At 43.1% G+C, this 144,179-nt stretch overlaps 1 long non-coding RNA gene and 1 other non-coding gene across 2 annotated transcripts; both read left to right on the plus strand.

The window, feature by feature from the left end:
- Nucleotides 1–5,152: 5,152 nt before the first annotated feature.
- On the plus strand, nucleotides 5,153–101,377 carry LOC137205823 (uncharacterized). Its single transcript, XR_010934299.1, has 3 exons — nucleotides 5,153–5,715; nucleotides 52,963–53,107; nucleotides 101,063–101,377. It is a non-coding gene; the product is annotated as an uncharacterized lncRNA (long non-coding RNA).
- Nucleotides 101,378–141,107: 39,730 nt separating this feature from the next.
- On the plus strand, nucleotides 141,108–141,180 carry TRNAK-CUU (transfer RNA lysine (anticodon CUU)). The gene has a single exon. It is a non-coding gene; the product is annotated as a tRNA-Lys (tRNA).
- The last annotated feature ends 2,999 nt before the right edge of the window (nucleotides 141,181–144,179 follow it).

A 144,179-nucleotide genomic window follows, 5' to 3' on the forward strand; every position in this document is an offset into this window, starting at 1 on the left:
AAAATTCACATTAATATATGAATCTTAGAGGGTGTTTGCCAACAAGTCTTTGTCTTTCTCTCTCTCTTTCTCCCCTTCTTTCCTTCCATGATGCATACCTCACGAGGGAAGCAATCGCTTCACAGAACTTTCTTTTGGGAAATGCCAACTTGTGTAAAAGTTTAAGGAAATCTTTTGCTCTTTTGGATGAGAATTTGGTCACCGATTAGCTCCCTCTCTTGTTCTCCCAGCAGACAGATGCAATTGGATCATGCATTACAAGCAACATTTCTTGGGGTCCAAATGAGCCCCGACTGGCAAATTGCACTTGGACTATAAATACCTTATGGGAAATCAGTGTTGGGCTTCCCTACTGTACACTCGGAACCGGGCACATTTCTTGCAGAGACCCTGGAGGTTACGCCCATGGAATTGTTACAAGAGTGTTGGCTCCTGTGCAGCTTGAGTCTTCTAGGCTGGAAAGCCCTGTGCTCGGTCAGTGTGAGGTGAGTCCTGTTTTCTGACAGGTGAGCCATCACCTGGAGAGCCGGGGAGAGCAGATTCCAGAGGGTTAAGTGGACTGTTGTGACGACTGCCCCACCGAGGAGGGTGCCTGGTGGGCTGGGCTTCCTGTCCTGTATCCCTCCGAATAGACAGGTTCCACGTGTGGTCAGTCAGAGTCTTGGGAGTTAAACTAGGAAGGCACCGAGTGGGGCGTGGCACCAGGTCTAAGAACCCGAAAGTCTTAACCACTGTGAAAAAATGGGTTTCGACCCATATAGCAAAGGAGTTTTCAAAGAAAATATTTTCCAAATCATTTTTGACAATTTTTTTAGACTCTTTGTAGCGATGTGTCTGCGATCAGCACGTCTTTTTACAAAGATGGTAGGCAAGATTGTTCCCAGGTCCTGGAGATATCATTGAACCTCCAGTGACCTTCTTTGTTTTGCTGCACTTTTCTGTTCCTTTGGCTACATCCTGGATTCATAAAAATGGCCTATAATAGTGAACAGGTTTGTTTTATTATGGCATGAAACATGCAGAGTCGGTTCTTTGACATATCCTGCAATTTTATGAGTAAATGCAACAGCTAAAGCATGAAAAATTACTTGGGATTCGTTAGAAAAGAGGCAATTTTAGCTCTTTGTTCATAACTTGGAAAATGGAAACTGTTTCTTAATGAATCCAGATGGTGCATCACAGAACCTTCAGGAGAGATGTCCCCTAGGTCATGGGTAGAAGAACCAGGAATTTTGAGGCCTGACCTTGAATGGCTACTATCTTATCTCTTCAGAAAATACAGTCTTAAACCCTCACCAACCTTTGATATTGCTTTTTGACAAAGTAGAGATGTAATTTTAAGTGGTTTAAGACAAAAAGCTATAAACGGGGATTTGGAAGAGACATAGAGACACGAGGCAAAGAGGATAAATCATGAAACAAGATTCAAAATGTTTCATAAAAGAACAGTCTGGTTCACTGAGATTGTTTCCATTCCCCTAGATGCCTCACAGCCTTTTTGATGGGTTTATTTAAGAAAGAGTTGAGAAAATCATAATTCAAAAAGACATGCACCACAGTGTTCATTGCACCATTATTTACAATAGACAGGACATGGAACCAACCTAAATGTCCATCGACAGATGAATGGAGAAAGGAGATGTGGCACATGCATACAATGGAATGTTGCTCAGCCATAAAAAGAAACGAAATTGAGTTATTTGCAGTCAGGTGGATGAAACTAGAGTCTGTCATACAGAGCGAAGTAAGTCAGAAAGAGAAAAACAAATACCGTTTGCTAATGCATATATATGGAATCTAAAAAAAAAGGTACTGATGAACCTAGTTGCAGGGCAGGAATAAAGAGGTAGACAGAGAGAATGGACTTGAGGACACAGGGTGGAGGAAGGGTAAGCTGGGGTGAAGTGAGAGTAGCATCGACATATACACACTACCAAATGTAAGGTAGATAGCTAGTGGGAAGCAGCTGCATAGCACAGGGAGGTCAGCTCGGTGCTTTGTGACGGCCTGGAGGGGTGGGATAGGGAGGGTGGGAGGGAGACGCAAGAGGGAGGGGATATGGGGACATGTGTATGCATATGGCTGATTCACTTTGGTGTGCAACAGAAACTAACAGGGTATTATGAAGCAATTATACTCCAATAAAGATCTATTAAAAATAAATAAAGTAAAAAATTTTAAAAAAAGAATGAAATATTGCCATTTGCAGCAACATGGATGGACCTAGAGAATATCATGCTAAGTGAAGTAAGTCAGATGGAGAAAGACGACTATTATGTGATATTACTTATATGTGGACTCTAAAAAAATAATACAAATGAATTTATTTACGAAGCAGAAACAGACTAACAGACATAGAAAACAAACTTATGGTTACCAAAGGGGAAAGAGGAAGGGAGGGATAAATTAGGAGTATGGGATTAAGAGATACACACTATTATATATGAAACAGATAAACAACAAGGATTTACTGTATAGCACAGGGAACTATATTCAATATCTTGTAATAAGCTATAATGGAAAAGAATCTGAAAACAAATACAACTGAATCACTGGGCTGTATACTTGAAACTAGCACGACATTGTAAATCACGTATACTTAAAAAAAAAAGAAAAGAAGAAAGAAAGAGTTGAGTGTGTAAAAGTGGAGTACGGGGCTTCCCTGGCGGCGCAGTGGTTGAGAGTCCACCTGCCGATGCAGGGGACGCGGGTTCGTGCCCCGGTCCGGGAAGATCCCACGTGCCGCGGAGCGGCTGGGCCCGTGAGCCATGGCCGCTGAGCCTGCGCGTCCGGAGCCTGTTGCTCCGCAACGGGAGAGGCCACAACAGTGAGAGGCCCGCGTACCGAAAAAAAAAAACAAAAAAAACAAAAAACAAAACAACAACAAAAAAATGTGGAGTACGGATGAAGAAGTTACCTGTCATAAGGTTCCACGACACCCTCAGTTCTACTCCCAGGCACTTTATTGATATTTACTCTTTGCTTCTCCAAAATAACGTTAACTTAACATCCCCAGAACAGCTGTCTGAGCGCCACAGAGATGGATTTTGGACTCCTTGGATTTTGCTTCGTTTGTGATTTTCCTGTCTGTCCCCTACATTATTAAAGCACACACACGCAGCAGCCCTAGCGTTTTGGTCTGGTTTACTCAACTGACATCTTCCAGAGCTTGCTGGGTGATGAGACCTTCCACGTAGCTCCGGTGCAAGTAAATTAAGCTCGTTGTTAACCCCAGACCGCAGGTCAGCTCAGGCTTCCTGCAGCTGTAAGTGAAACTGGAGCACTGACTCCTTAACCGATTTTGACAACACAGCTTCCTAAAGAACAAGAACTAAAGCAAAACTATGGTAGTGCCATATTAATAACTGCAGGAGGACTTCGTACTTATATTGATACTTTTTCAAAAATATATATTTTTATAAGAAAGATTATTTTTTGATACAGTTTCAGGACATCCTGATTCTGCTCTGCACCAGGCATGCATCATGTTACAGAAGCATAACGTTATCCCCGAGGGTTTAACATGCTTGCTTTTTGCCGTAAGCAGTAATACTTCTTAAACAAAGAACCCAAACTCTGCAAAAAAAAAAAAAAAAAAAAAAAGAAAGGAAGAAATAGGAATCCTTAGAATTCCAATATTAATCTGTCTTCTACATTCTTTAGAAAAGGCTCTAATTGAATATTTTTGTTACTGCTATTAATTATGCTGATACATTTTGTATTTTCTCCCAATTCATTATAATCTATATTCAGCAGTGTTTCTGAATCTGTGGAAGGAAAGATTGTTATTGCAAAGATGAATTAGTTATTATTTTAAAAGCTGAAAAATAAGCCTATTTTCTCTCAATCTGCTTATTCTCTTTTTAGAATATTAACTCATATGTTTCAAAGTCTTCAGAAATAAAGCAGGATGTCCGATAACATCCTTTGCCATAGTCCATCAGCCTCCTTCCTAAACTTCCTGAAGTGTAGTTCACTGGCAATTATGCTTACATGTGTTATAATTGTGACTATGTTTCGTTGTTTCAACAACACTGGCCTTAACTTTATTCAGTGTTTTTCCTTGGACAGAATCATCAAGTTCTCGCCTCCTTCTCCAGGATGCTAACACAGCCCCTGTCCCATCCCGGGACTCCCAGGGTGGCTTTCTGTCCTCTTCCTTCCCCTCCACAATTTTCCTTTCTCAATTTCCACACGGTGTATTATTGCCCCAGTGACAGCATAAGTCATCGTTTCTCCCCAAGAGCTTTTACTTGTCCTTTCCTTGGGCCCTGAATAAATGTCTTCATCACCTTTTCAGGATTCATGAACTGAAATGTCAATCAATCATCAGATATTTATTGAATTTTATTATGAGCTCGGCACCTTGCTGGAATTGTATAAGGATATAATAGTATCTCATCTAACCCCTGCTATTCACTTTATATCTCTGGGTGCTATTGTTATTTTTGTCTGATATTACAAGTGACTGCATTTCACAGGTCGAGTACTAAATACAGTGGAATAGACTTTCCCCTCAACCCTCAGTGTCATAGCTTCTAAAGCTTCCTGGTTTTCCTTTCCAAGTTTGTAGTCACTGCTCTTACACCGTTCCCATTTTCTCTTGTGTTTTCTGGCCACAAGTGAGGTTTCAGGTGCTCTCATCTCCACCGTAATATGACTTTTGGTCTTTGGACATTAATCATCTTCTGTCTTGAGCTTCTAAAATGCTCCTTTTTTGACAAGGCTGCTCTTTCAGAATTTTATTCCATGTCCAACTATGCTTTTCTAATTTTTCCTATGATCCTACCATTGTCGTACTTGGAATGGAATTGGAAGAATTAGGCAAGGAATAAAATGTGTGTGTGTGTGTGTGTGTGTGTGAGAGAGAGAGAGAGAGAGAGATACAGACAGACAGAGAGACAGAGAGAGAGAGACAGAGAGAGACAGAGATGGAAACAGAGAGACAGAGAGTCAGAGAGAGACAGAGACAAAGAGAGAGAGTGGAGAGTGATACAGAGAGAGGAAAGGGAGGGAAGGAGGAGGGAGGGAACCAGATGACAGCATGAGCTGATTTGACGTGTATTCGCTGCTCCTTTGAGACTCAGAATGGGTGTATCTGTAGTTTAGTCGATATTTTCGCATTTATGTGTTATTTAATCCAACAGTTACTTATAAGAACATTTTGTAGGCTAGGAGTTGTATTGGGCACCTCCCCCCAGGATGCACATGTAAATCCTCGCACTGTGTAGTAATAGGGACACACTGTAAGGAGGGGGAAAGGTAGGTGAAAATGCCACTAGGCTCTCCTACCATTTTCGTATTCCTCTTGGTTGCTGCAAACGGTGCTGTTTCCTGGAGCTCTGAAAAGTCGTTTCTGACCATTTCTTTCTGTCTTTTGATGCTTCGTGGGGATAAGAGCTTGGAGCTGCCCCTCTGCTACTTTGCTGAGTCACTGCTCTCACATACATTGAAGAAAGCCATGGATGTTTGCGGGGCAAGTTTGCCATAAAAAGAGGATTTATTAAAATTGCATTCTGTGGTTATAAAAACTTCAAAGGAGTTTTTACGCGTGAGGAAATGTCAGGTAAATCAAAATCAACTGCAGCGTGACTCAGCCTCAGAGAGGGGGCTCTGCTGACACTGGTGGGAATAACAGAGGAGGATGCAGAGGAAACTGAACTCCGGCACTGCAGTGTCTCCTGGAGAGATGCAGTAGCCCTATGACACAGACAGGTAAGCCCTGCGTTACTCGCGGTAACTACCATCATTATCACACCGTAAATAGGCACCGCCTCTCCTGTAGAGCCCCGTGTTAGGTGCTGGTGATAAAAAGCAGGAAAAGATAAAGAATACATCTGCAGTGCTCCATCTTAACTGTACGTTAGCTTCATCCTGCTTGTATTTTTTTGATGTTGAAATATAGACATTGTCCCTAGAAAATGAGCTTATACAGGTTTAAACATGAAGGTGGGCAAAAGTGCTATAACCAATAGGCCCCCGATTTTGTGGCTTAATAAAGTTTATTTCATTCATACGGCAGCTCAAAGGTCTAGATCGGCCTGGGCGGGGGGTCGGTCCACGTGGAGATCCATGGATCCAGGCTCTTTATCACGTGGCCAATCCACCTCCTAGAGCAGCGGTACTCAGAGAACTTTCTGCCGTGGTGGAAAGGTTCTGTATTCGTGTTCTCCAGTGATGGTGGCCACTCACCTTAGTGCTTGAACTATGGCGAGTGTGACAGAAGAGCCAAGCTGTTAGCTTGATTTAATCCCTAATTTTAATTTAGTTCATTTACATCTAGATAGCCGCGTGTGGCTAGTAGTTACGGTCGGATGAAGCCTCTTTAATCACCTGCATGATCAAGGGTAGACGTCTATGTCCAGGTACTGGTCAGCCAAAGAAAAGGTTGCCTAGATGAGGCACAGTGCGTGAAGGGACCGAGGTGACACGTGTCACTTCTGTCCACATTCCACTAGCTGGCTGCACTCACCTGGTTGCCAAAGAAGTCAGGGAAGTATATTCCCAGTTGTGCAGCATATCCTGACTGTAACTTCTGTGCAAGACAAAGAGGACAGAGCCTGGGGAGTAACTAGCACAGATGCTCTGGGGTAGGGCTCAACGATCGTTTATTTCTTCAAAAACTTCCAACATGATTCTAATGTTCAGTCATAGTTGGAAACTCATAGTCTACATGGAAGTAGCTAAAGATATCTTTTATTTAGCAGACCTGTTTCCATTAGACACACCCACATGTCAATGTTAACAGCATGCCCAATGCTGCATAGCGCGTGAGTGCTTTGTAAATGCTGTGTAACTTAGATGACAGGAAGCTCACGGCTCATGTCAATCAGACGCGCACGAATCAGAGCTCTTACCCAGTGTCAAGCCGCACTAATAATATCAAGAACTCAAGTAAATGCAAAACACAGATGAAGAATGGAGTCTGGGACCTTCAGAGCACCTTCTATTACTGTTTTGTTTTTGCAGAGTTATATCCTGCTCTGACTCAGACTGACATCTGAGGTCTCCAAGGGATGTGTGAATTCACGTCACTCACACGTAATACATGTTTATGTTATGCTGAAGTCTTTTCAGACAGCTGCATAGCTACTTATATTCAGGGATATTCAGAGAGTTACATTTTGAAGGGAGCTATGTTTCCTAAACTCATAGTTGCTTACCATGCGTGATCCTACACAGCCAGGTACCTCCTGATGAAAGCACCCCACAGACAAGGACTCTCCGGCTAGCAAACACAGTTAATTCATTTGTTGGAAGATCCGTCAGTAGCCTTGTCCCAGGAAATGTGATGAGGTCACCTTCTTTCCTTCCTGCTGGTGTGTTGCTCCCACGTCAAAAGGAGAGAATGAATCACAAACATTTAGTTCCCCACGCAGCTCAAGGTTTCCCATGCTCTCATTCTGCAATTCATCCAAAACGCGGATTGAGCCTTTCCCACATGTGGGGCTTAAGCCACGTGGTGGCTTGTATTCAAAGCCCAGTGACTCCACACTTGCCATGAGAGTTTTGAGCCTTTGCTTATTATCTGTTAAATGGGGATAATTACACCTGCTTCATAAGGTGGTTACAAGGGATTGCCCTAAAATAAGCCACATTGTAAACTTGTAGCAACTATTCTATGTCTTAGCTGTTCATTTATCATTGTTTTGTTAGTGACTATAATTTCTGAAGGAAGGACAGCACGTTCTCCTATTTCTCTGCTAGACATTAATATTCCTAAAGAAAAGAAATAACATTTTTTTCTAGATGCTATATGATGTGAAAATTTCCTTCACATATTCTGATCTCCCTACCCATTTTTACTTTTTTTAATTCTCCAATTAATAAAAAAAAAACCTCACAGAATTCTACTGTATCTAAATATTGAGAAAACCAGAAACTCCAAGATCTGGGAATACCTACATAACTAAGAGAAGACTTTCCCTGTGAGTGATATCATGCTGCAGAATGGCGGTGCTCTGTTTAGGGTATGTGCAAAGGGCTGTGAGTGGAAAAGGCTGGGAAGAAAGCAGTTCTTTTCTGGCACATTTGAGGAGGATCCAGGTTGATGACTGTTTTCCAGGCAGAGAAATGGGAAGGCTTTGAAATCCTACGGCTCTCAGCAGAGTAACCTGCCCTGCTCATAGCAGAGGCTGAAAGTTGCCTCTTGATAATTTGTGAAGAGATCGCAGAGTCTCACATATAACAAGTTATTACAGACACACCTGATCCCTAGTCAGACTTTCAAAAAAAGCCCTGAGACACTAGCACACCTCTGTTTCGGCACTTCTGAATATCCCCTCTCAGCAGTTTCCAGATACGTCTGCCTCTATGTCGATGCTGAAAAAATGTCACCTCTGGGCTGAATGAACTCACTGCTGGATGGAGCAGAAGACGCCTAGTTTACGCCTCTAGACTGGCAGCAGTGAATGACAAATGGTAGAACAGAATTCTGGAATCAGAATGACAGTAAAGGCTCTGTCTTAGATGGTTTAACGTATTTGCCACCAGCCAAATAACTCAATCCAGTCGAGTGATAGTTTCTAAAGCCTGTTGGAATAATGACCTGGTTAGGGCTGCAGTAGAGAGCAGCTCATTAAGACTCACAGAAGCCAACTGTCTTAGCTAGAGCTTTCGTCTTTTCACTTTTTACTCTCTAACCACTAAAAGAAAATTTAAGAATCGATATTAGTTTTACTTTCTGAAAGCACCTCTTCTTGTCAGAAAAAAATTACACCTCTAGCTTTTGTCGCACTGGAGCTTTTGTTTTGTTTTGCTTTTGTTGTTATTTTTAAAAAACATTTTTTGGTTTTTTTTGGCCGCAGCTTGCGGGGATCTTAGTTCCTGGACCAGGGACTGAACCTGGGCCCATGGCAGTGAAAGTGCTGAGTGCTAACCGCTGGACCGCCAGGGAATTCCCTGTTATCGTTTAAGGTTTTGTCTTTCCACCTCAGAGATTTAATATGTGTATCACCTTAACCATCATCTTAACAGTTTACCATTACATACACACACACTGTATATGTAAATGTGTATGTATGTATATGTGCATATATTCATAATTCAGCGAGACCAAGAATTGTATGTTGGGGATGGTTTAAATGAAGAGCACGTGGTCCAGGCCAGCAGAAACGCACACACACACACACACACACATACATATATATGCATTTTGTGAGAAATGCATTCTGTTTGGGGAGCCGCCGCATCCTTCAACACCTCTGTGCTTGCTCTTCTCTGGTCCCATTGGTTCTGTTTTAATGGAGAATCTTGATGAAAACAGCATGTGATGAAATTTTAGTCCCAGTTACAAAGAACTCAGAGACAGAGGTTTGGGTTTGGAGCCCAGCTTTGCCCCTGACGATGTGGCCCTCAGCCAGTCCTCCTTGGTAAGCCTCAGTGATCTCACCTGTGTTTTGGGGTGAGATCACCAGCTCGTGAGTCTGTGAGGGTCAAGTGGGAGGATGTGCTACAGAATCTGGGAAGCGTTCTTCAAGGATGTAACCAAGCTCGGAGACATGGTCGGTTTTACTTGACTGTAATCTGATTTCCTTTTTAAAAAATTTTATTGAAGTCCAGTTGAGTTACATTGTTGTGTTAATTTCTTCTGTACAGCAAAGTGACTCAGTTATATATATATATGTATAATTTTCCAAAATATACAAACAGCTCACGAGTCTGATTCCTATTTCTCATTTCATGACGTTCATTGTTGGCCTTTCCAATGGGTTTTTGAAGCACTTCATGAATTCATAATTCCGTAAGACCAAGAATTGTCTGTTGAGGATAGTTTCAACGAACTATGTGGTCCAGGCCAGCAGAAATATAACATGAACCACATTAAGACAGCAAGAAGAAATAGGTAAAATTAATTTTTAAAATATGTTTTACGTAACCCAATACATCCCAAATATTATAATTTCAAGGGTAATAATACAAAAAAAGAATTAATGAGATATTTTACTTTTTTTTTCATACCATGTCTTCAAAGTCTAGTGTGCATTTTATATTCACAGTAGATCTCCTTTCGGACTGGCCACCTTTCACGTGCTCAGCTGCCACGTGGGGGGAATGACCATCGGACGGAAGAGGTCTGGGCTTCCCCAAAGGCAAATCCCATTGTCCTTGACTTTGCACTAAGCACTACACCGTCTTCATTTGTGTATGATAAGGTGTAAACTTGTTTTAAAGTTCCATGTCAAATGACTAATTGTTTTTCCTACCATGAGAGGCAACCAGGGGGATGGGAGCGTCATACTCAAATATTACTGCTGCTTTGAACACTTCTGAATTAGAAGGAAAGAGAGGCAATTTTTCTTCTTTCCTTTCTTCCCCCATATGCATATTGGATTTATTAATCCTCTCCATCTCTCTGCCTAAATAATTGTGTCACTCCTTTTTAAAAATGCTGCAATTACTATGAAATTTTTGATTAAACTGTAATTTGATTTTGGATTTAACATGAAGCCCAGAGTATAATTCCTGTGTAATGGCCCTCTTTCCTGGTCATATGCTTTCATTTACAAAGAACAGCTATTCGACGTCTGTGTCATCACACATAAGTGACTATAATCGCCGCTGAAGTTCAGCAAATGGAAGAGTAATTTTTCACGTTCCATTTTAACAAAGGCCGTTTCTGGGGAGTCACGCACTCTGAGGACAGTGCAGGGACTACCAATAACTGGAAGTTCCCCCCAGACCCGGCAGCTGAAGCGAGGCCTCTGTAAGTGTCCTCACTCTGTTTTCCAGCTAAGCTCAAGGTCATATTAACAGGTTAAAGGACGGGATGGGATGGTTGGGTACCAGACTCAGAGATTTGAGCCTCGTCTGGCAGAACGGGGACCCTGAGGCTGCAGCAGGTAGGTTGTTTTGTGCAGTGATTGGAATGGTGATCGAGGGATGTTTTTTCCAGCAGTGGCGTCCACTGGGAGGAGGGATGTCCGCAGCAGGGTTGGGGAGAGTTTACTGCAGCGGGCCAAGAATGCAGAAGCAGGGCCTGCGCTAAGTTGGTAGCAGCGGGAGCAGGGGCTGTAGCAGGAAGGTGTGATTGTGGGTCTGGACGTGAGCGTCGCGCAGAAGAAGGGGAGGGGGAGGAGAGGCTGACCCAGGTCTCAAGCCGGGAGGCAGAAAGGCCTCGTAGAAGTACTGTCTTCACAATATGAGATTGTAGTGACATCGGTCACGTGCGTTGAACTTGGGATGCTCAAAACTGCCCTCAGGGAAGGCTGGCAACACAGCCCAAAGATGTCCACGTCCTAAGCCCTAGAACCTGTAAACGTTACTTTATATGGTTTAATAAAAAGATTCGCAGACGTCATTAAGTGTGAGATCTGGAGATCCCGGGTTTATCCCCAGTGGTCAGGGTGGGCTGTTACGGGTCCTTGTAAGACAGAGCAAAGGGAAAGGGACACACAGAAGAGAGACGGCAGTGAGGCCAACCCCGCGGAGGGAGACATAAAGATGCTGAGCTGTGGGCAGCTGCGGCGGAGGAGGGGCCCCCAATACGGGGAGTGCAGCTCTGCATCTGGAAAGGCGAGGACACAGGTCCCCCAGGGGGTCTCAGGAGGGACTTTTGACCCAGGGAGACTGACTTCAGATTTCTAGTCCCCAGCACTGTAGGAGAACAAATTGGCATTCTTTTAGACCACCACGTTTGTGGTCGTCTGTTATAGCAGCCCTAGGAAACTATGACAGAAGACATCTCCAGAACGTGGGGAAGTTGAGGGTGAAGCAAAAAAGACCAAGGCCAGAGGCCAAGAAGCAGGGAGGGTCTGTGGGCGTGGGGTGGAGGGGTGTGCAGGGGTGAAAGGGGGGAAGGGAGGGGAGAGCTCTGGGTCATCCACATTGGGGTCAGCGTGTGGGGAAAAGGGATCTGGCCATGACACGAGAAGCAGTTGTTGAAGACCTAAGAGGAAAGTAAGGTGGCTGAGATACTCACTCAGGATAAGATGATGTAGGTTTAAAAATAAGACAAAACAAAACAAAGGAGAAAAAGTAAAGCATTTCAGAGGTGGAGAACGTAGCAGGTGGAAATGCTAATGGACGTTCCTGGCGGGAATTCCCACGAGGCCCTTTCAGACCATCTAAGGCTGACGAGAGCATCCCTGTGACTGGAGAAGAACAGCCGGTCCAGGGTCGCTACAGCCGTGCTGCTTCAGAAAAAGCTCCGAGAGCTGAAGCACAGAGTTCTTTTTAGCTGTAAAACACTGGATACAGACACAATAAAAGGAGAGACACTTTTAAAATTCAAAGTGAATTTTTAAGTAAAATTCATGCTTTTCAGGAATCAAGTGTTAGTGAATTCGAGCCCACGTTAAGATTTTCAGAGTAGAATTTGGCAAGTAAACGGATTCACTAACCCTAAACATTCTCCCTCGTTTCTTCCCTATTTCAGATTAAAATTTTCACCCTATTTATTTTAGAACATGTGATGGCCAACTTTAAATCTAGTGGGAGGTGATTCCAAAACATCATTTGCTTTGAACCAGAAATTTATTTTTCTCCAGAGAAATATTATTGTGAATAATGCTTGGGGAACCCAGACCAGCTCCCTCATATCTCAGCACACGCAGTAAGATGACAGAGTGTTGATGTGAGTCCCAAGCTAGAGCGCCTGTGCGCTCTGAGCTCCCTTGAGCTGCAGGGCTGCATTCCTCCTCAACCTGATGGAAATTCCACACTGTCTGAGCTCTAAGCTCTGTCCCCTAAACCCTAGAGGACAAAGGAGTTGATTCAGGGCCTTGCAAACTCCCCTCGCCACAAAGTAGCATGCTGAAAAACAGAATCTTATAAAAAAAAAAGCAATACCTGGGGACTCCCCTGGACTCCGGCTGCAGGACCACTGGACAGCTGGTGGGACCAGGAGGTGGTGACCGTCACATACGTGGTCCCCAGGCCAGGCTGCACACGCAGTGCCTCCTGCACTTGCCGTCAGAGGAATTCTCAAGCCCAGACTGAGATCTGGGCCCAGGATCACAGGAAGGGGATGGAGGAAAAGAACAAGGATTCTACTGTACAGGAGAGCATTCGTTGTGACCGAGGTGGGCAGGATTTGTGGCCGAGCAGTAATGGCTGAGAGGGGCGACATCTGGGCAGGTAACTCTGTCTACCTCCACCTCTGTGTGCCCCTCACTCCGCCCTCCCTGCTCTGGGTCCTGGTGGCTGACCCTGCCTGGATTGTCCTGCCAGCTGGCCACCGGGAAGCAAGGGCCCGAGAACGGTGGCAGCTCCCTCCTCTTCACATCTCTTTGCACCGAGCCTGTGTCTCTGCCAGCAGCTCGGTCTTTCCTTGGTTACCTCTCCTGCCGGGCAGCCCTCACTCCCCGCTCCAGCTCCCACTGTGCCCACAGCTCCAGGGAGGGTAACTCCTGGTCCCTGGGTGCCCCAATATCCCTTGTTTTTCCTTGAACCTACTCACGTGTCCCTGTCTAGTATCTGATCGTTTTATTAGCGTCTCTTTGTTTGAACCATTTGGGCTGAATTAAGTTTCCTGCTGGGATACTCAAAACCTAAAGGTCAGAGAATGGTGTTCAGTCTTCCGTCCTCCACTAGCCCACCCACCAAAGGGAACCCTGAAGGGCCACCCCGGCGCCCCTTCTCCCCCCACCTCCTGAATGGGAGATACCCCTTCATGCCTAACAAAAGTTACTCTGAGCCACGTAACTGAGGAATAGAGAGGAAGGGAGTAAGTTGGAAAGAGAGAGAAAAGAAGTGCTCCCGGGAGCTTAATTTGTAAAGCAAGGTAATGTCAGAGTGCGGGAGGAGAGGGTGGGGAAATGACAGACAATCTGGGGCTTCTGTAGACTCTGAAACTGCATACCCTTCATGGATTTTTAGAAAACCATACGTGGATCTCCACTTATTTTGGTGTTGATCTGTTTCTGTTTTTACTGATATGTAATTGACACGTAATCTTATGTTAGTTTCAGGCGAGCGACATGATGATCTGGTACTTGTATATACTGTAAAATGATCACCACGGTAAGTCCAGCTAGCACCCATCACCACACATGGTTACAGCTTTTATTCTTGCAAGGAGAACTTTTAAGATTTACTCTCTCGGCAATTTTCAGATGTAGAGTGTTATTACCTCTAGTCATTGTGCCGTGCACTGCATCCCCAGGACTTATTTCATGACTGGAAGCTTGTGCCTTTTGACCACCTTTGCTCATTTCACCAGTATGGAGATTCCTCAAAAAGAACAGAGTAGAACTACCCTACCCAGCAATGCCACGACTGGTTATTTATTGGAAGGAAACGAAGACACTAATTTGAAAAGATATCTGCACCCCCATGCTCACTGCAGGATTATTTACAAAAGCCAAGACATGGAAATGGCCCAGATGCCCATCAATGGATGAACAGATAAAGAAAATGTAGATATATAGCCATAGCTATAGATATATACAATGGAATGTTATTCCTCCATAAACAGAAGGGAGATCTTGCCATTCGCTACAACATGGATGGACCTTGAAGGCATTATGCTAAGTGAAATAAGTCAAACAGAGAAAGATAAATACTGTAGGATCTGGTTTTTTGTCTAAATTTTTGATCTGTGGTTAAATCATGCAGGTTCTGGATGTGTAAGTGTGTCATTTTTGGATAACGACATTTTTCTCTCTCTAAAGAAGTGGAGCTTTTTTCTGAACAAAATGAGGTGTCTTGAAGCCCCCTCCGCACATCCAGTCCACTATCCCACATCCTTCCCAGCACCTTTCTGAATCGACTGGGTGTGGGTGCAGCAGGTCTGTTTTTTCCAGCCTAGCTCGTGGGCTTAAGTGCCGGGCTTGCACTACCTATTTAGCAAGGATGCCATGGCATTTCCCTGACAAAAACTGGAGACGTTCACATCATTAGTCATCTTTTCCACCAGTACCTTGGGTTTAATTTCAGGCTCACCCATTACCCAATGCTTTGTTCATTGCTTGATTTTTGACATCCATCAGGAAGGCTGTTACCCATTTACTCGACAAGGCAGGTATTTGCTGAGCTTTCACCGTTACGGACTCTTCTAGGACTCTGGATGGCATCCTATAATTATCAACATCTGATGACTTAAGTATTTTTTGCTATTTCTTAATGTCTCTTTAAGAAATAGCACGCAATTTGCATGCATTTCTCTTATTGCCATTTAATTTATGTTACAAATATAACTTTGGAGCTGAAAATAGCATTAAAGCTCATCTACTAACCCATCCACCCACTCCCCTCAATTAGCATCAGAAAAACAGACTCCCAGACTAGTTAAGTGATTTTCACAGGGCAAGACGGCTAATTACTGAAAAATCAAAAGCTAGAACCTAGTCTTCCTATGTCTCAGGCCAAGATAGCAGCACTTTACTAACGTTGGATACTTTTTCGTTTCTTTCAGAGTCTGATTTATTATACCTGCATTTATTCCTAAACAATACAAACAACAGGACGAAATCTGGATATTAAACCTCTGGGAGTTTGATTTGTATTCAGAGCATGTTCTTGGATGTGTTCATTTCCTACGGACTAGATTTAGAGTAAAGATAAGCAGGTTGATACAGTGTCTTGCCCGCGTCAGATAGAAATCAGAGATCACGTAAGTGATGGATTTGGGAACCCAAACTGACAGGATGTCTTAAATGTGTATGGAGAGTTCTGGTAAACAAGTCAGCCCGTAGGTATCTGTCGGCATCTTTGAGAGCTCTGTGTGGTGAGTGCAAAAGTGCTCTGTCGCTGGTGATACAGGTGGGAGAGGTCTGCTACGGTTCCGTCTCCTAGGAGCTTAGAGTCTAAAATAACACCAAACGCTTATTATATCGTTTTGATACCCAAAAGGGAAAAAAGCACACACACACAAACAGCCTCAAAATGTAATAAATGTGAATAAATATATGTGAGGGATGATCATTTATTTCTTCAAGACAGTAAGCTGTTCTATTTCAATGGTATCATAAAGAGAGAGCAAAGGGAAACAAAGATAGAATATTTAATAAATCTAGCTGTAGAAATATCACGGATATGTAGGTAGAGATATAAATGTACACCCACAATAATTGACATCTTCTTTTTGACCTTGCTTTGACCAAGACCTGGGCCCTAATCAGTCTGCAATTCACACTGCCTCATTGGAACGTAATGAGTCAGGTGCACATCCCTAGTTCTGTCCCTGGCTGCAGACAGCACCAACTTAATTTCCAAGTGGCGACCTGAATCTTTTTTTGAGCAGGTCTCAGTAAATCATAGAGAGAGAGATTGGACAGGTTTTTGTTAATACGATTATTTATGATACGCTGTTATCTGAGTGTAATTGCACCCAAAACTCGGGCGGTGGCAGGGACTCCAAAGGACCGAGCCCTGATCTCTGCCACACATCCTGTCACCGCCTGCTCGATCCTTAATGCTGTCCGTTTGCAAGGCTGCCTCTACGCTGTATGTACTTGCAAAGCCCCTTTGTTAGCCTCTGCAGACCCGCCCTCCACCCACTGGCCCTCCCTGTCACTCTGGAAGGCTCACTGGTTGCACCACATCCCTGGGCTCCCTTCCAGGTTCTAGTTGATCCAACCTATGGAGAGTCAGCAGATCAGAGGATAAAGAGAGTCCGGACAGGATGCCTATTTCCCCAGGTCCAGCCCTGCAGGGCTGCCTGGGGCTGATGCGTCCTTCCACGGAGGTCACTGCCTCTCTCAAGATGGGACTCTCTGAAAACTCTCTCCACATATGCTCATCTGATTTCCAGTAACTTCTCCCTCCTCTCAGCCCTTTGAGATGAGGTTGTGGTTACATTTCCATGGTTACTAGTTTCAAGCTACTGAACATCTCTAGAGCTATACCTGCTTCCCGCTCACACCATTGCAATTAGTTTCTTACTCAACCTACCTCGGATAACCCTAATTTGAGTATGTTACCTGTTTCCCGCTCTGGCCCTGGCTAATACGCCTCTCTTAAAGTATTGTAGCCCTCTGACAAAAAGTCATTGTTTCCCTCATTTTGCACTTTTGACAAATCCTTGGAAAGTTTAGAGAAAAATCTTTATGCTGGACGGCATTAGATGAGAAGTAGTGAATGTCTTTTCTGTTCTCCGTTCTCCCATTGGAGAATAACTCGAGGTGACCGCCATGGAGACACCACGAAGTCACTGTCACTCCAGACACCTGAGGGCAGAAAAGTGGTGATCCAGTTTTAAAAAGCACTAAATCTTGTACTAAAAGGGTGAAGTGAGTAGATACAGGGGAACAAACAAACAAACAAAAACCATTAAGAATATGTTCTCATTCTCTTTAAGCCTTTAGCTGGTTCAAGAGTTTAAAGGCAAGTCTTTAGAAATCACTCCGTTAATAAGTCAACAGGACTATATGGTGGACAAACACGGAATGACAAGCTGAGTGATGAGAAACATATCAAGGTGACCGGTCCCTCTCTTCTGCAGCGTGCTTGCGCGAGTTCTGAGCAGTCTGTGTGGTCCTGTCATCTTGGCTATTTTCTCGAAGGTGAGGGGGCAGGATGGCAGTGGAACCTAACCACTGATTCCCTAAAATGAGCTGCAGTCAATAAGGACCCACTGTGGGGAATGATGAAGTACAGTGAATCTCATTTCAGTGAACTGGTACAAAACCATGATTGTTGCTGCTGAACTTTGAGGTAGTCTTGGTACCACCTTGAAAAGGAGTCTATCAAAGTCGGAGATGTTTATCCCCGGAAAGAATCCTGAAAAACATCAATGTGGCGTCTTGGTTAAGTTTTCCTGATTATTTGTCTTGAAGGAAATGATGACAGATTATGCCAGTTAACTGGGTATATAGTACAGTTTCTGAAATGTTTCCAAACCCAGAATTAATTGTGGTACACCAGAAATGTTGATTATCCATCGAATTCATGGAAGGAATTTGGCCAGGGCTGTATGACAACTATCTTCTGAAATAATAGCACTTTAAAAATAAAATAAGGCATTTTTTGCGGGTAAATACTGCTGACCTTTGAGTGGTTCGAATGTCAGATGCCTCTTCCACAGCAGTATAAAATATGTAAGTGTGAAAATCCATATTTATATGAAAATCCGCACCATTTAATTTGATTATACAAAGAAGCAGATCAAGGAGTTCTTCCAAATCAAAGTTTTCAGTGTGGGATTTGCATAGGCAAACAGTGCCATGTAACAGCATTTCTTGCCTCCCTTCCCTCCTTCCCTCCTTCCCCCCTTCCCTCCTTCCTTCCAACTGCAGTGCCCTTATAGTTGCTATGGTTTCTATCCATCCTCCAGCTCATATGAGATGTCCTTTCAGACTTTGTATCTAACACTTTGATGGTCATAGCATTGGCGACCACGCTCTAAGGCGTGTTTTCTTCCGCTCTGCGCCGTGATACAGAGCTGTGTCCCTGGGCTGTATCTGCTCCTCTGTAACCCACTAGGGCAGAGCCCAGGAGAGCTCAGCGGGTTGTGTGCAGCTTTGATCTTGGCTCTGAGCCCTCCTCCCTCTGAAGCTGGTTAATTTCTTTCCCACGGGGTTAATGCTACTAGTTAGAGGTGACTATTCCAACGATGGAATAACTCTGGCCTTCAAATGATTCTCAGATTCAATAGGAAGCCCTGAAGACGACTAGCCTTGCTGGTTTTTAATTCCCTGTATCTTTGCTGTTGCACGGAGAAGATTAGAGAGACCTCTGTTTCCCAGGGTTTCACTGATATGTGCCTGTAATCTTACTCACCATTTTAGTCCAGTTCTCCCTGGATTGAGGATTATTAGTGCAATTTCTCCAGATTTTTGTCATATCCGCTTCTCTCCTCATTCTGCTTGTGTCAGGGAGCAGAGGAAAGTGGAGAGCTTCTAGGCTGTCCAGAGACATTGCATGCTGGAATCTTGCTTCTTTCTTTGGATACGATTTTTTTTAAGTGATAGTATGAGGTTATATCTAACTTCCTTGCTTGTTGCTGCTAATGAATTTTTGTTTTTGTTGGATACTTTACCGTTTTACTTTCCTCCTTTTATTCCCCTTTAATTTAATTAATTAATTTTTGGCTGTGCTGGGTCTTCATCGCGGTGCGCGGGCTTCTCATCATGGTGGCTGCTCTCGCTGCGGAGCACGGGCTCTAGGCGCACGGGCTTCCATAGTTGCAGCACGCGGGTTCAGTAGTTGCCGCACGTGGGCCCTAGAGCACGCGGGCTTCAGTAGTTGTGGTGCACGGGCTTAGTTACTCCACGGCATGTGGGATCTTCCCGGACCAGAGCTCGAACCCGTGTCCCCTGCATTGGCAGGCGGATTCTTAACCACTGCGCCACCAGGGAAGCCCTGTACCTGGCTCTTGTGTCTCTCACTTTATATGGGAAACACCAGCCTGGACCACGACACTGACATTGAACACGACCACATGTAGAAGTTCTTCCTACAGCCTGCTGCTGTCATGCACCAGACCTCAATCCTCTGTATACAGATGCTGGTTCAGATTGAGAGCCTTGGGTTGCCTTTCCTTCTTTGCACAGAGTGACGTGGGCTTCTGGCTTGAAGTCAAGTTCTATTGTTGAAATCGTATCTCTAGGTAGGATTCTACCTATTCCATACTTCGTATCCTTCTTTGCAAGTTCAGTACGGTTGCACTTCCCTTGAGAAAAAGCCCATTGGCGCATGAGCAGGAGATCTATGTTCCCGACACAGCCGTCAGTGAATTTTTATATAAATAATGTAGCATTTTGACCTATCTTATGCTGGGACTTCTGACTATGGTAACAATTCCTGGGGTTTCCTGCCATGTATAATCAGGAATACCTGATGCAGGATGATAAGAAAAGCTGCAGCATTTCTGAGTCTTACTGTGATCAATTTGAGAGTGACAGAGTTTTCTCAAGTTATTCTTCATCTTATAGAATCTGAAGGGCAGAGAACTGGTGGGACTCTCCAAAACAGCGGGAGCTGACCTGCTCAAATCGATCTGTGAATACGGAGAGGCGCAGTTTTCCAGGCTGGCAAAAACTCTCCACCTACCTACGATAGAAGGTGGCTGCATTAAAATCCGTTTGTTTCACTTCTGTGAGGTGCAGTGATGCAAGGGCAGAGTTTTACGCTACAAATGGTGGTTCCAAGAACAGAGGAGGGGTGTTGAGCGTCTCGGGTAATCAAGCTTTTCAACTCTGTGGCGCGGCATTGGAGAACCAGGGGACGATGTGTCCATTTTACTTTTAGGAGTAACGCATCCTCTTTGTGCACCATAAGGGGCCATTAAAACATCCAGAAGCGCCAACACAGCTCAGGGGGGATGCGCAGTCGGGATGCCAGAGCCCCTTCCTTTAGACGGCTCTCTAGACAGGTAAAGGAATTTGGCTTTGCTAATATTCAGGGGTATTTCAGCCATGCAGTGAAAACTGCCTCATGAATCTTTGCCCTCAATTAAAATATACAAACTAAGATACAATTTGAATAATGTCCACCAATAATTTGCCTAATGGCAGCTCTGTTTTCCACTCCTGTAAAGGAGGCTGGCAAAAATCAAATCAGTAGAGAAAGTATAAAAAACAAAAGGCACTCATCCAGAACTAACAGAATAAATCACTCAAGGGAACATTGAGTCCTAATTGGAGAAATAACACACAGTGATCACCCCTGGGGCGCCACCAGGGGACGGGTTTGCTGATAGGCGTCCCACAGCCTGGCACAAGGGAGAGAAAATACAGACGCAGCCGAAAGATCTAAGTCTCAGTGCAAAGGTGTACATTCAGAAGCCTAGGGGGGCGTGTGGTTACATCATTTTGAACTTTACAATGGAGAGAAAACCCTGGCAACACAGCATTAGTGCTGCGGACGCAGGCGCCCTTAAAGGAGGCCATTCACCTTGGAAGGTCACCGAGCTTTCTTCTGGCTTCAGCTCAAAGGCATTCGACATAAGGCAAAGCTCAACTAGGAGCTTATAAATGTTTCCATTGACCTTCAGGTTGGGAGGCAAGCAATTTCAAATGATGGCCCTACCACTACCAGCTTCTCAACTGAGCGGAATTGGCCAGTTACGACCACTGGTTCTCACTGTAGAAGCAACTTCAGCTTCTAAACTAAACAGCCTGAGCGATGAGAACCCGTGGCAGGTCTGAGGTCTGGAGTCAGACAGACCCGTGTTTCTGTTCCGCTTCTACGTGCACTGGACGGAAGGGGTCTCGATGCCCTGCCTCTCAAACGGGGACGCTGAGAGCCACAGGCAGGGTCGGTGTACGGATTTCTGGTAACGTACATGGCGATTCTAATATAATACATGGCTTCAGAAGAGAATAAGTGACAGGAATACCGTAGCCTCTGAGGACAATCCGCTGGTGCCTATGGGGGAGGGGAAGCTGGTGACTACAGGGAAAGAGCTCCCAGTCAAGCCTAATTCACTGGCAGTCCCCTAAGCATTTTTGTGTGGCCTATCCATCCCTGGACAATTTTCTTATGTACAAGCTCCCGGAAGCAAGAAGGAGATAAAATGCAAAGTGAAACGTAGAACTCCAAGTGAATTAAAGCGTCCGTCAGCGTGATCAGTTCTAAATCGAAAAGTAAACTTAATTATAAAGAAAAGAAAACTCTTGTTGCTGCCCTAATGAAGTTCAGGGTTGTGAGGCTGACAAAGAGGAAGCTGTGCGGAAAGGTTCATCATTAAATGATGGGGTGAAATTATCACAGGATGTTTACTCTGCAATCTACGCTCAAATTTATTTATTTTCTTGCCTTCCAAAAATAAAGGCTAGAAAATTGAGCGCACAATTAAATTATACCTGTAGCTCCCCCAATCAACCAAATCCTGGAACATTTCAATTCGTGTGATCCAGCTGTGTGCATCAAAAATTGCACCTTAGGGGCTGGGAAATGCCTCCTTTAAGCTTGTTTCCGGGCACAGGATTTAAAAACCTGGCTGGTTAATAGCGCTCTGCACTCCTTCTAGCCCGGTCTTGCTGGCCCTGAAGGTCAAGCCAGAGGCTGCAAGGTCAATTCGCAAATGAAGTGTGAAATACAGACCTTGGACTTTGGTGAGGAGAGAGAAGGCGCTGGGGCTGAGGGGAGCTGCTCTGATGGGATTAGAGGATCCGCTGTGGTTAAAACGGTCAGCGTTCAGATGGCAGCAGAGTTTTCTCATTAGTAAATTGTTTTAAACATGCTTAGTTACCCACCACTGAGACCAAACACATGTCAGCATTCTGGCGTATTTTGTTTAGTTTAGATACATGTATGTGTAGAACTGAATCACTTTGCTGTACACCTGACACTAACACAACACTGTGGATCCACTATGCTCCAATAGAAAATAAAAATTTAAAAATAAATAAATGAGATATAATTAAAACTTTTTAGTTTAGCCTCCCACTTTACCTCCTTCCTTTACTCCTCCCTTTCTACTCAAAGTGCTGTTCGTATATGAGGTCAGCGTGCATTTATAATATTTTAAGTACATATGTATGCATTCGTACCCATTCTGTAGTGCTTTCTTGTGTATAAATCCATTTCAATAAACAAAATGTTCCTGTATGGGCACACAGAGACATACAAAGGATGCTCATTGCAGCCTTGCTAATAACAGCTAAAAAATGGAAAATAACCATATTCTCACCTATAAAGGATTATTTATTCATTAGTTTATTCATACCACGAAATACATTATAACAGTTTAAATGAATGAGCCAGATCTCTCTGTGTTAATATAAATATCTCTAAAATATAATTTTGAATGAAAAAACTTGCATTTGAGATTTTGAGTGAATAACGTCAGGACGAGAAGTGTGGATGAGAAAACCCCCAGGGTCCCTGTGTGTGAGATGCAGGAAGAAGCTGCAATGGGGAGCAAATGGGGCTCTTAGATGATGCTTCCCAGGTGTTCCCACAGCCAGGTGGGCCGAGTGACAGTTCTGGTCAGTGTCACGTTGGAGAGGTCCGGTTCACCTTTCCCGGGCCTGAGCCATTCAGGCGTCTCCCAGGAACCTTTCCCACTGCTGCCCGGATGCAGACGACCCCGTGGAGATGCTCAGCTCTGGGGGAAGGTGGAGCCAGGAACCTCGCCGGTAACACAGGCTGTGCTATGACATGGCCGAGAGGTACAGCTTCACTGTGTCAGGACACTGACGTTTGTGATTGTGGCTTCTCCTGACATGCTCACCTCTCCAGGAGCCTCTGTGATGCTGGCTGTCAGTGAGCAGTTCGCAGGGCAAGAGCAGGAACGGCTGTGGATGGACCAGCCCCGCGTCTCCTCCACGCGGCTCAGCTCTGCTCCTGTACTCACCTCCCACCATCCATCCTCCTTGGCTACATCCGAAGTGGGCACCTGGCTTCCTGGGCCCCCGCCACAGCACTCCAGGCCCTGCTGCTGGTGAGAAGTTAGAGCAGAATTTCACGTAATCACAGGCTTTTTAGTGCAGAGTCATCCTTTGTCTGGAGAGCATTTCTCTAAAAAACGTAGAAGGTACCCAGTATACTTGCCTTCTTCCCTATGCTAACAGCCATGTCGGAATACACACACATCTTCTTTAGTGATTTTCCTGTTTCCTTGTACCTTACTCTCAGTTCTTTGTGAAGGTTCCCTTAAGAATGCACATGGACTTGCATGGGAAAGCCAAAGGCTTAACCTAGTATTTGCCCTGGGTTACTTTAGCTGAGATTGTTTAATGGGCCATTTTCACGCAAATTGTTTGTCTTAAATAAAATCTTTGAAGAGGATCATTTTAGAATTACAGAAATGTTGGAAAAATAGTGAAGCGTTTCCATACAACCTTCACCCGGTTTCCCCCGATGCTAACTTCTTATCTAACCATAGCACAAGTATGGAAACTAGAAATTAACTTGGCCTTAATCTACAGAACCTTCTACGAAGTTCATCAGTCATCCCACTAGTGCCCTTTTTTTCTGAGCTGGGGTCCAGTCTGGGATCGCACATCGTTACATGCAGGCGCCTGGTCCCCTTGGTCTGAACAAACCTGTGTTCTTCACGTTAATGTTCATCTTCATTGCTGTTAGGGTGGTATCTTCAGGCTTTCTCCACTGGAAAGTCACCATCTTTCCCTTCGTAATGAGTCAGTATTTTGCAGGAGATAGTTTGAGGCTAGGCAGGTACTCTATTTCTCATTGTACTTTCACTCACTAATGTTAGTATTTACGGATGACTTTTGTCTGCAGTAATTGCTACTGCAGTACTGACGTCACGGGGATACTTCTACTCCTTCCAGTCGTTCTACATTTATTAATTGAAATTCTGCTGTGAGGATGAGCTGTCCTTTCTTCCTCAAATATTTATTTATATCAATACTGAATGTGGACATTTATTCCATCTGAGGATTATAATCGAACACTCAACTATTTACTTTGCTGCTCAGATTGTCCCAGCATTGAACACTGAGGGTTCCTTCAAGTTGTTTCTGTGTCCTTTTTACATGTCCTTGTTATTTGCTGAGGCTTCCTTACTTTCAGGAACCACAAGATGTTTGGGCTCATTTTGTATTTTCCTCGTCCAGAACCAGTCAATTCTCCAAGGAGCCCTGCTTTCCTTTATGCGAGAATCTTATTTAGAAACCAAGATCTGGGTTCTGGGTACATTCACTGCTTCTGGGGTGTCACTGCCTTTAGGTGTCCCCAGGGCACACAACTAGGAAGAGTATGTAGTTTTTGTAACACACATACATACAGTCGTCTCTCGGTATCCGTGGGGGATTGGTTCCAGGAGTCCCTTATACAAATGGTGTAGTAGAGTAAATACAGTCAGCCCTCTGTGTTCCTGGGTTTTGCATCTGTAGCTGTGGATACAAAGGGCTGTGGTACAGGTTTTCCTCATGCCTAAGAAAACTTTTGTAAGCTGAAAAGGCACAAAGTAAAGAAGCAATTAAAGAAGCAATTACGTGTTTTCATAAAAGTGATATCCTCTTCTTTCCCTCAGTGAAAACAGGTACTAGTGTACGTCTTTTGTGAAAGCAAAGTGGCGTAAAGTGAACTTTTGAAAAACTGGGGATCCCTGTACACACATGTCAATCTATTCCAGTTGATATCTCTGCACATGAATTGAAACCATAAATTCATACCGGTACCTCTGATTCTAACCCAACATCACACTGTCATTATAGTCTCCCCCCTTTCAGCGATTGTTTATATTTTAGTATTTCAGTACTTCTTTATATTTTAGTATTTCAGTACTGTGACTTTTTATACAACAACGAGGTACCTGGTTTTCTTTTCCATATTTGCATAGTTCAGTACTAATATGCACGTAAAACTAACCTTTGACAAATACGTTTATTAACTAGAATAAAATATTTGTGTATATTCCTTTTTGTCATAAGTCTTAGAGTATACAATCAAAATGGTGTTTTCCATAGTTACTTAGGCTAGTTCGTTTCTTTTCTACGCCCTACATTGCGATTATGTAATTAAGCAATTTTTTTTCTAAAACAGATTCATTTGTTACAGCTGGTATTGAATTTGAGTTCCATTCACATCCTAGTTAATTTTAATTTATTATTTTGAGTGTCTATGAAGCTTTACCCTTGTTCTAAAAGTCAGAGCTATTCAGAGAAGAAGCTGTATTAAGAACTTCATCATTCCTATTGTCTTACGGCCTTTTCCTCCCTCTGCAGGTAATCAGTCTCACTAATTTCTGTTTATCCTTCCTGTAATTCTTTTGCACACAGTGAGGAGACACATAAAAATTTTTGTATACCCCGTCTCTCTTACGTGAAAGGTGACACAATACAGATACTCTTTCGGACTTTTCCTTTTTTCATTTATCGACATATCAAAGAAATCTCTATCACTGCGTAGGTCTTCCACATTTCTTTACAGGTGCTGGTACTCTGTTTTGTGGACGTGCCAGAGTTTATTTAATCATTCTTCAATGTATGGGCATCTAGTCTCTTTCAAATATTTTGCAAGTACAAACACTGCCACGATGAATAATTTCTTGCATGTTTATTTTCATATTGTTGAAGATGCATCTTCAGTGTACATTCCTAGAAGTCATATTGCTGGGTCAAAATGTAAGTATATTTATAGTTTTACTAAATATTGCCAAATTCCTCTCCCCAAGGGTTGTCTTGTTTGTATTTCTACCCAGCGATGTACAGAAGATGTAATTCTTCACAGCCACACCCACAGGATGTATCGTCAGACTTTTTCATGGTCTCCAATCATCATTTCAAGGTGTCTGTGTTGTATTATTTTGCATTTATCTAATTGTGATTAACTTTGAATAGTTTTCAAGTGCTAAGAGCCATATGTGTATATATATATATGTATATGTGTGTGTGCAAATTTTTTCACTCAATTTTTTAAGCAAACACAATAATAGTAGTATACTTTATTGATGCATTTGACACATTATTAGTTGGCAGCTAGAGTGGTGAGATAATATAAAGGAAGACAGTTATTCATGGAGTTTTAGTTTAGTGGGGGAGACCAGTTATGAAGCACTTTACTTTTTGTTAATCACATTTTTTATTTTGAGAAAACTGTAGGTTCACATACAATTATAAGATATAGAGAGATCATGGGTATCCTTTACACAGCTTCCCTGAATGGAAGCTGCAGTAATGGCTAAAAAAAAAATAGAACAGCAAATGCTGGTGAACATGTGGATAAACTCAATCCCTCACAGGCTGCTGGCAGGGATACAAAATGGTGAATCACTCTGGAAGTCGGTTCCGCAGCACTTCACCACTGCAGTACAATGTACGACCGGGATACTGACGTCGATGTACTCGAGACACAGATCAGCCCCATCATCATGGGGTCCCTCTGTGCCTTTACAGCCACACCTGCTTTCCTTCTGTCCCTACTCCTTCCCTCACCCCTAAGTGGCCGCTGTTCTGTTCTCCGTTCCTATCATTTTGCCATTCCAGGAATGTTTTATAAATGGAATCACATAGTCTGCAACTTTGGGGGACTGGCTTTTCCTCTTCTAATAGTGTTCTGGAGGTTCATTCAGGTTCTTGCATGTATCAATAGTTATTTCTTTGGTTGCTGGGTAGTATTCTATGGTAGGAATATTTTGCTCCCAACAGTTTATCTGACCATTCACCCATTGAAGGACATCACACTTGTTCTCAGCTTTTGACTGTTACAAATAAAGCTGCTGTGAACACTGGTGCAGAGGTTTTTGCATCATCTTGTTTTCATTTCTCTGGGATAAGTGCCCAGGAGTGCAATTCTGGGTCATATGGTAGCTGCATGTTTAATTTTTGAAGACACTGCGGAACTGACTGCCAGAGTGATTCACCATTTTATATCCCTGCCAGCAGCCTGTGAGGGATTGAGTTTATCCACATGTTCACCAGCATTTGCTGTTCTATTTCTGTTTCAGCCATTCTAATAGGTGTGTAAGAATATCTTGCTGCATTAGCTAATGGCTAGGGGCGTTAAGTAGCTTTTAAGAGCTAGTTGACATCTGTATATCCTTTTTACTGAAATGTCTCTTCATGGATGTTGTCCATGTTTTAACTGGATTGCTTGTTTTTCAACTGCTCTGTTTTGAGATATGTACATGTTTGCCTGTATCTATAGATACAAATATTCTAGATACCAGTCCTTTGACATGTAGCTCGGGAATATTTTCTCCCACTTGATAGCTTGTCTTTTCATTTTCTTCATAGTATCTTTTACAATGTGAGATTTTGAATTTTGATGAGGTCCATTTTATCAAATTATCCGTTGATTGATGATGGCTTTAATGTCAAGTCTAAGAATTCTTCACCTACTCCTAGTTTTCAAAGATTTTCTCCTACGTTGTTTTCTAAAAGTTTTATAGTTTTTTGTTTTACCTTTAAGTCCATGATTTATTTGTGCACTTTGGGTTAATTATTGGATAAAGTGTGAGTCATAGGTCAAGATTCTTTTTAAAATTTTTGTCCAATTGCTCCAGCCCCATTTGTTGAAAAGTCTGTATTCTTCTGTTAAACGGCGTTGGCACTTTTTTGGAAAACCTTTTGGATTTATTTGTGTGGACCTGTTTTCTGGGTTCTCTGTTCTATCCCATTAATCTCTGTGTCTATACCACTGCCAATTCCATAGATATTATTATAACCATGTAATAAGTCTTAAAACCAGGTAGGCTGAATACTTTCACTTTATTCTTCTTTCTTAGAATTATGTTAGCCACTCTAGCTCCTTTGCCCCTTCATACAGATTTTAGAATAATTTTGCCTATATTTACAAGAAATCTTCTGGGATTTTGATAGGAATTGTGTTACGTTTGTACATCAATTTGTCAAGAGGTGGCTTCTTTACCATGTTGGATCTTCCGATTTTTGAACATGGTCTGTCCCTCAATTCATTTAGTCCTTCTTGGACTTCTTTCATCAGTGTGGCTTTTAGCACATAAGTTCTATACATGTTTGTTAGGTTTACATGTAAATAATTCATTTATTGATTTTTGAGTGGTTATAGTGTTTTTAAAAGTTTGGTGCCCACATGTTTATTGCTAATACATATATATGTAATATAAATGTACAATATATGTAATATATATTGTATGTACATATTATTAATTCATATATAATATATGTCATATAAACATGTATATGAATGACATATATAACAATTTATAATTATAAGCATTATATTATATATAAATTATATACACACAATTGATTTTTGTTTTTTTTGCGGTACGCGGGCCTCTCACTGTTTTGGCCTCTCCCGTTGCGGAGCACAGGCTCCGGAAGAGCAGGCTCAGCGGCCATGGCTCACGGGCCCAGCCGCTCCGCGGCACGTGGGATCTTCCTGGACCGGGCACGAACCCGTGTCCCCTGCATCGGCAGGCAGACCCTCAACCACTGCGCCACCAGGGAAGCCCTGGCTATCTACTTTTTCCAGGACCATTTATTGAGAAGGCTTTCTTTTTCTCATTGAATTACTTTGACACCTGTTTTTTGTTCTCAGAATAACCTACGACACGTGTGAGTTTATTTCTAGATTCTTCTCATTTCTGCTGATCTATATGTATATACTTCTGCAAATAGCACACGGTCTTTATTACTGTTGCTTTAGAGTTAGCCTTGAAGTCAGGGAGTGCAAATGCTCTAATTTTGTTTAACTTCATGATTGTCTTGCTACCTGAGGTCATTTGTATTCCCATATAAATTCTGAAATTAACTTGCCAATTTCTAGTTTTTAAAAAAGTCTGATATAATTTTTTTGGAGTTACATTGAATCTCTAGATCATTCTGGAAGAGAACTGACATTTTAACAATATAGAGCTTTTCAATGCACCAACATGATTTATAGCTCCATTTATTTGAGCCTTTTAAAATTTCTTTCAGCGATGTTTTCTAGAAGTGTTGTCCATCTTTTGTTAAATGTGTTCCTAGGGGTTCTTTATAATGCTACTAACAATTCTGCCGTTTTAAACCTCATTCTCTAATTGTTTACTGCTAGTAGAAATATAATTAATATTTTATATATTGATCTTTTAACCTGAGACCTTGCTAAATTCATCTGTTTGTTCTGGTATTTGTATATTCCCTCAGATTTTCTTTATACAAAATCATGTAACCTGCACATACAAAAGCTTTACTCTTTACTTTCCAATCTTCCCACTTGTCTGTTTCTCTTTCTTTTTGTTTTTCTCTTTCCTTTTCTCAATCTCTCTGTCCATCTGTTTCTCTCTCTCTCCCTCCCCTTCTTCCTCCTTCCCCCCACCCCTCTCTCTTAATTGCCCTGGATGGGACCCATGGTACATTTCGAATAGAAATGGTAAAAGTAGATATTCTTGCCCTGTCCCCAACCTTAAAGGGAAAGGTTTGGTATTTAACCCTTAAGAATAACATTAGCTGCAGGTTTCCATAAGGACCCTTTACCTATGTATCTTTTAAAGCTTTGTATCCTCTCAACGTTTTATTTGTGAGATTCTTCCAAGTTGGTTGGTGTGTAACTGTGTCTTCTTTTCCACTGCTGTGTGATACGTCACTCTACAAAACTGTCACAACTTATTTATTCACTACTTAATAGATATTTGATGTTTCCACTGCTTAAAAAATGCCTATAGCATCCCTTCTATAATTCCGCTACATGCCCTGTACGCTTGTGAATTTATTTTTGGCATCTTCCCAGACCTGGAAGGCATGTTCACTGTGGACCTTAATATTTTTAGACAAAATTCCTCTGCAAAATGTTTGTCCAATTTATCCTATGCTGTGTGCAAGAGTCTCTATCGCTTTACAGTCTTATGGACTCTTGTTATTATCAGACTATTTAATTTAATTTTTACCCATCTGATGAGTACGAAATTATATCTCCTTTAAAAGATGCACACCAGACACTGATTCTTTGCCGAGACTATGTGACACACACGTATTGCAGCCAGTGTCTCCCCTCTTTGTCACTTCTCTGTCTCTGTCTCTCTCTGTCTCTGTCACACATGCTTTATGCTGTGTTGTGATAAGCAGAAGGGATGATTTTTGTGTGATCAAATTTATCCATTTTTAAATGATGTTGCATCTTGTTTTAAAAATCGACTCGAGATGACAGCAGTGTTAATCCTTCATTTTCTTTCGAAACCTTCAGGTCTGACGCTTCACATGAAACACATCTTAGTTTATTCTGTCAGCGAGGGCTGCTCTCCTTCGTTTGGCTGTGTTTATAAACAGCTGTCGGGCACTGTCATGGAACGTTCCACCTTCTCTCCACAACGAGCAGGCCCGCTCTGCCACGTGACGAGAGTCAGAAAAGTCTGCGTGTGTTTCCAGTCCCTCCATCAGTTCCTGTGTTTCCACCCGTTCCTGCAAACGCACTCTCCTGTCCTACTTACTGTCACTTTTCTATAAGAGATTACACCTGCGGAACCGTCCCCGAACTGTGTGTTCATTCACATACATTTTGAAATTAGTATGTTAAGTTTCAGGAAGTTCAAGAAAAACTCTCTTGGAATTTTAATCGGGTTTACATTGAATTTTTTACACGAATTTGAGGAGAACTGACAATTTGAGGACACCTTTCAATTTCTAGATACGGCATTTTGCTCCATTTATTTAGGCAGGCTTTAATTTATTTAAAAAAGACTGAAATTTTATCCAACTGGGTTATATACTTCTCTTGAAAATTCATTCCATATATACATGGAATATTATTTTAAATGGTATCTTTTAAAAACTACATTTTGTTGTTGATGTATAGAAATGTCATTGATTTTTAATCTATATATTGTATATCCAGCAAAATTGCTAAATTCCCTTATTACGTCTATGTGTTCCCTAGTAATTCTCTTGGCTATTTTATAAGAAAACAGGATGATAGGCTTGTTTCTTTTCTTCCAATCCTAGTATATTTTGAATTTTGTTGCCTATTCAAAAAACCTGTCTGTGATGGTTGTGAGCTACAGAACGGTGAATCTGGGTAAGGAGATGTGCTGTGATTTTTTGGTACATGTGGGGAAATTTTTCTTAATTCCTTCTTGGTTCAGTTTAGGGTTTAAAGTTTTTATTTTGCTTTGTGTTTATCGTTACATTTTCCAGCATTTTATGTGTTTTATAGACAGATAAGTTTTCAAGATATCATGTTTTCCTGTTGCCAAAAGTGAGATTTAATTCAATATGTTTATTCAAATCCTATGATATATAGGATTACATCACAGTGTCTGCATTGAGGCAGGTGCAGAAAAAGCTCCAGTGTTGGTTATGAAGTAAGGTATTGTTAGGATAATCAGTCAGGATTTAGGCAAAGTAAGCTCACCCTGTTGATGGGTCAACACTTAGTTTGGAAGAGAGCTGAGACCCTCAGCTGACAGGACCAACTGGCGGAGGCCAATTGGTGGTAACTTCTCAAGGTATTGAGTATACTTTCTCTTCTGAGAGAGAGAGAGAGAAAGAGAGAGAGAGGGAGAAAGAGAGAGAGAGAGAGAGAGAGAGGAAGTTTAATAACAGGGAGACCATTGGAAGACACCGATAAAACATTATGAAGAGTTCAGGCAGACCTGAGACAGACTCCCTAGATTTGAATCATGGCTCCTACCATCACTACGTATGTGACCCCAGAAAAGCGACTTAAACTTTCTGTGCTTCAGTTTCTTCCCCTGTGCAGTTGGGAAAATAGTGTGCCTCTTTCAAAGGGCTGTTATAAAGAATAGGTGAGTCAATACTTAGAACGGTCTGAGGTCTGTACTATGCAAAATGCTGTGGATGCAGTAATGAATGACGGTCCCTGCTCTCAGAGCGCTCAGTCTGCTCACTGTCCTGACAGGTACTAATGAGCCACTGTACCCTCCGTTTCTTATAGATAAAAGGTGATCATCGAGGCATCCGTACATTAAACTAGGTATAGAAGTAGCTCAGAGGATGAGTTGATGAATTCCTCCTCAAGGGGTGAAATGAGGTAGGAAAGAGGAGGACCGCATTTGGGAAGAACATGATGAATATACTTCGTTGTCTTGATAAATGTAACAGCCTCTTGGAGATGACTGGCAGGCAGTTAGGAGGGAAGGTCTTGAGTTACTGAAGACAGCTGGAGTCCTTTGTGGGCTCCGGGTTTCTGATTCCAATGTGTTTCCAGTCTTGGGCTTCTTTGACACTTTTCTTATTGTGCAGAATTAATCACCAGGTGTTTGAGAAGGCTGATGAAGGCTAGACGGAGCCTAATGCTTGCTTCAAGACCCCGACAGATTGCCTGGAAAGGACAGTCCTTGCTTCTCTTATTTCCCTCCTATTTCCTATTCACCCCAATCCCGATGAGGGTGGAAAACGACTAATGTGTCATTGTCCTTCTGTCGAATACAGAGGACACGCGAATTTCTGTGAACATTAACTTTCTACTTCATAGGACTGAAGGCTTTGTGCTCAGGACCCGCTCAGGCTTGTCCTTTTAATGAAACACTTGGTCTGAACACTTTTATCATTAAAAAAGTAATAATGAATCCGTTACGAGGCCGCAGAAGGAGGGTGGAAAGTTAATGCATGTTATAGAACAGAAAACAATTGAGCCGCTGCAGCCGGTGAATACAAATTCCCTTTATTCTCCTTGAGTCATCCACTAAATTTTTAAACACTTTTCTCTTCTCTTCCTGACTCAGTTTTTACTCTGTCTTAAATGAGCAGAGTAAAAACTGACCCTTCAGCCAGAAATCATTATTACCTGCACAGCTACAGGAGTGATGATGAATGCTTCCAGCACTGACCCCAAAGTCTGTGAGATCTTCTTGAATCATCAAAGATTAAATTTCACTCAGTAGCATGTCTTTTATCCTATTCTGCTTCTTTGAAATCTGAAAATCAATTGCAATTATAAAGTGAAAAGGCAAATTCCACCAACCACTCACACAAATGCATTTCATCACTGGATAGCCACATCTGACTTGTTATTGCTCTCCATTAATTAGAACACTTGATGGACTAAAATGATTTCATATCCTGGACAGGCTCAATAATGACATTTAATTTATATAGGAACTATTAATTTGGGTTTCCTATTTGCAGCCCTCAATTCCTTAATATGAATGGAACCACGGAATCAGAAAATACATCCAGCTTGCCACCTAAGGGGTAGTCAGGTGCCACCTGCTAATCTTATGGGACGGGCAGATGCTGGGACGTACTGTGAAGTTATGGGCTTCCTCCAGGAGACAGGTTCTGTAAAGCTGCTTTTGGAGGACTTCCAATTTATTTCTCCTACAGACACACCCTAGCTCAGTGGCAAGTCATAGATTTCTTGATTTATCTTGAACTTTAGATAGTACCTGCTGGCTCTCCATTATGAAAGGTGATAAATTTTCCCTTGAAATTTATTCTTTTGGAAGCCCCCCTTTTTTTTTGGCTTTATGATTTGTGCATTAAGAGCTTCATTTAGGAAGTCCTGCTTACATAGCCAAGACACGGAAGCAACATAAATGTCCCTCGACAGAGAATGGAGAAAGAAGATGTGGTACATATATACACAGTGGAGTATTACTCAGCCATGAAAAAGAATGAAATCATGTCATTTGCAGCAACCTACATGGACCTATAGATTGTTGTACTGAGTGAAGTAAGTCAGGCAGAGAAGGATGACTACCATATGATATTGCTTATATGTGGAATCTAAAAGAAGGGTAAAAATGAACTAATTTACAAACCAGAAATAGAGTCACAGATGGAGAAAACAAACTTTTGGTGACCAGGAGTGTAAGCGAGGGGAGGGATAAATTGGGAGATTGGGATTTACATATACATACTATTATATATAAAACAGATAATCAACAAGGACTTCCTGTAGAGCACAGGGAACTCTACTCAGTACTCTGTAATGACCTATATGGGAATAGAATCTGAAAAAGAGTGGATATATGTATATGTATAACTGATTCACATGACTGTACACCTGAAACTAACACAACATTGTACATCAACTATACTCCCCCCAAATTTTTTAAAATGAAATTATTTCCCATACCTGACCCCCCCGAAAGTACACATCCACATGTTTACAACATTTGACATAAAATTTCATGGGAATTTGTTGAATTCCTGAAGTTCGTACAATGACCTCATGTTGAGAATTGTTGACACCCAACTGAGTGCGTTCTATATGCCAAAATACATGGTGGGTACAAATTGAATACCGAGTGTTTTCTGCCTTCAAGGAACTTACAATCAATTAGAGGAGGCAAGCAGAGAATAAAAGATGCAACAAGAGTTCACTGGAAGGATACTTAGAATTATCCTGGGAGAGGGTTGAGAGAGTCGTCCCAGAGGCAGAATACCTCACTAACAGCTACATGAAGAATGGGTAGAAATTAGCCAAGCAAAATTGGTGAAGAAGTAGATGGAAGAGGATGTTCAGTGGTCCATTTGAGGCAAGAATGCACACAGAAGTGTTCAAAGAAATGAAAGTATCTAAAATAAGTAGAGTGTGATGCAGGATGGTCAAGGGATCAGGCTAGAGGAGGGAGCTACCTTTCGTGCCTTATTAAGGGATTTGAATTTTCACCCTGCGGGCAAGAGAAAATGGTTTTAGTGTTCTAGGCTTAGGTGAAAAATACTTTGATGGGATAAGTTACACTGAGGTGTAAGAAAGAGCACAGACTCTACTGCCAGGATACCTGGACTTACTCCTGGTTTCACCACTAAGCACTTAAATATCTAACCTTGTGCTCCGGTTTGCTCACCTGGAAAGTGGAGAAAATGACCCATCTACCCAGCCGAGCCATTGTGAGGACTGAACGAGTTCATACGTGGAAAGTACTTGGTGTGTACGAGCCACATAAGTCCTGCCCATCACTGTCATCACCATCACATGATCTTCAGCCTCTTCAAGGTGCAGATGGCACAGTGTTTAAGGAAGTTTGTGGCTGTGAAAATAGAGGGAAGTGCGCTGACTGGGCAGGTGCAGTTGACAGAATATGGTGATTGGCTAGATGTGGGTGAGGAGGTGAATCTGGGTGGATTCCTGTGTTTCTACATTTAAGAATTAGAGGAAGTGTGTGGTCATCACCGTGCAGACTGAGGAGTAGAGGGCAATTGAAATGGATATAAATTTTCCCATTTTTAGATGTAGAACTCTATGCATCTCTACCAGATGCTAAATCAAGGTTTCTAATGGTAGAGTTCAAATCTCCTGTACCTCACCAAGTGTTTGTCTGATAAAACCTTCATGTACTTATGTAAATGCATGAACATCTTCTGTTCAAATGGTGGATATGACAGTCTTGTAGCTATGTCAACGCTTATATATATACTAATTTTTATCATCCTAGTGATTCGAAAATTCTATCAGAACATATTTTCTTAAATTATTTTTTTGAAAATCTATTTTTTCTGATGTTAGTGTAGACACCATCTTTCTTCTGATTAATTTTTTACTTGATTTGACTATTTCCATCCTTTTATTATGCTGGAATGTTAAACTTCACATCTAATTATCTTTATATTATAATGGACACATTTGTCAAAGAATATCTAATGCAGTTTATAAGATATACAGATTAAATTTCTGTGATAGTATGGGTGGTTTCTTTTTCTCTCTTTTAATATCATCTGTGTGATTTCTCATCTCTGGCATACTTTTAGGACTGCATCATTTTATTCACATTTCTTTTCCCTTTGTCACTTTGGAAGTTGTATTCCCTGTTTCTATTCTTTTGGGAGTTGCCTTATAAATTTTAATAATTTTAACAGTGTCTCTGCCCAACTGAAAAAAATATATTCTCAAGATGATTAGATCCTTCTCTCGGTCCACACTGCTATTGATATCTGGTATTGTACCTCAGCTGTTTTTATCCCCACTCTTTGAACACGGTTATTGTTTTATGGTCAGTTTATATCAAATTTACCCATGTGTTTAACACTTTAACATTTCTTTGCTTTTGATTCCTTTCTGTATCTCAGACCTTCCATCGAATGTCATTTTCATTCTTCCTGAGGCATATCCTTTAGATGTTTCTTTAATGAGCTTCTTTCATATTTAATATCCCTCATTCTTTTGCTAAGTAGTATATGTTTTTGAGTCATATTAATTCATGCATGATAGTTTTTCTATATATGTAATTCCAGGTTGACAGTTAATTTCTCTCATTACTTCATATGTATTATTTCATTGTCTCCTGGCATTCACTGCTGCTTTGAGAAGTCAGTGGCCATATGAATAGTTTCTTCTTCTTTTTGTATGTTGCGTTTAGGAAGGGATTTTTCTTTGTTTGTTTGCATGAGGGACTTTCTAAACCTGTGAACTGGAGCCTCTTATCAGTTTTCAAAAATTCTCACCCATTATTTATTTTGCCCTATTCTCTCCTTCCTCACTTGTAGAATCCTATTCTAATAGGATTACAATGTTAGATCCATCCACCGAGCTTGTCTCTCTCATATTTCTATATTTCCATTTTTAGTCTCTCTGCGTTGCATTCTGCAATATTCCTTCAGATACATATTACAGCTCACTAATTTTCTTTCTTGCCATTTACAAAGTGTTGTATTTTTTTTCCATTGCGTTTACGTATTAGAATTTTTATTTCTAAAAGCTCTAATTGATTCTTCCTAGCCACATCCTGTTATATATATATATATATATATATTTTTTTTTTTTTTTTTTTTTTTTGCGGTACGCGGGCCTCTCACTGTCGTGGCCTCTCCCGTTGCGGAGCACAGGCTCCGGACGCGCAGACTCAGCAGCCATGGCTCACGGGCCCAGCCGCTCCACGGCCTGTGGGATCTTCCCAGACCGGGGCACAAACCCGCGTCCCCTTGCATCAGCAGGCGGACTCTCAACCACTGCACCACCAGGGAAGCCCATCCTGTTATATTTTTGAAAAATATGATTAAATATACATATTTTTTAATCTGTTGATTCTAATATCTGAAAAAGATTTTATTCTAATTCTGTGTAAGGTATTTTCCTGACGTTTGCTCATCATTCTTAGTTCCTCAAGTTTTGTGATTTTTTTCCATACACTGATTTTCTTACATGTACCATTTGTGGGAATTATTTTGGACCCAGGTTCAGGGAGTGTCTTCTCAGAAATGGTTCGCTTCTGTCAGCCACTTAGCCGCCTTGAGGTACTGCAAACCTAACTTAAATTAAATTTGTGGCTAGAGTTATTTAGAGCCTCATAGGCAGTATTTATTCCAGCCTTATAGGCTATGAGGCCGAGCTTGTTGTCAGGAATTGCCAGAGAGGGCATTTTTCTCTCTCTCTCTTCCTCTCCTCTATCCAGAGTGGAGCTCAGGAAAGGAACATCTTTTATATTCTTATTCTGGAAGTAGAGTATATTTCCCTCCATCTACCAGCAGGACAAAGAGCCTTCCAGGGGTCTCAGTTGTAAGAGGAGGTCTCTGATATGAGCCCTCTCCCTGAGAAAACCCCTAGCTTTGTCTTCTGCCTCTCTCCTTAAACCTCACCAAGGCTAGCAGAGGTTTTATTTCTCTGTTCCAAACCTAAGGGAAGTGGGTAGATGAATGGAAAGCCTATTCAGTATAATATTTGCATTTTAATGGGGCTACACAGTAAGTCTGGGTCTCTCTTCACCTCAAAGTACTGATTTTGGGCAGTTGTTTTCTGTGATCATAGGCTTATCTCTTTGGCGGAATTTATTGCTTTCCACATTCACTAGGTATTGCTATCGACGGAGGACTATTATTAAGTCAGTTTTTCTGTTTATTTATAACATTTAACTTAATCTCGAAGCTGTATAGGGCATTGTCAGCTCACTGAAAAGCCATCCAGAGATGACAGTTGAGGACAGGATGGGATTACGAGAGATAAATACACTGTTGTGTACAGTCACCATTGCCATTTTCCACTGGCACACAGATAAATGAAAGTTGAACATGAATTCTACATTGTAAGCCTGTTGGTATTAAGAGCAAAGTAATAAATGAACATGAAACTCTATTTTCTCATCATGGTGTTACTACTAATCTGGAATTATTAATCATTAAGAATTAAAAATATTATTCACTGGCTAAACCTTTAAATTATTCATTTAAAGGTTTTTTAAAATGTCTTTATAAGTTAGAGGGTTTTTTTTGGTTGTTTTAATCAAACCTGAGAATTTAAAAAAATCAATTAAAAGCCTACATGGACGACGTATTAGTTTGCTAGGGTTTCCATAACACAATATCAGAGATTGGGCAGCTTAAACAACAGAAATTTATTTTCTCACAGTTCTGGAGAGCAGAGGTCCAAGATCGAGGTGCCAGCAGGGTTGGTTTCTCCTGAGGCCTCCCTCTTTGGCCTGCAATGATTGCCTTTTGCTGTGTCCTCCTGTGGCCTTTTCTCTGTGTCCTCTTCTTATGAGGACACCTATCTTATGAGATTAGGGCCCCATCCTTATGACTACATTTAATGTTAATTACCTCTGTCAGAGCCCAGTGTTCAAAGATTAGGGCTTCAACACATGAATTTTGTGAGGACACAATTCAGTCTATAACTGACTGAGATAATTGAAATAAATTTTATAAATATTTTGGTCTAAATGTTAAGGGGATGTGAAGATCTGACAGGATTGTAATCAGACGTCTGAAGCTTTGCTACCCGAAGCCTTCTGTCTGTCTAGCGATCTCTTCTCTTCTGTAGTAGATACTGGTTTATATTATGTATTCAGAAATAGTCAATCACATGAGTGATACCTGCTGTGCCTTTTCCATCAGAGATTAAGGTCATTCATTGCCCATTGGGAACACTAAGTCAAAGAAAACACATTTCCAAGACAACAAGGAATGACCTGCAGGTAACAGGAACCCCACCCCTCAGAACCTGACGAGGGGTGAGTAGTGTTTCGAGTGTGTGTGGAGAGAGGAGAGCGAATCATCCTTTACAGACTACGGTCTGTAACCACGTTTGCAAATCAAAGGAGTTCTGGACAGGGGCCAGGGTCTCATTTGCAGCTTCTTAAAGAGGTATGAATAATAGCAAAGCGATTCTATAGTGGACGTGGACATGAGATAGACGTTTAATTACTGACTGAGCTTGTCTTAGGCGTGGTGCCCTTGGTTTTGTTTATTAAGAAATTAAACAAAGCTGCAAAAGCACCTTTTTGAAACTCACGTGCGTCATCCACCATAGTGAATGCAATTATAGTTTTTGAGATGCTCTGGGGAAGAAATGAAAATCTGCACAAACTGAAGGACTGCAGGAGCAGAGGTGCTGTGGAGCTCACAAGCCAGCATCTGTCCGAGGCACTCATGTCTGTCCCTGCATCTGGAGGCTGCAGAATCCAACCAGGCACGCGTGTTGCTGAAATCCTCAAGCCTCAAGTGGAGACACACTGTGTGGTCTCCTTCTCCTCATTTGTTACTGTCACAAAACCACCCTGCAGTTGACCACAGTTCACTGCAGCTGGTGGCCCTCAGGAAGGGCCAGGAACAGGAAGAGCAAGAGTTATGGGAGATGGTAGCATATTGATTATGTGTAATGTTAGTTTGGAGTCCAGTCAAACTGTTTGGAAATATATCAGCTTTTAAACGTACACCTTACCTTCTCTGCCTGGATTCCGGTAATATCCAACTTTTTACTGAAGTATAGTTGATGTACAACACGATAACGTTACAGGTGCGCGATACAGCAATGCACAATTTTTAAGAGTTATATGTCAGCAATATCCAACTTTTAAAACTCAAGGAGTTAATTTCTTCATAGATCTACATGTATTCTTATGCATCATGCCATGGAAATGGTAGACAAAACAGAGGACTCTTAAAGGGGGACCAGATCACCATCACAGAGATGCGTCCTCGAATCACAGCCATACACCAGGGTTCATTGGAACCACTTATTCCCTTAGCGTTGTGGTTTAGAAAAGCTAATTACCTTGAATTTATGGGCTGGAAGGAGCAGAAGCAACTTAACCACAGAAGAGCACTGTCAGCCTCACCTGGTTTCAGGACTGAAGGGTGTTTCCAGAACGGGACTGTTGATGAGGGACCCAGACTCTGGGAAGTCTTGCCTTTCTTAGTCATGTTTAGTGGGTTAAATCCTTTCTGTGACCCTGATGAACCCAGAATCCCAGAATTTCTGAGTTGCAATTTCTTGCTGTTTATAATTGTGTAAACACTTAAAATTTATATAGCAAATTCCCTCTTAGTAAAATAATTGGACCAATCTGTTCTGAAAGGGTTAATCAAACTCTAAAATGGCGAGAATTCTTTCCATATTTATATAGGGGACTATACTCTTTACCACAGTATTACTATTCATTACTACTGGAGGTCTAGTCTGGTCCTGGACCACCCCAGAATATCTTAATGATGAATACAATGAATAAACGCACAGCAGGTCCCAGAGACGTACACATGAGTCTTGCTCTAAGAACAGCTGACCTGGAAATTCATTTAACCGCTATTAGGTTGGACAAAAATTCTGAGCAACGGATCTTCTAAGAGCCTCCTTTGAATTGTGTTTGAAAACAATTGAGAGATGCCTCCCGGAAATAAGAAACCTGGAAATGTCTTAGGATACAGCTTCAAAACAAAGTTCTTCCTGGGTATATATCTATTATTCAAAGCGATATATATATCTATCTATATCTCAACTGTTATATGTATACAACTTATATGTATAAAACTTAACTGCTGAACATGAGGGGATCAGAATGTGCCGCCCCAAAACAGGCCACCACTTTGGCGTGAAGGTTATTTTGAGCTGAAGATAACTGAGAATCAACAGATGCAGGAAGAGTCCTCTGCCTGCCCTCATCTGCCCGATGCAGGGCATAGCTTTCCCTTGATGAGGATGTGGTTTATATAAACAGATCTTACTAAAATAATTTGCACCCTTCATCCGTTCTCCCATATATTTCCTCGTCACTTCCATATGATTTATCATCCCTGAAAGCCCAAGCCCCCCCTCTTTTTTTTTTGTCAAAATGGCATATAAGACCCTGAATACAGCCACTTCCTTGAGTTTCACTTCTTTTCTGTGAACTCCCAGGCACGTAAATATTAATAATTGTGTGCCTTTTCTCCTGTTCATCTCTTTTCTTAGTTTAATTTGCAGGCTCCCAAGCAATAACCCAAGAGTGTGGAGGAAAAGTTTTTCCTTCCCGACAACAGCCTCTGGTAAATCGGAGTCTAGGGAGCCTGCCTACAAGATCCCAGGCCTAGGTTGACATTTGCACTGACACCCTCAGAGTGTTTCACTGACCGAAATTTTCCAAGAAGACAGGAAAACCAGCTGACATTTTTTGAGTGCCCACTTCTCGTACCAAAGCCGTCACAATAGGTCTCATTTTACAAAGTAGGTCTTCCTTTGTTAGTTTACACGTGAGGAGATGGAAGCTTAGAGAGTCTCAAGAAATTGCTGAAGGACACCCAGGCTTCCCTTTCTGCTTAGCTCCTGCTCTTTCTATGGCCCCTCTTGTCCCCGTGACATACAAATATTGTCTTAAATTATACTATTAAAACTAAAACACTCCCAAGCCAAGTTCCTGCAGAATCTTCTCTTGGTTTGCGTTTCGGCACCATGAGTTTTTAATGCAACCGAAAAGTCTTCCATCTGCTTTCATTTAAGAAGCTGACTATCCTGTACTATGAATTTACATATCTGTTCCCTCTGTGATTTCATAACTTCCTAGTGAATAATGCATTAAGCTTGTGCAGTCTCCTGTGACTGCCGGATGAAACTCGCGATGCTGCCTTCATGTCCATTTCTCCTGTGATAGTGAGGGATATCCTATCCCCCATCCCCCCTCCAGAACAAATTTCTGGCCGGTAAAATAAAAAAAAGAACACTCTCAAAAATTCACAGTACTTTCACACTGCTTGTCACAGCCGACAGACACCTGCCCGCCCGGCTATTAACTTTCTGCCACGGAACAGCAGTTCCATATATCCAGTTCTTTCTTGAATTATTTTTCCCCTGGGATAAGGTTTCTTTATAATAGTTGAAGACATAAGGACACACGAATCTTAGGTGCACTTGCGTGCATTGATTTCTCTGCTAATCAATCCCATTTCTGGCATTTCACCGTACAGCATATGCTTCTGTCTCAGAAATCTCTAGAATTAAGGGGAACATACCTCTTCAAGAAGACATGACACATAAAACCTCACTTACTTAAATTTTTTATTTTATTTATTTTTTTTGTGGTACGCGGGCCTCTCACTATTGTGGCCTCTCCCATTGCGGAGCACAGGCTCCGGATGTGCAGACTCAGCGGCCATGGCTCACGGGCCCAGCCGCTCCGCGGCATGTGGGATCTTCCCGGACCGGGGCACGAACCCGCGTCCCCTGCGTCGGCAGGCAGACTCTCAACCACTGCACCACCAGGGAAGCCCTCACTTACTTAAATTTTATCCACATAGGCAAAATATATTTTGGTTTAATTAGAGTTACTTTGAAGGGTAGTAATAGATGTTAATTTAGCTGTATTTTTAGCTGTGGGTCATCATTAAATGTAATAGAATTTGGGAGAATTAACCAGCTTCAAGGAAGGAGTTTGGCATTGAAATGGTTCAGAGTTTCTATTGCATCAAGGGTGAGTATTCATGGCAGGTGGAGTGAGCCTGGGGATGAACTGAGACCCAAGCAAGGGGCGAGATCTGTGGCAACAGGTGCTGAGAGACAGGCCTAGCTGAAAGCACACGTTCAATGGGACGGCAAAGGCCTGGATTCTCCATGTGAGGCTCAGTTACAGCTCAGGCCATGGATTCTCCGAGATCAGACTGTGGAGGATGCTGCCCAGTCAGTGGAACAGAAGGACATCGGAAAAAATACAGCCACACGCCGGTGTTCAGGGTCTGTCACTGTAGGTGAAAAGCACGTGGGGTGTGTGTGTGTGTGTGTGACGTGTAGCGTGTGCTGTGTGCATGTGCATATGTAGGGGTGGTTTGGATATATGCACACGTAGTGTGTGGTGTGCACCTGTTAGTGAGGGAATCGTGTGTGAGGTGTGCATATGTGTGGGTGGTGGTGTGTGTGTAGTGTGTGGCGTGCAGTGTGGTGTGCATGAGTGTGTGTGGGGTATGTTGTGTGGAGTATATGTGTGTGAGTGTGGGGTATGCATGGGATGTGTGTGTGTGTGAGAGAGAGGGAGAGAGAGAGAGAGAGAGAGAGAGAACACCACCTTTAGAACTGGGCTAGTGAAGTGTCTGTATTTTAGGGCACCTTCGTTAAAATGTCTAAGTCACTGAAGTGTCCGGGACAAGCTATGGCTGGCAGTGCCAGCGGGCTAAGGCATTTCAAATTTGAAAAGAGACCGTGTCCCCATTTCTCCCCCTTGGGAGACTATCTCTTGCATAGGGTGAGCCAGATGCCCTCTGGGACTACACGTACGGGGTCATCTCAGAACCTTGTAACCAGCTTCTGATTCTAGGAGGTGGCCTGGTAAACAGATTATTGTCACTGGTCAGGCAACATGTCTTTCACGGGATTGCATGATATTGGGCTATTAAAATGGTGCTGACACGCCAACTTTGGGTGAGCCCAGTTGTCTCCGTGTCCAGGAACCCCATCAAAAGAGGTTGCCAGGGGCCCTGCACTTTAGTGGCAGCCCGGGTGTGTGACATTTTCAAAGGTTGAAAGGGAAGACCTACGGGATGGGGATATTTGAGTAAGATCAGGAGGAAGCGACGGAGTAGATTATTCCAATATCTTGGGCAGAATGTCCAGGCAGAAGATAAAAACAGTGCAAATGTCCTGAGGCAGGAGGATGCTTGGTGTATCTGAGTAAAAGCAGAGGGCAGCACAGCTGAGCAGGATGAAGGAGCGACATGGCAGCAGAGGGGACCGAGAGGCGGAGGAGGGGCCGGATCATTCAGGTCATTGTACTCTGAAGGAGCTGGGGAGGAATTTGGGGGCTTTGAGCAGAGGATTAATTTAATGTGACAACTTTTAAAGGGTGTTTTGAGGCCTATGGTTGTAAGAGATCTAAGATGGGAACAGAGATCTATTGCAATAATTCATGTAAGGAAGGGTAATGGCCCAGAGCTGGGTGATAGTGGAGGGTCTGATGAGACATTGTCAGATTGGTTGTAAGAGATCTAAGATGGGAACAGAGATCTATTGCAATAATTCATGTAAGGAAGGGTAATGGCCCAGAGCTGGGTGATAGTGGAGGGTCTGATGAGACATTGTCAGATTGGACGTTCATGACAACAAAGCCAATTGGGTTTCGATGGGCGGGAGATGGACAGGAAAGTTGTTGCTGCTCCAGAAACGTATTTATTAGGCAAGCCACTGCATTTCCTCATTAGTCAGGTGTGGGCTAGGTTAGGACTGTTCCCAGCTGGTTTAGTGGTTCTGTAAATTTAGGCTTGATTTTATTAAGCATTCATAAATCAAGCAGTAATTAAGTGCTTATTGTGTGACAGGAAGTGTCCACATGCTGGGGCTCTAGAGTAAAACAAGGCAGGAAGATTCTCAGGAAAGAGCAGTTTGGTGGAAGAACCAAGAACAATAAGAGAATATAAGACCGAGGTGTGAACAGCTGCCGTCGAGCAGACTGGGGCAGCGATGAACAGGCGCAAGGGGCCCTCGGAGCATGCGCACCACGGCGCCTGGACCACGCCCTCCTCCCTCGCGCTCCGGCCCCGCCCACGTAGCTGCAAGAGGCCCTACGATTCCAGGTCCTGGATTTCAGTCCGATGAGGTAAGGGAAAATCACTATTTAAAACGAAAACAGACAGAATTTGCAGCCCGTTTTCACAGGGAGTAGGATGTCTGCCTGCTTTGGAAGTTGCCAGATACAGGTCACCGACCCTGTCAATTCTACCGTTTCAAGAAAAGCCTATTCAACCTGAAATCTGGAGCTAATTTATACATTTGGGATGGAGAAAATATCCTTATATGCACTAGAATAACTCCTCAGTAAGATAACGTCACTGCAAATGTTTCCAGAGGATAAAATTAAGACCAGAAGCCCAGTTCTTGTCTTCCTGACAGTTCATCAGACTTACGTTGTTACCACAGGACTGGCTCAGGGCTAGTTAATTAGTGCGGAATATTTGGAGAGATGGATACGCGCAAGTCCCACGTGGTGCAACTGCTCTCTCCACCGACGCCTCTGAGTTTCTATTCGCTGAGACAAGAGTGAGTACCTCACAGGGAGGCTGACTATGGCAGGAGGAGGAACCGGGTCTCACAGGGCAGCTGAGTGTCCCCTCCTGACACGATTGCCGTGTCCCAGAGCTTCCCAGGCCCACCAGGAGAACCAAGGTCTCTGGGACCTGTTACTTAGAAAACCACAGCTGCTCTCACGCACCGGTGTCAGAGGGGCTTTTGAAAGGAACATTGGATCAGAAAAAGGGAAGACAGCGACTTCCTAATGGACTAAATGCTGGAGCCGAGGGCAAACGCTCTCTGATGCTGCATCACTTCCATCGCCTCCGTCCTCACGAGACCAATGCTGCATGTCATGTTTCTTAATGAGGGGTTCGAACCGGCTCTGCTTCTGCTAGCTCAGCCGGAGCCCCCCACCCGGCCCCTGGGACCCCATCGTGTGCCGGTCACTGGGCATGCTCAGAAAACAGGACATTAGGGCGAATTAGGGCACGCTGCCTGGAGAAAGCCCAGACCTCTGAGGCAGCGTATGTTTTTTCACTGACTGCATCGCGCTGGGCTGCTGGACTCGTGAAGTTGCACATCCTCTTTACCTTGCCTGCTCCGCGGGGAGATGCAGCGATGTCTCTGCAAAACAGACCTAGAAGCAATATGCATGAAATAAAAAGAGCGAGCGAGGTGGATTTGCCCGAGGCTAGAACAGAGCAGACACGCTCGTGAAGGTGTCTGCTTCTGCATCAGGCAGCTGTCTGTTCAGCACCAAGTAATCACCTGACATTTTTATGCTGTGGTCACTTATGCCCGTGTGCTCGTCGGGGTTTCCTGAAAGAGCCAGGGACGGCAGGAGGTAAGAGAAACGAAAACAAGGGGCAGGAAAAACGAAACAAGTCTCAGGAAGCTACAGCGGGAACATCCGGAAGCAAGATGCTCAAGATGGGGAAATCACGTTAAAGTAGAAGTTGTCTCTTTCTGCCCTGACCGCAGAGCTGCTGGTTTCCCCTGCGCACCTGCGTGCACACACACACATGCACACACACAGCAAAACAACGTGCCAGGTTAACCCCATTCAGTTGTCTGCAGCACTCGTACATTTTAACGGAGGTCACTTGCTTGTCTGCAAGTTCAGGAACGTTGATTAGCATAATCAAGCTCTCATGCACAGACAGCCTGAAAAAGATAATAAAAACAGCGCCTATTTCTTAATTGGAGAAGATAGTGCTGTGAGGGCAAAAAATAAACACTGTGCCTGTGACGGGTTTTGTGGGGCAGGAGGAAGGATGTGTTAGCTGTGAAGGTTTCTCTAGACCTTGGAAGTCACGGGTGGGGAGTTCAAGTATTAGCTCTTGGAACATGGGAGACGTCTACTTCGTCATGTTTCCAAGACAGAGATGTGAACATTTTCAGAGCTTGACTGTTGTTTGTCGTGTGTGTGTGTGTGTGTGTGTGTCCTTTATCAACACTTAGTAGTATTTTAGGGGAAGAGGGGCAAACAGTGTTCAACATGGCACTCTGACTCTACTTCACTTAGAAATCTGGAAGTGTTTTTCTCAAATAGATTTTGTTTTCTGCAATGAATCTTTTCTTATCATCAGTGCAATTTCAGAGCTTCACTGGAAAGCCTTCCCAGAAAAGGAAGCAGCGTCACACCAGGACTGTTGCGTGGTCTTCTCTGTTGAGTGATGGCCGAGTGACTTAAGGCTGAGAGTTGGGGTCTCCGTCTTACCTTCCTTATTCTGCCCTTCAGAATGGAAAGTGGCGGTTATGAGTTCCGCGTGCAATGTACATGTCTGCCTTTGTATCTGTGGCCCAGCCTTACCTACATCCACCCACCTCCGTCTTCAGGGGGTAAATCCACCAAACGATGGCTTCTCAGGCCCATTTTCTAATGTTCCCCAACTCAGGAAATAGGAAGAGAGGGTGACACATTTTCCAGTCAGAGAGCTAAGGCTTCTGTTCTACCAACACCGATCACCAAAGTTCCTCTTGAAATTCATGTAATGGGCTAGGCGTTTTCTACCCTTCATATTTACAACATTGGTGACATGAGTCTAAACATGAACAGTGATTCTCAGTGAGGAGGTGGGCAAGACTGCACCCCCATGGTCAGGAGGTTTCAAAGCCACCTGGATGGCATTTCCTAAATTACACATCCTTTTACTGAAATGATCATGTATTTCCTTGAGGCTACATCTCAGCCCTCCCCTCCCCAGGAAACAATCACTGTCTTCTTGGGAGCTATGCTTACTGGTGGCGAGTGGTCGCCCCTCAGATAATAGACCCATGAGCAGTGAATACACACAAATGTCTCTAGAGTAGCAACCCCTGTGATTACATACAAGGCATTTAATGCTATAAATATGATTTAAACAACTTGTTCTCTTCATCAATAATGTGGCAATAATGATGTGTAACTTATAGGATTACTGCATTAAATGATACACTAAATATAGCGTGTTTGGCATGTAATGTGGTCAATACACATTAGCTATTTTTTTTTTAGGAGACAAGATGGAAACCCACAAATGTAAAAGAGCGTTGGGGTATATCACCTAGTTCAGGTCAGCAAATATTTACCAATTAAGTGCCAGGTACTAGGGATACAAAGGTAAGATTTTGCTCCCTTTCTCAAGGTCCTTGCATTCCGTGGGAGAGACCCTTGCACGGAAGGGTGGTCATAACTGAGTGTTACGTGGCACACGGGCTGCTAGAGGTACGCATAGGGTGCCCAGTAGCAAGAGGAGATGGGAATAATTCAGCTGGGGTGGAACTGTGGGTTTACGAAAGATTTCTAGGTAGAGACAACATTTACTTCTGGTGTTAAAGCAGGTTGGAGGCTGAGTATTAAGGGGAGAGAGTTTGAACATCACATTGAAAGGAGACAAAACAGGCAGGCACACACTAGTATTGTACTCTTTCTAAAAAGAATTCATTGGAGTAGAGGTGATTTACAATACTGTGTTACTTTCAGGTGTACAGAAAAGTGATTCAGTATACATATATATATATATATATATTCACTCTTCTTCATATTCTTTACCCATATTTATTACAGAATACTGAGTAGAAATCCCTGTGCTGTATAGTAGTTCCTTGTTGGCTATCAATTTTATATATAGTGGTATGTGTGTGTTAATTCCAAGCTCCTAATTTATCCCGCCCCCGACATTTCCCCTTTGGTAACCATAAGTTTGTTTTTGAAATCTGTGAGTGTGTTTCTGTTTTGTAAATAAGTTCATTTGTATCATATTTTAAAAATTAGATTCCACATATAAGTGATATCATGTGATACTTGTCTTTCTCTGTCTGACTTACTTCACTTAGTATGATCATCTCCAGGTCCATCCATGTTGCTGCAAATGGTATTATCTTGTTCTTTTTTATGGCTGAGTAATATTCCATTGTATATATGTACCATATCTTCTTTATCCATTCCTCTGTCGATGGACATTGTTTTTGTTTTGATCTGTGTTTTGAAGACTCAGGAGTGAAGGGTGTAGAAGACCTTGTGGAGAGGAACTATTTTAACTGGAGAACCAGGAATCTGCATTTCGAAAACAAAGTGTGAAGGCTTTGCTAGCCTCTTTTTTTGCATTTAGCGCCTTAACATCGTCATATTTTCTCTGACGTCAAGTTGTCATCCTCAGTAATTTGGGGGAAACTCCTTTGCGAAAGCACCTTAAATGTCATCACCTTTTGAGTCTTTTGGAGCTATTCCATATTCCCGTTCTGAATTTCCACAATCTCTTCCGTGACCTCATCTTTCACTTTCCTGCTCTGCACTTGTGTGTCTCCGTCTTCCCCATTTCAATTCCGTGTACCCCAGCCAGGTAACCCCTGTCCAGGTTTCATTCGCCTCTCCTCCTCTGGGTCGTAGCTGAGCCCTGTACTCATTGCCAGAGTAACGTCGTTGATTTTCTCACCACTTCTCCACAGTTTCCTACTGTTTGTTCCTTGCCAACCGTCAACCCTATATAATGCACACAGCCTACTTTCTTTGATGCTAGAATTCAAGGCACTGATGGTTGAAGGCACATTGGATTTGCCACAGATGTACTATGTGGTCCATTATTCTGCAGATACTTAACTCTGTGCATGATAAAATTTTACTTTTCTACTAATCTTATTTGACTGAAGATCTTCGTTTTTATCACTAGCTGAAAACCCATCAAAATATTTCTTAGTGGAAGCTGACAAAATCCTTGTACATCTGTTCACTGTCTTAACTTTAAGCCTATGTTAAATACATCTGCTCCCAATTTGCTAAGAGCCTTCATCCATTCCAGTGGATTCTTCCCTCTTTGCTGACCCCTGTCCTTTGCTACTTCCCACATACATATATATGTATGTTCAAATGTCTTTTATTTTATTTTATTTATTTATTTTTTGCCGTATGCGGGCCTCTCACCGTTGTGGCCTCTCCCGTTGCGGAGCACAGGCTCCGGACGCGCAGGCTCAGCGGCCATGGCTCACGGGCCCAGCCGCTCTGCGGCATGTGGGATCTTCCCGGGCCGGGGCACGTGTCCCCTGCCTCGGCAGGCAGACTCTCAACCACTGCGCCACCAGGGAAGCCCCAAATGTCTTTTGTCTTAAATACACGCACTTCCCTGTACCCCGATCGTGCTGAAGCCATCCCAAACTCTGTGTAATCTTCCAGCCTTTGCTCCTGTGTCTCCCTTTGCCTGAAATTCAGTCCCCTGCGTCATCTGGGTATTACATCATCAATCGTTTGAGATGCTGTCTCTTAGGTGAAGACTGTTTTTCCCCTCACTACTGGCGAGGTCAGGTGCTCCCACTGCATCCTCCCATAGCCCCTTGGGTTCGCCTCCATGATAGCCCCTCTTTCCTAAGTGTTTGCTTGGTTCGCCTCCACGATAGCCCCTCTTTCCTACGTGTTTGCTTTTGTGCATATGCCCGTCTCCGAGCTGCTCCTCAGCAAACATGGTGTTTGCTGTCTACCCGTCATTGTATAAAATAGCCCGGGGCATAGCAAGACTCAGTGGAGTGGAGGAGTGATGAATGCATAAACGAATGAACCACGAGGCTGCTTACCTGTGCCCTTCCCCCCACAAAGGCCTAAGTTCTTTGTTGAAAAGCCACAGGGGGAAGCACCAAGAAGGCGGTCCTTTTTTTCCTTTCTTGCAAGAAGTAAGGAAATTGATTACATTAGCAGTAGGTTACAGTATAAGGACAAGCTACATATATATACACGCATACATCATCAATTTGGGAGCACTTACACTGCCACGTATGTCACGAGTTTGAGAGAAGATTCATCACCAGATGGAGAGAAAAAGCAACATCACCAACCTGGGAGAATTTGCATCACCAGGTTGGGAAAACAAGGAACATATAAAGAGATAGCGCATACATCACCAATTTAAGAGAACTTCATCCGGATGCAAGCAATGCTGAGAAGTCCCTGGAACAGCAATCTGGAATCCCAACTGGGAAGGTCCCGGGCGGTGCGTCCGCTCCACGGGTGAGACTTCAGGGTGTCGCCCCAAGGAATCCTGCTTTTTCCCCAAGCCGCAAGCTGGTAATCACCAGCTTACGTGCGAACATGCAGCTCTGGCTATTAAGTTAAATGCTTGTATTTCTAATCATAAGTCTCAGAATGTTCGCGGATCCCTGGGAACTGGCCAGATTCCCAGGGCCCAGGAAGCTTCGCGACTAACTCCCCTTGCTGGTTCTCAAGACCTGCTGGACTTACTCCCTTCTTTGTGAGTTGAGAAGAGCGGTCCTTTTGCAAAGGCTCTGGAGCAAGTGTTTCTCGACAGAGGCCATATGGTTTGGGCTGAGGAGGTTGGTTTCACGTAGCTATTGTACTCTCCTCTCTGGCCTGTTACCTGTTCGCTCTAGCTGATGGGGAAGCATGAGGCTGCAAACTGAGAACGACTGTCAGCTTCAGTGATTTCAGAAAAGACTTCCTTCTTACTAACCAATCTGTGCTTTTAATAATAACACAAGTACATTTTATATGTTTGAGTGACACAAAGTCTGCGGTTACTAAAATGTGGTTTTAGCTGTACCCTATAACCACATTTGGAAAGAGGACAAAAAGCCATAATGATATCACAGCTGGGAAGCTTTCACCTTCTTATTTGAGACCTCAGTAACAAAGCGGAGCTCGGAGAATTTATGTATGTTTCCAGGAAGAATGAAATGATGTTTAGCCTCGAAAAAATGTATCTTAGAACACCTTGAGCATTCAAGGACCCAAATAGATACTCACTAGCAGAAAGAATCTTGAGAAGCAGTTATGCTGCTTAAAAAGTAGAAAACCCTGGATTATAGTATGCAATAAGTTGGAGAGTAAGTTTAAAATTTTTAGGCTAATAAAAAGCCGATGTAGTTGCAGTTTGCACATGTCCAGGCTTTGTTTTCTGGATAGTGAGGTAATATCGTACCACAAAGCACAGGAAAGACCACAACAAAACTTCTGCATCAGGTGACACAAGAGATCTGGGGACCCCTAACCAAAAAAGAGGGATGATTTGCAACATGAATATAAATTTTTAAAGCCCCAAATTGTGTATTGGGCAGTTAACTAAATACCCAAGGCATATATGATTATTTCTGTCAGTGTTTAATGCCAGGAAAATATTCAGAGAGGTTAACAGAGAATTTTAACCATGAAAAATTAATGATACATATTTTTACATGACATAGCCTCTGAGGCTTTCGTAATATTGAGGAATTAGTAATCTGGGTAAGCAATGATATATTTCTAGCCACCCTTTTTTTTTTTTTGGTGCGGTACGCGGGCCTCTCACTGCTGTGGCCGCTCCCGTTACGGAGCACAGGCTCCGGACGCACAGGCTCAGCGGCCATGGCTCACGGGCCCAGCCGCTCCGCGGCATGTGGGATCTTCCCAGACCGGGGCACGAACCCGCGTCCCCTGCATCGGCAGGCGGACTCTCAACCACGGCGCCACCAGGGAAGCCCTAAGCTGCGGTGTTTGATAGGTCAGGTGTATTAAATGCATTTCGCCTTAGGATATTTTCAACGTACGATGCGCTCATTGTGACATTAAGCCTATCGGTCGAGGGAGATCCGTATTGTGGGGGTGACCTGAATGCCTGGAAGAGAACCAGCTGCCCACCAGGGTCAGCAGCCTATGGGGGTTAGATGAGGGGAAAATAAAATTCTATCGTATTTGAGCCATTTGCATTTTGAGTCTGTTTATTAGAACTGTCTAGCCTCCATTAACTAATACAAGTGACCTGGGGACATCCAGTTTGCATCACTGGAGGAAGGGAGAGTGCGTCATGGGGAAGAGTGATGAACATTTTAAACCCATTGAGTTGGGAACCAATTTTAAACACTGGATTTCCAGGACTTCTGATCCTGTCACACTTGAAAAAGTTTCTCTGTAGCAAAAGCTTGTGTCTGGACTTTAAAATTTAAAAAAAAAAAAAAAAAAGTTGCTAACCAGTCTACTGCTCTGAGATGTAACTGTTCCCAAACTCAGGTTCAGCCTTCAATTATCCCTTCCACACAGAAGCTTCCCTTCTCCGCTTTTGCCCAAACTTGCTATCAAAGAAGCCTTGCCTTACTTCAGTATTTCTAATTAACCTTATCTCAGCGTTTCCCTGGGTGGTTTAATCTGTTGCTCAAATATTCTTCTTACAGAAATACAGTTAACCTGTGGCCACACAGCAATGTGACTGAGCAACTGTTGCCTGGCCTGACAACCTGAGGCGAGACTTGTCTGGAACGGAACTCAGATGGAAGACCGCTTGTCTGGATGGTTTGCGTAAACGCTTTGCTCCCAGAGGTACGTGGACTGAGATTTTTCTTATACTCTTTCCTCTGCTCGCAATACAGGAATTTAATGCCTGTCCTGATGCAGGTCTGTTTACCATCTCTCATAGGTTTAGACATTTAGATCAACAAGAAAAAATGGTACAAATAGCTTACTGCTTTTTTCAAAATCGAATAAACTGAATAATATTTTTATTCAAATAGTTAGAATGTTCCAGTGCATACACAGCAGAAAATGTGGCGCTTTAACTTTTGATAGAAATGAATTCATGCCGCGCTATTAAGATGTGTTTCCAAAATAACCAATGTGCCACAGTAACTTCAGGAACACACAGCTTCTAATGATCTCCTGTAGAATAAGACTTTGTATTCTTTTACTACTATGAGTTTTATTTAGGTGATGAGAGTAATTATTCTGGCTATCGTTAGATATGATCGTCACAGTTATTCTGGTATTCTTTGTTACTTTATTGAAATATCAAAAAAATTCTCCAGAAATGATCCAGAGAAGGGTAATAACATCTTTGATGTATGTCTACCCATCAGTCAACAGCTATGTACTGAGAGCTTTTTATGAGATGAACAGGAGGAGGATGTTTGAAGACCTCTGGGATGGATAATATATACCACTTAGAGGTTCAGGCAGAAGCAGATTTAATACATAAATTAGATGCTTGTAAGAGAGTTGAGATGATGAAATGATGAACGCTCCAGACTGAGCCTCCAGAATTTTACTACTAGAAAAATTCCCCAGACTGCCTTGCCAGTGGAGCCTCTGCCTCTGCCACAAGCAGGGTCGGGGGGGTGTGGAACTGCCCCGGCAGCCTCCAGGATGATACAGCCTTACCTGAGTCCCAGGTAGAGCCAGTTGTGCGCCTCATGTCCCAGCACTCACCTTCCCACTGTTCTGAATTGTGGTCCCTATGCAGGTACATCTAACTGGGGAACCTAAACGTATCCAAAACACCTGGCCACAAGGACGTATGAGAAGTGTAGATTTTAGCTTTCAAGCCTTTGCATAACAGGGAGGCACACTGACAAAAGCTGAAACGCGTGCGACCAGCCAAGTTACAAAGCTATTGTACGGAATAAAGGTAAGTTAACTGTCAATTGAAATAGAACATAATATAGGAAATACAGATGCTGTGCAAACACATAAGGGCAGCATCAAAACCAGACCTGGAAGGATGGCTGGTGAAGATTTCCTCTTAGAAGTGGTAGGTGAGCTAAGCCCTGACAAAAGAGAAAACTGAGTGTGCCCGGTGAATGGACCTTTAGCTGGTCCCATCCACTCGCCGGTTAAGGGGCTCAGGCAGGAACCTTGAAAAGAGCTAGTTAAGCAGAAGCCAGATTGCATTGGTCTTTGTGAGCCAAGTTAAGGAATTTGCTCTTTTTGCTAATAAAATGAAGCATTCAAGAATTTAAGAAAGGGAATGACATATGCAGATTTCCGTTTTAAAAAGTCCACGTTGACAGTGAAATTTTCCAAACGGATTGGAGAGAGGCAACCCTGGAGTTAGGAATACAGGTTGGTTGCAGAGGCTGGAAGTAGGTTCACAGAATTGATGATGGCAAGAGTGGACAGGTTTGAGAGCTGTTAATAACCAATGTTTGGTATTTGGTTTTAGGTTAGTTGAGAGAATAAGAGAGAGCAGTTCTATCTATTTATCTATATAAAATATGTTATACTATAACTATAAAATTGTAACACATTACACTATCATAAAATTGTGTACTGTATTATACATAAATAATACTGTAATATATAGTAATGTATATTATAATAAGTCATGCTACAGTATACTTTTTTGGCAAGACAGTGCACACCAGTGCCATTTACTGAAAAAGGCAGCACCAGACATGACGTTTACGTGGGTACAATGACTTTATAAGGCTTATGGGGCACCCAAGCAGATATCCAAGGAGAAGTGGAATCGAAGCTCAGGAGAACGTTCTCGAGTGGCCGCAGAGATTCAGGAATCACCGTCGTATCAATGGCAGTTGTAGCAATAGGAGTGAATGGGTTGTGTAGGAAAGGCAGCAGAATAGGAAGAGAAGAGAGACTAGGATAGAACCCAGAAGAACAGAGATGGTGAAAGGACTGGAAAAAAGTAGAAATTCCTTTAACAAATGAGATGCAGGTAACCGAAAAAGGAAGAGGAAAAGCTGCAATTGTGGTAATGGACATTATGGGAAGAAAACGCTTTAATGAGAGAGAAATAATGATTCAAATCTCCCGAGAGATTAAAAAACATGGTCCTTTGAGTTATCAACAAGGCAGCTCTTGGCAAGTTTGACGGGATAATGAGAGCAGAAATGGGTGTTCAGAGGGCTGAGGTGTGAGTGAAAAGAGGTGGCAACAGGACTTTTTGCCAATTATTTCGAGAGATTTGACAGAAAAGGGGAGAAAAGAATGAAGTAATTGGGGAGGTTAGGAGATGAAGGGGTCGTGTGTCATTTTATTTTAAGTTGAAAGAGACTTGAGAACATTTAAGTTTTATTGCAAAGTCGCCAATTGAGAACAATATATTGAAATTAAAAAAAGATTTCCTGCTGCAGTTCTGACATATCGAGAGCTTAGAAGTTGTCACTCCTACCCTTACAATAAGAAAAAATGAAACGAATTAGAAAGCAACGACTTTCTTGGATCCAACAAGAATTGAGATCTCAGGGCAGTCAACCTCCGCCCCCCCGCCCCCCACCCCAAGTCTGGAGAGAGAGTTGAATCCAGAGTCCCAGTTAAGGTCTACTTACCTGGAACAGAAGCTGTTGGACCCATAAACTGGTAGGAATACTTCCACGGTTGTTCTGCTGAATTGCCGGGCCTGCGTGTGGACTCGGGAAGTGAGAAGCTCACAGACCTCCGTCTTGGGGGTCTCCCACACTTCCGTGGATTCTGCCTCCAGGAACTTATCAGATTTTCATGGTGAAGGGCTGAGTAAGATCCCCTCCAGGCTTTGGCAGGAGGAGGAAGAGTTCTCCACAACAAGGACCTACTTTTGGGAAAAGACCTCACTGGAGCCTCACCTGCCCAGGGGATGGCATTTCTGACTCCAGACCTCTCTTCCTTCCCTTTCTCATCTCGGGTGGAGGGTGAGAGACACTTGTGAAGCCCACGGGACCAATTAAAATCTGAGATTCATTCGTAATGGAACAATTCCCCTCCCCACCCATTATCACCCCATCCACCATTCTCCAATATAAGAGTGGATTACAGCTGAAAAAGCTGCAAGATGCAGACTCAGCTAAGGAGGCCTTCTTACAGAAGCCCCCAAACGACACAGGAGATGAAAACGAGATGCTTAAGGAATTGGAAGACTCTGGCACCTACAACTAAAAATACATTAAGTACAGCCCAACTCTTATCCAGATTAACATAAAACCTCATAACAGAGGACTGTTCATCTCAGTTTCTAGCTGGCTTTTCACAACAACAGCAACAAAAGCAGAAGGCATGATAAAATGCAAGTAAAAGCAGAGACTAAAGAGACAAAACAAGCATCAGAACCGAACTCAGACATGAAACAAATTATCATGCAGGGAATTTTAGAATAACTATGATGAATATATTAAGGACTCTAATGGAAAAATTAGACAACATGTGAGACCAGATGGATAGCACTAAGCAGAGAGATAGAAGTCCTAAGACAGAATCAAAAGGAAATGCTAGAAATTAATGAGAGAAAAAAAGCTTGAAGATAGGTCAATAAAAATGTCCCCAAATGAGATGGAAAGGGGAAAAAGAACGAATAAAAATGGAACAAAGCACTCAAGAACTGTGGAGCACTTTCAAAAGGTATAACAAATATATAATTGTAATACCAGAAAGAGATGAAAGAAAGTGTGGAAGAAAAGAGACATTGGCAGTGATAATGGCCAAGAATTTTCCAAAATCAATGACAGACACCAAACCAGAGATCCAGGAATCATGAATAACACCAAGCAGGATAAATACCAAGAAGAAGGGACGGAGAGTAGATAGAATGATTTCTGGACATGGCGGTGGGTGTGAACCAGATTACAGGGGAGGTCCTAGGCATGAGCGTAAGTGTCAGTTCCCATTGTATTGGGGTTGGAGGACAAGACCCACGTGGATCCAGGAGTCGTGCTTAGTGTTGAAAAGTCCAGGTGATATCAGCCTGAGGCTGGGGTTCCCCCACGCTGCTCCCGTCCTCCTCTTCCTCCTTCTTTGGCAGCAGAAATAATTCTGACTGTGTGGTCAGGCTTAGGAGAGAGAGAGGGAGTTTTCTGGTTCAAGAATTACGGTGAAGTTTTATTGAGTATTGAGGCTCCTTTGAAGGAGAAAACTTCATATTCATCATTCTGTGATCGCTATTGCTGGATGTCCGAGGTCTGTCTACAGTTGGATGGAGACACAGGACTTCAGGATTCAGCAAGGGAGTTCTCGTCGGTCAAACAGCCCAGGTAGTGGCAGAAATTCTGCGTGAAACTGTCTCTTCACTTGCCACCCCCGTCTGCCCTGACCCCAGCCTTGTCCTCCTGGGCCTTTAGCATGTGTGCTCCCTCCTTTCATCCGTCGTAGTATTTATTCATTCTTCTCATGCAACACAGTTTACAGGATCCAGTTGCTTCTCATATCCTTTATGAGAACAAAATATGGTGTAAAAATAAATGTACAAATAAATCAATAATATGCATTATTTACAATAACACTTGCCCGACTTGCATGCCTTCCCTCTCCTTCTGTACTGTAACCGTGGTGGTGCGTATAAAGTAACCGCCTGGGGACGGATGTGGAAATGTTATTTTATCTTCTGGTGTTGCCCCTCATCGTGAAGCCAGTCTTCTCACGTTTGGCAGCCAGCTGAAAAGGGACCAATGTAATAACGATCTAAGAAAGAAGACTTGCTTTGATACTTAGCGTCTAAGTTCAGAATAGGACTTACAGTGGGTGAGGATAGACTGGAAACACAACGCAAATGTGTAGGACAGACACCCCACAGGCCACACACACACACACACACACACACACACACACACACACACATACAGAAAACCCAGTCCACCACTGAATAATCCAGCCAGGGGTGCAGGAGGGCATTTTGGGGGAGAAGAATGCAGTTGGAAGCAGTAGGGGTAGGTACCCTCCTGTGCTCATATCTTGACATGAGAGAGCTGAACAGCAAAATAGAACGCTGCCCAGTGCTTCGGAGAACCTAGGAGGGCAGGGGACTTGCCATCCGCCCTGCAGACCGCAGGCTCACAAATGTGACAGTCTAGCCACCAAGGCACAGAGCAGCCGCCAAAGCCCCAGAGCTTCCCTGGCTCCTTGGGAAGCCAGGGATGGAAGACAATCTGTAAACTTCCCTGGGGCCTCAGCAGAGCCCTGAGCCAACTGAGAGACAGAAATGTCTTACCAGGAGCTAAGACAAGGTCACCAGGTAGGAACATGAGAAAATGCATCCAAAAATGGGGCGCGAATGGCCTGTCAGGGACACAGGAGAAAAACTCATTGCAACTTGAAGTAAAGGCAATGCTGCCTGCCAGGGAAACAAGGCAGGGGTGGTGGGGGTCAGACAGGCTGCAGAGCCACCTGGAAGGAGCCCGCCTGCCCCTGAGCGTAGAGTTCAGGCTGGCGGAGGGAGCCCCTCAGGGCACCAGGGAGGGAAGTCAGGCTCTGGTGATCTAATCATGGAAGGAATATCCCCTAAACCCCGAGATGGTATATGAGTGAGAAGTCAGGCACTCAGAGGAGGGGGTTACATGGGGAAGGGCCTGCAGCAGGAGGGTTCATTGGTTCCGTCTTAGGAGCTGCAGGCCACATCCTTTCATTCTGTACTTCAGCTGGATCTAACGTGAGTTTATAAATCACTGCATCATAAAAGAAAAGCTGATGATCTAATTAATTGTTTTTATGCACTGGCGATAGCATAGCCATATGCTGTAGAAAGGCTTTCTTTTATGTAGAGACAGGTAACTGTCATCCTCGGGAATTACCAATACTGAGTGCCTTTCTTCTATCTTCTCTGCTGGCTTAGCACAGTCCTTGGAGCCGATCACGCTTCTGTCAGGATGCTTCAAGAAACAGCTAAACATGGATGGACCTAGAGATTGTCATACTGAGCGACGTAAGTCAGACAGAGCTAGACAAATACCATACGATATCACTTATATGTGGGATCTAAAAAAGGGTACAAATGAACTTATCTACAAAACAGAAAGAGAGTCACAGATGTAGAAAACAAACTTATGGTGACCAGGGTTTAACCGGAGGGGGGGATAAATTGGGAGATGGGGACTGACATATACACACTGCCATATAGAAAAAGATAACTAATAAGGACCTACTGTACAGTACACGGAACTCTACTCAGTACTCTGTAGTGACCTGTATGGGAAAAGAATCTAGAAGAGAGTGGATATATGTATATGCATAACTGATTCACGTTGCTGTACCCCTGAAACTAACAACATTGTAAATCAACTGTATTCCAGGAAAAATTTAAAAACCAGCGAAACGACACAGCAAAAACCTTGCTTTCCTTTTCTTTAATAGGCAGCTCCTTCTCAGGACAGCATGTCAGAATTTCATGGCTCTTAAGTTTTCCTCAGTCTTCCTTTACCTGAGCTGATTCTTCACTTCTGCCTTTATGAGGTCAGGTTCAAATCTGCCCACAGTGTGATGATTAATGGCTACATAAAAGCGCAACCCGAGTGGGAATTTGCCTGAAAGTATTGTTCTGAAGTGGTTGCGAAACAAATCAGAATTGCCTCCAGGACTCTTAGAGGGAGGATGGATCAGGCCTGAGCAATGTTACCCTCACCTACCAGGTAAAAACCCCTTTATTTCAGGAAACCTGACTCTCGTTAATTCTTTAATTCTCTCCTCTCTCCCTTTCTCCCATTCACTCCTGCAGCTTTTGCTCTATTGGAAACATGCTTGTCTTCATTTGCTTATATCTTCCGGTCCTAGGAGCATAGTAGGTACATGCGTATTTGCTGTATGAATAAATGATGAATCTACCCATTCTTGATGACAGAGTCTTTTAATAATTTGTCACATCTACAAAGAAATTTGCAGCTTAGTCCAAAGGCAAACATGGCTAGTTAATAAAGATAATATCTGGCAGCACAGAAATACTATTAAATTAAAAATAAGCTTAGAATGATTTTTGTGATGAGTCACATTCTCGAAATTAGAATGCGTTTTGTAACTTCTCCTTTTCAACGACGTGAGCACTTTGGCTGAGTACCTCTAGTTCTGTTGAGTTTCGTTGCTACACATTGTTCTTTAGAGAGTTTTTAATTAGTTTTAATTTGGAAAAAGAACATTTTTGTGTTCTGTGATGAAAACTGTCAAAATAATATGAATAAAGAATATACTTCATTTGTACTCACGTGGAAATTCATGATTACACTCATCTAATCTGTAAATAATTTTTCCCCTATGTCACCTTCTAATTATTTTGCACAAAGTTTTACTCATATTGGTAATGATTATGACACGTCACTTGCAAGTTTATTTGGCATCTTTACTGCGTGTTTTGCAGTGGACTCTCCTTCCCATCATATTAATTTATTTGGCGTAACAAAAGCATGTGGACGATTCCACCATCTTGTAACTTTGTGCTGTTGGGAGATTATTATGTAATGTATGTTATGAAAAATAATAACCTAATAATGTCTTAGGAGTTATTGCTGAAGGTCAGGGCACACTTTTGACAAAAGGGAACTTGGGAGAGGAGGTGGAGCCTTTTTTCTCTTCCTGCTCTACTGACTTCCTTGCAATGCTGAAATTCATAAGGTGTCTTACAAGACTGTCCCGCGAGATTCGCAATCAGTTATTCTTGGTGTCAAGCAACGATCAGCCGGTAGCGTTGCCTTATATTTGCTCTCCCTCCTTCTCTGTCTCAGTCATCTTTGCTGTCCTTCTGCTTCCCCATAATTTCATTTCACAATATATTAGTAGCATATAAGCTTTTGTGCTTATATATATACAGAATTTTAAGAATAAATTTTCTAAATTGGTTCTGGGGTTTCTGGAATCTGATTAGATTTAAAGACACTAATGACTCTATTTCCAGTAGCAATGAGAGCACCGATAGCTCATGGCATGGTCTGGCAACAGAGATACAAAGTATCACTGTTGGAGACTCTTAGTCAGACAGCCACAGGAAATGAGAATGTCATTGAACATGTATATGACACTTTTGAACATTTTTACCAAATTAACAAGTATAATGAGGTTGGCTAGTTACTCCTAAGGTCACTGGACAAAGTGGGGAAAGAAAGCGGTGGGGTGAGGTATTTGAATACCCAGCTCAAGTACCACAAAAATGACCTGAAAGCGTCTGTGACTACCCTGAAAGAGACCTTCATCTCCTGTAGCTGCTGGGCTGGGATTATTGAAAATCAAACTCAGAATCTCATCCTGCAAAAGGTTGAATTACAATGCTAGTTGAGAAACCCCTGCATTCTCTCTGTAGCCTCCAGGGCAGGCACAGAATTCAGCAAACATCCCTTGAACAAAATGAAATACGTGTTCGAGGCTATTCAAGTTTCCCTTTTTTTCCCTCCAGTCCCATTTGGCTGCTTCAAGTTTTGTTAGTTTCCTTTCCCCCGACCTGGGGCTTTTCGGGACCTGCCTGATTCATACAGCTCCTGTCTACCACTGGCAAATGGCCCCGGATGGCAGGAGAGCTAGCAGCATCTCACTCACAGCTCCCCTGGGAAGGCTTCTCCTCTCTGGGATTGTATTTCATCTAGTCTTCTTCAATCCCGTCACTATCCCAAGCCTTTAAAATTAGACAATTTCTGTAAATTATCTGTTTTTTCCCTAAAGTTTGCAGAGGTGACCTTGCCTTGTGCAACCCACTCTAGGCTACCTAGAAGTGGAATCCTTCACTAAAACTTTTTTTTTTCTTAAGCTTTAACTAGATCAGGTCTCTGAATGCTGACTAGGAAAATAACTTTGGGGTACTATTAGCCTAGTTCTGAAAGTTTTCCTCTAAATATAACTTTCTTTTAAGTATTAAGGGCATCTATTAATAACCTATCTCTTCATTACCAAAATTATTAATTAGGTTTAGCCGGACAGATCCTTCTTTCCTGCTTTCTGCTGCTTCCATGCCAGTTTGGGCCTTTTATCATGGAAAACATACATGAAATAACTTCCTAACAACCCTTCTAGCCGTTAACTTACGTCCCTTGTCGTCATGCGTTTTCAAACCCAGCTTTATATTTAGTTCAGCTGAAGACAGAAAGATTCATTAGGACACATTGGAGAAGAGAAAGATTTTTAGCCAAAAGAAAAGATGTTTCAATGTCGTATATTTTCCAACATTTCAAGAAATGTTCTTGGAAGCTGTCATACTGCTGAGTGCAAAATTTGGGGACCAATTGAAGGTAATCATGAGAAATAAAATTTCTGGTAATAATAATAATAATAGAGCTCTTAGGAGAAAGGAAACCTCCCGAAGAAGACTTCACAAGATGCTGATTCTGCCACGAAATGAAGCTTTGCACTCCTTGTTACCAGAATTGTTCCCTGAAGGTTAAACTGTCCATGTCACGTATGTGGCTTTGACTAGAGAGTTACACCAGTTAATCCCTAGGAATTTTTCCCATCTAATATTTTATGACTTAATTAGACACAGGGTAGTGCTAAAGAAAGACAAGGGATTGGACCAGTTGGTGGTGGGAAAGAAGGGAGCAGGGAGAAACAGAAGCCCCTTCAAAAATGCAGAGATTTGTTGAATATATAATACTTACATTTGTAAATATATATTTCATGTTTATTTAATATATACAAATATGTGTGAATGCAGGTGTATGTGCGCGTGCGTATACATGAGCATGCATATAAACACACACATATATAACTGTACATATATACATACCTTACATTTTATTTTTATATGTAAAAGAGCTCGGGGTTTATACATTATCATGTAACCTGCTTTTCCCCCTCAATGCATAGTGTTTCCACGTCATAACATATTTTTCCATAACCTGATTTTAGTGGCCATGAAATACTTTATTGTATTGAATTTGCCATAACTTATTAGACAAGCCTCCCTTAATTGGACATTTGGTTTATGTCTGATTTTTACTTTTTAAGGAAAGGTAAAAATTGATGGACTTTATAGAGATCTTTATCCATCCAGAAAGTTTGCTGTTATAGTACGGAGTGTCATGTGCAAACGGCATTGCCCAAGTGGATAACAATGGAGTGTTTCTCACACCTCACTAGTAATTTTTTAAATAGATTATTTGAAAAAGGAATACTTCTTTTGAATAACACGTAAATGGCAGGCGCTGTGAGATCTGGTTCCCTCGAGACACACCAGATTGTGCACACGGTTGAGTGATTAAAGCATGCCACGCGATGACGCGATAGCCTATATGTTCCCTTCGGGAGGAAATGATACTCAGGGATGAAAAGTGTATGCTATTCTTCTACTCACTTAGCATTTACAAAAGCACTTGCTCTACGAAAAGATTTCTAAATGTAAATTATCTTACCTCATTCTCATGAAACTATATTATCACCAATGAAAACAGAGTTTCCTACAAACTTATTCCCCTGGCTTAACATGGCATGGAAGTTCTGATGAGTGAAAAGCTAAAAGCTAAAACTGTTCCTTTTTTGAGTTGGTGCTTCCCTAGTACCTGCATGATCTTCAGCAGTTTTGTTACTCTACAGATTCGATCACATAACCCTCCCTAAGACTGATTAGCAGAGCTGAGACCATTCTAAAGAAATTAAGAATTGAAACATAACTACAGTGCAGAAACCCATTGTCTTACTTCCCATTTCTTACAAACAGAATCTTGAGTAAGCAATTTTGGACAGGGGGAGTGAGAGAAGCAAGAGAGGAAGAATAAATGTTAGGAGAATATGCTGTTAGCTGGAGACAAGCCTCCCACTTAGCCTCCGAAAGGCTGTGCAGAATTGGTCCAACCTTGAGTCAAGGTCAAGCACTGGCAAGTGGCTTCTTTAGGGATGAGGGAGGGGATAGAAACATCACCAGTGAGGTGGCTCCTACTCAGCAGAAGAGGGCTTCCCAGAGCTATTAGCAGAAGCCAGCCCCCAAAGCTTACCTGGATGGGGTACCAAGAGCGCCTACTAAGGTCCAAAACTTGCATCACTTTGATCCACTTCCATCTGACATTGAGTTTATGTCATCCAGATCCTGCCTCTTTAGGACTCTGGTTTGTCATAACTTTTGGAAAACTTAAACGAAGAGGATTGCTGGGACCATTACTGCACTCCTGAGGCCGTAATGCATATTCTTTATCAAATTCCTCTGCCACCTGTTCTGGGTTCCCTTCGCTGGCTAGTTGATCAGCGTGTCCCGCCTCGTGGACCCAAGCTTTCACTCCTGAGACGTCTGAGTCTGGATATACGTGCCCTCAGCAGTCCTTGTTCTTGTATTTGTCCGTTTACAGTTATAACAGAATACAGAAGTAACCACGTGAGCGATTCTATCATCTCCATGTTACCAGGGAGCCCAGCTCTGTCACAGCTTCTCCTCTCATCACCGCGTCCTACGGGGAGAACTACCCTTGAGCTCGCAGTGGACGGTGTTGGTGACTCACTCACCTGCATGTGTCCTGTTGCCTCTGAGAACTATTTAGGAAGAAAGTCACCTGGTAGGTGTTCTGAACTTACACCGTAGATCCGTTACAGCGTGCCTACTTTTTGGAGCATTTTGACTCCTTCTTCCACAGTTTTCCATGGTCTCTACGGAATATGGGCTATTGCTTCTTCCCCTACTGAGCCACCCAGGAGTGTATGAGACCCCTTTCCTGGGGAACTTGCCAGGTGTTAAGCCCTATGCCGCAATACAGGTCTCCACGGCGACACTCTTGTCCTTACCTAGATGGGCCTCTGGAACAGCCCCTCAGATCCACACCCAGGCCTTCTCCCCTGCTTCCTTCTGGAACGTGTTTTCCAGGGATCGCAGTGCTTTTGGCGCACAATTGCTCTCCCCTGTCAGCAAACAGGACAGACATTTTAAAAGATTAGTTTTATTGAGGTATAATTGACGTAAAATCGCATATTTCTAAAGAGGACAGTTGAATGAGTTTTTTAAGGTAAGAAGCAGATTTAATAATATCACCTGTAAAGAGGTTGCAGGAAAATGGGTTGCGCGAGGATGGTCACATCCCAGGTCTCGGCGATTCCCGGGTTGGGCTGCCAAGGGAGGGTCCTTGGCTGCGTGCAGGAAAGAATGAAGCCACAGTAAAATGAAAGCAGAGAAGCACATTCCACGGGCAGAATGTGGTCCATCTCAGAAGGGGAGAGCCCCGTTTAATAGGTTTTGACACATAGATAAACCTCAGAAACTATCAGCACAGTTAAGATAGTGAACATATCAACCACACTCAGAGGTATCCTCTCTCCTGACTGTGACCCCTGCCCCACATACTCCTGGGCTCCTAGGTCACCACTGTCTGCTTTCTCTGACTGTAGTTTGTATGTTCTACAGTTTTACATAAACGGAACCATGTAACCTGTACTTCTTTTTGTCCGGCTTCTCTCACTCAGCGTAATTAGTTTAAGAATCATCTGTGTTGCCACGTGTATCAGAAGTTCATCCTTTTTTATTGTTGACTATTTAAGTATTCTATTCAATGTATAACCACTGTTTACACACACAGAGTTCGTTATATTTGTCCCCAAACTACCTCGTGCCTGTAATATAGGTTACCATTTGCATGTAGCAATAATCTCATTAGATATTACATAAACAGATGAAATTTAACAAAACAGAAGAATTTTTTTCTCTGAAAACAAATTATAACACCTTGGAAAGAATAGATGAAAGAAAGTTGCCTTAAAATATTGCTTCTAAATTAGGAACGAGCAGAGGAACATAGCATGCAGGGAACAAAGTGTAGGTTTTAGGGTCTCCTCTGCACAGTCTCCTTTCAAGTCCAGGGGAGGCCCAACCAATGTGTTTTTGTAAAATTTGTGAAAGTAAAATATTTCAATTTCAATTGATGAAGGCCTGTGTGTTCCTCTCCACTTCACCTTCAGTGATGCCTCACCTGTAACTGCGGGGTGTTGGGATGGGCAGATACCAAGTTGCAGCTAAGGGGTTGTTGAGTGAGTTGGGGGTGCATTCACTTGGGTTTCACGGAGCATATCTGTGTGGCTTGAAGTCAGATTTCTTTTGTTATTGCGAAGTATCCTGCTGTAAGAGTGGCTTCCCAGAAGAGCAATACAGTCGTTGTGTGGACTCACCAGCCAGGAGCTGTTCTGTAGAAAGTCTTCCAAATCCTTGGACCTGACAAAACCCCACAATAACAAGAGCATACCAAAAATCTGGTTAATGTGTGTTGTCAATTCAGAGAATATTAAGATTAATCACTATTCCAGAGAACTCAAACAATCCGTCTGAATTTGCTAGCACACCTAAAATGTTTATGTCATTACCAGTAATGAACTGTAAAGCTAAAAAGCTCAATAATAAAAACAAAGTTTCCATCAGTAATTCTAGAGGCAAGATAAAGTGATCTTTCTGTTCTCTTTGTAATCAGTGACATGACAATACTTTTGTCATAAAGAAAGGCAATCAAAATTAGGCAGCCTAAAAGGGAACCAAGAATAGAGTTACGTCAAACAGTTGATTATTAAAAAATTATATTTGGACAATTTTGTGATTTTTGCGGTAGTTGTTAGTTCTTTGAAAAATTTCATTTTGTTGTGATTACTTTTCTCCTTCTAAATAAATATTCACTTTCTTACCTAACTTTTTTTTCACAAATTTGTATTATTTTTCATAACTAGATCACACAATTATATCATTTTCAGAACCCCCAAACTTACATTCACTCTGTGAACATGACAGCAGTAAATGTTTGGAGAGAAAAATTATAACATTTTGAAGCCCCCTTTATTTAGTGAACAGGTCTTTAAAATTCTCTTTCCACTTTAGGTTTATACCATTTTGATCAGCAGTGACACTTAAAGAATAAGTCTTGACACCACAACATAAGATTGGAAATGAATGTAAAGTAGAATCTTGTCATAAAACAAAATGTCTAAAGTTGTGCGTGTATCATATTTAAAGATTCCCTGCTTTAACTAACATTAATTTATTGCTTCAACTGACGATCAATATCATCTTAGACAAGAGCACGTCTACTACAATACAATCATGGAGTATTTACCATGTGATCCTTCCCGGCCATTTGACATTCCCCTCTCCCCCAATCTCCATCCATCTCAAGAAACTCCTAAATAATCTAGGTAACTGTAATCTAAACACACACACACACACACACACACACACACAGAGTTCACATCAAGTGTGGAGCTTCTGCTATATAGAAATTTGGAAACCTCCATGGATTTCATTCCATTCCATTTTTATACAACTTACCCAAACTCAGGGTAGGTGGAAAACAGATGAGCTGGAATTCAATTCCAGGGCTGTCTGACCCAAACCCCATTCTACTCCTGCGGGTCTCCAGCCTTCTCCTAGAAACGTCCATCAGTCACTCACCTTTCAGCATCCTTCTAACCTGTTCACCATGACTAGGTTTCATTCTTAAGCATGCGATGAGTTTGGTGATTCTAGATAAGCTGTGTCTTAGTCAGCTGGGGCTCCCATAACAAAGCACCATAGACTCAGTGGCTTGCCAACAACAGACATTCACTTCTCACAGTTCTGGAGGCTGCAAGTCTGACGTCAGCGTACCAGCATGGCTGGGCTCGGATGGGGACCCTTTTCCGGGTTTACACTGCTGACGTCTTGTACCCTCACCGGCAGAGAGCAGAGAGAGAGGTCCCAAGTATCCTTTTTTTATAAAGGTACTAATCCCATTCATAAGGGCTCCATCCTCATGACCTAATTACCTCCCAAAGACCTCACCTCCAAATATCATCACAGTGAGGATTAGGCTTCAAAATACTAATTTTTAGGGACAAAAATTTCCGTCCATGTCAAGCCTTAACACCAAAATCGATAATGTAGTTAGCCTACCGATGAGCACCCTCTCCTATAGGTAAATGAGCTGCTGAGTTTTAGGGACGAACTTGTGTTTCAATGGAAAACTATGCAGGTTATCTTGATTCTAGCCTTTTCCTGCCTTTGAACTATTTTACAGCTCTGTAAGTTGTAGGTGACTGATAGCAATGCAACCTCTTGTCCATAAGCATACAGATTCATTCTTCTTCCTTCCCCATCATGAAAAGGCTCCTTTTGTATCCACCAAATTTATTGCAACATCCCTTTACTCCATTTTCTCTTATTCTTTATGATCCTTTGAACTGGATGCAACATTTTATCAATCCCTTTGTTACTGAATTAAATAAAACATGTGATATGTGTTCATTTTATATGAATCATGACTTCACTTCTTTTTGAAAATCATCCTTTAACAAAATATAATCTAACCTGTGTGTTTTAAAAAGAAATTTTATAAAATCTTCTTTCTGGCCTCTGAGTTCTCTCACACCCTTCCACCAGTCTGTATAATTTCTATGCCTAAATGCAGGCCTTATTTTGCTCCCAGTTCTAACTCTTGGCTTGCACTGTCTCTCCTTTTTGTCAAAGTCCATGACTTTGTGACGGTTCTCTTTCCCGTTTGGAGAGGAGAACTTTTCAAATTTACTTTGCGGTAAACAGCTGGACTGTGTTATGCGCTATTTAGTTGTACGTAAATATATTTGATTACTCACATCTTGCATATTTTAAATTTCGTATTGTTCTTTGAGATAAGAGCCACATAGAACATTTAAAAACCTTGGGGAATTCTGTTAGATCCAGGAATATGCTGTGTGGTGTGAGTGACATCTTGCTGCCTAACAATGGGAACAGTAAGATAGGTGTCAGACAGGAAGCAGTGAGAACAGTGGCAAAATTTAAGTTTGATTTAAGGAAATATAATGTGTCTTTGTTAACAGACTGGTAGTTATTTAAACCGATTTCCTTCAAAGGCTGACTAACCAACTGAAACAGAGAATGAAAACTGCACAAAGTGTCCTTTCTATAGAAGGGCTAAAGGTAGCTGAGAATGAAAGGAATTCCAATTCCCCCATATACACGCTTATTTTTGTTAATTGCCAGGGAAGAGCCTCTAAATGTATTATATTAGCAAGAACTACAGGTTTTTTTTTCCCCTGGCCAATTCCTGCTGCTTTTAAGGGGGTGTCAGTGTTCCCCCTTTTGCTCCTTCTCTGTTGTGCAGGCTGTCCCCACCTTGTCCACACCCTATCACTGCTTCGACGAAAAAGGTTACCCAGCGCTTTTTTTAAAAATGATGTTGTAGAAAAGTTTCTTAATGAAGCAACTCTCTAACAGAAATAGACTTTAATACCTTGAGGCTTCGAGCCAAGAAGAAATGGTGAGATGTGTTTTCACGGCTGGTTGGTTTCTTTTTCTTCTTTTTTTTAGTCAGATGTGCCAGTAGGAGGTTTAAAGTGTTCCTCTCGATGTAAAAGCCTATAGCAGAAGAAGCTATCTTACCTTGTGTGCAAGCCGTTTCTTTTTCTGAGAAGTCCATAAAATCAGGCTGATAGCTCACTAAGTGCTCTGTTTAAATTGGAGTCTTCTGCTTTAAAGAACATCTTGTCCCAGAGACTAGTCTTACATTCTCTGAGTTCAGTGACAACCCCTCTTTTATCTCTGGTGTTTGTTAAATCACAAAAATTCAACCGAGTAAATTTTAAAGATCGAATTGGCTTTTTGGAACAATTCACGACTCGGGCATCATCCCACGTAGCAAGTAGGGAGGAGTTCCCAGAGCTGTAGCTTGTGTAGGCAGGAGGGGAGGGAAAAAGAGAGAGGGTTTACCTCCACGGCTCTGGGGGAAGGGAGGGGCCACATGGCCTATCACCTCACTGGTGCTGACCAGAAACTTCCGGACTGATGGTTAAGACTGCATTCCTGGGGGAGGTTTAAACTGCAATTAGCTTAGGTATTGAGTTTCAGTTGTGATGTGGGCTTAGCACAAGTGACTCCATTTTGGACCCGTTGTCTCTTTTTTAACCTGTATTTGTAAAGAACTCTGAGGTTGGTGTCCAAAATGTCCAACCAGATATCTGAGAATTTGACTTTTCCCCTATGGAGGTGAGAAATGGCTCATTGATTGGGTGCAGGTGAGAAAATAGCTGTTGAAAGAGAAGAAGGGAAGCTGCAGGTGGAGGGAGAGATGGGTCTGGTTCCGTGAGAGGAAGGATGCTCAAAGGAAACAGGCACATCTGTACGTTACATCACCAGTGTAAACAGTCAGGAATCAACCTCCGTTTTCCCTCACCGAAAGCACTGAAAGGTGACTTTTCTCCATTTCTGTGTCATCAAAAGCATCAAATTTTATTTTTCAAAGGAAGCTAAAACAAGGTACTAAAGTCTATGACCATATTTCATACGTATAATTTCATTTGTTCTATTTTTAAAATAACTTGTAATACACAAACCAGTTTTTGAAAAATGAAAAAAAAACTCAACTCTTTGTTGTGAACAGGCTGTTTAACAGGGTAAATCCATTAAGATACCTCACTATAGACCACTGTTCCCCTGGAAAAGTTAAGTGATACCAATACGAAGAAGTTCTCCATTAGAAAATGACGTGTTACATAGATATGGATAAAATTATGGATAAAAAAATTCTGGATAAAATTCCAGAAGCAAAGGACAATATAGCAATTTAGGAAAGGTTGCTTATAACACCCTGCAGGAAATGTTAACTGCCTCAGTATTGGACTTTAGTCTTAGCTTATCAGATTCACTCTTCCTGGACTTCCCTGGTGGCGCAGTGGTTGAGATTCCGCCTGCCAATGCAGGGGACATGTGTTCGAGCCCTGGTCCAGGAAGATCCCACATGCTGTGGAGCAACTAAGCCCGTGAGCCACAGCTACTGAGCCTGTGCTCTAGAGCCCGTGTGCCACAACTACTGAAGCCCGCGCACCTAGAGCCCATGCTTCGCAACAAGAGAAGCCACCGCAATGAGAAGCCCGCGCACCGCAACGAAGAGTGGCCCCCGCTCGCCGCAGCTAGGGAAAGCCTGCACACAGCAACGAAGACCCAATACAGCCAAAAAAAGATTTACTCTTCCTTGCTTTTTCATTTTGCATCTGAACAGAACTTCAAGGGAAGTTAAAAAGCAGACACTTTTCACTGCATGTGGTTTGCTGTCCTCTGTATACAACAGTAGAGCTAAGACCTTTGCCTCCATTTTTTTCCCAAAGAAGAAGTGAGTATTTTTTGCTTTATCACTGGAGCTCGTAAACTGAGTCAGCCATCTGCTTTAGAGAATGGGAGATAAGACAGTGTTACAATTGAGCATTTTCTCCTATTTTCTGCTCAGCCACGTCGTGTTAGCTTGGAAATAGGGCTGCACCCAGAGGGGCCTCTGAGACCGTCTCCTAAACGTAATTGCTTGTGGATGTTGACTGTGTGCGTCACTAACCAGCTCTGTGTTTAGAAACTGGAGTCTGCACCTTGAAATTGGCCGCGGTGAAAGTATTTATGCCGTAGACATTGACAAATGCTGCAGGTCAGAGATTACCCTCCCTGCAGTGGTTTCCCAACATACTACGGGCAGCAATCAGCTCTCTCTTTTAACTCAAGACGTATCTCAGGTGGAAATTGTCTATTTTATGCAAATAGGTTTCTATAAATCATAATAATTCTTTTTATAAAATTCTCTCTTCCCCTTTATTCAGAGGCATTGCTTCTCGATTTCTTTTTGGCCCTTCCCACTTTTAGTCAGTTGGCTGTCTTTTCTTTTTGTTTACTTTAATCTCCAATAATCTTGCCTATTCAGACTTTAGCCATATGTTCCCATTTCACAGGAAGTTAAAAACAAGGGTTCACACAAGTGGGAAACCAAGCTGTCCTTCTCAGAAGCTGGGAATTTTTTTATTTGGCATATGAAAATTGATCACTGTCATGCTTTCAACATCAAAAGCTTATGACATTGGTCTTTCCTCTTGCCTTTGGATAAGGCCAAACGAGAGACATTGGCTACTTTGACAGCCTTAAAGCAGACGCCAGGAATGTCACCAATAGCATGGCCTCTGTGACCAAATCCAGCAACAAGATTGGAACAATTTGAAACAATGCTCTATCATTCTTAGTTACTTCTGCCCCAGTTGTGCAGAGAGAGAGACGTTAAGAACTGAGTTATGCAGTTGTGAGGGCTAACAAATACAAAATCTAAAAAAGACCTTCCCAGGAACTTCTAGACTGGTGTTTGACAACATATCTGGGTGCCGTGGCCAAGCTGACACTCGTCATTAACCATCACAGTAGCTACTGTTAGACTTTAAAGAAATACGTGTTGTATTTTAAATTTTCATTCCTCTCTCAGATACATGGACGACAGTCTCACTGCTGTGGGAAAGGAATGGTAAGCTGTTTGTCCTCTATAGAAGGTGCTCTGGGACCCAGAGCCGTCCAGTTCAGGTCTTTCCTGACTTATGTGGACTTTGCAGGGGTCACTTAACTTTCCTGTGCCCGAGCTTGCTGGCCACCCAAGTGGGCCTCGCTGAATGTGGTCTGGGGAAAAGAGAAAAACTGCTACTCGGGGGTTAACGGAGTCCATGATGTCTCTTCACACTCCTTTGAAGAAAGGGGCTAGGAGAACACAAATGGGATTATTATGAGAGATTTAAGACTTCCATTTAGATAGAAACAGATATTTATGAATTTCTTCTGAGGGCATTCAAATTAAAAGCATCTCTGAGCTACTTGAAGTGCTGTGTTGGGAATAATTACTGAAGTTTTTCTTTAGCCAGCCACTTATACACTCTCATAATTACTATCACTTTTCTGGCAAAAATTCACAATCCGATACTAAAAAAAAATACAGGACAAGATTTTTGATTAAGAAATAATAAGCTTGACAAATGTTACAACTAAATGTCTCCTTTCGTTTCTGATCCAATTTTTTTTTTAATGTGCTTTTTTTTTCAGACAGATTTGATGATCAGTTTATAAAATGAGCCTTCTTATATTTGATGCGTCCCTGAGATTTAGAAAAATGTCCTTCCATTCTTACAAATACAAAGAAATGTGTAAAGTCTCCTCACTAATAAAAGTCGAAGTACCTTTGATGATTTTGTTTACTCCACGCTCACATAGATGATGACAAGATGATTGCTTTCAGTCTTGTCAAACGAATTCTCCTTACGGACTGTGAAGTATATTCCAGACTGTGAGCCAGTACATCTTGCTCCGTGGGCTTCTTACCGCTTCTCCTCCTACACTTATTCTCGTCATTTTCTAACTTCTCATGCTAACATCCTGTATTACTCCACTCTACCGATTCTCACAACGGCTGACCTAAGACCTTTAACGTTCTTTTTCAGGATTTAGAAATAATTTTTAATGGAAATAAAAATTACCATAAAATCCACTCAGAATATGGAAATTAAAGCTATGGAAAGAATGTTATAGATATTTAACTCCATTATTTTAGAGTTAAAGGAACTGAGATCAGGAAATTTGTTAAAGATTTCTCCAAGGACAGATATTTAATGTCTCATTTATTTGGACCCATGTTCCAGTGCACCTGCTGCTATCCCACCGGGACGATAAGTAGATAGCTATTTATCAGTTACGAATCAATAATAGCTTACCACATTATAATCTGTTCTGTTCAACAATCTATTCTTATATTCAGTTGGAAAGTGAGTGTTTAAGGGAAAATGTTAGGGAGTGTTTGGGGGGAAAATATTAGAAGAATGAGACAGTTAGTGTAGAAATTTGAATCTTGTGATTGAATAAATATATTTTATAAATAAATCAGACCAGGGATCAGGTTCCAGCCTGACAGTGTGATGTGCTTTGCTGACTAACTCTCCAGTAAAACTGGTGAAAATTAGTTATTAGAAAGTCAGACTCTGGGACTGGTTCTAAATGCAAACAGAAAGTGAAGCAAGATTTATTCAAATATATCTGTGAAAATTTGTTAAGAAAGGCAAGAGTCTGCGGTGTTTGACCCGAGACCGCTCCCTCCCTGTCGTCTCTCCTCACCTCCGTGAAACAGAGACTCCATTCCAGACTGCTGTAGTCAGGAACCCAGGCTTCTCTCTCCTCCCAGATCCAGCTGGGAGGGCTTTCTTCCCAGAAGGAGTAGAACTTTAACTCCTCTCATCCTGTCCCCAGCCACCTGTTACCGAGTCTCAGTTCAGGGAAAGTGCAGTTGAGGGATAAGGGCATCCTTCCTCTGCCCTGCCCCACTCACTGGACAGAGGCTCTACCCTGAGTGCACCTGGGGTCCTGGGGCCCAGCTGCACTTCCCCTGGCTTATGTGGTGGTGTTCCAGGAGACAGGATGAGAGGATCTCCAGCCGTTGCTCGCTCGCACTCTCGGCCACTGACCTGCAGCTCCTACCACAGGGGCGTCACTCAGAAGTCTGCCATTGTCCTCGCACCAGCTCCAGACTCTTGGCTCAGACTTTGCCTTAAGGGCGCCAGGGAGCATCAGCCCAGAAAACAAATAGAATCTTTTCCCATCAGAACTGATCTCATTTACAACAGAGTGTGGAGAAGTTAGAACCTAAAGCACTGTCAAGAACGCTGGAGGCTGTGGTGAAAGACACATGAGGGGTTGTTGGTAGACTGAAGACGGTACAACCTAGACTGTGCACTGGCTACTTCGGAGGATAGAACTCGGGAAGGAAGAGCCCTCCTAGAGTCAGAACAAATATAGAAAATGGACCTGAGACGTTAATCCCTTAAAGGTGCCGCAATTTGACTAGATTAGCTTGTAGAGCAGTTTAGGTCTGCGAGAATTTCTGGAAACACTAAAACAATCAGCAACAACTAGTGGAGTTCAGAAGACCTCATGCTGTACTTAGAACTTCCACCTTGACCTGGTCTGTTGGGTGACCACTAATTTAAAAACAAAACTGATCTTAATCAGCCTTCCCTCCCTCTACATGACTCTCTCCAGAGGGCTTCCAGCACTGATACCAGTAGACCCCAGTGATGAAAACACAGAGGCGCTTCAGGGGAGTAAGAGAGCTCTCACAGTCACTTTTTACAGATGAAGGGTCAAGGGCTTCCTGTAAGTCACTCGGTTCTGACAATAAGTGGAGTGCCCTGTGTCATGAATGAATTTTTGAGATAAAAGTAATGGGTCACTGCTTTCTAAATGAAAACCAAAAATGTATTGCCAATGTCAGCTATCTTCTCCTTAGCAGGGCATCTTTTTCCTTCAAAAACATTTCAGTTTTCCTTGAGTATTTAGGGCAACTGCAGGTGGGTCTTCTGCTAGTGCTGTTTATTGGCGAACATCGGTGAAAAGGAGCATAAAATAGCAGAACACTGAAATGCAGCAACATGAGTGGCAGGCGCTGAGCAATCCTTGTGCAACACAGGAATGGTTTTTGCTGCTGATTTTATTTTATTTTTTTAATTTTTCTTTTTTTAACGTCTTTATTGGAGTATAATTGCTTTACAGTGGTGTGTTAGTTTCTGCTTTATAACAAAGTGAATCAGCTATACATATACATATATCCCCATAGCCCCTCCCTCTTGCGTCTCCCTCCCACCCCCCCATCCCACCCCTCCAGGCGGTCACAAAGCACCGAGCTGATCTCCCTGTGCTATGCGGCTGCTTCCCACTAGCTATCTGTTTTACATTTGGTAGTGCATATATGTCCATGCTACTCTCTCACTTCATCCCAGCTTACCCTTCCCCCTCCCCGTGTCCTCAAGTCCATTCTCTACATCTGCATCTTTATTCCTGTCCTGCCCCTAGGTTCTTCAGAACCTTTTTTTTTTTTTTTTAAGATTCCATATATATGTGTTAGCATACGGTATTTGTTTTTCTCTTTCTGACTTACTTCACTCTGTATGACAGACTCTAGGTCTATCCTTCTCACTGCGAATAACTCAATTTCATTTCTTTTTATGGCTGCGTAATATTCCATTGTATGTACGTGCCACATCTTCTCTATCCATTCATCCAATGATGGACACTTAGGTGGCTTCCATGTCCTGGCCATTGTAAATAGAGCTGCAATGAACATTTTGGTACATGATTCTTTTTGATTTATGGTTTTCTCAGGGTATATCCTCAGTAGTGGGATTGCTGGGTCATATGGTAGTTCTACTTTTAGTTTTTTAAGGAACCTCCATACTGTTCTGCACAGTGGCTGTATCAATTTACATTCCCACCAACAGTGCGAGAGGGTTCCCTTTTCCCCATATGCGCTCCAGCATTTATTGTTTGTAGATATTTTGTTGATGGCCATTCTGACTGGTGTGAGGTGATACCACATTTTTTTTTTTTTTTTTTGCGGTACGCGGGCCTCTCACCGTTGTGGCCTCTCCCATTGCGGAGCACAGGCTCCGGACGCACAGGCTCAGTGGCCATGGCTCACGGGCCCAGCCGCTCTGCAGCATGTGGGATCTTCCCGGACTAGGGCACGAACCTGTGTCCCCTGCATCGGCAGGTGGACTCTCAACCACTGCGCCACCAGGGAAGCCCCTCATGGTAGTTTTGATTTGCATTTCTCTAATGATTAGTGATGTTGAGCATCCTTTCATGCGTTTGTTGGCAATCTGTATATCTTCTTTGGAGAAATGTCTGTTTAGGTCTTCTGCCCATTTTTGGATTCGGTTGTTTGTTTTTCTATTATTGAGCTGCATGAGCTGCTTGTATATTTTGGAGATTAATCCTTTGTCAGTTGCTTCATTTGCAAATACTTTCTCCCATTCTGAGGGTTGTCTTTCATCTTGTTTATGGTTTCCTTTGCTGTTCAAAAGCTTTAAAGTTTCATTAGGTCCCATTTGTTTGTTTTTGTTTTTATTTCCATTTCTCTAGGAGGTGGGTCAAAATGGATCTAGCTGTGATTTATGTCAGAGTGTTCTGCCTATGTTTTCCTCTAAGAGTTTTATAGTGTCTGGCCTTCATTTAGGTCTTTAATCCATTTGGAGTTTATTTTTGTGTATGGTGTTAGGCAGTGTTCTAATTTCATTCTTTTACATGGAGCTCTCCAGTTTTCCCAGCACCACTTATTGAAGCAGCTGTCTTTTCTCCATTGTATGCTCTTGCCTCCTTTATCAAAGATAAGGTGACCATATGTGCGTGGGTTTATCTCTGGGCTTTCTATCCTGTTCCATTGATCTATATTTCTGCTTTTGTGCCAGTACCATACTGTCTTGATTACTGTTTTGCTGCTGATTTTAAAAACAAAACTTTCCTCCGGGTAAAATGAAGGGCATTCTCCCAAGTTGCTGTAAACACTTCGGAAAAGAACCGAAGGAAAGGAAGCAAATGTGATGACTTTGCTTTAAACCCAGTGGCCTGAATGTCTCAGCCACATGTCGTCCCCGCAACATGGGTATTTTCATATTCAGAGACACAGGCTCAGTGCCAGATCACAAGTAAAGAGCCCGAGTCTCTTTGGCGCCCACTGTGTGCCAGGCGGGGTCCTAGGTGCCTGGTGTGCCCACCTGGACCCGCCATCACGGCAGGTGCACAAAGGTGCCCCCTCTTCAGGTGAAGGGAGGAGCTTGAGGGTGGGTACCCGACGTTCTCAAGCGCACACAGCCAGGGAGCGTCGTGTTACTTCATTTGAATCCTAGTGAAAGCACTTCATGTAGTTGTTTCCGTGTCATTTTATAGCTGAGGAGTCGTGTCAGGGAATTCAAGTCGCTCATCCATGGACAGGTTTCCAGCAAGTGGCGGAGCGAACTGCTGCGCAGCGTCTGCGCGGTGACAGGTGCTCCGTGATGCTCTGCTCCTCAAGGGGTGTCCAGATGGGCAGCGAGGTCGCACCTGGGAGCATGTTAGGAATACAGAGTCCTGGGCCCTCCCCAGACCTGCTGCGTCCGGTCCTCATTTTAACAGCGCCCTCTCCACCCACCCCCGACCCCCAGGGATTCTGCAGCACATGAACTTTTCAGAAGCAGTCCCCTCATCCTCTGCTCCCCTCAGATACACAGCCTGGAAGCACGTCGACTATTTCCGGGTTTCACCTGCTCTTTCCAGAAGCCCCCTGAGATTGATAGACACTCCTTCCCTGTCCCCAGCCACAGCCCTGCCGGCCCCGCCCCCAGCCCCCACCCAGACAGCACCCCCCCACTTCCCGTGTACAGAATCCCCGGCTCCAGGGAGAGATGAATTAAGTTGAAAGTTCTCTTTTCAACTTAACCGCGAGAAGCAGCATCGCCTGGTAAAAGCTACCGCTGGTTCCGCTGTGAGAGGCGATCACCCACTTCCTCCCGGAGATGCCCCCAAAGAGCTCTTCAGTTCCAGACGGCGTCGGCAGGGTGTATGTCTGGCCTGTTCCATTGATCTATATTTCTGCTTTTGAGCGTGTAGTCTGGTCCTCTGCGCTGTGCGCCGGGAGGTTTGCTGGACAGAGTTTTTAGTGGAGGTCGCCCTTCTCTCAACCTCATTGTCTCGAAATGTGCTTGTTCTCATCTGGATGAGAACTGATTGCAAGGCTGCCTTCCGTTTCCTTTCGTTTTCTGTAACGTATATGATATACGTGTGAATATGATTGGGCGTGCCCTACCCCCCCCGCCCCATGTCTGATCAAACTGTGGAGAAACACGCGTGCTGCTGATGGGACGCGGGAAGCGCATCTCACAGGGGGCCCTGCGACGGCAGGGAGCACGTACACAGTGCAGTACACAGGTTATAACACTTTAAGGCCCCGCAGGATTTTTTTTTTTTAGATATAAAGTAGTAAATTCTCCTTTAGCCCTTTGTACGGTGCAAAGAACTTTCTCATCGTCAGTTACAGCGTTCTTGCGATCTGTCTATCTTCATTATTCTAGGGGCAGCAAATGTCAAGCTGCCCTAAATACTCAGAGGTGAGCAACAGGAACTGGCTGTAGGTAGCGTGTGTTTGAAGCCATCTGTGTGTATGGAATAAAAGATAACTCTTGAGGTGTCACTTTCATCACTGTTGACGGGCAGGGTAGAATTTGTTCTTCCCGGGCATCTCCTCGCCTTGCATTTTCCATCAGTTCCCCCCATTCAGAGGATGATCCAATTCACGTCAGGGGTGGAGGGTTTGACAGCTTGCCGACACAGGTGTGCTGCACCCACTCTTCTTTCCTTTTTATTTTTCCTTCTATCTAAGGAAAGAGGAAGAGTGCATTTTCAATCATAGAGAAAAGAATCTGCCAGAATATTTCTGATCTCTTTTTGAAAAAATAAAGCTTGGGGACACATAATTTTTAGCAGTACTTTAATTTTTAAGGCAAGTATTTATTTACAGATTCATTATCATTCCTACAATTATCATTATTGGCTAATCGGTTGAATGATACACGTGTCCTAGATACATATTATTTTTCTGCAAATGTATGTTGTACCAAGGATCAAAGATGAGTAAGACCTGTCTTTGACACCAAAGAGCTCACCGACCAGTGATGAAGACAGAACTCCGTAAACAGCCCATAACAAACATGTTTGGAAACGTAACAAGCATCATAACATACGTACTATAGAAAACTGTGTATGATGTGCTAAGGAGGTAAGATGGGAGAAGCCATGCGCTCTGTCAAGGGTGCAGAAGAGGTGGTGCTTGGTGCAGATGGCATTTAGCTTGGCTGTGGTGCAGGTTCAGGTAGAGGAGGCTGGCACTGAAGATATTAAAAAACAGCTTGGGCAACACTGAGAGACATAGAAGGGCATAACAGACTTAGGGCAGAGATTACTTTATTGAATCTAGGGCTGGGAAGGGGTGAGAGGTAGGACTGTGGAGCAGCATGAGCTGGTGGAGACAATTCTGTAACACGCTAAGCAATTCACATTTTCTACTGAAGGTAATGGAGAACCACCCAAGGTTTCTGAAATGCTATCTGAAAAGTTCTAGTTTAATAGAAAAGTGAATGCAAGTCAAGTGAGTGGTGGTAGTAGAGATTGGGGAACAGGGAGCCGGATAATGAGACACATCAATAGAGGACCATAGGTTTATTCTACAAAATACTTATTGAGCACCTCTTATGTGACAAATGCTGGGGATAACAAGTGAATTTAACAAGGTTACTTCCCTTGAGGAAATCACAGCCCAGTGGAGAAGCTAGACTTTTAAATATGAATATAACAATACAACTTGGCAATTCCTTGTTGGTTTTTTTTAAAAATGCCGAATAGAGAGCCACTGATCGCTATGAAGTGTCTGGGAAATGCAGCACAGGGGCTAATATTTAAATGCTCAGGTCAAATAGAAGTTTCCAAGGGTAAAAGCCCTGGGGTGGGGGAAGTAGAGTGGGAGATTGCAGTTCAGCCAGAGTGGACAACATGAAAAATAAAACCAGAGATTCTGCCTTGAGAAATATGGCAGTAAATTTATGCTAGTTAAAAAGAATAAGAAAAGGATAAGACTTAACTGCGGCAGGAAATATTAGTGTTATATATGTGAGAAAGAGCTTCCTGGGAGTAAAAAGATATCCCACAAAGCTTGCAAAATGAATAGTAGTAAATGGGAACTGAGTTGTAGCAAAAGGGCAAATGGACCACGATTTTTACCTGTGCCCTTGAAGAGTTAACTGAATCACAAAGACAGAAAGAGAAGGAAGAGGTTGAGAAAGAAGAATGACTCCCTGAAGAGGAATCCTTGGCTTCTGATCGTCTTTTCTGGGTCTTGATATAAACTTTGATGATATAGATTTGTAATTCCTTCAATAGGCAAAAGTTGTCAGTACGCCTCATAATACATCCTTTGCATCACCTCCTGAGATGCCACTGTACAAAAAGATTGTGATTGTTTATATGCCAGTCTCCCGGCTAGACTGTAAATTCTTGAAGACAAGAAACACCTTCCTCACTCACATCTGCCTTGTAAATAGCTGCTCAACATAAGCTATCGGTAAATATTTGTTGGAAGCAGGGAGGTGTTAATGAGTTAACTAATTAATTAAGCACTGAAACTATTATTCAGCTGGGTGATTTTGTGCGTACTGTCCACGATGTGTGTGTGAATGCACAGTGTGAATTCAGGATTTCAGTAAATTTAAGTTTGTCAGGTGATGATTCATTAGAAGTCTTTTCCACTGTCATCCATCCCGGGGAGTAAAAAACCAAAGTCCTTTTGTTGTTCTCAAGAGAAGTTTTGGGAGGGGAGCTGTTCAAGGTCTCATTGTGCAAGAAAACAAAGTTATTAATTTTCTCCACGTACCCCTGCAATGATGTCGTTACTAAGGCTATGAAAAAAATTAATCACCCACCAGACATATCTTACACTTGTCTCCTTTGATTCTTTCCTGCCAAGTGTTTGATGTGAGAGTTCCATTTTGCCAATAAATGGTACCTATTACCCTGAGACGGAGTTAATGATATACTAGCCAGTTTAAAGCAAACTTCTCAGAGAAGGATAGAAATTTTATTGGAAGAATCTGTACCTAGAAAATTGAAAACTGAGAAACACATTGTCAGATTGAAGTTGGAACTTGCCTATGATAATTCCTGTTGGGGGAGGGTCGATAAGGCTGCTCTGCGTGTGCAAAGTCATAGTGAAAAAACAGCCACAGAAAATCACTTCAAAATTCCCATAATATCCCTCCTTAATGACTGGATTCTGCCATTAACGGTTCTCAGCACATGGAGAAGTAAACACAGTAACTGCATCTCACATGAATAGCCAACCAGCCTCGGAACGGGAGAGTCATTATCTAAATGTATTTTGCATCGGCTGGCAGAAGACCCTCAGTGACTCCAAGGGTCACGAATTCTAACTTGGTTAAAATCCAAGGCAACAGAGGCTCTGAAGGTGGTCCTCAAAGACTCCTGTAGGGTGTAGTCATGTCTTGAGAAGCAGAATTAGAGATCTTTGAGGTATAGATGAAGAAGAAACCCCAAAGTGAAGGTATTAAAATCCTTGCACCTTGGTGAAATCTTAGTTTCAATCCAGTAGTGTTCTCACGGTTTGGTAGTTGCTAGATCTATAAAGGGGAGAAAATTGAGTAAAATTCTTTTGCCTTCAGCATTACTGAATATATACTGTTAGTCTCTCCAGGATGAGAGACATTTCCTGCATGAAAAAACGTATTCATTTTCAAAATGAATTGGTCATGTGGAGGACCCTGAAAACTGTGCTCTTCCCCCCAAAACCGTCAGTATGGTGACATGCTTCCTGGTGTTGATGTCATTTAGTTCAGCCAAGTTTCTTGTTATAATTAGTAACACCGTACGTTTTCTGAAGAATTCACCTTACAAAACATTATCCCATGCATTGTTATGCTGAAACATAACCACAGTCCCAGCTGTTTTATACTCCATTTAGCACGTGAGGAGGAAAAGGGTTAAGACTGACCTACACCGTGTAGGATAGGAGAACTCTAAGTGTGAGATCAGAGCCTCATCAGAAACATGCAGGGGCCCCCAGAGTCTATAGGACTTTTTCCTTCCTTGGTGTAATTTACCTGTTATATGTGTGTGGCTTGAAGACCAAGCAGAACAGGGAGAGGCTGGGCTTGCCTTTCAAACCTTCCTCCTGGTCCCTCTGTTACTGAAAGTGGGGTCCGGTCGCTCGCTGCTCAAAAGCCAATACTCAAGAGGCAAGGTTGGTGGAAAGGAGAATTTGCTTTATTTGGAAGGCCAGCAACCTGGGGAGAAGGCAGACTCATGTCCAAAGGCCGACTCCCCCCTTGACAATCAGTGGGTAAGGGCTTTTAAAGGGGAGTTTCAGGGGTGTGTAGACAGAGGGAGGGGGCTCCGTGCAGAAAGAGCACAGGCGGCTCTGACAGGCATCCTGAACTTGGTCCTCGGTGGTCTGACCTGCATCCTCTTGACTGTTTCAGGTTCCGTTCATCTTCAGTTCCGGGGTCGGTTTTTTCCCATTTCTTTGGGGCCAGTTCTCGGAATTGTGGCAGCTTATGTCACGGCTACAGTCTGGTCGTCATGTAGTTCACTTCTTCCACCGGGTGGAGGTCTCAGTATCTACAGACGGCTCACAGGACATGGCTCAGAATATTATCTAGAGCCCTGGATTTTGCTTAATGAGGCTACACTGTTACTGTTTTGTCCTGTTTGACGGTTTCCTTTTGCTTCTGCGTTTTCTCACTTCTCTGATTAAACTTACTCTTCGGCTAAAGTTTTTCTACAGCAAAAGACAGGCAGAGGACATGGGGTGGGGGAAGGACCACAGCGTGCTGCTCCATTTCACCTCTGCTTTGACAGGCCATGAATTCATCCGCAACATGGGTGTTGAGAGCCCACCGGTGCACCCGACCCTGAGTTAGACCACCTGCCCTTCTCTCCTGGACCATTCTCACCAACAGCTCCCAACAGCAGCAGCCAGGATGAGCAAATCCCCAGACGCCCCTTGGTCAGCCGCGTGCTGGACCACATGCCTGAGGAGGGTACAGAGAGCTACCAGAACAGACCTGATCACCTCTTGTACTGGTCGCTTGTTAGCTCTGTGGTCAAGGGCACTTACTTCACACCTCTGAGCTGTGGACTCCTGATTTGTAAAACGGAGATTAAAATGCGTATGATGCAAGGTTTTTGTGTAGGTAAGAGAATAATAAAGCAAATCACCTGTGAGGTAGAAAACATGTACTGGTCTCTGCCCCGGTTCCTGGCACGGGAGCTCCTGAAGCCCTCATAATTGCCTAAGCGATAAAATCACTGCGAGCATCTTTTGTTTTACTATTTGGTCTTTGACCCCAGTTCCTGACACAGGGCGCCTGAAACCCTTGGAATTTCCTGGGAGATAGAGTGTCTTTTGTCCTAATGAGGAGACTCTGGGTGGGCTTCTGGGGGACTGATCACTGGAAAGACCAAGACATGATTAGAAGCTTGCAATTTTCAGCCCCACCCATTCTCTTGAGCAGAGAGAAAGGCTGAAAGTGGAGCAGTGACTGACCATGCCTACGTGATAAAGCCTTCTTAAAACTCCCAGAAGTATGCGGTTCAGGTTGGCAAACATACCCATGTCCTAGGAGGGCGATGCAGCCCAGCCTCACGGGGACAGAAGCTCCAGGGCCCAGGACCTCCCAAACCTCACCCTACGTATCTCTTCATCTGGCTGTTTATCTGTGTCCTTTGTCATATCCTTTAATAAGCTGGTAAACCTAAGTGTTCCCCTGAGTTCTGTGAGCCACGGCTTGCGAACTAATCAAACCCCAAGTGGGGGTCATGGGAGCCTCAGATTTGTAGTCCATTTGTCAGACTCTCAGATGATAACCCAGACTCGCAGTTGACATCTGAAGTGGGTGAGAGCGGTTTTGAGGGACTGAGCCTTAACCTGTGGGTGTGACGCTGTCTCCAGGTAGTGTCTGAATTGAATTAAATTGAGTTAAACTGTAGGACCTCCAGCTCATGTCACAGAATTGCTTGGTGTGGGAAAAATCCCACACGTTTGGTGACCAGAGTGTCAGAAATGAAGTGTTTTGTGTGAAAGTAAAGGACACACAGGAGGAAGATTGCCTGGTTTTTCAACACATCGCCCAACCACCGCCCTTGCTCTGCCATCGTGAGATGCAGACCGATTAATCTCTAACTAAAGACGCATAGCTGATAAGGATCAAAAGGACGGCCTTCCTTCACTTGAGAAAGGAATCTTGAAGTCTTCAAAGAAATTTCAGGATAATTTCACTCTCCGTGGTAGGACTGGGGACTCTGATTACGACTTCATTCCCCTTAAAAAAAAACATATTGGGCACCTACCGCCTGTGAGGTTTTGGGCTAAAGAATAAGATATGGAGGCTGATTTTGAAGAGTTCATTGCAGCAACTTTTCACCCATCGGCCGAGGAGCGTGGAGAGCAGCTGTGCCCCAGCCTCAGCACCTGGTCCCTCCTCCTAGAACTCCGCCTCCTGCATTCTCATATGAGAGAGGTCGTCCTTTAAAGATCACCTGAGAACTCACCCTCTCCAAAAATATTCCATAACAGAAGCTTATGGGACGTAACCCCGTCCCTACACCCCCTGCCCCAGAGCACACTGTGATTTAATTATACGCACTCACGTTACCTTTGTACATCTGCTTACGCGTTTGTGCCAGCCCTACTATGAGCTCACTGCTTCCTCACGTCACCCGGCATCGTGCTGTGCCCTCGCCGGTAGGAAGCACGCAATTTTCGTATTGAATTAAATTGAATTGGGCTACATGAAGATGTGCGATATTTAACTAAGGTTTGAGACATTTCTAGTAGGAAAAACTGTTGAGACTGACATTCAAATCAGGTCACGTAATCTGGTCCCCTTGAGAAGAATCCACCTTGAGCTGCTTTAGGCATGAGATGACACAGTAACATGGGACAAAGGTAGACAAGCTCGTGGTACACTTCTTATCTGTCCACCAGCCCCTGTTTTTTATTTTGCCTTAACAGCAGGAAAACAGCTGCAGATTTTGTCAGAGGCTGGAATCCTCAGACCTCAGTAACAGAGTCGGGTTTTAAAGTATAGTTTTTGAAGTAGAGTTCATTTACAATGTTGTGTTAGTTTCAGGTATACAGCGAAGTGATTCCGTTATATATATACGTACACTTTCCAGATTCTTTTCCCACATAGGTTATTACAAGGTATTGAGTAGAGCTCCTTGTGCTCTCCAGCAGGACCCTGCCGTCTACCTATTTTACATGTAGTAGCATATATATGTTAATCCCAAACTCCTAATTTATCTTCCCTTCCCCCACTATCCCATTTGGTAACCATAAGTTTGTTTTCTACCTGTGTGAGTCTATTTCTGTTTTGTAAATGAGTTTATCTGTATCATTTTTTTAGATTCCATGTGTAAGTGATATCATATGATATTTGTCTTTCTCTTACTTACTTTATTTAGTATGATAATCTCTAGGTCCATCCATGCTGCAAATGGCATTATTTCATTCCTTTTATGCTGAGTAATATTCCATTCTATCTATCTATCTATCTCACATCTTCTTTATCCATTCATTTTTTAAAGAAAAATTTTCCACTAAGTTATGAATATATTAGATAAAGCTACTGTTTTAGGAATATACTCAATAAGATAATTGCTTATCTGTGACTGTGAAAGGAGCAATTTTTCTAGCAACTTCTTCCTGACTCACCCTTCAAAAGATATGAGGTGCAAAGTTTGGGACCATCTTGCCCATTTCAGGTACTCGTTCACACCAGCCTCCTGAGTGCTACTATGCTGTGAACAGATTTTGAAGAGAACCTTTAGGCATGTCTCTCATACCTAGTACATCTCTCTGCTTAATTAAGAGATCAAAATAAGAACGAGAAGATAATGAACTATTTTTTTTTAATTTTTCAGGAAAAAATACAATAATGAGGTCTTGCCGAAGCGTGTCGTTGACAGCCTGGGTGCCTCACTGATAAAGTTATTTTCTTGTCTTTTCACAGCCTCTCGCTGATGAGGGTGTGTCTTGACCATTACAAACATGTTCTAGGCCATGCTGTTCATTTTGTATAATATTCTGAAAGATCAGAGAGAAGATCTGCCTTAAATGAGGTCATGAAACATCGAGAGGAGACTCGGGAATGAGAACCCAGGGCGTGGTGATGGTCGCTGGGCAAGTGTAGCCAGCTCTGCACACCCACCGCTCTGTGACATCCGACCCTTTACAACTGCTTATGGATGTGCGTCTAAACAGAGTGGGTGTCTCAGAGGCTACCCTTGAGTGTTCGAAAGAGGATACTCTCTTCCACTAAAATAAAAATAAATCAGTGGAAGTAATTTTTATTTCATCATTCCCAGGTGTTCCAAGTGTTTTTGAAGATGATGCCCTTGACAATGAGGCTTCTTTTGGTTAAATATAAGCTATGTTTATCACACACTATAGGAAGATATTGCAGCAAATGACTCTGAGTGCCACTGAACGAGAAGTGAGTTCCACACCTCCACTCCTAAGCTTTATAAACCAAAGAGGAAAAACTTACCACAGCTTTCTTGCAGTTTATTGCACTAGCTAATTTCATGTTCCTGAAATGCTTAAATCAGCTTGTCTGCTCTAATTGCCTTTTTCCCCTGATGCTCATAACTCACCTTGTACCTGGGTTCACCATAATCAGACCATCAGCAAGTCTCACAGAACGTTAGTGACGGATGGATGAAAGGACCATGCAAATCCGTCTTACTTCCAACTTCACCCTTTTCTCTATCCATTTTTCACTCTGGTGTGCTTTGGCTCTTACCACCCACAACTAGAGAAAGGTCAAATTAGAAACAAACAGGTCTTGAAGGAAGGGACTCAGAAACCGAACATACTTTAAATGAACAGGTTGAATTCGTTTTTTTCTATGGTGACTCACATTCTTAGGACAATGTGTATGAAAATGTATCTGTTACATTTGAATTTCAGATGAGAGATAATTACAGGACCAGAAAGGAGACGATTTTAAATCTAGGTGAGTGGGAAGGTGAAGGGGGTTCAAATGAAAATTATTTTCCGATTGAAAATTAGATTAAGATTTAGTCTAGAAAAACGTTAGCACTTAGCTTTGGGTATTAAGCTGATCAGATAGAACATAGGTTGTCTGATGAAATACAGAATGCCCAGTTAAATTTGAATTTTAGATAACTGTTTAGTATCCATCTGTCACAAATATTGCATGGGACTCACGTATAATTAACTTTTATTTGTTATTTATTTGAAAACCAAATTTATCTGGACTCCTGGTATTTCATTTGCTAAATCCGACAGCCCTAATTAACATACTGAGATTTAGGCAGCAAAAGGAAACAGGCTGAAAATGAATTCAAGGACTTAAATTTTTTTGTGGTTACTCAGTAAATATTTGGTGAATAAATTAACATATTTAAAATGTGCAGGAGACACCCTGAATTTCAGAGGAAAGATCAATAGCATTTAAAGTTCTTTCCTTACAGGAAAGGTTACTCTTGAAAGGTTACTCAAATAGGCTTTACTTCAGGGATTTCTAAAATTGGGACCATGCTCCCCTCCATGGGGGAGGGGTGAAGAGTCACCTTGGCAAAAAGCAATGGATGAGAAGCATTATAATAGAAACGACATGACCGAAATAAGCCTGAAGGATGTGAGGGGTGAGATTCAAATGCCTCATGCTGAGTGGAGAAAACAGAGGGGATTCTGCTAAATAATTCAAGCCCAGGAGACTCCACTGACTATCCCTTACCAAAAGCCACTGACGTTTTAGACACATTTAGCCTCCACCTTCTTACTGAGACTTACGGGGCCGAGCTGGCCAAACAGACCCAGAGGTGACCAGAGACGCGGGGGGTCAGGGCACAGGGTCTCAGGCTGCAAAAGTCAATGCACGTTCCTAGCTCATCGAGGCCGGATGACGTGGAATAAACAGCTAGGCAAGGAGTAGGATGTACCAGTCAACACACAGTCCCTGGAGCACCTTTTTTTTAAAAAAACAAACAAACAAAACAAAACAAAGTGCAGAATTGAAGAGCCCACATTATTCTGTTTTAGAGTTTAAGGGCTGCAGTCCGGGTGTCCTAAACGCTGGTGGAGGTTGTGGGCCCCACCCTCAGGGTCTGGGGCCCAGTCATTGTAGTCCACCTGTGACTCCAGGGAGTGTTCAGATACTGAAGCTTGTTCTCCTCTGTCCTGCCCTCGCTAGACCCTAAGGGGCATTACTGGCTTTTCCCAAAGTGACTGGTGTTCTTGCCACCCACGTAGAGAGCCGACCAAGGAAAATCATTTTGCTGTTTCCATTTCAACTCTTAACATTAGAGGGTTTTGTCCTTATGAGTTCCAGCAAGACAACTACTGAACAAAATGCCACAAGATAATGAATTCACAGTCTTAGCAGAATCCTTTATCATTAAAAATTTAAAATATCAGGGACCAAAACCAACCCTTAGGTACTGCTTTCTGGAGAGATGGGTAGTACTGAATATTCCATAGTTTAAAGTGTTCGTTTGAAAGGTTTGGAGAAAGTGAGATATTTCATTGCCCTCTGTGCTTTGTTGCTACCCCACTTAACAAACCCTAGTGTCAGTAAATCACAGAAAATCTCTAGTCCTCTACCTCTGAAAGGTATTGTACTGAGAGCAGAAATCCACAGGACAGTAATCATAGAGCAGTAGATGAAGTGGACTTTACGGGGGACTCTTTGGGTATCAGGATTAATAAGAAGAATAATGATAATGACAGCTAGCATTTATTGAGTGATGTTTATTGCAATCTATCAATGAGTACTTCCAACTATTCCTTAATGAAGTTACCTATTATCATTCCCATTTACCTAAGAGAAAACAGGCTTACAGGGAGGAAATGCTTCACCCGTTTGCAGCTAGCCGAGACTCCAGACTGCGTGGTGGCCACCGTTCCCACTAGGTCCCAAAGGTGAAAGAAATGCCACAGGAACATGCCAAAATGTTTATTGTTTGGTCTACCCTGATGCTTACTTAGGAAATATTTTCCAAGATGGTTAAAGTCAATAACCAGTTCATGGAAAAAACGAAGGGAAAAGAAACCTTATTTTGACTTAAGTCCATTATATATGCAAGGATAGACAGGAATAAAAGCTAACTTTGTGGATATCGAGGCTGCTTTCGGCTTAAACACAAAACAAGGCAACGCAAAGCAAAAGCCGTCAGAGCCAGCAGTGAGTTGTGGGTAAGCTGCAGGGGATGGGACACAGAGGGAAGGCAGAGGTTAAAAGGCTCTGACAGGCGGAAAGCTGGTGTCAGCACGAAGGTAGAGGGATGTGAATCGATACTGAGTGAGAGGTTCCCACTGTGCAGCCCATGTCAGGGTCCTCTCGGCCCACTCGGTGCCGTGTACCTTTGCCAAGCTCACCTGCTCACCCTCTCATTTGCCTGGGCTCTGCCAGCAAAGCAGGGTCCCTTAGACGTGGGGATGCTGATGAGAGAGCGGAGCAGAGACGCCACCCTCAGCAACACGAGATCCTCGATGATCGGATGCTTCCCCGTGAACCTCTGTACTCCCCAAATTGGCATGAATTCCAATGCAAAATCCTCTTGTTTATTAAAGATTGAAGGCAAATTCCTAGTCTCCTAAGAAGCTATAATTCTAATGACTTCACACCACTTTTACAAAGAGAATTCCCTGACAACCATACCTCGAGGGTTTCCTTGAGTTTTCTCTTTTCTGCCACCATTGCCAAAGCAAGAGCTGTTTTGAACTAGCTGGGGGCTCTTTTTTTTTTTTTTCATCGCTTCTCACCATTTCACATCCCTGGGCTTAACGGAGACTTCCTTAAATTTAGATCTAACCTAGATCACTAGTGTCTATAACCTATATAACTCTTACACTGAGTTGAGCCATATGAAATTGACAATATTTGACTGTTTTTTACCTACAGAAATGGTAATAAGATTCAGGTTTCCCCTTTCTTTCACTTGCTAATTTCGACACCGCCAGGCTGCAGTTACATAAGTCAATGAGAAAGTCTCTGTCACCTTCCAAATCAATCCCTAAAATTCCCTAACATCCTCCCACAAAATCTTCAAGGACAAACTGCCCACCCACACTCCCTCTGTTCACATTTTAGGGAATTTATTTATTTTCAGTCATTCGAGGCAACTTTAACATTTGAGGCCACTGTGCCTGCAGCAGGAACCTGTACACCATGCGTGGGCACGAAGGTCAAGGCGAGTCGTGAGCTACTCAGGGATGCCATTTCAATCTAAAGTAGAGACACAAGCTTTCTCCATGAAGCCAGATGTTGCATCCCAGCTCAGCATCTGCTAAGGAAGGAAGAGCTCCAATGGGTCCTGTTCTCGGAGAGTGTGCTGGGGAGCCTGTGCTGCTTTTCCTCTCAGCAACGTAGGCGGCAGTAGGATTTAAATGCAGGGCTGTGGCCGGGAGTCAGCAGCGCAGGACCTCGTGGGGGGACAGCCGGAGAGCCTGTCCCAGAAAGCTGCACTTCATCCACGGTTCCGTTCATTTGCATCATCCTCTGGCACTGCCAGGGACATCCCATCCCAGCTTTCTCTTACCCACTCGCCTCCTCCCAGCCAGAGTTTTGCTGCAGTAGCTTTTGGAGAGAAGCCAGTCTACGCTTCCGTAGGACTAGACAAAGCAGCCCGAGTTAGCAGCACCAACGGGACTGTCTCGGGCCTGTGTTCAGAGATAAGAGCAACACAGCTAGACAGGGAGAACCCACATAAATATCCTAAAAGACCCTGGTTATTCGGATGAACATTTTAGGGGTATATGAACAGAAGAGATTTTAAAACATTAATAAGAGCTGGACCTATGCTCCGCAATGGAAAACACAGGTTTGACTTTGATCCAGTTCAGACCCAATACCATAAGAACGTCACCGACCTCTCCTAGGTGGACTCTGTAATTTATTGACAAGGACAGAAAACTTCTAGATATGAAACAGCCTTCATGTAGGACTAGAAATATTCCAAACTGGATTTTTAAAAATAGGTATTTTAGGACACATTTGTCTGAGAAACAAGTCTTAAAATCTTAGAAGATACGGTACCCTTGGAATGAGTTGTGCCACTGACTTAAAAGCTTAGGCTTTCTATTTCTTTTTGAGTCAATCTTGATAGGTTGTATATTTCTAGGACTTTATCCATTTTTTCTAGGTTGTCCAATTTGTCATTGTATAATAGTAGTTCATAATAGTCCTTTATGAGCTGTTTTAAATTTCTGTGGCATCAGTTCCAAGGTGTCCTCTTTCATTTCTGATTATATTTATTTGAGTCTTCTCTCTTTTTCTTCAGTAGTCTAGCTAAAGGTTTGATGATTTTATTGATTTTTTTGTGAAAAATCAACTCAATATTGTCAATTTTCTATTTTATAGGTATTTTATTTCCTATCTAATTTTTATAATTTGCTTTCTTCTACTAACTTTGGGCTTAGTTGGTTCCTTTTCTAGTCTCTTGAGGTGTAAATTTAGATTGTTTATTTGAGATCTTTCTTCTTCTTAAATTTAGACATTTATCACCATAGACTTCCCCCTTAGTACTGTTTTTACTGCATCACGTAAGTTTGGTACATTGTGTTTCATCTTTATTTGTCTCAAGATATTTTCTCATTTCCCTTTAGACTTCTTCTTTGCAGTGGTTGTTGAAGAGTGCCTTGCTTGATTTCCATATATTTGCGAGTTTTCTCATTTTCCTTTTATTACTGATTTCTAGTTTGATTCCATTGTGGTTGAAAAAGATACTTGAAATGATTTCAATCTTAAATTTGATAAGCCTTGTTTTGTGACCTAGCATATAATCCAACCTGGAGAATGTTCTGTGTGCATCTGAGAAGAATGTGTATCGTGCTGCTGTTGGGTGGAATATTCTGTGTATGTCTTGTTGGTCCATTGGGCTAAAGTATTGTTCAAGCCTGTTGTTTCCTTATTGATTTTATGTCTGGAGGATCTATCCAATATTTAAAGTAGTGTATTGAAGTCTCTTAATATTACTGTATTGCTGTCTATTTCTCCTTTCAGATCTGTCAAGGTTTGGTTTATATATTTAGACAGTCTGATGTTGGGTGTAGATATAATCGTTATGTTTTCCTTTTAAGTTGATTGTTTTATCATTATTTGTCTCTTGTGACAGTTTTTGATCCCGTGATCTTCCTGGAACGTAATTCTTATCTCCAGGATTCCATCACCAGTCTTTTTCTCCAATTCCCCAGTTATCTCACCTGCTTCATGACTTCAAATGCCATCTACATACCAGTGACTCCTGAAGCTGAGTCTCTAGCTCTAATCACTTGTATCAAATGTATTGTTCTACCACATTTTGGCATAAAGTTTAACCCATTATATTTCACCACTTCTATCACCAGGAACAAAAATATTTTGCTTCCTATCTTGATTAATGATACTACCATCTACCCAGGTCTTCCCTTTATATGACTCTTGATATGCAGGTAGTCAACCATCAGCCCTGTCCATTCAACATCCGAAACTTCTTCACTCTCATTTGTGCTGCCTGGTCGATTCCCCATCTACCCTTGCCTAGACTGTAACGAACCAGCCTCCTGAGCGACCTCCTGCCATTTGTACCCTGCACCACCCTTTGACACACTACCGCCAGAGGTTCTGTCCACAACACCTGTCTGCTCATGCCATCTCTTCACCTAGGTGGCTCTGGAGAAGGTGAGAGGCCAAGGTGGTATCTGTATGGGCAGCTTTGATGTCTCCTTCCGCCACGCAAGGTCAAGAAACGTGTTTGAAGAAATTATTTTGAGTAGGAAAAAAAATCCCTTTTTTTCCTTTATGAGCCTTTAAAACACATAGAGCCTCTTTAGTAGAAGATTTGGTTTCAGCCATTGACGTTGGACTCCTCTCTCCCCAGGTCCTACTCTCAGGGTCCTTTGTCACCCAGCCCTCCCCCTGTTAGGGACACTCCATCAGCCCCTCGTGATACTGGCGCCCAGACTGTAGTCTAAACCTACTACCCAAACTAGCAGGTACCAATACATGCTAGAGGAAAGAACATAATTGCTAAAAATTGTCACTAACATTGGAAATCACTATAGAGTCACGAATATCGCAAATATTTTCTACTACTCTGGGATAAATTGAGTATTTTTATGAAAGTAATAAAAAATAAAGCCAATTAAAGTCTTGGATACATGCAAACTTTCTAAAGAAGACTAAACCATCCAATACTTTGATAAGTAAAAAGAAGCTAATTACCAAAAGTAGAAAATATAATTCTAATTTTGTAAAACGGAAGAACATAGAGGGTGTATTTATGAGTCATTGACTAAAACAATATAAACAAAATCTTGAGAATAATTATCTCTGTGCGATAGGGTTATTATGGCGACTTTATTTTCTCTTTATTGTTTTGCTGATTTCTCTAAATGTTCTACAAAACTGTGGTAATTGCCTAATCTGTAAAAAAAGCCCACAATTAATGTAAAAGAATAATACATTATCCTGTGTTACTGACACAGTGGTGATTTATGAGTAGTGGGGTTGTGGATGACTTAGACTTTCATTTTTATAATTTTGGTGGTGGTCTAATTTTAATTGTTTATGAAATAAGCTATTTATAATTCATGGAATAGATTTCACAATATGATTTAAATTTAAAGACATTAAATATTATTTTTATACAGAATGTGAGAAATGTGTCATTCAGGGTTTCACTGAAAGTTAATTTCCGGGCCAATGGGGCTACCTAACTTGCTAGCCACCTCTTCTATTCCCTTGGAATTTTCCCTCCAGATCAGTCCCTGGGAAAAAGCCGAGGAATGATGAACAGGAGGCAGAATGGCGAATGCGGGGCTGGCTGGGGAACACTGAGACCCCAGGGAGTGTCTAATATTTACCTTTTCTCATGCACCGTGCTCTTGCTGTGCTCCGATGCCTGAGGGCTCACTTCTGGAAACCGGAAAGTGCGCAGCTGGCCATTCTACGACTGCTATTCCGTTCACCTGCCAAGGGCTCCTCTCTCTACCCTCCAGGATGAAGCAGCCTCTGGATGTTCCCTAGGCTCGGATTCCTCCCTTATGGCAGCACTGCCAGATCGCAGGTGGGAGATTAGGCAGTATCCCAGCGCCATTCCTCATGGGAAGGACAGGCAGTGCTTTCTGCCTTGTGACCAGTGACCCAAGACACAAGTCTCATCCTTCGGCCCGTGGCGCCCTTTTCTCCTAATTGCTTTCAGGCTTGGCAGGGCATGTTCAGATCTTACACATAAATCTTCTCTTGGTCCAGGACACAGGGAAAGTGCTTCCCTTTGGTGCCTTATCCGGGCACATGGTCGTCCTAGCCTAGCTTCCCCATATCACTAAGCACGTTTGTCAACTATCTGCCCCAAATCTGAATTGTTGAGTGATCAAGGAATGCAAATCAGTCTTGCTGTCCAGTCTTAAAACGTAACTAGAAAGGTGAGTTGGAAAGTGCATCAATATATGCAGACAACATATATTCAAGGAATAACACGTCTTATGCAACATCATCAGAAAATTCACCCATTCTCATAGATTAATTTTCCTATACCTGAAGATAAAGACATTATGAGCGTGGAAACTTTCATCTTCAGCATTTTTGTTGACCAAAACACATTACCCTGTACCACAGAGCACAGAGAGGAAGTTAACCTTTTAATGGACATAAAAGCATCATGATGAACATCAATTCCTGGACTAAGCTGGGGTGCAATGTGCCTCCTTCATGGACTGTTGAAGAGGAAAGACTTTCACTTACCACCACCACAGATTCTGGGGTTTCTCAGTCGCGTGTGTGGTTAGGGTGCAGCAGTGATGGCCATAAGCCCTGCTACGGGAATGCTTTACCGACTGGCCCTGATTGCACTGTGCTTTTGAGTCAGTGCTGACTAGGGTGTCCAGCCGTCCTGATTGGACTTCTCCTGCATTGTTTCCGTGGATACAGGACTTTCAGCGCTGAGACTGGGACATCCCAGGGGAAGGGGGAGCTTCGTCACCCAGTGCAGCCCAGCGATGCGGTGGGGGGATGGGGGGATGGCAAGTATCAGTGCTACTTGGTCCCATCACATAGAGCTGTGGTAGTAGGTGACTGTCAGTTAGTTAGTTGGTCAATGTCAGTGCTTTTCCTCCACTGCTCTCTTCCTCCACTGCCATGTCTTGCCATTGCTCTTCCCAACAGCTTAACCTACTGTCTCCTCTCCTACTCGCTTTCCCTTCTGCCCTCCATCACCTCTGCTCTGTCTCGCTTTTCCTTCTTCTCTTCCTGCCGCTTCTCCACACCCTCCCTCCTGGTCTTTCCTCATGATGGTCATTTTGTGCGTGTGTTTGTGATTTTGTGTCTTATTCCCTTAGTTCTTTTTTTAAAAAATTATTTATTTATTTATTTTTGGCTGCGTTGGTTCTTTGTTGCTGCACGCGGGCTTTCTCTAGTTGCGGCGAGTGGGGGCTACTCTTCGCTGCGGTGCGCGGGCTTCCCATTGCAGTGGCTTCTCTTGTTGTGGAGCACGGGCTCTAGGCGCGCGGGCTTCAGTAGTTGTGGCACGTGGGCTCTAGAGCGCAGGCTCAGTAGTTGTGGTGCACGGGCTTAGTTGCTCCGCGGCATGTGGGATCTTCTGGGACCAGGGCTCAAACCCGTGTCCCCTGCGTTGGCAGGCGGGTTCTTAACCACTGCACCACCAGGGAAGCCCATGATGCTCATTTTTACCCGTGGGACTTCTGCTGTCTCAGCCTTCCCCGAAGTGAATCAATTTTATATTCCTTTCCTGCCAGAGAGATCCCTTTTTTCTTAACTTAGTGAAACTAACTCTGATGTCACATCATGTGTTCTTTCCCTTGCTGCTGTTTTTAACCTTAGTCACCGCTTGAAGGCTCTCAGTTATGCTTCCAAGGGTGTTGCTGTTCTAGCGGTTGAGATTCTCAGGTCTGACCCCCAACGAGGGTGTTCTCCAAAGCGCGGCCAATGACGCAACATTAATGTTTCATGAGTCCTTGTGGGTGTTACAGAGAAAAGTGCATACATCATTGAGTAGGTTTGGGAAGCATGAGATTAAGGGCATGGAAATGGGTGTGTTATGGGAAGTTTCTCGCCCCCGGGGTGTCCACTGTGGATCTTCAACCCGCATCGTGGCTCTTCCTGACGAGCAGCGGTGAAGGGCAGCATTGGACATCTCCAGGGCACGCTCACCTTGCAGTCACTGAACACAAAGGGTATTATGGAATTTTTCCTGGCAGAAGGCAATACAGGGCCCTGAGGAAGCAGCACCTTGTGCTAAATTATGGAAAGTCTTTGAATCAGGTAGAGGTGGAACTAGAGCAGCATTTCCAAACTTCCTTTATTCAAGGAACATCTTATGCAGAGGTGTTAAACAGGCAATATGGGCAGACCATGTGACATACACTCCCCACTCTCAGAGGGTCACAACGCACACAGTCTGTGTCAGGTTCTGGGTGTTCTGCAAAGCCTCCCGTTTCCCTGGATCTGACCCTGTGCTTCCCAAGCCTGTTTTACTAGGAAATACTGCTCTGTTTACTGTCTAATACTTCGTTGCACTCTGTGGCATTAATGTCATTTGGGAAGCATTGGTTTAATATATTTTGCCTTCTTTCAAAGTTACTTCCTCTAAGCCCATTGTCTGCAAAATACCACCCTTTCTACTGCCTGGCAGCCCTTCAGGACACTTTGTTTTTGTACATAAGAAGACACATTTGCTCCTTACTGGAACAAAAAAATACTTTAAAAATTGATTAATTAATCTCTTTCCAGAATGATGTGAGAACAGTTCTGCCTGGTGTAGAGTTGTATGCGTTTTTATATCCAGATCTTTTCAAGTCCTTCTGTTTTATGGTGAGCTGCTTGGGAAACACTGGAACCAATTGCTGAACAGAGTTTGTTTATGAATGTGATAGGCATCTATAATTATTGCAAGGAAAAACATATCTCTTCAGAAATAATACTGTCTGAGAACACACAGGTGGAAAATGTCTTGACTACACAGTGGAGCAGACGGATCATCAACACTTCATAAAGTACTTTTCATATTCGAGACTTCAAATGCTTTGTAAGTATTAGTACTGTCTTCACAGCACCTCTCGTAGATAAAGCAAGTACGACTTAATAAGCCATTTCACAATTCGGAAAACTGAGCCACCGAAAAGCGTATTCTTTGACTCTTATTTGTTGAGAAAAATTAGTTGCAGAGATGAGCTCTGAACAGAAAGTGAGGTGCGGTCCATAAGGGAGAGGTGAAGAAGGTTCCAAAGATGGAGAACGCACACGCTCGGGAGAGAGTGAGGGCCCTCAAGGAGGCCTCAGGTCCCAGTCACCTGGGAGCTTGTGGAGATGAGGCACCTTTGATCGAACCACCAAGGACTGACTCACAGGTTTGGGCATCACCTAACAATCTGCTGATGAAACAAGCTATTCGTGTGACCCCCCAGCCTTCTGAAGTCTGAACACCCTGCAAGGGAGAAAGGGGTCGATGATCCTGGTGCTTCCATTAAGTGTTGAACTGGGAGGATGACATGACGTGGCGTCACAACAGAAGAGCAGCAGAGGGACTTACCTGCGTTACCTGAGGTGATGACAGGCTAGGTTTTGGTGGGACCATTTCTTTCCTTCCTCTTATAGAGCAGGAGGGGTAAGAACTAAGGACAGAGACACTCCTGGAGATGATCAAAATGGCTTTAATGTACATGTTGACATAAGGGCAAGACCATGAGCAGAAAGGAAAGGAGTCAATCTGTTGGATTTGGAGTCCGTAGAAAGGTCAGCATCAGGGACATCTTCCAGTGAGGCCCGGTGAGGAATGTGGACCCTTCAACCCCAGATGTGTTCCCCACTAGCTTAGCTTTTCCCAGTGTAAATAGTCATCCACGTGTTGCCTGGATGAACGTGTTAAAAATGACAGTCTTGGGCTTCCCTGGTGGCGCAGTGGTTGGGAGTCCACCTGCCGAAGCAGGGGACGCGGGTTCGTGCCCTGGTCCGGGAAGATCCCACATGCCGCGGAGCGGCTGGGCCCGTGAGCCATGGCCGCTGAGCCTGCGCGTCCGGAGCCTGTGCTCCGGAGAGGCCACAACCATGAGAGGCCCGCGTACTGCAAAAAAAAAAAAAAAAAAAAAAAGGATACACTGTCAACCCATGCAACAAAGTAGAGGAATCTTAAATTCACATCATTCTAAGTGAAAGAAACAAACAAGTCTGAGGAGGAGACATACTGTGTGTTTCCAACTACGTGAAATTTCATAAAACCAAAACCATGGAGGTTGAAAACAGATCAGCGCTTGTCAAGGCAAAGTGTTGAATACATGAAGCACAGGGGATTGCCTTTTCCTTCGTGATTTTACTTAGCTATGTAAATAAATAAATAACGTTTATTTTAATTAAAATAGTTTTGGGTTACAGGAAAAATGGCAAATATAATACAGAAGAGACCTAATATACCCACACCTTATTACTGACATCTTACTTATGTATGGTATATTTATCACAACTAATGAACCAATATTGATACACTATTATTAACTAAAGCCCATACTCTATTCAGATTATCTTATGTTTACCTAATGTTCTTCTTCTGTCCAGGAATCCCATCTAGGCCACCACATTACATTACACACGACCTCAGTCAGGGGATCAAGGTCAACGTCAACAGTGACGTCATGCTGATAGTGTGTACTCTTGATATGATGTGATGAACTGCACTTTACCCCTGTGGTCTTCCTTCCCCAAACCCCAATCTAATGATGAGAAAGACATCCAACAAAACCCAAACTGAGGGACAGTCTACAGAATACTGGGCCCGTACTCCCCAAAACTGTCAAGGTCATCAAACACAAGGAACATCTATCTCAGAAACTGTCACAGCCCAGCGGAGCTTCAGGAGACATAAAACTAAACATTACACAGTCCTCTGGGTGGGATCCTGAGACCGAGAAAGGATATTAGGTTAAAACTAAGGAAATCTGGATAAAATATGGTCTTTGGTTAATAACAATGCATCTATACTGGTTCATCAGTGGTGGCAAATGTACCATCCTAATGTAAGGTGTTAACACTTAAGGAAAATGGATGTGAGGCGTCAGGAACTCTCTGTACTGTCTTTGCAATGATCTGTCATTGGAACCCCACAATGAAAATACTTAAGTGCAGAGATATTTTTATGTTGTCCAGAATATTACATGTGAATGTCAGCAACAAGAATCCAGCAGAGGAATGATAAGAGTCCGAGTCTGAACTTCAGCGACAACTGTGTATAGTATTTTTATATATACCAATGTTAAAAAAGAAAAAAGATATTTTTAGGTGCCAGGAACAAGAAGGAAAGGAGTCAATCAAGAACCTAGGTGGGAACTGACCTCACAGGAGCCCACGGGCCTGACTCAGGGCCCACAGGGGAGGCCGTGTGGCTTTGTCTGTACAGCACGTAGCAAGAAGAGAGAATCTTGCAGAAAGCCCGGAGGCTGGAAGAACTGACCCATCTGTGCAAAATGCAGACCCCATTTCCAAGGCAGCTGCCCTGTCCACGCGGCTTCCTTAGAACAGTTCTCACAGCACAGCACGGCCCCCAGACTCTGCCCTGCTGAGGATTCTGCCCCAGCAAAGGCTTCAAGAAATCTGGGTCCAGGTCTCAGAGCGAAACCCTTCTCCTTTATCTGAGGCAGGGTGCTCTAAGAACTAAAAAACAGTCCTTGAGTTTATACTTTGAAATACGTGTTGGGCCGAAGGTCACAGACCCATCTTTTCCACAAGGCCTGATAGTGACCTGACACTTCACCTTAGATGATGGAGTACCAGGCAGCACATCTGTTGTGTACTTGGACCTTGGCTGCTTCAGGAAGACTCTCATTATTTCTGTGTGTGTGTGGTACGCGGGCCTCTCACTGCTGTGGCCTCTCCCGTTGCGGAGCACAGGCTCCGGACACACAGGCTCAGCGGCCATGGCTCACGGGCCCAGCCGCTCCGCGGCATGTGGGATCTTCCCGGACCGGGGCAGGCAGACTCTCAACCGCTGCACCACCAGGGAAGCCCGACAGTGTATCCTTTTTAAAGCTAAATGATGTTCCATTGTACAGATTCTGCTTGTTCAGTTACTGAAGGGCATTTTGTCTGCTTCGAGTTTTTGATGATTGTGATTACGGTTGCTATAAGTATTTGCATGGAGATTTTTGTGTGGACATACGTTCACAGTTGGATAATCAGTTGGATAAATACCGAGGAGCATAATTGTTGGATTGTATGATTATACAATGTTTACCTTTGTAAGAAACTGCCTTCTGAAGTGACTGTACCCTACTGCATTCCTACCATCAAGGAATATAAGTTCCTGTTGTTCCCCGTCCTCTCTAGCAAAGGTTTTTTGGGGGGATTTTAGCTCTTCTAGTAGGAGTGTAGTGTATTTCACTGTTATTTTCATCATAGACTTTTTGTGAGAATTAAATGAACGGTTGACATATAGTTTTGTATTGTTATTGCATTTTATCCACGATTTCGATGTGTTTTAGTGGACTGAGGCTTGTCCACCATGTACATGTTTCCTTCATGTAATTTTGTTTTTGCCATTTAGCACGAACTCAGGCAAGGCCATTTGTCACATCTCTCTACAAGTTATTGTTTCACTGACAGACATCCCCCAAATTAAACCTTGGGGATATTTTCTACTCACGTGGTACCCAGTTTTCCAGAAGCTCATCAGTAAATGTTTGCTGAGCGATCCGGTTGGTGATCCGTTGTTTTCGTTCTTTAATTTACCCCATCTTCTCTCCTCAGCTCTCTGTTTTACACTAATTCGAAGGATTTAGGGTTCTGAAGATTATTCAGGTGAATTACACACACGCAGACGAAGATTGCCGACACCATCGATCTGCCTGCAGGCGTGCTGGTGCCGTGAACGTTGCCCTTGTCTTTTGCTAGTTTGTGGTGAGTCATCACCTGCCTCATCACTACAGAATGACGAGTTTGTTAAATATGCCATCTTGTCTCTGAAGTTTTGATTTATTGTAGCTAGTGCAATACATCACAATGCCTGCTCATCCCTTATCGAAACTGACATCAACACACTATCATATTCTTTTCTGTTTTTATTTAAAAATGCAACAATTATTAAAAAATGCTTTCTGTCAAGCAACGTTTCAATTAACCACTCCAGAGCTCTGCTGAGAGTGGTAGAATTAAGATTTTTATCTACCTACATTAAAGAAATGGGAACAGGGCTTCCCTGGAGGCGCAGTGGTTGAGAGTCCGCCTGCCGATGCAGGGGACACGGGTTCGTGCCCCGGTCCGGGAAGATCCCACGTGCCGCGGAGCGGCTGGGCCCGTGAGCCATGGCCACTGAGCCTGCGCGTCCGGAGCCTGTGCTCCGCAACGGGAGAGGCCACAACGGTGAGAGGCCCGCGTACCGCAAAAAAAAAAAAAAAAGAAAAAAAAAAGAAATGGGAACATTGTGACAATGTGAAGTCTTCAAGGTAAAACAGCACAGTGTCCAAATTTATTCAGCAAACAAGTATGAACATTCCTTATCCAAAATACGAGATGTCGAAGCAATAGCTAGATAACATTAGCGGCTGCTGTTAGCCCTGGCAAAGCAGCGGTGTGGGAAATTCTTGTTGACTTCTCACGGGGGAAAATCAGATGAAAACAATGCTCTGATTCACTGTAGACAAATAAACTTGGAACATTTTGTGCACTCCTATAGTTAATGAGAAAGCTAGCGTTTCCTGCTATGTCAAGACAGACCTACAACAGGGAGTAAAGGCTAAGTCTAGAGTCTGCCGGGACTTTGTATCTGCAGGAATTCAAGCCTTCTCTTCATTAAAGTCGTAGAGATATGAGTTCTCAATGTTCCAAAGAACTTATAGAAAAGAGCAATAGAAAACCGGGATGGTTGGACTATGGTCATTACATCATGGGTGTTGGTAAAGCATTCCATCCCAGGTAAGGAGATGAGCTCCATGCTACTAGAAGACTGAAGCCGAGAGATAATCTAGTCAGACATAGTGTATAAAGGAATTATCAGAAAACAAAAGACAAGCAACAAAACATCGATAGGACTACATCATCTGTTATCCACCTGAAACAGCACCAACTCACATAAACTTTTTAAAAGTGACTAGATCAAAAGCTGAAAATACAGAGGAAGTTTGTATTCCAAAGAACGGTGTAAGCTGGGATGGAAGAGATTAATCTATTAAGTCTGAAGTAAGATCAAAAATAATTTTTTATACATGCACTTTCTGAATTAACTCTGATACTGCTGAGATATTAAAGAAATCTTTGAAGAAAGCAATCCACATTTCTGTGTTTAGTTCAGGTAACCTACTTTGGACCCAAGTACGTGTGTAACAAATGAAAAAGACAATACATGAAGGCAGCCATACAGTTGAGATTTCGTACACGCAAAACCCCAGAAAATCACATTTAAGGTTCCCATGGCAACTGCAACTCTGCCGCACTGCACGCTATAGTAATCACTGCAGTGAGCTCTATAGTTATAGTCGCAAGGTATTTGGGGCTGTAACTCTTCATTTTCCAATGCTTGCAATAATTTTTAGAAAAAATTCTCTTTCAGGGCTCTAACTTTTAAAGTTTGTCTCTACTGAACGGTGAATAATATTGGAAAGTTGTTGAAAGACTCCTGTGGAAGAGAAGCCTGGAAGTTTTCTTTTTCAAATGTGTATATACTATATACATATTAGTTTATATATATACTATATATATATTTGTGTATATATACATATATAGATAGTGTTTGTGCCTTTTCCTTGCAAGGCACTGTGTGAGCACACATTAGGAGTATAAACAGTGTTGTCCCCCAGTAACACAGAGTTTATATATGTGCTCATACAAGAAATACACAGAGGCATGAACCTACACCTAGAACATGAGATATAGTAGGCAACTCCATATGATTTTGCTGGAATAATAAACAAAGATAATTGCATACAAAAATGTCAGAGGAGCACAAAGAAAGATGGTTTTTATCTACATCTTTATAAAGAAACTGGATGTCATGTTTGGGAAGGGGGTGCTTGATTATGACGGTAGATTGCAGGCTTTACCACCAACTAGACTGCGAACTTGGCAACGCTATGGACACTGCCAGTTGCTTATCCATTGCCCGTCGTTTCCTCCCTAACAGGCACCAAATGTGTTTGGATCTCTGGCTTTCTCCAACGGATCCCAGAGGACAATTACTCACTCCTAGCACTAGGGGCGTATCCGTTTATCTGAGTCAGCCAAGCTATCCCATTCTCTTGCCCTCAAGTGTGCTGGCCTTGGACACATGACCCAGTTGTGGTCAGTGAGAAATGAGGTCAATCTCAGGGGGAGTTTCTGGGAAAGGTTTCTTGACCCTAAGTCATGGGCCAGGAGGAGATGTCTTCGCCCTTACACTGGCCATTGTCAAGTCCAGCTGGGCTGACTGAACCAGCCTGAACATCAAGGCAGAGGGTCCAGCCAACACCAAGAACGTCAGAGGAGAGAGGGAACGAGGAAGGGTGTTTAAACTCATCATGAGGGACACACACAGTTCTGAAACCTGATTTTCCCTTTGGTGTCCCCTTTATTAAAGATATTAAACTCCTTATTTTTAAGTCAACTGAAGTAAGGGGTTTCTATTATTGGCTGCCAAAATCATCCTTCTTGATACCATAAGTCATTAAATTCTCTGAGTTTTAATTTCCTCATTTATTAAACATCAATAATAATATTTCCGTGTCGTCCAGGAAATCTGTACAAAATACTATGAATTGAAAGGCTTTCTACAACTAGGAGGCAATACCTTGGTACATACGTTATTTATATCCAGTGGCGTGCTAAAGGCAGCTGTACCAGCTCACGCAAGCCAATTTTCAAATTTCTAGGAATTTTGAAAGCTAGTTGACATCACATGGTTTAAATTCAGCTGTGATGGGCTATTTCTACTACAGGCAAATGCTACATATTAAGGCTCTTCTTTGTTTTATTTTTCTTTACTGCAGAGAGCCAGTTGTTAAAAATGTACCAATATGCCATTATTTATTTCTGTCTTGGAAACTAAAGGGTGACAACCTGGGATGTCTTGAGTATCCCAGAGAGAGTGAGAACTTCTGGTTTTAAACCATGCTTAGTTAAAGGGTAGTCAATTTCCTTTAGCATCTGTCCTCTGTTCAGAAGTCCCCTTTCTTTCTATTTTTCCCAGACCCTGTCTCCTAGATATCATGCCAGCCATTCATGCCTTAGCCCAAAAGGAAATAAAGGGGAATATTAACAATAATGACTATAGATAGTTCCCATCTTCATCTTCATTCATCCACCAAATATACACTGAGGTCCTCCTACAGAGGGCCCTGTAACAATGGGCTGAACATCTGGTGTAAGATAGAAAGTGTATGACACCTGTCCTCAAGGAACTCGCATTCCTACAGCAGAAGACACATAATGCAGAAGTTTGCTTTAGGAACACAGATATTTCAGAAACCCAGCCAGAAATGGTCTGGAAGGCTTCCTGGAGGAAGAAGGGTTTAGTAGGTTAAGAATAAAGGAAAAGGGGAGAGAAAGCAAGCCATCTTCCATTCAAGAAATTCTAATTTATCAGCTGTCTAGTGACCTGGACACATATAACAGATGGTTGAGATAAGAGAAAACCAACAACAGGACAGGAGTGGCAAATAGAACCAAATTTCTCATACAGTATAATAAGCAGTGAAAATTATCTATGGGATTTATTACCTAGGGTGTCACCATTGATCTCAGAGCAGTTTGAGGGAAATCATGGGCATGAGAGTCTCATAGTCATGATGGATGGTCATGAATTAGACAGGGAGCTACAGTCTGTGCATATCTATATATATATATATACATATATACGTGTGTGTGTGTGTATATATATATATATATATATATATAAAATCACAAACCGTACATATGTGTATGTGTATGTGAAAGAGAGAGACAGAGGGAGAGAGAGATGGACCCAGGAGATAAAGTGATGGAAGTAAGAGAAAATACTTCATAGGATAAGAAAAGGAAGTTTGAGCAGGCAGCAGGGATGTGAAAGGCTCAATCTTAAACAGAGAGAAGGATATCTTTTTCTCCAGGATGCAAAAGGAAATGGTAAATGTTTGCGTTGACATGGATATATTTGTGAATTAGGTGGGTAAGGTGTTGGGGAAACCAGAGATAAAATCACCTAGGAAAACATGTAAATCCTAGAGAACTAACATAAAACTGAATCAAATGCATAAAATGCATCATTCACCTCACAGGCAAGGGGGCAAGCCTCTTTTTCTTCTTCTTTCCCTGTTTTATAGGATTGATTTTGTGTTTTGTTTTTATTTCATCCCTATCCCCTGACACACACATCCATTCACCCATATTCACTCTTTTGAAAACATACACACTCTATTTCTATCCTAGTGATTATCATGAAAATTTTTATCATCAAAATCTCATAGTTATTTCAAGTCTAAGCAGTATCTCCAACCTGCTCTAGAACAGTTAGATGTATTTTAGGACGTTTTAACTTTGGTCAAACCCTTTTCCCCTTACATTTATTGTTGACCAGTATTTTAGTTCTCTCTTGTTTATTTTTATTTTTTTAATTAATTTTTATTGGAGTACAGTTGCTTTACAATGTTGTGTTAGTTTCTGCTGTACAGCAAAGTGAATCAGCTCTATGTATACATATATCCCCTCTCTTTTGGATTTCCTTCCCATTTAGGTCACCATAGAGGACATGTTCATTTTTTAAAATAAATTTCACTGAGGTATAATTTACATACAGTTTAAGTGCACAGTTTGAGTCTTGACAATTATGCACAGCCATGTAACCACCAGCCCATCAAGATACAGAGAATCCCCATAAGCCTCTACCTTTGAGCCCCTCCCCAGGCAAACTCCACCCCATCCTTGGCCCCAGGTGACCACCGATCTGCTTTTTCTGAAACTTCACGTTAGATTTCCTTCTTAGACTTTATATAAATGGAACTCATTCTTCATACAGTACATACGCATTTTTGTTTGACTTCTTTTATACACCATAATCACTGTAATGTTTTTGAGGGTGATCCACGTTTCTGCTTATAGCAATAGCTTTTCCTTTTCGTTGCTAAGCAGAATTCAGTAGTATAGACACACAGTAATTCGCTCATCCAGGCACCTGTTGATGGATATTGGATATTGGATATTGTTTCTAGTTTGGGGCTATTATGAATCAAGCTGCTATGAACTTTCATGTAAAAGTCTCTGCATGGACACATGTTCTCACTTCTTTTCAGTAAAAACGCATAACCTGCTGGGTCATATTGCCAGTCTATGGTTAACTTAAAAGCGATTGCCAAACTGATTGCAAGATGATTGTACCTTTCATGCCCCCCCACCAACACGATGATTGTACCTTTCATGCTCCCCCCACCAACACGATGATTGTACCTTTCATGCTCCCCCCACCAACACGATTGTACCCTTTCATGCTCCCCCCACCAACACGATGATTGTACCTTTCATGCTCCCCCCACCAACACGTGAGCGCTCCCGTTTCTCTGTATCTATGCTCAAACTTGGAATTTTAATTTTAGCCATTCTACTGAATTAGAGTGGTATCACATTTGGGTTTCTATCTGTGTTTTCCTAATGCTACTGAGCATATATTAACGAGTCCATTTGCCATTCAAATATCTTTGAATGTTCAAATCTTTTGCCTATTTTTTTGTGGAGTTGCTTGTCTTCTTATTATCGAGTTGTGAGAGCTCTTTATGTATCCCTGATACAAGTCCTTCCTGAGATGATATATATTGCAAATATTTTCTCTCAGTTTCTGGCTTGCCTTTCATTTTTTAAAATATAGTGTCTTTCAAAGAATAAATGTTTTAATTTTGATAAGGTTTATTTTATTGTTTTTCTTTTATCATTCATGACTTTTAAGTGTTGTCTATGAAATTTTTACATACCACAAAGTTACGAAGATTTGTTGTATTATTTCCACTATTGCAGTTTAACATTTATGTGTAGGCGTATGATCCTTTGTAGTTAATTTTGGCATATGGCATGAGGTAAGGGTCAAGGCATACTTATTTATTGTCTGTACAGATGTCCAGCTGTTCCAGGACCACCTGTTGAACAGATGACCTTTCTCCACTGACTCATAGCATATAGCGAGGATCAAATGAGCTAACACATGTGAAGTGCTTAGACAAATTGCCTGGTACATAGTAATTGCACAATAAGCATTTACTACGGTCTTTGGTGTCTACATTCCGTCTTGTAAATTCGACCTTTTGTTTGTCCAGCTTTGCAGTCTTCTCCTGAAATACGTTCTTTACAAAGTCCTTTAGAGAAAGTCTTTTGATGATCTGTTTTCATTAGTCTAAAAATGTCTGTATTTCACCATTCTTGCAAGACTTACTGTGAATAGAATTTGAGGTTGACGGCTGCTTTCTCTCAGCACAATTGAAGATACCATCTCTCCATCATCTCAAGCATCTTCCAATATCTGACGAGAAGAGCAGCAAAGCCTTTCCTTTGTGGTGATCTGTCTTCTCTCCCTTGTTCTTTTATTCTCTCTCTGTCTTCCTTGTGTGGATTTATTTTTATCTGGAGTGATTAGACTTTCTGGGTCTGAAGATTAGGGTTTTTTTTTCCTGCTTTTATCTTTTAAGTGCTTCCTCTCCATTACTCTTTCCATTTTCTTTATCTAGATTCCATTTAGACGTATATCAAACCTACGCACTTTATTTTCCATTTCTCTCTCATACTTTCTCTCTCTGTCTCTCTAACCTGCTTTATGGGGAAGTGCTTCACATCTAACTTTCAGTTTACTACTTCTTTTATCATCTATGTCTGATTTTAGGTGCACTCATCCATTGGGGATTTTATTCCGATGGAAATGTTCTGTTTCCAGAAGTTGTATTTGAATCTTTACCAAGTTGGCTTGGTTATTTGGGAGAATAAATTGTGCCTTTCTTATATATACTATTTTCTCTTTTATAGCTTCAAACATTTAATCCTACTTCTTTTATTTAGTATCACAGAGTTCCGAAGGCTGAATCTCTTAGCTAGTGAAGATCTGACTCCACGACTGTTTATTTCTTTTCTCACTCATGGTGGTTTGTTTCCTTGTGTGTGCACAAGTGTGTGTGTGTGTGTGTGTGTGTGAGAGAGAGAGAGAGAGAGAGAGATTTGATTAAGAGTTCATCATATTCTGCGCACTATCTGTGAAGGGTCCTCTTGAGTTGGGCATGCAAATCTACTGAGGTTTTGCACGCTTCCAACCCAGGAACATGCTGTGATTAGAAGGCACGTCAGCTCAAAATTTAAAACCACATAAAGTAGTTGTGGTTATAAATGGATTCTCAGGTAGATTTTTCTCGCCAGAGCCAACCCAGATGGATTAATGCCATTTGAATCTCCCCACATTGGCAAGAAGATTTCTTTCTCGTCTATTTTTTCACAGAAGGTGTAGCTTATCAAAGTTCCTGGCTCTTTGGGTGAAGTTTCCTTTCTAAACCCCCATTTTTCTGTGTGTCAAATTCCTGTCTCCTCTGACGTACGTGGACCTTAAAGCCCAGTCCCTTGGAACACAGAGATCCTCACACATTTGAGGGTAACAGAAGCTTCAGTGTCATTTTGTGGCTTTTTTGTAGCAAAACAAATGTTCTCAATTTCCAAACTTGCTCTGCCCTTATTGCTCCAATCCAGTAAGTTGAGTAAAGCCTCCAGTGTACTGAGCCCAAGTACTAAAAATTATAACTGACTCACATCTAAGTGATAACAGCTAGTAGCTAGCCAAACTTTCCGGAAGCATTTGAATCGTAGACTAATAGTGTCTTAGCTTGAACCAAAAAAAAAGGTCTCTAATGAAGACTTTTCTATAGATACATTTGAGGGGAAGGAGATTTCTGGAACCCACACATTTTACCAGCTAATCCTTGTTGTGCAAGGCATGTTCCACGGGAGCCGTCACGTTTCTTTCTCACACGTGCTGTGGCGGAGATCATGGCGCCTCTCCTTCAAATGTTAGTTTCTTCACTAATCTGTTCAATCAGTAAATATTTATCAGTGCCAGCTCTGGGCCAGGCACTGAGCTGGAATAATGATGAGAAAAGTAGTGCTTGGTCCTTGAAGACTGTGGCCTCGTCAAGAAACAAAGAACCTGATAATCACATAGATATGAAAAAATGTCAAAGGACCCCTGAGAGATGCTTTGAAGTAGACGAACCTGTGCTAGGAGAGCCGTGATGACAGATCCCAGGGTCAAAACCAGCTCCTTGGGAAGTGATGCCAGTGGCAACATGGAAAGAGTGAGGTAGTCTGGTGAGCGCGTAAAGAGGTGAGGGTGGCTGATGTGAAGGGAAAAGAAAGAGTGATGGAAACGACGCAGCCAAGGCAGCTGGGTCACGAGGGGAAGACGTTCCTCTATTTTCAGTCTCTTAATCAGGAGACAAGCATCGGGCTCTACACTAGAGGAAAGGGAGAAGGGAAAAAAACGTCATGGTTAATGTCACCAGGACTTTCTTGCCCGTGAAAATAATTTAGTTGCCTTAGTCATGTCTTAGCCATGGCTGTACCATGACACCCCGTCTTCCTCTCTTTTAAAATATTTAAAGAGGGGTTTCCCTGGTGGCGCAGTGGTTGGGAGTCCGTCTGCCGATGCAGGGGACGCGGGTTTGTGCCCCGGTCCGGGAAGATCCCACATGCCGCGGAGCGGCTGGGCCTGTGAGCCATGGCCGCTGAGCCTGCGCGTCCGGAGCCTGTGCTCCGCAATGGGAGAGGCCACAACAGTGAGAGGCCGCGTACTGCAAAAAAAATAAAAATAAAAAAAAAATAAAAAAAATTAAAAGATATTGTGAACCTAAAATTAAAGGAATCTGATCAGTCAGTCAAAATCCTTTCATATTTTCTCACATGCAAATTCTGCAAAAGCAGCCAACTGAGACTTTGCAGAGAAAAGCTACTTGGATCCATTTCATTCCTCAATGTGCAGTCAAAGGGTCTGTCTCTCATTCAGCATCAGTCCTGGGCTAAACGGCTGACGAAACAGTTAATCAACTAGTCTACTGGAAAGAAAGTAACATTTAAGGATAAAGGAGCACCGATTCTACAATAATCGTGCATTTATCCATTCATTTAGTTAGTGAAACTTGTTCAGCAACTACTATGTGTCGGGCTCTATTCTCTATTCTAAAAAGGAAAGTTAAATAACTTCCAATAGTTTTATTTTTATTAGCAAATTTGTCAAGGTCTGCCAGAGCTGTCATCCCTCCAATAACAGCTTGTACCAAATTCCTTTCACCCCCGTTTAGTGAAACAGCAAACTAATGGACACCAAGAATACAGAAGCCAAAGCAGAGATGACTGCTCACGTCAAATTGTGTTATTCCGAGACAGAGCAGGGACAATTCAGGCCGGCACAGAGGTAATTAGTGGCTGGTCATGGACACCCGAGTATTGTATCAATCTGAGTTCTGTGCTTGTCTCACTTTTGGAAATGGCTCAGAAACAACCTGCATGCCTGTCAATGCTCTGTGAGCAGAATTTTGTACAGGGGAAGGGGAGAGAGTAAACGTCACAAAAGTGGTCACTTCCTGGTCCACAAATTTCAATGTTTCCTCCAGATGGACTCCAGCCTCACCTTATTTCTGTACAAGAAATTAGCTGAAATTAATATATGGGCTGACAGTTCAGCTTAAAGTCAAAAGGAAGAGATCCCAGGAACAAACACCGGCTTAAGAAACAGAAAGAAACGGTTATGTCTCTGCGCGCCTGCTGCATTCTTCTATTTTCTGTGCGCAACCAAGACAAAGAAAGCGTGTGCATTACAGCATGTTTGGATTTACCCACTTATTTTTCAGCTGTAAGTTGCCTAAATTCCAACATCTTCAATCCTGGCTAATTGATTGGGGCTGAATGGGCTTAGCTTTTATAAGGAGAAGTCATTTCTGTCCATGACAATCTTATGTTATCTTACAGTTAAATCTATCTACTATTTTTTTCCCCTTGGCAATAAAGAGAAATCATGAACGCATCATTTCTTTTTTTTTTTTTTGTGGTACGCGGGCCTCTCACTGTTGTGGCCTCTCCCCTTGCGGAGCACAGGCTCCGGACGCGCAGGCTCAGCGGCCATGGCTCACGGGCCCAGCCGCTCCGCGGCATGTGGGGTCTTCCCGGACCGGGGCTCGAACCCGTGTCCCCTGCATCGGCAGGCGGACTCTCAACCACTGCGCCACCAGCCAAGCCCAAACGCATCGTTTCTAATTGTCCTCAGGAAACGTGCATCTGACTGTTCCCTGGAAACATTTAAACAGAGAATGTTCTCATCTGCAGTGAATCGCTTCCGTGGAGTCATCCGTGGATGCAGGGGAAGGGCTTGGATGACCCCCTTAAATCCCATCCAGCAGCAACCTTCCTGGTAAGTCTAATGGAAGCATCTTTCCTCTAAGCTGCTTTGTGAGAAGAGCAATAAGCCGTGACTCCTATGGTGATTCCAGAAGTGGAGTTGCTGCCCACAGAGCACTGTTTCCTGTCTCTCTAGGGGTGTAGCCTCTCGCCTTTGCAGGAATTTGCAGTAATGCAGATAACTGCAAAGAGGCAAATGCTTACCAGGATTTTCCCTGCCACAGTGGTGAAATAGAGTATTAAAGGCATATCTCAAAATGAAAAATGCGATAACAGTCCCTTCTTAGCCGGCTGTCTAGAGAAACTTTTCATTCTGGGTTCATTACTGAGCTTTTCTTTTCTTTTAATTGAAGGCAGATAAAATTAGAGATGCATGAACCCATGGCAGAGAATGTCTCTTTCTGTGAAAAATGGGAGATCTAAAACTAATATCGCACAGAAAACACTTTCAGATCACAGATAACATCTCTTACCAATTTGTATCTCCATAAGCTAAAAGAATGGCAGAGATAATCACTTATAAATGACATTAACCAGTGGACAGAAATGTTATTAAAGAAAGACAAAGAAAAAAGGTTGGGAGAGATGGAGACACTTTTCACTCTGTAGTTCGTACTTGACAAGAGTCTCTAATATAACACTTGTGGGAGCAGAAAGCAGAGCTGTCCAAGTGCCCTCCCCAGGGCAGGGCCCTGCTGAAGTTGCCTGGAGGGTGGCTTCACCATGGGCTAAGCAGCTGGTGTGAGTGGGTGCATGTGTGGATGAGAGAGTTGAGGCAAGTCGCTTAGGATTCGTTTTAGGACTTTCAAAATATGGACCAGGCTTTGGGTTGTGTGTGTTTTGTTGGTTTTTTTTTTTTTTTTTTTTTTTTGAGCTTTTAAAAGCCCAACAGAAAGTATTGCCAAGGGCCCTCTGCTCTTAACGCCGAGATAGGAACAAGGTTACAAAGTAGCAAAGAGCCAGAGCTGTGCTGGAGGTGAGGGGGCTGGACCACCTCCCAAGGTGGCGAGATGTCGACGTAGTCATTTGAAGGGTCCAGTCCTTGAGACATGTAAACTCACAGAGAAGAGGATTTTGGTAGGAGTTGTGGAGGCGTTAAAAAGCCAAAAGCTCAGTTTGGGGAGTTATTTAGAGATGTCTATTAGCTACACAAGTGGAGTGGGCGTGGCTGGAAACAGGAGCTCTGGGGAGAGGGCGAGGCTGGGGATACAAATCTAGGAGTTGCTGGTGTGTAAAACGCACGTAAAGGTGTGACCCTGAATGAAATCGTCTTAGGAAGGAGAGAGACTACTTAAGGGAGACGGGAGGTGGGGACATTTATCTCTGACATGAGGAGGAACTGGGGAAGGAGACCAAGAAGAGGCGTCAGCCTAGGGAGGGAAAGAACTAGGAGAGAACGGAGTCAAGACAAGAAAGGGTCTCAAGAAGCAAAGAGCGACCAGCTGTGCCATGTGCCGCTGAAGACGAGTGAAGGCGACCCTTGGCTTGGGAAAGGCAGGGCTGGCTAGTGGTCTTGCTGAGAAGTGTTTTTTCACTGGCACGCTGGGGACAATGCCTGAAAGAACTGGAAGCGGAAGACAATAAAAGAAGAAAGATGGAGACGGTCGAGCACACGTGAACATTTCAAGGGGGGACCCAAGCAGACAACCAGATGGACACACTGAGTTGGCCACAGATGAACTATTCTTGTAGAAAATTGGCCCATTGGTGATTCAGGAGGTCCGTTTGATTTGAAGATGCAAATACTGTCCAAGAAGAAACGGGTGGAGAAGTTCTCAAAAGAATTATTCAGTATTATTGCATCTGAAACACAGCCATGGTGAAACCAACCACAGACAATAGGGTCGAGTAGAGGGACTCAGACACCAGGATGTAATATTCAGATGCAGATAGACACTCGGCTGAAATGATACTAAAAATGAGTGAAAGCAGAGAAGTTAAGCAAGATGGCCAGGGGCAAAGTGAACTTGTCCTGAAAGAAATTTCAGTGGGGCTGAGTTCTAAAAATCAGGGCCAGATTTGTACTTCCAGTTCCATCAGTGTTAAGGAAACATGAATCAAAAAGTTAAAATTTGGTGTGATACTCCCTCTAAAAGGATAAGCCTGTGTGGGGCTACAGAAAGCAGATGGCTATCCGATGAGGTTGAAGGTCGTAGGGCAAGATCCTGCCAACAAGATTTCCAGGGCACAGATCATAAACGTGAGCTTCGACTCGTTTATTTTTCTGGACCTTGAAGCACTTGCTGGAAGGGTTAATACCTTAACCTCTTACCAGGTAAAATCTGAGTGAGGGTTGGTCTTACTCTGGTGGGAACTTTTTGTAGCTGATACTAATTCCCTGGGAAGAGGTTAATCTGGAAGGAAAGAGAACAGAACCGGAGTCAGCCAGGTCTCAGCCTTGCTGAAGGCGGGTCCGTCCTCCAGCGGCTGCCCCCTCCTCCAGTGGCTGCCCCCTCCTCAAGGTTTGGATGTTTGGATGTAACGGGAAAGCAATGAAGCAGGTAGTCGCCAGGGAAGCGGAGTCAGAGCACAACAAAGTCACCAGGGATTTCAGTGAAAAAGTACAGGAGAAGGAAATGTTGTTTGTTGTGTTGTGAGACTCACAGCCTTGCGTCTGGATATTCCCATGCTTTGAAACGAAGCTGGCAGGAAATAGTTAACCTTGCCTATCACTGAATTAGATGACTAGGGAATCTTCACAAAGAAGAAATAGAAGAATAATGTTGTTCATCCTTTTTTGTTTGTTTTGCTTTTTAAATTGTGATGGAATTTTATTTGAGACTTAGGAAGAAACCTTGAACCAGAAAGAGCTAGCAGGCAGCAGGTATAACGCCTTTCAGAGAAAATCTAATATCCCATACCTCATAATAAACAAATACATCTTGCTTCTAAAGGGAAAAAAAAACCCCTGAATTGTTTATTTTGTCTATGGGGATGTTCTATCCATAGACCCTTTTTTCTTTGAGCATCTGTGTTTCCCATCACCTTCAACACCCACCTTGATTTTTCTTTTTGGTTTCAATGATTCTTCCTGGTTTTCCGTTACTATATCCAACTTTCACTTACTTTTCTGCATTCTGGTTTCACCCTAAACCTCTGATGCTACAACACCTCGTTACACTAACTGTAAGTTATGCTCCCTGCTCACAGCAGGAGCTGCAAATAACACTTCTCTCTTGTTTATACTTATTTTGATCTATGAGGCAGGCAGTTTCATTGCTTTGGATTGTAGAGAGTGTCTATTAAATGCCTACAGTACTTAGACTCCTCTACTCTACCTTGATGAAAGCGCACTTTGGGAGTAATTCCTACCCATATGTTTCTTTCATTTTATGGGACTCTTTCTTCACATAGGAAAGATTAAATTTACATCAAAATGTGGGAGAAGCAAATCCTTTAAGAACAGCAAAAAACAAAGGCAAGACAGTATGTCTGGATCTTAGAAGAGTCAACTATTCCTATATTTTAATTTCACGTTTTGTTTTCTGCCTAATATTTTGAAGGTACAACGTACCCTCTAGCTTGGCACTCTAGTCTCCTTTACATTTTATGGTAATTTCTTCTGCTTCCACATTGCTTTCCACATTTTTCCTGATTTCTTCATCTTCTGAAAGGATGCATTTTACAGTTTTGCTATTTTAAAGGTTTCTTTGTGTTTGATAAGTTTTCTTTCAAGATTATCATCTGTCTCTTCCATCTCGCTGGTTTCCTGTCCCTCTCTCAACACACATATTCCTGTAGGAGCTTTAGAGCCATAGTTGTACATTCTGTCTGGGCTTATTACTTGGACACCCAACAGGCTCGACGTAGCACGTCCGAATAATATCATCGTTTGACTCCCAATCTAGTCACTCACACTGATTTCCTTATATCTGTCAGTGGCCACACAGGGAGTATAGCTGGGCCAGTGCCGCCATAACAACCACCAATGAGATACACACACTAAAAGCAGTGTTTGCCTCTGGGGCAACTCAGGCTTCAGAAGTAGGAGCTCTTGGTCTGGGGGACGGTCTTAGGTAACGTAATGCCATGGGAGGTACGGGCAACCTAGAAAATAAACTCTAGGTGAATTCCAACTTAATTCCCATCCTACTGGTCTCCTGAAATCACCACATGTGACATTCTTCATGTGAATCTTCATTTCTTTCCAGGAACCCTTGCTGTAAATGAGAAAACAGATGACATCTAGGACTTTATCCACCTTAGACTGTTATCTACAGACATTTACACGCAGGGATCAAAGCCTAGGAGAAAGACGTCAGAGAGAAAAAAGCCTACAAAACAAAATTAATAGAGTGGAAAAGAAAACCTTGAAATAAGTAGTCCTCGCCAAAAAGTGAGATACAATCCATTAAAGAAGAATCTAAGGAGGGGGAAGAGCGGGGGGTAAGGGAAGAAGAGAAGGAAAAGAAGAAATCGACGGAACAGAAGTAGTGAGTAGGGAGGAAAGAAACCTCTCAAGGGTTTTTGGAGCTCTAAAAGATTGCTGTGGAAACAAAAGACTAAAGATTTAGCGAGTGGATTATAAAGGGTCTTGGTGAGAAAATAATTTGTAAGGAGGAAACGTGTGTGAAGGAAATAAAAGGTGGGTATTGAAAAAAACATTGAAATATGGACAATAAATTTGTAAGTTCTAAATCCACCTCTAGGAGTTCTAAAAGCCGAGTAAAAAGGTATGTAAATGATGAAAGCGTCACAGAAACTTATAGAAACGTAAAATGAAACTTAAAAGTGCAGAAGAACGAAAGGGCCCACAGGGTGCGGAGCAGACTAGCTCAATTCGCATCCTTTGTAGAGTCGAACTCTATGGCAGGTAGTAGGATTATAAAACGTAAAACAGTTGCTAAGAAATTACTGCTGAGTACTTAGAGGCCTAATGTAAAAATAATTGTCATCTGGAACTAAAATTCCACTGGATTTTAAGAAAACACAGGAGGTGGCTAAGTTGGAAGGAAAAATAAAAGCATGTCAAAAATGAGTCTTTCAGTGTGAGTGTGGAGAGACACAAAGGAATATGCAACCAAAACATATTTTGTACAAAGCTTCTGGAAATAATAAACAAAAGAAAGACAACTCAATAGAAAACAACCAGGCAAATGGTATAAAATCACAATTCACAGAAGTCCAAGGGCCAACGAACAAGTGATAAAAGAAACAAAAATCATATAAAAAGTGGCGAAATGTACTTTTTGTTCTCCAGATTTCAAAACTTCCAAATGATACTGCTTAATGTGTATGAAGTGCTTACTGCGCACATGGTCCTGGAGTGAATGCTCCAAAGACATGACCTCACGCAGTGCCCATGCTAAGCCTGTGTTATTTATATTAACATCCCATCTGTGTGGCTAGGAACATGGCAACTAGACTGTGGAGATTTTCCACTCCTCCAGAAATCCTGTCACGCCATCTGCACAGCTGACACTCTTGGAAAACAACTCAGAACGTGTTACAGCCACTTCCTCACCTCCTTTTTCTTCACTCATCAATTTACAGCAGTCTTCTCTCTACCTCCAGTGAAATTTTTATTTCCAAGCAAACCACTATTTTATTGTTCTGATTCCTACGTTTCAGTCTCATCTTTATTGGCATCTCCAGATGTTTGACATTGTGTTTTTCTTGAAGGACCTTCCTCCCCGACTCTGTCCCAATGTTTGCACGTTTCTCTTGACCCTCTCTGCTCAACCCCTCACCCCCACTTTCTCTCTTTGCCTTGTCCCCTACCTCCCAAGCTCCATGGTGCTCTCCAAGTATTAGTTTTAAACAACTTTCCTTAAAATATACAGACTCTTTCAGACAAACATATTATTACATCTAGATATAAAATGAATATGCACAGAAAACAATTACATTTCTTAAGATAAAAAAATAAGTATGGCAGCTATGACCTTAGCCCACAAAATCAGACTGTTTCGTATTACACTTGTTCATGTTCAAAAATTATACTCTTAACTATGATGGTTGTTTTGGTATAAATGGGGCTAGAAAAAGAATACAGCACAGTGACTTCCTGACTTGCACCAGATAATAATCTAGTAAATACTCCAAGAGAAAGAAACTAAAAACCAGAAACAAGATTTTATCATTAAAACCATGAAACACTCAGTTTATCTCCATTTTTTTCAAAACTGGTCATGGAATTGAATCGCAGTCTTTTTAAAGGAACGCCTCACTGGACCATCTACTACTATATAGTGCATCAAAAGTTCAGGAATAACGGAAGTAAAAACAATAAATCACCAAATAATAGTTAATAAACGTTTACTGTGCACACACCAAAGAGACGGTGTGCATCCTGGGAGCATGCCAACCAAAACAAGGAAAGAGGCTCTGGGGTATATTGTGATGAAGCAGCTTATATAGTGAAAAGCAGTGACTGCTTATTCCTCACAGTGACTGATTATAATATTAGAATTTTCTTAAATGACAGGAAATCAGTGTTGTCTCATCTCAACCTTGGGGAACACAAGTTTTCCTCATGATTTACAGAGGCATAAACAAGAAATGACCCAGGTCAAGGTAGTCTTGCAAAGTAAGCTAAATGAAGATTTGTTGGTATGACTAAAATGGTACTGTACACTCAGGGAATTTTCAAGGCTGGTCGTCATTTGTTTTTTATTTTAACACCTGCAGTCGAGCATCCTTGAATGCTCTCTGTATAGGTAGCAAGCTTCAGAGACTTTAGAATCTTGTCATAAATTGTTGACTTGCTTAGATCCATATAATTGAGATAAATAATATCTCAAAACAAACACAGCAAAGGGCAATCATTGTTTCTGTCATTGATTGAACCCCAGGTTAACGGTTGAAAAAAGTTCCGGAGGTGCCTACAATAAATAATTTTTTACCGTCAAACTGCAGATTCTATAACTCTATCTAGTGTTTTTAAATCCCCAGTATTAAGTATGAGGAGTCAAGAAAGAGAAATTAAAATTCCCAGAAATTCTTAACATTAAAAGTTACTCTGGGCTTCCCTAGTGGCGCAGTGGTTGAGAGTCCGCCTGCTGATGCAGGGGACACGGGTTCGTTCCCGGGTCTGGGAGGATCCCACATGCTGCAGGGCAGCTGGGCCCGTGAGCCATGGCTGCTGAGCCTGCGCGTCCGGAGCCTGTGCTCCGCAATGGGAGAGACCACAACAGTGAGAGGCCCGCGTACCGCAAAAAAAAAAAAAAAAAAAAAAGTTACTCTTCATTTTTTGTAACTCTTTATTTTTGTATTTTAACATAACAAGTGACCGTGATGCTAAGCAGGACATCGTATTTCTGTGGCAGAATTTCACTAAACCTTTTAGAGGTTTTCTTTAAAAAAATTATAACTATATATGATATAATAAAAGCATGGCTTATTAACCAATATATTTTGATGTATTTAAAAGTAATAAAAACAGACATATTCAAAATATTCAAATAGTAAAAATATTTGGAAATGTACAAATGATCTCTAATTGACAGAGACATTGTTTGGCAGTAAAAGCGGTAATAGCAGGGAATATTGATACTAAAGGCAATTTTGTAAAAATTGAAAGATAATACTACAAATATTTAATATTAGAAGATTTCATTACCTTAAGTACAAAGGATTAATTGCCCTATCCTATAATGTTGATCTTTGTTTCATGACAAATATCCCAGATATAGAAAATGTCCCATTTTGTGTTGAAGTTGGTCTCATTGTTAAATGCGTCCCAGAGCATCTTCACGTTGACCTTTGCTGTCTTGCTCTAATACTGGGTTTTTGGTTGACATCACTATCGCTTTTTAATTCAGATTTCAGATCAGTTTCTAACTCCATGTCACAATATTTCATAACATTATTATTTTTTTAAAATCTCTTCTGTTCAGTTATTTACAGAGAACTGTAGCCTATAGCTAGCAAGGTTAATAGCACTCCATGGAATCTCCTAATGAAGTCGCCAAATTAAGGACTCTTTTTCTTGCTTCCAAAGCTTGCTCTTCGTTGGAACACTGCTCACAGGAGTCATACAAAATATACTGTGCATATAAATGCATTAATATCTTTTATTTGCAAGAATGCTTCACCATTAGCATCACACAGAGCCAGAAAACACATAATATGGTGAAAACTACAAGAGAGACGAATTAGAGCAGGATGTCTTCTCTCTCCTGTTCCTGTTCTGGTCCACGGAAATGTTGACCTTCACCTTCAACTGAGTATCAGCTCTTGCTTTTGACTTGTTGTCAATAGATCCCCCTGAACAGGTAAAGTCTCTATGTCGCTTGTTAAGTTTTATTTCTTATATGAAAATTATACTGCATTTCCTGTTTTCCTGATTTATTGAAAGATTTCTCACAGGATTTCGGATTTGATAAAGCAAAATCCCAGAAAATTCTGGGAAGGAATTTGGACACAGAAGCATTTAACTATGTTTACTCATATGAGGACCATCTGTTTTATAACATAATATTTAACTTGAAAATGTTTATTGTAAAAGCCAATAGTCGGGCTTCCCTGGTGGCGCAGTGGTTGAGAGTCCGCCTGCCGATGCAGGGGACACGGGTTCGTGACCCGGTCCGGGAAGATCCCACATGCCGCGGAGCGGCTGGGCCCGTGAGCCATGGCCGCTGAGCCTGCGCGTCAGGAGTCTGTGCTCCGCAATGGGAGAGGCCACGGCAGTGAGAGGCCCGCGTTCCGCAAAGAAAAAAAAAAAAAAAGAAAAAAAAAGCCAATAGTCCTTTCTTCTTCTTTCTCGACAGGTATTTACCAAGTGCTTATATGTAGGAGACATTATCCTAAGTACTTAGATGAAGGAAGACGATAGAGTCGTATGGAGCTTTGAACTCTGGTGGCTCCAAAGAGGGAAGGTGACTTAGTAGTACACAAATTAGAACATAAATTAATATAAGAGCCTTAGCAAAGAAAGAAGTAGAGGTAAAACATAATAGGATATCCGTGGAAGGTGAGTTACCACAGCTCTATCTATTCCATGTAGACCCAGTTATCTATTCCAAACGGCACCTTTAGATAAGTGATAGAAATGCTTTAGAACAAGTTCTTAGCTCTCTCTGTCTCTCTTTCTCTTTCCATTTCTAATCCATTTAATATTAACTCTTAAATGTCAGCCCTGGGTCTGCGTTTGTGTCTGCTAGAGCTTTTAGCAGACTAAACCTCCCAATGAAAACAATTAGAAAGCTCATAAAATCTCACTGAATCTCTGTCTATAATATTTTGTATAAATGTATAAATATAGTATCATGTATTATATGTACTACTATATAACATACAATACTGTTTACAATATTGTATGTTATTACATAAATAATACAGTATATCATATATTATGTATTATTATATAATATCATTAACTATGTATCTCCAGACTAGATGGAGAAAGATTGCTAAGAGACAAGCTCACAGTCCATGGTTAATTTTCTGTGGGGACCTTTCCTGATTGTGAGGCTGGACCAAGCTTTGCCCAGGTAAAGGGTCACTACTTGGTAGTGGAAGAGCTAGGTAAATAGGCAGAGTTTGGGCAGTCATGAAACTGAAAAGGAATAAAAAGTCGAGAACTGTCTGGCTGTTGACCAGAGAAGGGTGGAGAGCTAAGCTTGACACGAGACAAAAACAATTTTTCTATATAGTAGGAGCAGCCAGTTGGAAGTGCCAAGCTTTAAATACCATTCTTAATAGTGTAAAAATCATAAACTACTTAGGAACACATTTTGCAAAAGATATATAAGAACTCTACACTGAAAAAAATTTGAAAGAAACATTGGTGAAAGAAATTAAAGAAGATCCCAATAAAAGAGTAGCTGTATACTATCTGACTTCAAGACGATATAAAGCCGTAGTCATCAAGACAATGGGACTTTTCAGGCACGAAGAACAGATAAATTAATAGAACAGCTTAAACAGGACATAAAGTCCAGAAATAGAAACAAACTCAGTCATTTGATTTTCAACCAAGGTGCCAGAGAAATCCAAAGGAAACCGAAAGTCCGTTTAAAGATGGTGATGGTAAATCTGCACGTCCACAGGAAATAAAAAACCCAACGAACTTTGATCCATGCTCCACCATGTACACAAGATTATTGTGAGCTTGGCTATACAACCTAAATATAAAAGCTGAAGTTATGAAACTTTAGAAGAAAACATAGGAGAACTTCTTCATGCCATGGAGGAGGAACAGTCTCTTGGCCAGGATACAGAAAGCCATAAACATTATGGGAAAACGGTGCTAAATTATACTTCATCAAAAGTAAAACACCAGCACATCAAAATACATCCTTAAAAATACACGGCATCCCATAGAAGGAGAAAATACTTTCAGAAAACATGTTTGACAAAGGAGTGGTATTTAGAATATATAAAAGTTCTTATAATGCAACAAACAAGCAATTATAAAATCTTAACAAAAGACTTGGACAGACGCTTCATAAGGAAAGAAATACAAATATCCAATGACCATATGAAACATCAGAGAACATTAAGTAAAGGGGAATAAAAATTAAAGCCATAGCAAGACTGTTTGCAGGAATGTAAATTGATACAGCCACTATGGAGAACAGTGTGGAGGTTCCTTAAAAAACTAAAAATAGAACTACCATAGGACCCAGCAATCCCACTACTGCGTATATACCCTGAGAAAACTGTAATTCAAAAAGAGACATGGACCACAATGTTCACTGCAGCTCTATTTACAATAGTCAGGACATGGAAGCAACCTAAGTGTCCATCGACAGATGAATGGATAAAGAAGATGTGGCCCATATATACAGTGGAATATTACTCAGCTATAAAAGGAAACAAAACTGAGTTATTTTAGTGAGGTGGATGGACCTAGAGTCTGTCATACAGAGTGAAGTAAGTCAGAAAGAGAAAAACAAATACCATATGCTAACACATATATATGGAATCTAAAAAAAAAAAAAAAAAAATGGTACTGATGTACCTAGTTGCAGGGCAGGCATAAAGAGGTAGACATAGAGAATGGACTTGAGGACACGGGGTGGGAGGGGGAAGCTGGGGCGAAGTGAGAGTAGCGTGGACATATATACACACCGAATATAAACTAGTTGGCTGGTGGGAAGCAACCGCGTAGCACAGGGAGATTGGCTCGGTGCTTTGTAATGACCTAGAGGGGTGGGATAGGGAGGGCGGGAGGCTCAAGAAGGAGACGACATGGGGACACGTTTGTGCCTATGGCTGATTCATTTTGTTATACAACAGAAACTAACACAGTATCGTGAAGCAATTATACTGCAATAAAGATCTATTAAAAAAATAAATAAATAAGTAAAATGGATAACCAACGAGGACCTACTGTATAGCACAGGGAACTCTGCTCAGTATTATGTAACAACCTAAACGGGAAAAGAATTTGAGAAAGAACAGGTACATTTATATGTCTAACTGAATCACTTTGCTGTACACCTGAAACTATCACAACATTATTAATCAACATTTGCAGGGCAGGAATAGAGACACAGACGTAGAGGATGGACAAGTGGACACAGCAGGGGAAGGGGAGGGTGGGATGAATTGGGAAATTAGGCTTGACATATACACATACTACCATGTGTAAAACAGAGAGCTAGTGGGAACATGCCGTACAGCACAGGGCGCTCAGCTCGGTGCTCTGCGGTGACCTAGATGGGTGGGATGGCGCGGGGGTGTGGGTGGGAGGGAGGTCCAAGTGGGAGGGGATATAGGTATACATAGAGCTGATTCATTTCGTTGTACAGCAGAAACTAACACACCATGGTAAAGCAACTATACTCCAATTAAAAAAAAAAACTATACTCCAATATAAAATAAAAAGTTAAAAAAATAGCTCATGGTATGTGCTGATCTCATCTCTTACATAACCTCTCTTCGTTTTCCCCATGGTGTCTATTTCATAGGGCTGTGGAGAAAATTAGATAAGATGCCTCATCCAATCTTAGGACAGGTGAACATGCACACGTGCTAAGATCACTGGGTACTAATACCATCTCCACGATCTCAGAGAGCTCTTCCGTGAAGACCAGCTCAAACTCTGCGAAATTCTTCATAAAGTGTAGACGGGGTTTATTAATGCTTGTCAAGCCAATGACCTCTTGACTCAACGGCAGTCCAAACCAAGGCTTGTCAAACGTGGGGACCGAACGTGGAAAACAGAAGCAAAAGCAGATCAGAGGTAGCGTTTAGGCATCGCCTGGGTTTCAGAAAGTAAGAGCTCTTTCCAGGAGCCGCCCAGGGAATGCGGTGACCTTCTATTATTCTACATTGTGCTTCATGGCGTCATCCCTGAGACTAGAGCCTCTAGCGACATTTCATTTAGAAAGCAAGCCGCCTGGGCTGAACCTCGCCCATACGCACGCATCCGGTTTCAGAGAACGCGGTCCCCTTATCTACACTTTCCCAGGGACTGAGCAGGTGGCCCTAGCACGGGCCACGGGACGCCTGGAAGTTACAAAGCTGCCTGCGCCCCAGACAAAGGCGGCTGTCGAGAGTTCTCGGGCTTACGCACACTGCCACCGTCGGGCCTCCTCAGACAACATTTAGTATGCAAAAGGTCGCCTCAGAATGAGCACTGTTTTCACCCCCAGCAGTGAAGGACGGGACCCCCACGGGAGGCCAGCGCCAACAACGATGCTCTGTCTGAGCCCAGGTCACTCGGTAGAAGGTTGCAGTCAGGACTGGTGTGGGCTGACATTTCAACACGAGAGGCCCGAGACACAGCTCCCTTTCTTCCTTCGCAGAGTGTAACCAAAGTACACTCGCTCAGAACACTGCTCTGAAGACACCCAGCAGACACCTTCCCGTTCCTCCGGCGGTGGGACACGCTGCTAAAGCGCCCCCCGCCCCGGTTCTGTCTGTGGTCAGGTGTGATTATGATCAGGTTTCTGTCTGTGATCAGGGATCCGCCGCCGGTGTTTAGCCCTGTGCTGTGGGGACGCCCAGCGCTAGGCCTGTGTTCCTGCTGGGGGGAGGGGGAGGCCCTGGTGTGAACTCACCCATCCCCCCAGCCAGGCCTGTCCCTGCGGTGGGTGCTTGTAAGGACACCAGCCTCGGGAGGTAGGAGGGTGCTGCACGTCCAGGATGGGACACTTCTGTCAGCAGACTTTAAAGTAAAGATGAAGACACAGCAGGCCTGTCTGTCCACCGTCTCAGGAGAGGAGATAAAGCTGTCCCGTTCGTGGTTTAGTGGAAAATGTGTGACATTAACCGTTGGGGGTGTGATGAGTGCAGGCCCTAGAATGTTCTGTGCAAACCCTTTGGCCTTAGCACACACTTTCCCTCAGAGTCAGCGGTCCCAGGGGACGTTGCTAACAAGACGCGAAGACAGGTCTTACTCTGTCATCTACGGCTGGCAGACTCTGAGGTTACCTGGGTTATTTTCTGCAGGAGTTCTCAAAGCCTTGAAAATGCAAGTATAGGATGCGGCCGAAAGGCGGCTGTAGGGCATCCAGCGCCTCTGGTGACACACGCTTCTCCCCACAAAGCACCCCATGTGGCCCTCAAACAACGCTGTGGAGACACAGCCTCAGGGGGGCCCTGAGAAAGTACATGTGGAGCAGCTGATATAGTCCTAGTACCAGAAACAGGCTCCAGTCAGCCGGGACAATTGAAACCACAGGCTTCAGGCTTATTCCCCAGATCCCAGGTGGGAGGCTGGCTCATAATCACGGGGGTGGGAAAAGCCAGTGTCCAGATGACTGTCCTCGGGTGGGAGTGAGGTCACGTCTCCCTGGGTGACCAGGGAGTTAAGCCTGCGGTCGCACCAAGCACACGGGTAAAAAGGAAAAGGAACTGGGTTCTGACCCGGTCCCTGAGCCTGCCCTGCCTTGCAGCTGCCCACAGGGCCCCAGGTCCATGGGTCCATGTCTGTCCTGATGGCAGGGATACTTCTGACTCCCTGGATAAAACGAAGTGCAGAGAACTGTTCAAAGGAGCCAGAGAAAATTAAATTCTCTCCTTGGACTTCCGTCTATGTGATGGGAAGGACTCTGGGCTTGGCCTTAGGAGACCTACATGGTCATTTCCTGATCATTATGATGAGAAGATCACTTAAGAGAATCTCCAGGTACCTTGAAGGTGAAAAGTCTAAAACTCTGTGTCTGTATCAGACCACGTTTGCCTTGCCTACTCAACACCTCGCCGCTGTTTGTTGAGTGATAGTTACCCTGTGGTCCATTAGGAAAGGAGAAAAGGAAATAGAAAGCATGAGTTTTATAAGGAATTTCTAAGCTTTTCTGTGCAGTGCACTGTTCGGAGAAAGAGCTACAGCGATGCTGGCATATTCCCAGAGGGCGCGACATGGGTTAGCACAGTGGTACTTACACCATCACCAACTCTTGTCTTATCTTGTCTTGCCATCGCCCTTTGGGGTGCTTAGGGAACAAGTAGGAGTTCCCCCCTCCCTCCCTCCATCCCTTCCTACCTGCCTTCCTTCCTCCCTCCCTGACATAAAATGAATAAAATAAACCTGTAGGAAGTAATCAACTTCTTTCAGTGCATTATTATGAAATTTTTATGCTCTTGATTAAGGCTCGTGTCAGATTTCAATGCGAGTTGAAGTTTTGCACTTGATATAAGGCTCATGTTTCTTCATCTCATATACTGTAGAGAAATAGGAATTATTACCCTCTTGATATAACCAAAAGTACTGGACTGGGTCTTCTAGGATTAGATTTAAGTGTGGCAAACGGCACACAGCGTTACAGCTTCTTGGTAGCAGCCGTGTCCACAGAAACACACGATGACATTTACCCAAACACTGCTCTTAATGATAACGGATGCTGCTGCTAACAAAAGTTGGTGTTTCAGAATCACCTTTCATCTTGAGACTCAACTTCCCGTGAAATCTAAATTGCCCCTACACTCCCAAATGGCATTAATGCAGCAGGATTAATACATCACATGTTATCCTTCGCACTGTGTTGACAACAATGCAGTGCAGTTGAATTGTTCATTTTGCTAGTTAATACAATTGTTATAACCTCCACAAATAGCGCATCTTACAGGGCGCTCTCACCACTTTCCATATTCAATCTTAATGGGTCTGACATTCTATTTTGTAAAGGGTTATTTCCAATTATTAGCAAAAAGAATTCTATTTAAGCATGTGATATCATTGCTGGGATGTGCTTACGAGGTGATAAAATAGGCATTCTATCCCCCCAACAGTCTCTGTGAGGATGTTCCGTAATAAGACAGCCATTTCTGAATGCGTGTGCTCTCCGAGTGGCTCCGTACACCCGACTGACTTCAGAAAAGCAAACTGAATTCGATTCACTCGTGAGGGAACAATATTCTACAACCTGTCAGAGAATAACATGCTTGAGTCGTTGGATGCTCTTGCCAGCACCCAAACATCAGGACTTAGCTGGTGGATGCGTGGAGAGAGCAGGTGTCACTTCTGCGAGGGGACTTGAGGGACTACCAGAAGCTCCTGATGCCTCTAAAATAGCCGGGAAATAATAAAAACTCTAAAATGACGTCCACCGTTTGCTAGGGGATATGATCTCACATTAGAGGTTCGTTCTGTGGGATGAAGGTCTCACGCCTTTGGAAGGGGTGTACTTACATCAGATCAGCCTTGGGTACCTGATGCTGAATGAGGTCAACTCTCCTGAGAAGAGCTTTTCCTGGAGGGAGCTCAGGAGAAGCATGGGGTTACTGGGGGGTATCTAAGGACCCAGAGCTCTCAGGCCTAAAGGGAAAGGCCACTCGCACCTTCTGACAGGATCCTACTCTCATCCAGGGCACGCTTCTCCGGGGCTTCCTCGTGGCTGGAGAGAGAGGACCGTCCAGGGCTCCCGTGCCCACGAGGAGCTGCAGCTTTCCGTGACTCGCTGCTTTAATCTGACGGCTTAACAGCCCCATGGCAGGAGTGCCTTTTAATGCGAGCCACCCCAAAAGCACGTTAAAGACCCCTTTAGAATAAATACTATAGAACTGAAGTAGCACTCGGTGCACCCCGCACAGCCGCACGCACACACACACGCACACACGTTCACCATCGTCCCTACAATCAACCTGTAGTTGGCACACGGCTCTAATAAACGTGATATTTGTCTACGCCCACACCGCTTGGCTCCTGGCACACGGCTCTGACTCACCACTGCACCCCTGAGCCCACAGCACCCACGTTTGCTCTGCAACCTGGAGGTTAGGGTCTGGGTCAGGTGGGCGGCATCTTGGGATAAAGGAGCACATTGTGATGTGAGGGTGGCGGAGGGGAGGTGTAAGAGGAGCAAATAACGGACCAGAAAACCTCCTTCTTGATTTCTGTTTGTTTGTTGGAAAGGAACCATGAGGAAACATTTTAGCTGGCTGACTTCAAAGGTAGATGTGGGAAGCCAAAGGCCACTCAACAAAGACGTAGTGTTCTAGACCGAGTTAGAGAACACAGCTGCCCCTCCTTCCAGGTCTCCTCACGACCCTTCCTCCCTGGTCCCCACAACACTCCTGGCTCTGGTCCAGGGCCCTGTGTCTGCTCCAGGTTACACCAGGCACGGCCAGCGGTGTTTCGTGCCAGGGCCCTGGCTCTGCAGCCTTCGGCGAGCTGCCAGCGTCAGAGCACGTGACGTCTGTGCTGGATAGACGACACTGCTTCTCATCTCACTTCTTTCTCTCAGCTCTGACCTCTTGAGCCAGTGGCCTTTTAACCACGAGAAGCCCACCTGTCAAGTCAGAGCATCACCCAGGTGCCTGGCCTGGTTCTCAGAGCCGGGAGCTCAGGACAAGGAGGCCTGACCTTACCCCAGGTGACAGCCCACCTGCTGTCCACCGAGAAGGCAAGCACACCTGTCGCAAGCCTACCCTCAGCTCTGAACTCCTGGGGAGCACGAGGGATCCCCTGCAGCCTCTAATTTGGAGTCAAGGTGCTGAGAAGAAAAGACGGACAGGGAAGCATAAGCACATTGCTGTTCCTAAAAATGCAACCCAAAGTCTGTCTCCTGTGGATGGCGTGTCCTACTGAGGGATAATCTTGGCTGTGGTTAAAAGTAACGTGCACTTCCTAAGTCATTCCAGGAGGCAAACGTCATCCTGATACAAAACCAAAGCCATTACAAGAAAGGGAAACTACAGGCTAATATCTTCCATGAGCATGGATACAAACATCCTCAATAGACTTCTAGGAAAACAAATGATTAGAAAGAATTACACACCACAGCCAAGTGGGATTTACCCCAGATGTACAAGGCTGGCTTGGCCTCCTGAGATCAAGTATTGTCGTCCATCACGTGAACAGCCTGAAAAAGAAAAGTCACGGCTATGCATAGACGCAAGACATTAATAATAGGGAAAATGCAGTGGAGGAGGGGGAAACATTTGAAAATATAGGCTTTATAATAATTTAGATAAAGCAAGGCCAACAGACCAGGAGACGATTGCCAGTGGAGTCTGTGCAGAGGCCGGAGCTGCCAGCAAAGGGCTTATTACAATTTCCATACGAAGGAACAAGCGAGGCAGGGTAGGCAGGCTTAGAATCAGCTGGTCTCAGTGGTTCCGGTAGGCTCTGGGTCGTGGGACTGTCCCTAGCTGTGCAGGACCTGCCGCGCTGTGATGAACTGTCCAGAGAGGGGAGCTCGGTGGAGGAGAAGGTGGGTCGGGGTGTGGACCCCGGACCGGGGGTTTGCATCTGGAAGGAGTCGTTTATTCTCCAGAACTGACCAACGCTGGTGGAGGGGGGCGGTCTCTCCAGGGTCAGCCAGGCCCCTGATACCACAGCATCAGGTACAGGAAACAAGAGACGCAATCGTTAGAGGAACCCTCTGTACTTTCCACTCATTTCTCTGTAAACCTTAAATTGTTTTAAAAAACAAAAGTCTACTTAAAAAAAAAAATAATACAACGAAAGACACATTTTTACAAATTAGTCTGGAATTTCCTATGTTTTTCGGAGCTAAAAGAGGCACGTCACGCCCAGGCCTTTGGGTTTAGTCCCCTCTGCCACATCTCTTTAAAGGGCGGTTGCTAGACCATGTGCCAAAGCAAGAATCCAGCCTACCCTCCCTCCAAACTACGTAGCAAGGACTGAAGGGGCCTTTGATCCTTTGAAAGATAGAAGCGAATAAAAGTGTGGACCGAACCGGTTCATCTGTACCATTTTTCTGGATTCCACATGTATGCATTAATATAGGACATTTGTTTTTCTCTTTCTGACTTACTTCACTCTGTATGACAAGCTCTAGGTCCATCCATGTCTCTACAAATGACCCAGAAATAGAGACACAGATATAGAGAACAAACGTATGGACACCAAGGGGGGAAAGTGGTGGTGGTGGGATGAATTGGGAGATTGGGATTGGCACGTATACACTAATATGTATAAAATAGATAACTAATAAGAACCTGCTGTAGAGCACAGGGAACTCCACTTCGCTGTACACTAGAAACTAACACAACGTTGTAAAACAACTATACTCCAATAAAGAAAAAAGAGAAAAAAAAAGTGTGGACCGAGCGTGTGGTGTGGTAACAGGGCAGCACTCGGGCTGCGTCTAGAAGGGGTCTTCACTGGGATCTGTGATCAGAGAACCTCCGTGCAGCTCTTACAGGAAGAAGCGGAGGTGGGACACGGACAGGATGCACCCCCTGCTGTCCCGGGTCTCCTAGACAAATGAGCTTCTCGCTTCCTTCTCCAGGTCTTGCTAGTTGATACTTCAGGTACACTATTCAGGCTCCTACACACTTTGCAACCTTAAGTATTTAGCCTTTCCCCTCTTCCCCTCCCCTGCAGAGAGAGACAGAGACAGAGGATGGTATTTCTTTCCTGTGATTCTCGACTCTGGTTTCCCAGAGTTCTTAAAATCTCCTAATCTCTTGACATTAACTTGGAAACACTTTGGGTTGCAGAGATCCCTTTTCCGATGCCTTTCACGTAGCTCTGCTAGCGAGGCAGGAAGAGGGGTTAAGAAGCTGGCTGACCGGCAGGTTCTGCTCTGCTGGGGTGGAATGTTTTTCCATTAGCTTGTTTTTGTTTTTAGAGAACATCACCGGGGCCCGTGAGTAAGACGGCTGTAATTCCTTCTTGGAAAACTACATCTTGCCGAAGGAAAGTGACGGAATCTATACCAGCCTCGCTCCTTTCTGCTCAGAGGAGCCCATGTCCCTGAGGGAGGAAGATGTGGCTGTCTCTGAAGGGAACGAAGGAGGAACCTTTTATCTACACTGCACCTTAAGGCAGGCTGTCTTCCTCCCAGTGGCTAGAGTGTCCTGAAAGCCTTTGTGCGTAAAGTCCCTGAAGATACCGACAGTCTCCAGTTCTGGAGGGATGATTAAGAGGAAAATTGAAATAGATATGGAAGGACAGGTAGGAGAAGTACAGGTCTCTTGTTATAAACATCTTTTTAAAAGCTCAAGAAAAGAAGGGGTTCCAGGAATCAGGGCCCCCAGGAGGTGGGCTCTGGTCTCTTGCTGGGACAGGAGAAGGTGCGGGGAGAGGCCCCTGGCGTTGTGCAGGTAGAGGGGTGCCGCTCCCTCCCCTGCCCTCCCCTCCAGTCCTGTCCATCCCACAGCAGGTGGAGGCATGCCCCGGTGCTGGAGATGTGTCTCCGAGGGCGCCCCAAGCTGCTAGGACGTGGGCTCCCTTTTCCCTGCGTTGCATTCTCGGTAAAAGAAGTTGCCTCCTGTCGTCAGGAGCATTAGCTGTGCTCAGAATCCTATCAGATGGCAGCAGGCTCTTAATCCGTGTCTGAGGCTAAAGATTAATAACATTACAGCCGCCTGTGTTACGGTCCCCCATTCGCTTTCCCTGCGTTTGCTTGTCATGCGAAGACCTCATGAGAAGCTTTCCTGCTGCAGGAAAGCTCAGACCCCAGTGCCGCAGGGCTGGGTGGTTTCTGGGTAGATGCTGCCGCCCAGAAACAGGTGGCGGCCACTCCTCACGCCTGCAGGGACCTTTCCTCTCCTTCCGTGAAGCTCTCCTCTCTCCTGGAGTCGTCTTCATAGGGTTAGATGCATACTGTGCTCACCATTCATGAAATTCAGAAGGTGGAAGCCATCGTTGTGTCTTGGGCTACCTTGAAAGCAGAGGCGCTGTTGCTGGGAGACCAGGAACCCAATTCTTGGCTTCGCTGATGGAAGGGGGCACGGATGCCGTCCCGTGTACACGGGATGGAAAACAACCCATGAGAACACTGCAGAAGGGGACCCGGCCACGCGAGAGAGCTGGGACCAAAAAGTTTGCAGCAGGGCCCCGGGGGCTCTCATCCTTTGATGGAAGAGAAGGATTTGAGAGAAGGGTAACTCCAGGAAGCTGCCTGAACAAACTCAAAACTGGAACCCTTTCCCAGGGAGTTACAAGACACTTCAGGAGTTCCTGCTTTCACTTTCATTTTTGCTTTTTTGACATTTAGTCTCATTTCAAAAGTGTTCAATTAAAATACTCGGCAAAGACATTCTGTTCATACCTCCCACCCCCTGAGATGGCAGGTCCCAGCTTCAGACCTGCAAGCTGAATTTTTCAGCAACCATTTTGTCTCCTAACAGCATTTAGTTGCTTTTATCTCCTTACTTTTGATTAAAAAAAAGAATGTTTCTCTTCCACGTGAAATTTCATCTCACAAAAAAGACTGACGGCAGGTGTCGAATCTGGAAGCTCTTCCACCAAGAATGACAAAAATAAAGAGTGATGCTGGAGGCTGCACTGCATGAAATCCTCTCTCTGCCATCCTTTCCCCAAAGCCCTAACTGGCTCTAAAAAGATATTCTGAGAACAGAAATTGGGCATCGCACGGACAGCCTTTTATGCAACGATCAAGCGATACCTCACCTCCTGTGTTTTCCAAATAGACAGCAGGGCTGTTTTCTCCAAAGTGAAAGAAAATATTGGCAAAAATCTCACAGTATCTGGTCATTTTCAAGGTCACTCACAGCCCTATTATCTACTGCTTCCTAGTAGCCCGAGGGACGGGCTCAGAGGACAGGAAAATACCCTTTAACCTTGGTCTGTAAAGGCATATTGCTGGACCTGGCCAGGGTAGAGACAGGCAACCACAGAGTTCTTTCTTGATGCAAATAAGAGGAGTCAGTCCCTTTGTTACCAGTTGGTAGCTGACGTTGGCATGTACAGCAGCAGGTAGGTGCTGGCACAGAGCAAACAAAATGGCCATTTGAAATGTTGTTGTTCGGTTGGGGCGCGTCCACAAATTGGTGTAGCGAAATCAAACCTCATGCACAGTAATGAGCCCGGAGGTTGAGTTTAGAGAGAACACCCACTTGTGTCAATGCAGACGGGCGGACACGGGAATGACCTTGGAAGCAACACAGAGACAGCGAGACAGAGAACAGTGGTGAGTGCAGGGGGCTCCTTCCAAAATGCTCTCAGCCACCGTGTGTCGCTGTCTGTGATGGAATGAAGGACAGGTCGGAACAACTGCCGGCATTTCTCTTTGCTCTGATTACTTTCACCAAGGACGGAGATAAATACGCTCATGGGAGACCTTGAGGGGCGGGGAAGACATCTCCTGATAGACACGGACGATGATTTCACAAATGGAGACCCTAAAATGGCCCCTGACAGTTGATAATTCCATGAAACTCTGTTGTCCAGGAACCCTGAGACCGACCTGGACCTGTGGAGCCGATAATCTCACGTTCACATCACAGAGTGTGACAGCGGCAAGAACGCATGCGTAATAGCCTGGTTTCCATAGTAATCGAGGATTGGCTATCAGATCCTTAACTGAAAATAATAACGGCCAACAGTTATTGAGCCCTCACTGAGTGCCGGCTGCTATAACAGGTACCTTATGTATATCTAATATCACAACATGACCATGAAGAGTAACTATTTTTACCTTCATTTTAGAGAATAGGAAGCTGAGACCTGGGAGGATAAATAAACCACACAGCTAGAAAGTGGTGGAGAGAATTAGAAACCTAAGCAATTTCACTTTAAAACTCATGCTGTTAATCACTACGTTAAATTTGCTGTCATCACAACTTTACAAGCGTCCACAAATATAGCTAAAATTACACAAATTTGAAATGCTTTGACTTTGATTTTCCAGTATTACATTTTGATTTGATAAGTCTCCAGATATCTTCGTTACTTAATTTGACTACGTTGCGTTAGACGTTCATGAAAATTGAAGAATGCTAGAACCTTGCGTTTCTTAAAAGAAACAAGTGACATCATCCTTATCCTTCCTGATCATTGACTGAGCTGAAAATATTCTGCGTGCTGGTCATGAAGACCTCACAGACCCCTTGCTGATGGCGTTTATCCGCTTCTGATGTCACTTCGGGTGTGAAACTATGAAAAGTGTGACTCACACAATTGGAAGCAAGTTGCTAGAGACCAAGCTTTGGTGTGATTTGCGTGGCTGGAAAGAAGCAAAATGGAGACCGGAGCCGCAGCCGTGAATCGTAGTTGATCTTTTTACTGATGCTGGTGGCAGATTTGCAATTCTAGTTTCCATTCCATATAAGCTAAAATAAAGTTGCTATCAGGCGTCAGGCAGAGATGCTCACAGACAAACTGAGCTTGTCTTAGTGATTTTGTCTTTTTCTTGCTATTTGCGGACCAAAAAGCAATATTTAAAAGAATATGCATAATATCTACTTACCCAGGAATTTCTGTACCAACGTATGCTAGGCACCAGCCACTACAAAGGGGGAAGAGGGGGAGGTTATTGGGTCATGCAAATCACTTATTAAATCATCTTATTTCATCCTCTTGACAGCCCTAAGAGTACGTAGTCCCACTGCCACCAAGTACAGGCAAGGAAACTGACCCGCCCGAGTCAGTGACCCGTCCGAGTCCCATAAATAAAAAATAGCATAGCGGACCTTAACCCCTGTTTTACTGGCCTCAGGGCCCACTCGTGGTCCTGAGCACTATAGCCCTGGCTCCGTAAAACAAGGAATTGACCATGCAGTGGAGGAGAATGTGAACTGAAGAATTCTTCAAGGCTAAGGATATATTTACTCATTAATTTAAAAAAAATCTATCTAGATGCTATCACATGCAGGCCATGTGCTGCAAGCTGAAGATACACAATCACAGCATCAAAAGTAGTTCATAGCCATTGAGAACTGACTACGGGCCAGATACTTTAATTCTCCATCTCATTTAAATCTTATAACAATACCGTGTGGTAGTTACTATTATCTCCCAAACTATTTTGTTTTTGTCAGGTAAAGTCTTTATAATTAAGAGAGAGAGTGGGGCTTCCCTGGTGGCGCAGTGGTTGAGAGTCTGCCTGCCGATGCAGGGGACAGGGGTTTGTGACCCGGTCCGGGAAGATCCCACATGCCGCGGAGCGGCTGGGCCCGTGAGCCATGGCCGCTGAGCCTGCGCGTCCGGAGCCTGTGCTCCGCAACGGGAGAGGCCACAGCAGTGAGAGGCCTGCGTACCGCCAAAAAAAAAAAAAAAGAGAGAGAGTAATAAAACATAATTTAACTAGACACAGAGACCTGATGATGGGATGTCCACAAGTATAATATGATTAATTTTTCATTGACCTAATTACTTTAATTAATAATTTAGTAATTACAATTATAATATTTATCCTGACTTAATAGGATTAATTTTTAAGATTTTTGACATTCTGTGGCTGCTCTGAGGATCACATCAGTTGTTTTTACAGTTCTGATTACTTACGTGCTTGTTTTCACAAATTTTAAGATTCCTTGAACTAAATACATTCTTAGTGTCGTGGACATGATATTTGAATAGAAGGCACACATGTTTTCTCTCCACCTGTAGATGTCTTAGACGTCATCACTGTACTGAGAGAACATCGCTCCTGACCCAGGGAGGTAGTGACGAAAAATAGTAACACAGGACTCTTTCAAGGCCCCAAACTACTTTTTTACATGTAGACAATGGAATATTACTCAGCCATAAAAAGGGACGAAATAATGCCGTTTGCAGCAACATGGATGGACCTAGAGGTTGTCATACTGAGTGAAGTAAGCCAGACAAAGACAAATATCATATGATATTGCTTATATGCGGAATCTAAAAGAAGTGTACAAATGAAATTATCTACAAAATGGAAATAGAGACACAGATGTAGAAAACAAATATATGGTTACCCGGGGGGGAAAGGGGAGGGTTAAACTGGGAGATTGGGATTAACATATACACACTACTACATATAAAATATTCAATAGATAACTAATAAGGACCTACTGTAGAGCACGGGGAACTCTACTCAGTCCTCTGTAATGGCCTATATGGGAATAGAATCTAAAAAAGAGTGGATCTATGTATATCTTTGCTGTACACAGGAAACTAACCCAACATTGTAAATCAACTATATTCCAATAAAAATTAAGAAACTAATTTTGAAGATAAGATAGTTTGGCCACTTGCTCAAGGCCAACGGAGCTGCAAGCGGCAAAGTCGAATCTCTGCAAGGCTGGAATCCAAGGTCTTCAATTTCAAATTAACAAAATGAAAACTCAGGAAGTGGCATGAAACTGGACGGTCACATGGAGAACGACTAGGGTCAGTGTTGAGACCTGAGCCTGATTCAAAGAGAGTTTATGCTGTGGTACGGAACCATCGAAAGATCTGCGTGCAGTGTAGATACACTGGTAAGGTCTATGTCTTACTTTTTTATGCTATAGGCTTATGATCAATATAGCCTAAATTTCAAGTTCTCTGTTCAAGAGTGGTAATAGATTTTTATAACCCTTCACTCCTCAGCTAGTGATCCATTTGTACCTGATTCTTCTAGCTGTTTGTAATACGAATCCCCTCAAACCCACTTAAACTGAGAAGAAAAATAGACCAGCGCTAGATCCCACATCACTGTCTCCAGATGCTCAAAAGAGGCCCTGAAAATCTCTCTCTCATTCACTCCATCTCTTGTCTCTACTTTGCTCTTCAGGTGACAGCAAAGGTGGTTCGCAGGCTTACCTGGTCCCTGGTGTTCATGACCAGAATGAGACACGCTTCCTCTTCCTGGGCTCGTATAACAGACGTCCTCTATCAGGGCAGATGCCTCTATGACCGAATGGGAATGGCAAGGGAAAAAAACCCTCATTACTCACCCCTGATTCCCCACACGACCTTTCTTGGGCACAAGAATTCCACGGTTAATGACTCCTTTGGGATAGGACATTGAGGGTTCTTTTTAAAATGACAAATATGTTATATGGGAAGGCAGATACAGTAAGGCATTATCACCACTAAGAGTTTATTAGGAAAGAACTTTCCAGATTGTCCACTTGACCTCGTCGTTTGGCCCAGGGCAGGCTCTCACGTTCCTGAAAGGGTGGGTACAGTTACTCGTCGAAGAAAGAAACAAAATAAAAGGACCTTTGATGAGCTTCATTCTGCGCCATGGACTCACTAGCAGAGGGCAGTGAACTGAGAAATCTTGGTGGCGTTTTACCCCTAAGTTGTAGGATGGCCTCAGGAAAGGAGTGTCTGGACACGGGAGGTACCGACGCTGGCAGCTTCATATTTAATACCAGGTGCCCAGCACGATGCTAGACGTGCTGCCCAAGTTATCTAACTTGACGTGCTCAAGAAAACTGGATGGCACACACTTCCATTATTCCCCTCTTATGATGGAGGAGATTAACTAACTCAGTCAAGGTCACGCATCTATTAAGCTGTGGAGCATGACGGACCCCCAGGACTCCATGACTTCAAAGCCACGTTAATGCCATCAGGCTGCACCAGTGCAGATGCTATGAGAGAAATGCGTCCGTCCAGGGAGAGTCCCCATAGACAGAATCTGGGTGTCCTTCCAGCTCTGAGGCCCATGAGTCTGCGGGGTCTTCAGAGATTTTTGTGGGAGAAAGTCATTGTTTGCATGGTATGTGGCTCTCTCCACTCTCCTTTATCCTCATCACTGGAGATTGCATGTTCTCTACAGGAATATTGTGTGGGCGTGAGAACAGCATAGAGGAAAATCACCAGCAGCTCATCACCAAGGCCAGCTGAGGGCTGGAGCCTCATCCACTGGCTGTATTGTCTTTGCTGGGCACTCACTGTGGTCATGATGCTACAGGCCAAACCCTGCATGAGGACTAGACCAGGTAGGTCACTGTGTCTCCAAGTGGAAGAATAGCTCTAGCCTCTGGACCCGCCCTCCCATCAGTGGGAAAGCTCTACTGAGACTGCACCCTGTATCCTACCCTACCTGTACTGCTAGTCTCAAGGTTAGGGAGGACTTTTTGTAAAAGAAAATACGATGATAGATGTAGGTGTATCGACCTTGGGAATCTGGCGGAAAACCTATACACCTGCATCACCTGAAAAGCCTACACCCTGTATTTGCAAGTTAATACTTTTTATAGTTTCTTAACATCTACCTACACCTGCCCAAATTCCCATTTTTCACGTAGATCTGGAGTCCTGGACAATTTTCCAATAAACTAGTAGGTGATGTTTAGCAGCTGAGTAAGTTTTATGTCATAATTAACCTGGGGGTCACAAACGACATGCTTTTCAAGCAGGTGCAGGCACCCAAATGCACATATATACGGAGATGGACAAAAAGTTTGCACAAAATCTTCTGTAGGAAATATACATTTAAGACACACAGGGTACCTAGATCCCTACCTCACTCCTTAAGCACACACAGAATAATTCTAAACAGATTTGAGATTTTAACATTTTTGTTAAATGCAACAAGTTTTGAACGGGGGTCCTTTCTGTGGGTGACAGAAAACCAAGGACCCACAAAATAAATGATTGATAAATTGATATGATAAAGAAAATTCTAAATGGAAAAAAAAAACTAATAAAGCAAGACAAAGCCAACAACAGAAAGAAAGACAACAGTTTTTTTATAGGCAATTAACAAAAAAATAAACATCACTGATTACTAATATTAAAAATAATTCAACGGAGGGACTTCCCTGGTTGGCACAGTGGTTAAACTCCAGGCTCCCGATGCAGGGTGCTGGGTTCGATCCCTGGTCCGGGAACTAGATCCCACATGCATGCTGCAAGTAAGAGTTCACATGCCACAACTAAGGAGCCCATGAGCCTCAACTAAGGAGCCCACCTGCTGTGACTAAGACCCAAGGCAACCAAATAAATAAATATTTTTTTAAAATGCTTTTTTGAAAAATAATTCAGCAGGTTACTACTTGGCAATAAGAAGGGGCAAATAGGTTGATGCATGTATTAGGCACCACTGTATCACACAACATAAGGGCATTCATTATGCCGAGTGAAAAGCTGATCTCTAAAGGTTACATGTTGAACGATAACGTTGTTATAACATCCTTGTAATGGCAGAACTGGAGGTGGAGAGTGGATCAGTGTTGCTGTGAGGGCAGGGATGGGGTGCGGTGGAGGATGTGATCAAGGGGGTAGGATGGCAAGCTTCTCTGTGCTTCTCTGCCTTGGTTGTAGGGATGGACGCACAGATCTGCACACGAGATCCAAGCACAGGATGGAATAGAACAGTAACCCGCACCTACCACACACACACAGTACGTGTGAAAACTGATGAGAACAGTGTAGGATCTGTAGTCTCGTCCACAGCATTATGCCAACGTCCATTTCCTGGGTTTAATATTATACTGCAGTTCTAGAAGATGTCACTTCTGGAGGAAGCTAGGTGAAGGACGTACAGGACTCCACAAACTAGTTTTGCAACCTCCTGTGCATCTACATTCATTTCAAAATAAAAAGTTTACAAAATTAAAATACTCAAATCCAACTTGAAATGGAAATTGAAATCATGAGATGCTAATTTTTACTTCCCATGTGGGGAAAGTTTCATAATAGTTCCTGTTGGGATCTGTTATGGCTGCATTGAGTCCCCACCACACGGTGAAGCCCTAACCCCCAGGACCTGCGAATGTGACCTTATTTGGAAACAGGTCCCTGCAGACGATCAAGGTAAGATGAGGCCACTAGGGTGGACCCTAGTCCAGTGGGACTGGCATTCTTTTAAAAAGGGGAAATGTGGACAAAGAGACATGTAAGGGGGAAAACACAGGGAGAAGACAGCTGTCTACAAGCCAAGGAATGTCCCAGGTTACTGGAGCTGGCAGTGGAGTCTGGAACAGACTGTCCGTCATAGCCATCAGACAGAACCAGCCCTGCCAACGCTGATCTCATACTTCTACCCTCCGGGGCTGTGAGGCAAGGCGTTCATACCACATAAGCCACCCAAATTGTGGCACTTTGTTACAGCAGCCCAGATATCTGATACAGGAGGAGTACAAGGAAACAGACTCTTGCATATACTGCTAGCGAGAATATGACATGGGCGCAACTTCCTTGGAAGGGAATGTGGTGATATTTACCAAAATATAAAATCCCATGTCAACTGACTTTCATCTTCAAATCAATTCTGCTTCTGGGACTTCGTCCTAAGGATATATCCTCGTATTTCTCCAAAGATGCATTTTTAAAAATGTTCATTTCAGTCCCGTATTTAATAATAAAATCCCTAAAATAACCTGAGTTCCATCCACAGGAAAATGGATCATGAAGCCAGTGACTGCAAGTAGTGTGACACCGTCTGTGCCAGCAATTCACAAATCCCAGCATTCTGGACACTGAAGTTCTAAAAAGAGTTTGCAGTGTACATATTTGTTGGTGGATCTCTTCTGTGCCGTTGATAGCTTTATTCATTCCAGTCAGTGTGAATATTCCTTTGTTACACTGCAGATATATCAGTGTGGTTGAAACAGAAGTGCTTCCCCGGACCTTTCTGGGAATTCATTATAATGAGTATTATCTTCCCAAACTTTGAAAGGTTGTGACTACTGAAATACATCTGACCCTAAGGACGCAGAATAGGGGACTGTGGGCTTGGGTTCACAGCAGTTGGAATTTATGTAATAAATATATGTGGTGTTGATGGGATATTATTACCTGATAAAAAGCAAGGATATAGAATAGTGTATATAAAAGTTCTTTGGGTAAATGCTTCTATGTGCATAAACATAACTGGAAAAATATATAAAAACCTAATTCTGATGTTTTACTCTGGGAATTGGGATGGATTCCGCCCTAATTCTCTGCCAAAGCTGCCCTCGTTAGCCACACACTGAAGTAAAGCAGGTACGTAGCTCCTTGGGTTCTGGCTTCGGCACGAGGCTTTTAGTGGCTGAGAAACTCGCTCCCTCTGCTTGACCATGGCAAAACGTAACCCAATTTATCTGACAATACATACTTTCTAAAATAATGCCTCCCGGGTATTAATAAGTTGCCTTCTTTGGGGATTAATATACATTAAATAAGCATCGCTAAAGAAGTTGATAAATAGTATTAACATGTAAAGGAAAACATATTAGCTTATTATGCTCAATATCACCAAAAAAAATAGAATACTTAACAAGTACTGCTAAAAGAGGAACGTTGACAATAGCAAATACACACACACACACACACACGCACACGCACACACACACACAGCCCAGGAGGTTGTAAGAGCCCATCAGTAGCAATGGAACATCATTTCTTACTATTTTGCCTTTACATGGACTCACTTTAATTGAATTGAGCCACTGAGCCCTTAGAGACAGTCCATGGGTTATTAAACAGGTGTAATGCGGGAATTCCCTGGTGGTCCAGTGGTTAAGACTCTGCACTCTTGCTGCTGAGGGCCCAGGTTCGATTCCTGGTCAGGGAACTAAGATTCCACAAGCTGCGAGGTGTGGCCCAAACGAAACAAAAATAAAAAATAAAACAAACAGGTGTAATGATGCAAATTCACTCTTGGGGGTTTAGATCTTAGAGATAACAGAGGTCAATCCTCTCAGCTTCAGGATGGGGAAACTGAGGCTCCCTTACAGAAGGACCCAGCGCCTCGCTCAACCCCTCCCTCCTGCACACCTGAGCTTTGGAAACCTGAGCAAGGTTCACAGCCGTGGAAAGCTTGCTGCCAGTGCCACTCAAGCCCACCTGTCACCAGGCACCAGGGCTCAGACGAGGACTCCCTCCCACCCCACTGCTGTGAGTGGACGGGCTCCCACCTCAGTGTCTGCAAATCCAGACAGGGATTGTGTTTGTTTGTTCATTTTAACGTGCAACTTCGTTCCGGGATCTGGGACATTGCAGAGAGTGAGATTCTGATCTTACATGGAATAATATGATCTGGCTGATACAGAAAAAGAAGTCTTTACCTACTCTGACTCTTTTTGGACATAAACTAGCTATTGGCTGCAAGCCATCTTTCCCACTTCCTACTGGTCCTCTTCTTTATCCAGGAAGGTAATTATATTCATTATATTCCTATACCTGCTCATGGTTTGGCTTTAAAAAAGCGCCATTTCTATGCTATGTCATTAAGATACTCTATGAATCCTTAATCCTTTCCTCACTGACTTTGATATGATGTCGTGTTACGTCCAGTTACGTGTTTGTTTTTTCTTGCTTTATTCTTTTTTTATTTTTGGTGGTACGCAGGCCTCTCACTGTTGTGGCCTCTCCCATTGCGGAGCACAGGCTCCAGACGCACAGGCTCAGTGGCCATGGCTCACGGGCCCAGCTGCTCCGCGGCATATGGGATCTTCCCGGACCGGGGGACGAACCCGCATCCCCTGCATCGGCAAGCGGACTCTCAACCACTGCGCCACCAGGGAAGCCCTCTTGCTTTACTCTTTATTCTGGTCTTCTGCACTCCCAGACCCATCTCCTGCCCCATGTGGTCAGCGCCTTCCCTCCCATTTCTCTCCCTCCCCATCCACACCCGGCCCCAGTTACAACTGTGCCCCCAGGGCCCGCCATGCCCTTGGCCCTGACCTTTCCTCTAGGAATTTACAAGGGAGACACTGACAGACCACAGCCTGTCCTGGCTCTGCTCCTTCTTCTGTTTCCCCGTTTAGTTGTTTTACAAGCAGACTTCATAAAATCAGCTAAAACTCGCCTTTATTCCTCACAGATCACACAAAATTCCTAAAACTCGCCTTTATTCCTCACAGATCACACAAAATTCCTAAAACCCGCCTTTATTCCTCACAGATCACACAAAATTCCTAAAACCCGCCTTTATGCCTCACAGATCACACAAAATTCCTAAAACTCGCCTTTATTCCTCACAGATCACACAAAATTCCTAAAACCCGCCTTCATTCCTCACAGATCACACAAAATTCCTAAAACCCGCCTTTATTCCTCACAGATCACACAAAATTCCTAAAACTCGCCTTCATTCCTCACAGATCACACAAAATTCCTAAAACCCGCCTTCATTCCTCACAGATCACACAAAATTCCTAAAACCCGCCTTCATTCCTCACAGATCACACAAAATTCCTAAAACCCGCCTTTATTCCTCACAGATCACACAAAATTCCTAAAACTCGCCTTTATTCCTCACAGATCACACAAAATTCCTAAAACCCGCCTTTATTCCTCACAGATCACACAAAATTCCTAAAACCCGCCTTTATTCCTCACAGATCACACAAAATTCCTAAAACTCGCCTTTATTCCTCACAGATCACACAAAATTCCTAAAACCCGCCTTTATTCCTCACAGATCACACAAAATTCCTAAAACCCGCCTTTATTCCTCACAGATCACACAAAATTCCTAAAACTCGCCTTTATTCCTCACAGATCACACAAAATTCCTAAAACCCGCCTTCATTCCTCACAGATCACACAAAATTCCTAAAACCCGCCTTCATTCCTCACAGATCACACAAAATTCCTAAAACCCGCCTTCATTCCTCACAGATCACACAAAATTCCTAAAACCCGCCTTCATTCCTCACAGATCACACAAAATTCCTAAAACCCGCCTTCATTCCTCACAGATCACACAAAATTCCTAAAACCCGCCTTCATTCCTCACAGATCACACAAAATTCCTAAAACCCGCCTTCATTCCTCACAGATCACACAAAATTCCTAAAACCCGCCTTTATTCCTCACAGATCACACAAAATTCCTAAAACTCGCCTTTATTCCTCACAGATCACACAAAATTCCTAAGTCTCTGTATCATCCGAATGTTTGGATTTTCCTACAGTGTCACGCAATACTTTTCTGAAAGAACCAAACTGGGCTGTGAATTTTTTAGGAACATTGCTGATCAAAGCATCCTTGTGACCACGGGATCACGTGAGCTCCCTGCCTCCAGCTAGCTCCCCCCGGACACGCCAGCATTTCCCCCAATTTTGTGAAAGTTGTATTTGAGAACCTGAACACTACACAGCGTTACAGACACATCAGATGCTGTCCGTGCGTTGGGACTGTTCCTCCCTTTTCTCACAGCTGTGTGAGCAGCAGGAGCTGAGGGGCACTGCTGTCACCGCAGGAGCCTGTCAGAAACACCGTGGTCCGAAGACAGCATTGCTCTTCCTTGGTTCTTCTTTTTCTTTGCCAGCTAGGGTGCTGTGGTCCCTGAGTGCAGCACAGCCCATGGGGCATCTGATAGCACTCTGCCCAAGCTCTTTCTAAGAGGATCAGGCTACGTGGACTTAAAAGTCAAAACACTAGACTTTATATCCAGCCTGTCATTGTTTCTGTCTGGGCTCCCAGACTCTGCTGATGTCTGAGTTCCTGTGATTAGGCTTTTCTGCGCTAAAACCCACGGAGTCCCTAAATGAAAGGGCTGTCTTAGCTGTTGTAAATGAGAACCCCCAAGTTAAAGTGCCTAAGTCTTCTCCCCTGTTGCCTCCT

The sequence above is a fragment of the Pseudorca crassidens genome, chromosome 14 (assembly GCF_039906515.1).
Source record: "Pseudorca crassidens isolate mPseCra1 chromosome 14, mPseCra1.hap1, whole genome shotgun sequence".
In the NCBI taxonomy this organism is placed as follows: domain Eukaryota; kingdom Metazoa; phylum Chordata; class Mammalia; order Artiodactyla; family Delphinidae; genus Pseudorca; species Pseudorca crassidens.